The 121,896-nt window shown below is 39.5% G+C and overlaps 2 protein-coding genes, 2 long non-coding RNA genes and 1 pseudogene across 6 annotated transcripts; 2 read left to right on the forward strand and 3 right to left on the reverse strand.

The window, feature by feature from the left end:
- The first annotated feature begins 7,650 nt into the window (after positions 1 to 7,650).
- LOC135764787 (uncharacterized) lies at positions 7,651 to 9,391 on the forward strand. The gene is made up of 4 exons (XR_010540278.2): positions 7,651 to 8,181; positions 8,769 to 8,828; positions 8,936 to 9,030; positions 9,129 to 9,391. It is a non-coding gene; the product is annotated as an uncharacterized lncRNA (long non-coding RNA).
- Positions 9,392 to 14,063: 4,672 nt separating this feature from the next.
- LOC135764818 (uncharacterized) lies at positions 14,064 to 15,927 on the reverse strand. The gene is made up of 5 exons (XR_010540290.2): positions 15,364 to 15,927; positions 14,729 to 14,822; positions 14,499 to 14,630; positions 14,315 to 14,416; positions 14,064 to 14,204 (listed from the first exon to the last, which is right to left on the reverse strand). It is a non-coding gene; the product is annotated as an uncharacterized lncRNA (long non-coding RNA).
- Positions 15,928 to 17,107: 1,180 nt separating this feature from the next.
- On the reverse strand, positions 17,108 to 19,894 carry LOC135764810 (uncharacterized). The gene is made up of 9 exons (XM_065275499.2): positions 19,599 to 19,894; positions 19,256 to 19,279; positions 18,953 to 19,162; positions 18,772 to 18,857; positions 18,519 to 18,623; positions 18,299 to 18,413; positions 18,140 to 18,221; positions 17,722 to 17,886; positions 17,108 to 17,632 (listed from the first exon to the last, which is right to left on the reverse strand). Exons 2-9 carry the CDS (start codon positions 19,266 to 19,268, stop codon positions 17,362 to 17,364), a joined length of 1,047 nt encoding a protein of 348 aa, XP_065131571.1. The 5' UTR covers positions 19,269 to 19,279; positions 19,599 to 19,894; the 3' UTR covers positions 17,108 to 17,361.
- Positions 19,895 to 57,298: 37,404 nt separating this feature from the next.
- On the reverse strand, positions 57,299 to 121,256 carry map4k2 (mitogen-activated protein kinase kinase kinase kinase 2). 3 transcript variants are annotated; one of them, XM_073811972.1, is made up of 33 exons: positions 121,180 to 121,205; positions 120,936 to 121,096; positions 118,634 to 118,691; positions 118,101 to 118,191; positions 117,455 to 117,519; positions 116,188 to 116,243; positions 116,034 to 116,081; positions 115,897 to 115,939; positions 115,611 to 115,683; positions 114,960 to 115,091; positions 114,796 to 114,858; positions 114,601 to 114,682; positions 112,164 to 112,271; positions 111,545 to 111,623; positions 108,611 to 108,669; positions 107,759 to 107,805; positions 107,617 to 107,655; positions 105,239 to 105,272; positions 99,745 to 99,898; positions 99,497 to 99,666; positions 90,036 to 90,077; positions 89,545 to 89,629; positions 89,344 to 89,423; positions 84,504 to 84,564; positions 84,130 to 84,259; positions 83,990 to 84,048; positions 83,733 to 83,836; positions 69,104 to 69,287; positions 68,943 to 69,011; positions 68,770 to 68,856; positions 58,433 to 58,503; positions 58,245 to 58,300; positions 57,299 to 57,783 (listed from the first exon to the last, which is right to left on the reverse strand). In XM_073811972.1, the coding sequence occupies exons 2-33, from the start codon at positions 121,026 to 121,028 to the stop codon at positions 57,696 to 57,698; spliced, it is 2,610 nt and encodes an 869-aa protein (XP_073668073.1). In that variant the 5' UTR covers positions 121,029 to 121,096; positions 121,180 to 121,205; the 3' UTR covers positions 57,299 to 57,695. The 3 variants fall into 3 exon arrangements, 2 of the variants coding, with proteins under 2 accessions (XP_073668073.1, XP_065125813.2); XM_065269741.2 differs by having other exon boundaries at positions 120,936 to 121,256; XR_010532782.2 differs by lacking the exons at positions 57,299 to 57,783; positions 58,245 to 58,300; positions 58,433 to 58,503 and having other exon boundaries at positions 68,773 to 68,856; positions 68,943 to 69,007; positions 120,936 to 121,256.
- LOC141280843 (E3 SUMO-protein ligase ZBED1-like) lies at positions 76,921 to 80,138 on the forward strand (annotated as a pseudogene).
- Positions 121,257 to 121,896: the final 640 nt, after the last annotated feature.

Below are 121,896 nucleotides of genomic sequence, written 5' to 3' on the forward strand. Positions count from 1 at the left end.
CTCGCCCGCAGGGGCGGGGTTTTTCTTTGTTGAGAAGAAAGACGGCTCCCTGCGTCCTTGTATTGATTATAGGGGATTGAATGACATTACTGTTAAGAATAGGTACCCCCTTCCTTTAATGTCTACTGCGTTTGAGCTTTTGCAGGGAGCGCTGGTCTTTACTAAACTAGATTTACGCAATGCCTATCATCTGGTACGTATAAGAGAGGGAGATGAGTGGAAGACTGCATTTAATACCCCTACTGGACACTTTGAGTACTGCGTTTTGCCTTTCGGGCTTTGTAACGCTCCATCAGTCTTCCAAGCTCTGGTTAATGATGTGCTGAGAGACATGATCAACAAGTTTGTCTTTGTGTACATTGATGATATTCTCATCTTTTCCCCCTCTATGCAGGAACACACTCAGCATGTCCGCCGAGTCTTACGCCGGTTGTTAGAGAATAAGTTGTATGTAAAGGCGGAGAAGTGCGAATTCCATCGTAAGTCAGTTTCGTTCTTGGGTTTTGTTGTTGCCCCAGGTGAGATCCGTCCCGACCCAGCCAAGATCAAAGCGGTTGCCGAATGGCCAGTCCCCGAGTCCCGTAAAGATTTATTAAGATTTCTGGGCTTCGCCAATTTTTACCGGCGATTTATCAGAAATTATGGTCAGGTTGCTCAACCTCTTACTGCTCTCACTTCCACTAAGGAGAGGTTTGTCTGGAATTCTAGTGCTCAGGAGGCCTTTGATAATTTAAAGTCCCGGTTTATCTCTGCTCCTGTTCTCTCTATTCCAGATCCGGCTGCTCAATTTATTGTGGAGGTGGATGCTTCGGATGTCGGGGTAGGCGCCGTTTTGTCTCAGCGGTCTGCTAAGGATGGCAAGGTGCATCCTTGTGCCTTTTTCTCCCATCGGTTAAACCCAGCAGAGCGAAATTATGACATAGGTAATCGGGAGCTGCTGGCGGTCAGACTAGCTTTGGGTGAGTGGCGTCACTGGTTGGAGGGGACCTCGGAGCCCTTCCTGGTCTGGACGGATCATAAGAATCTCGAATACATCCGTTCAGCCAGGAGGTTATCTTCTCGTCAGGCTCGTTGGGCACTCTTCTTTGACAGATTTAACTTCACCCTCTCGTACCGGCCCGGTTCTAAGAATACCAAGCCCGACGCTCTCTCTCGTTTGTTCGAAAGTCCCGGTTCTGATGGGGACGAAACCATCCTCCCTGAGGGGCGGGTGGTGGGTGCCCTGCGCTGGGGAATAGAACAACGGGTGAGACGGGCCGGCCGGGAGGGGGAAGTGCCAGAGGGGTGCCCAGCGGGTCGATTGTGGGTGCCGAATGCGCTTCGCTCCGAGGTCATCCGGTGGGGTCACGAGTCCAAGTTTGTTTGCCATCCGGGGGTTCGGAGAACGTTGGCTACCGTACGTCAGCGTTTCTGGTGGCCCTCTATGGGTCCCGATGTCAGACAGTTTGTGTTAGCCTGTCAGGTTTGTGCCCGTAATAAGGCCTCTCATCAAGCCCCTATTGGTCTGCTTTAACCGTTACCCATTCCCTCTCGTCCTTGGTCACATATCGCCATTGATTTTGTAACCAATTTGCCTAGTTCTAAGGGAAACACTGTTGTTTTGACCATTGTGGACCGCTTCTCCAAGGCGGTTCATTTTGTCCCTTTGCCCAAATTACCCACTGCCAAGGAAACTGCCCAGGTAATGATCGAACACGTCTTTCGCTTACATGGTCTGCCCACAGACGTTGTTTCAGATAGGGGTCCCCAGTTTATTTCTCGTTTCTGGCAGGAATTTTGTAGACAAATAGGCTCCACAGCTAGCTTGTCTTCAGGGTATCATCCTCAGACCAACGGGCAATGTGAACGGGCTAACCAAGATTTAGGTAGAGCTCTCCGCTGTCTGACATCGCAATATCCGAGCTCCTGGTGCCAACAGTTGCCCTGGGTTGAATACGCCCATAATTCTCTCCCTGTTTCTTCCCTTAACATGTCCCCATTTGAGGCGTCCATGGGGTTTCAGCCCCCTTTATTCCCGTCACAGGAACCTGATGCGGTGGTTCCGTCTGCACTAGCTTTTGTCCGTCGTTGCAAACGCACCTGGAGAAGGGCTAGATTTACATTACGTCAGGTTTCCAGACGAACCAAAGCCGCGGCCGATCGTCACCGTAGAACCGCGCCCCGCTTTATCTGTGGGCAGAAGGTATGGCTTTCGTCCAAGGATTTACCTCTCCGTGAGCCTTCTCGCAAGCTGGCTCCACGATTCCTTGGGCCATACAGCATTGTTAAGGTCATTAATCCCGTGACGGTCAGGCTCAGATTGCCCCCAGCACTCGGTCGGGTTCACCCAGTTTTTCATGTGTCTAAACTGAAGCCTGTGTATTTTTCCCACCTTAATCCTGTTCCCTCTGCCCCCACCCCTCCCACCCCTCAGCTTATAGATGGTGCCCCTGTGTATTCAGTTAAGTCTTTACTGGATGTGCGTCGCCGGGGTAGGGGATTTCAATATCTTGTAGACTGGGAAGGATATGGTCCGGAGGAGAGGTGTTGGGTACCGGCCCGGGACATTCTGGACCCTGGGCTGATAGAGAATCTCCGCCGGCGACGGGGTGAGCCTCCTCATGGACCGCCCGGTGGCGGTCGTGGGGGGGGAGTCCTGTTATGATTTCGGTCTTATTGGCTGCTTTGTCTTTGTTTCACTATGTGTTGTGTTTTTGTTTTGACAGCTCCACGCGTGCGCGTCTTCCACCGGGTGATCTCATCACCTCTGACTTTTCTCACCTGCGACCCGCACCTGATTCTCATTATTGTCCAATCCGGTTTGATTTAAATTCCCCTCGTTCCCTTTGTTCTTTGCAAGTTCGTCTTAGTGTGTTCATGCCCGCTAGCTCTGTCTAGTTCTTGTCCTGTCTAGCTCTTGCTTAGTCAAGCTTTTATATTTGGATTATTCACCGTGCTCTCTGCTGCCTTTACCCCTTTAGACTCCGAGCCCTGTAGTCAGTCTCTCCCGAGTGGTGTGTCAGCGTCAAGCCTCAGTCTTCTCTCTGTCTGTGGATTCTCCGAGCGCCAGTCCACCTCTTGCGCTGTCCAGCAACAGTGCGCTTTCGGGCGCGTAATTCTGTGTAAGACTGGGCCTGCCACAGTGCGCTGTCCAGCACGGCCTCTGCTGAAGACTCTGACCGCTTTTCTCTCTCTCTCTGCCCCGCCAGGACTCTCTCTGCGCCCCGCCAGGATTACTTCAGTGTGGATTTCGGATGTGCGAGTGGATGTCCTAGGGCAGTGCTGTGTTTCCCACTCTGTGACTTTCCCGAAAGGATTCCGCTGTGCCCCGGCTCTCTAGTGTTTTCTATTCTTCACGTCATTCTCACAAGGACATCGAGTGTTTTCTCCTATACATATTGACAGTCATATTGTGTTTTTCTATATACATACTTTCCTGATTACATTGAGTGTCATCTATTATACATATTTAATAAATACCTCTGCGCTGGGATTCCTGTGTCTGTCATCCCTAACACTTGTGGGGTGGATTCATTTAAACTAATGTAGTCGTCTGCTTTAAGCCAGGTTTCTGTTAAACAGAGTGCATCTAAGTTTTGGTCTGTAATTATTTCATTGACAATAGGTTCTTTATTGGTAAGCGATCTAATGTTAATTTTAACATTCGAGATTCATCTGTTAATGTATTGTTTTCTAATTTTATATTAATCAGATTTGTACCAGATGTAACAAGCGGTGCTCTGTATTTATTTGTTCGGGGAACAGATACAGTTGAAATGTGCTGATATTTGGGTAAGATTGACTCGAAGTGCTGGGATAGAAGTGGTCTTGACATATCATGGCAGCTAACAGATGGACGGTTAAGCCGATCCGTCTGTTTCCTGACCTGGGCCCTGGATAGTCAGACTATATCAGAATTAAGACTATTGATCAGATTTCTAGTGAGTATAGCACTTCCTTCCGATGACGGATGAAGGCCATCTCGGGTAAGGAGGAATGGTCTTCCCCAGAAATGCTTCCAATTGTCTATAAACCCTACATTATGCTGAGGGCACCACTTTGACATCCATCCATTGAGAGACACTAATCTACTATGTGTTTCATCTCCCCGGTAGGCGGGGAGGGGACCAGAGCATATTACATTGTCTTACATTGTTTTTGCAATTTCACACATCTCCTTAATAGTATCTTTGGTGATTTCCGACTGGCGGAGCCTGGTGTCATTCGTGCCGGCGTGAATAACAATCTTAGAAAACTTCCGCTTAGCATTAGCCAGCACTTTAAGTTTGGATCTAATGTCAGACGTTCTGGCTCCCGGTATACAGTCGACTATGGTGTTTGGTGCCTCAATGTTAGTGTTCCTGAGTATAGAATCTCCAATGACCAGGGCACTTTTAAAAGGTGTTTCAGCTGGTGTATTTCGAATCTGTTAGAAATTACCGTAATGTTATGGGTCTTAGAAGGACGCCGTATATGACTATGCCGCCTGACAGTCACCCAGTTTGACTGCCGACTTGACTCTGATGTCGGAACCGAGCCATGTGTATTTTGATAAACACTATGCGCGCTCGATACCGTATTTGTAATATTTACATTAGCATCTGATGTCGGAACCGAGCCATTAGTCTTTTCGCTCGATAGATTAGTTGCAACAGTAACATTAGCGGTTTTGCTATCCTCAACTAGCGTTCGGATGCGCGATTCTAGTTCAGCAACCTTCTCAGTTAAAGGCATTCTATGCAGTTTGTCATTTTTGTCAAACAGCGACCCCTAGCGTCGCTGGGGAAAACTTGCAACTGTCGTAATTTCGCACCCCCACTCTGTACGTACCTGTAAGGATAGTGTTGGGCGTGAATATGCAGAGATGGACTCCGAAGATAATGACCAGGTAATGTTTCACAATTTCATACAAATATTAGGCTACTGCATGTCTGCTAAACTACAGATGATGGTAATTGGATAATAAGAAGTTTATTCCAAGTGTAGAGTAGGCATATAATAATAAAGTAGCCTACCGCGTTTGCTGGCTTATTACGTTTTTACAAAATTGCAGCTTAATCACAAGTAAACAGTCTATAGTCTGACGTTAAGAGCACCAATTATGCTAATAAATTAGCACGTTAGCACGTTATTGTAATATCCCATAGTACATACATGTTATTAAAACTTGAACTAATGCACTGTGAGTCTTATAAATTGCTTACATACCTCACCGATTTCTGCATGTCTGGAAAACGCTCGGTTTAGTTCCTGTCTCCGCCTCCCAAAATGTCTAGTGTATTCGGATTGGTCAGATGACTACTCAACTGTTATTGGTCAACTGCGTTCAGCGTGTGTTTGAAAGGTTACGCCCCTGACTACGCGTGGGTTTTCCGGTTCTGACTGAGAGTCACAGGCAACGTAAACAAGCGCTATATTTCTCTATAAACGATGGTGTCTGTACTGCCTTACCACTTCGAGCTCGATCCAGAGAGTTCAGACGGCCGTTACGATATAAACGATCTCCGCCAATGAACGCGAATGGATTTAACTTTTTTAGGTGTCCTTAGCTCTGCCAGAATGCTAAACGAAGACGAAAATGTGTTGCAAAGACATCCAAAAGGTAATTATAACGTACTACATTACTTTGCAAACTATATGGAAACACCAAATGTAGCACATAGAAGGTTTTATTTGAAATGATTATAAAACTATTTCACTTATTAACATTATTTTACTATAGTAAACTTTATTATAAAAGACCGCTTACATACTATATTACTGTGCAAACTATATGGAAACACCAAATGTAGCACATAGAAAGTATTTGTTGAAATGATTATAAAACTATTTCACTTATTAACATTATTTTACTATTGTAAACTTTATTATAAAAGACTGTTACATACTATATTACTGTGCAAACTATATGGAAACACCAAATGTAGCACAAAGAAAGTATTAATTGAAATTAATGTTCTACATTATTTCACTATGGTAAAGTTTATTATGAAAAACTGCTTACTTATAAGCATAGACATCATATAGGTAGACGCCCTACACTGCATGAAAAGAGCTGTATACGGACAAATACGGAATGGGAAATCCCTGCTAAACTTTAGGTTTGCCAGATTTTTGAGGCAGAGTGCTTGGAAAGGTAATACACCAAAGTAAACTTGTGAAACATCCAGAAACCTTACGTTTGTGGATGTTTAAAGGAACTGGTGGAAGTTTCCAGGAATCCTTACAGCTGGTTGTGAGGAGCGGTGGGTGTGAGGTGTGAAGGGCTTTTTATATGTTAATGACCCACAGGTAGAGGTGTCTTCTTTGTTTTCAGAGCTGAGTGGGGTGGGGGGTTAACCATGTCTCTTTAAGACAGCACATACAGTATTGTGGTACATAAAAACTGTGTTTTCTAAATATATTTATTATTAATATAATTTAATTAGTCTATTTAAGAAACTAAGCATCATTCAAAATAACTAAAATTCAATGGACACAATTACCATTTTAATGTGTGAAAATTATGTCTCTGACTCAAGAGAAATGCAACAAATGTTATTTCAGAATATATATTTCCAACACTTTGAAAACATGTCTCCAACTGCCCTAGGTCAGAATATTGTGCACGTATGTCTCAATGCTGCATACATCGTTTAAAAGAAGCCGTTCAAATGACATGTAACTCATTTTTGCTAGCTAGGATGTTGATAAATTAGTCAGTGAAATGTAAAGCTGCTTATTTTTGCTGATGTCTCATGATTTGAAGTTCATTGTTTCTATTGTTATTATAATTCTACCCCAACATTTCATTAAATCTTTTAAAATAGAAACAAAAATATCAATAGACAGGTCCATAATCTAAAAGACAGTCTTTCACATGTGGATGCAAAACATGTTGGGTGAAACAGACTAACAAACTCGGGTAAACATATCTGCAGATACCTGTCAGCTACTGTACTTCTAGTCCAGAGGTGCCCAAAGTTGGCCCACAAAAGACCTTTAATTTTTTTATGTTTCATGCATACTTGAAGGTGTATAAAATGCATCACGAAAACCTAATGGGCTCGGGTACTATAGGCTAAAAATGAAGAGGTTGCGGCAGTGGCACACAGAGAAAAGGATATTTAAAATTGATTGGCAAAACGATTTTTTTTTTCTACAAAAAGCCTTGGAAAATAAAACTGCATTAGTTATGCATAAACAGAGTAATGTTTGCTTATTTATTTTTAAAATATTAGAAAATTATAAATTAGGGGTTATCAGGGCAACTTTAATTTTAATATAACACAACAACATTTACTTTTGGCCCACAGCCCTCAGTCAGGTTTGGCCCTTGTAAGGAAAATGTTCGGGGCACCAATGAATGTTCTAGTCTATCTGAGGAGGTAACTTTTAGCATATGATAATGCATGCTTGCACAAAGTCAGACCACATATTATAATGTTTGTCTTCAATCAATCAATTTAAACAAAAGAGATGGGGACTTTATAATATAATAAGGGTCCATATATCACAGTGAAAAAAGACATACATGTATTTTTACTTTAACATGAACTAATGCTGAGTTACAGCATATCCTAATCATATATTGAAGAGTCATCATTAACTACAACATGACATGTTTTTCATTGTTAGTTAATGCAGTCATTAACAATAAATTAATTTGAGTTCATGTTGTAGTTAAGTAAGTTCAGTAAGTTACATGTCTTAACTCAGCATTAGTTTATATTTACTTATATTTAAGTAAGAATTCATTTAGGTATACGTTCAATGTTTCCAATGATGAGCAGTTAATCCACTAAACCCAGAGATAATTCCTGAGGCATGTTTAAAGAGTTTTGTATTTCATCAAGAAGGTGCTGATTCACAAAGATTTTAAATTTAAGAAAATCTGAGCATCATTCCAAATAACTGTTAACATGTTTGTCAACTAAACATGTTTTGTAAACGTAATAAACTTTATAAAAATATTTTTTATTTTGTATTAATAATCAAGTATAAAGAACAATGCATAGTGTGAAAATGCGGATTATAAAAAAGTATATTAAAGAAAAGGACTACATTTCCCAGAATGCACCTGCACCCACTCATCTGACTGCCCCCACCCTTCAGGTGCGACTGCTCAACCTATGGGCTTGACGGAAAATTCAAATCGCGAACCGTTACTGCCTGGACTACTCCGTCTCTTGTTTGTTTGTTTGTTTGCTCATTAACAGTAAGGTAAGTTTGATTTAATTCATTTGTCTGCATCGCGCTGATCGGTTGCCTATTTGTTCATATTATGTTATTTACTATGATTCGTTTTTGTCTTTATACTAGAACTGTTTGAATTTAAAGCACAAACAGTAAAACATTAAGGTTATACGTGGTACACAGCGGTAAACATGAGGTTAAAAATACGCGAAGTAACATTCAAACCGGGCTGTTAAAAGAATCAATTCGATGTTTACATTTTTAAAAACAAAACTTTAAAGAAGCCAAGATGAGACGTTATTTGCTTAAAACAAACAAAACAACAGTAACTCGTTTGTTTGAAATGTTAGCAGCTAGCAAGTGTCTCTCTGCTATTTTAAATGGTACAGACGATCTTTTGTTGTTTTAAAAGCTCATTCAGTTCTGGTAGATGCTGCTTATTTTTCAAGACTGTTTTAATAGCTTTATATTGATTTGTAACAAAGCCAGCTTCACTTTAAGAGAACCTAGATGCTAATTGTAAAGAAGCTTGGAGTCATAATATATTTAAACGTTATATGTTTGCTGTTCTTCATCTTTTTAAATATGAAGTCTATTCATGTTTGTGTTTACAGAGGTCATGTACACTGTGGTCAACTTTGTGGACGATGAAGAGGTTTCTGGGTAAAGATGATGTATGTTTAATCATTCAATGATTACATTAAATTAAAAGCAAACATGTTAAATAGTAAACGGATGTATTGTGATATGTGATTTTGATTTTTAATTCTGTGTTTGCCAGAGAAATATAATGAAGTACCGGTAACAGTGAAAGCTAAAACATCCGACTGATCCACACTGAAGAAATTGATGTCACTGCAATCTGGCCAAAATGATGTAAGTTTAATAATTAAATTATTAAATTAAAGAGGTTAAATCGTAAATAGATGTGTTATGATGTATGTGATTCTATTTTTTTATTCTGTGTTTGATAGACAACTATATTGAACTAGCCTACTGTAATGAAGCTGCAGAACAACACAGAGACTCTTGAGGACATCAACATAGAAAATGAAGCAAGAAGATGTATATTATGAAGTTCTTTGATCATATATTGTTGTATCTTTGTACAGTTTAATGCAGTGGTTCTTAACGTTATTCCTGGAGGCCCACTGCTCTGCACATTTTGTATGTCTCCTTTATTTAACACACCTGATTCAAATCATCAGCTCATTAGAAGGGATCTCCATGAACTGAACTACGTCTGTCAGATAAAAGAGATATACAAAACATGCAGGGCAGTGGGCCTCCAGGAATTACGTTAAGAACCACTGGTTTAATGTAAACTTTCTAAAATGTACAACTTTAATTCTATGTCATTTGATTTGTCGTGTGTGTGTATGTGTATACGTATATGTGTATTAGTATTATGCCAAATACTTATATGTACTTTTATATTTCCAAAGAGATGTCTGTCCAGATGAGGGTGCATCAACGTTACCTTTGCTGACAAGTATATGCTTTACAATGTAAAACCTAACAGTTAACTTAACTCAAACCATTTAAGGAAATCGGTTGCCTTAACCCATTAAGTTTTAAAAAAACATACATTTGAGTACTGTGAACTTAAGTCTTGTGCAATTATGCACTTATATTTAGTTAGTGTGAACTTAAATATAAGTGCATAACTGCATGTGACTCAATTTGTTTAAGTTCACAGTACTCAAATCTATGTGTTTTAAAAAATAAAATGGTTTAATGCAACCGGTTTTCTTAAATGGTTTGGGTTTAGTTAACTTTTAGGTTTTACTGTGAGAAATTCTTGAATAATTCCAAGACAGAGCTCTGCAATTGTATCTACACTGCAAAAAATCAGTTTCTAACTTAGGATTTTTATCTTGTTTTTAGTAGAAAAACTAAAAATTCTTAAATCAAGATGTATTTTCTTGATGAGCAAAATTACCTAAGAAAATGTCTAGTTTTTAGACAAAAATATACAATTTAAGTAAATTTGTGCCTGAACAAGCAAAAATATATAACAATGGGGTGAGAAAATTGTGCTTGAATTAAGTTTTTAAGAAAAAAGAAAACTTAAGATTTTTTCTCACACCATTGGCAGATATTTTTGCTTGTTTTAAGCACAAATTCACTTAAATTGTGTGCATTTATTTATTTTGTCTAAAACTAGACTTATTTTCTTAGGTCATTTTGTTCATCAAGAAAAAGCATTTTATTTAAATAATATTTCTACTGAAAACGATACAAAAATACTATGTAAGAAAGTCATTTTTTTTTGCAGTGTAGGACTGATTTCTTAAAGCAAGATCAATATAGTTGTTGTTCATTTTATTTAGATATTTACTACATTACAGTGGCAGCTGGTGACTTCTTTTTTTGTGAGCACTCGATGCAAAGTCTGTCACATGTATATAGCCAGTCATTTGTGTGGTTCCCAATTTCAAAATATGTGTTCTGCGTGTATGTGCATCACGTGTTTTGACTAAACATGTGATGCACATGGTTTACATGAACCAACAAACACATTTTAAAAACACAAGCAACACACATGACACTCCGAACACTTATTTTGAATTTGCACCCCTCGGATGAGCAGTCACGAGCCACCACTGCTACTTTACATTGTACTGCTTTGAATGTAGTTTTCATTGTCGCTTTTATTTTGTTTTATTTTACTCTAATATTGCTTTCTCTGTCTGTATATTTATGAGTTTAAATAGTATTGTTTATGTATGCAACTTTTAATATTTGTGTATAATATTATTTTGTGATGGTGACAATTGTGAATTGTTCAGTTTTTTTATTAAATAAACATTTCAAACTCAATTCAAGTTTTTTTTTATTTTTTTTTTAAGGGTTTTGGGATGAATATGAATATATATATATATATATATATATATATATATATATATATATATATATAGTGGGGGGGGTTGTAGTCTATCTGCATAGCAGGCAAATAACCAATCAAGTCACTAAGCTATGAGGGCTTGGGTTGGGCTTAATAGAAAGTGTAACCAATCAAATAATCTCAACTGGAAAGTTTCAAAGTTGTGTCCCAATAGTTGTCAGAGTTTTGGGAGGGGGTTTTAAAAGCAACCAATCAGTGTTGAGATTAAACGCCAATAGGGACACTAGAATTGTGCAAAGGTGTGAAATCCCAGTACCTCTGCAGGTGTGAAAATGTCCCTTGACAAAATCTTCAATGGGATTATTTGCCATGGCAACAAATGGCTGCATACACCACAGGAATATCCCATCAGCAAGATACATCCGAATTGGTATCATTACGGGAGTTTCCTAACTTTGTGGAATTAGAAGTTTACCCTCAGTGGAACTAGTAGATACCTCCGAAAATCAGTGGTGTTTACAGGAGTTTCCTAGTACGGATACACCTCTTTTCATGCAGTGCTATCGACCGCTACTGCCTACTGGCGCGGCGAGACATGGGGCCGCCATCTTAGATCGGTCACCCGCTCCACTCAGTGTAATCTGTATGACTGGTGGAATGAGCTATCAGCGCATTTAATTAATCATATCTCAGTGAATACCGAACAGATTTTCACGCGGGTTTTTTTGCTGCAAAGGTCATTCATGGAGCTATGATACAGCACACATGGTTCGGCGTATTTTAACCCTTTATGTGCTGCAAATCCCGTCTGAGTGGAGGGTGACAATGTGATGTACATCTTTAAATGAATATTTCTCTGGGATTCTTTGGGCTAGAAACCTAATCTTGGTCTTGTTTTAAAGAAGACAATTTAGGGTTTTTCACAAATGAGTTAGAAAGTAAAAAATATTAAATATAAATATTTTTATAGCCGTTTACCTTTATTTTAATATATAAAATAATGCAGTAACATATTAATTTATAAATAAAATTACATAAAAGTGAATGTTTCACACAATAAATAATGTTAACATTAAGCAATATGTCTCAAGTAGTTGTGATCCAAATTTCAAGTTAAAATCACAAAAAATTATGTTTGTGTCACAATTTTAATGGTTTTACCAACAACTGCCATTAGATTTTGCCACATACTCTTGTACTCTTGTATACTCACAAACTAATAAATTACTGTCACCGCATTATTTTTCATGCAAAAAGGTTTTGAAATATTAAAACTACATTCTGAGAGCTTTCAGATGATATATAGCTTGTCATGATTTTTTAGGTTTAGAGTAGGGGTTTAGTGTTATATGCAAAAACAAATTTGGCCTACCTGTGGGCCCGTAACATTTTGGATACTGACTCTCACTATGTCATAATTTTCCCCAAATTGTAATAAAATATGAAAATTATACTCTTTGAGCTTTCCAACAATATATAGTTTGTCAAGATTTAGGTTTAGAATATTAGTGTTACAAACACTAATGTGGACAGCGCCACTTAATGTTCATAGTAGGAATGAATGAATATTCACTAAACAGTAATAAAATATTCTGATATAAGATATAAAGTGAGCAGACGTCAAAATATGTGATGTAGGATATAAGATATTTTATAAATCACACACTATAAATATGACAAAGCTGCAGAAACAGTTAGTTGCAGTACAATAAGACTTTTTAATAAGGTGAAGAAACAATTTAAAATGATTTGTAACCCCCCTCCCTCTCCCCCCACACACACGCACATACACACCCCTGAAAGAGGACTGTTTTGCAGAGCTTCTTTCCCGTGCTCCCTTTCTGTAGTTCAAGAGAGGTGAGTTTGGCAACATGGTGGAGCCGTATCTTTAAAAACACAGACACAACCAATGACAACGAGTCAGACTGATAGTTGTCGATTCCAAACCGAGTCTCCTCAATGTCCTCCCTACGAAGGAAAACATCCTCTGTTCCAGATCCTCCCGCACAACGTGCATGTCTGTTGACATCTTAGCTTTTTAAAGCTCGGCGGATCACGCAGCTCACAGCACCTTATAATAATAATACACATGTATATAGCGCCTTACACAATACTCACAACAGAGAAACTCTTGTAATTATTACTTTACTTTACCCCACCTCTCCTTGCAGGGTGAACAACGGCTGGTGCAGTAAACATAGCCTAGCGAACGTTAGCTGGCTGCGATTTCAGTACAGTAAAATAAACAATCTTTGCTCTTTCTCAATTTTCTGGTAATATTCTATTCACAAAATACAACCGGTAGTACCGCAATGTTAAAAAGTACTTGTGAAAATAATCCTCCGGGCTCTATTTGCGATGGTCTGCCGATTAGAACAGGAAAATGCTCCACGGTGCTCTGGCATCTTATCTGCTGCCATGCAACGAAACTAGGAGTACGACCGGTTTAAGATGGCGGCCGTATTTCTCAGTCCCCAGCAGCCAATAGGGCATCTAGTCTTCTATATGATATCTATGCTTATAAGTGCTATGTTTTTACTTATTAGGTTTTAAGGAGAATGCAACAGGTTCCAGGGACTCTTACATGCGTAATTCATCATCCAGGTTTTGCACAAATTGTCTCAATCCCTACACACAGAACATTTATTGTACCGACTATAAGCCTTTGAGGTGCAGGACTAGAGTAAGTTTTATTACATTTTTAAACCAATAACACTAAAGTATCATTATAGTAACAAAGTACCCAAAAGAACAAAAGATGTAACTTTAAAGAAAATATAAAAGTCAGTCAAAAGTTTTTATTTATTTATTACAAATATATATTTAAATGTTAAACAATATATAAATAAACATACTTTAGTAACCATATTGTGCTCTTGTTTCAAAAATTGTTCAATTCATTTCTTACAGCTATCTATTCAGATAAATGGCATATCAAAGCTTTGTCAGCTGGTGCTATTTAAGACAACACTATAAGGTTATCATCCTGTCGTGTGTTGTTCTCCAGATACGCTTGGAGCTTCCTGATCAGATCGGTCACAATTTTGGCTTTCGACGACCCCTGCACTGAAGATGGCATGCAATCACGTCCTCCTTTGAAGGTCTCTCAAACTGTGATGCCAGGTCCATTGGAATCAGGGTTTCCTTCAGCTTATCTTCAAATACCTCATCAAACACAAGCCTGATCACATCCTCCACATAACTGTAGAAATATTGCAGTCAATAAATCTTTTGTTTTGATCATTTATTTCCCTGCTTCATACATTAAGTTTTTAATTATGAATGTATTTGAAATAAAACATTACTGCTTACGGTATGTCATTTGTGTTTTGGGAACATAGCCTTGTACTTTCCCTCTCCTGCTTTTGTTACGGCTTGGTGACATTGTAATGGATGGCTGCAAGGTACAAATACCTGTAAAATATAAACAAGCAATTAATTTATTGTAAAAGTAAATACTACTTTATTTAACACAGTTACTAAAATACTTAAATACCTGCACAGCATTCCAATAAATGAGAAAATCAATTTTTTTGCTGCAAATCTGAAATCTCAGGCTACGGACGGCAAAGGCATCCACTGATGATGGTGATGGAAACATTGTGAAACGATGCTACTGCCTGGGTTCCTATTATTATGCAGAGAAAAAAAACTTTGTCATCATCAGTTATACATTTAAGACTGGTAGTGGTTTCACTAGGTAAATACATAATATGTGTTAAACACCTTTGCTCCTCATATGCCAGTCTGACTCCTTGTACTGTGTGTAATGATGTTGCATGTTTGCATACAGTGTAGAAGGATGTGTCCAGCTGCGAATCTATGATATAGACAAATAAAACAAACATGTATTCAGTCAAAAAGAAATATTAAAACAATAGAGTACAACGACTATAAATCGTTAGACTATTCATTAAAACGTAAATGTATTACATATTACATGGCCCAACATTAGCAACACACATTACGTGTTTACTTCGTTTCAAAATCTAAGAAAGCTTCAAGTAAATACAACACTAAAATACATATAACTTTAAACAAATCATCTGTACTTAGAGTTTCTTGAGTTTGATCATGAGAACAAATTTTACCGGTAACAGTTTAGCTGGCATTTGTATTTGTATTTATCTTAGCAACTTAGCAAGTTTGTAAACATGTCTAAACCAACATCGATAAAAAAAACGAAAGCCTGCATAATTCAACATACACGTGTGTAAATATGGTACGTTGTTTATGAAATACAGTATTACAACACAAAACAATTAGCTTGCAAGCTTAGCTCTACACGCACATTATGTTAATCTCCGGTTACCGGTTACGTAATGTACAGTAAAAGGCAAATAATAAACATGAATACTTACAGTCTGTGATCCAGAAGTGCACAGTAATCCAACTTTCAAGAGGAGACGTCGCGCAAATCCAGCTTCGGTTCATGAGAAGCAGTTATTGTGAAAACTCCGTGAACAACTTCTGACTGGATTTTTCCGGAACCGTATTAAACATGATGTCCTCTGTGGAAGTCCATAAAGTGCTATTTTGCCCTCGCATCTAAAGAGACAGCGTCTACTCGAGAGATTTAATCGCTTAAACGATGAAACAAGAGTTTGCAAACAGAGTAAAAGCAGGGACTCACAACCTCCGCCATTTTAGCTCTCTTCTGACTCGGCGCTCCCCACCCTCGTCTTTGAGGGCGTACCCAAGCAAAGCAGAGAGGGCTGAACTATGATAATGTTGGTCTTATCTACGTCACTAATCCCAGGAAGTAAACTGTTGCCTACAATCCGAGTGTTTTTTGTAGTCCTCGAACGTTAGAGACGATAACTCGCGTCATCGTTTTCTTTGAGGTATGTACTTTTTGAATATCGTTAGCATGTACTAATGCACACTTACACACAAAAGGATGTTTAAAAACGTGTATCCCATAATAGGTGCTCTTTATGTCTACTTTATAATGTCTTTTTTTTTTATTGTAATGTAAACATTACAAAATGCATTGACAAAGTTAATTGTGTACGTTGCATTTTTTCATAACATTGGCCATTATGTCATACTTGATTATTGCTATTTATCATCATGGTTTGCAATCTGTGCATGTTTACACCATTTACAACCTCTAGGCATATTTATGTACTGATAATTATAATCGCAGGAATCCGCGTCGTCAGCCTCGTCTGATGTCCCTCATGCGATTGGGGTCAAATCGAAGCAATATAAACCTCCGCGGAAAAGGCAATCGAAAGGGGCGAAGGGTGCAAAAATTCTCGACCCTGAGGAGCAGTCGAGGCTGCAGGAGCTGCGGTCAAGACGTGCAGCTGAAATGAAGGTTTGTTTATTATTGCTCAAGATGTCATTTTAGATAAATTTATCTTTTATCTTTTCCCCCACTATAGCGTGTATGTGTGTGTAGAAATACCCCAATATATATATATTTATATGCCCTACCCCCCAATATATATACATTATATATATATTATATACACATACACACACACACACACACACACACACACACACACACACACACACACAGACAGACAGACAGACAGACAGACAGACAGACAGATAGATAGATAGATAGATAGATAGATAGATAGATAGATAGATAGATGTGTGTATATATGAAATAACGAATTGTTTTGCATTGTAGGTAAAACTGCAATCGCTTGAGTATGACCAGAAGGACAAGCTGTTGAATTCTATACTCACAAGATTGCCAGGTCTCATGTTCGATGTCATGGCCATGCTTGAGATACCACATAGCCCTGACCCTGTCGGAGATGTCCTGCATTGGTGCACTTGCACCAATTGTAGAGAAATGACCACAGACCTGGAAAGGCTTTGTTGTAAGCAGACACCAGCTAATTGCATAAGCAACTCGGCACATATGGAGTTCTATGTGTTGGATGAGGGTGTGTTACGGCTGACCCGTGCGGCCTGGAATGACATTTTTGCGGTTGATGACAGCCAGGAGCCGGGTGTTGAACAGCGTCAGTACCGACATGCTGCCTACAGACAGTATGTGCTGTGGCAGCATGGCCGCCTGGGTGTGGGCAACAGAGTTGTCATACCCAGCTGTTGTGTATGGAAGGTCCGAATCAAGTTCCCTGACCCAAGAGGCCAATACACTGGATTCCGGGTGCGCCGCCTTGAATAGTTTTTTTTTATTATCCATTTGTAAATAGTTATATAGGTATTTCTAAACAGCATGTTATTTTATAAACATTTGGTAATTGTATGTTTGGTTCTCTGTTACCTCAGCATTTGTGCACTTTACTTTTATTTATTTTAACTTTTTTTGTTTTTGCATATAAATAATTTTTTTGAAAAGTTCAATATTATCCATCATTTATTACAAATATTTACAAGAACCAGATTACAGTACAACAGTCTCCTCTTTCAATGTGGTCCTGCACAAGTTCTGCAGTGGGTGGTGGCGGTACAGCAGCAAGCAAACCCATGCGCCTTGGGTCATCGGACCTGAGCATCTGTTTGCGGGGAAGGCCTCTCCCACTTCGAATTCTTCTCCCCAGAATGGCCTTCTGAAGGTCTTGTATGTAGCTATACTGCTTCTTTTCCTTTGTGGTGTAGACACTCCAGATTTGAGATTTTTTGTTGAAATATCTTCTATATCTGTATAGGAAGTGTCGATTTTAGTATAGTCATTTTCAAAATGTTTGGTAAGATCCACTCAAAGTGCAGTAGTAACAGTAAATACTTACATTTTGTGTCCATCCTTGTTACGGGCTGGCAGGCGATGATTGTGGTTATTGTAATCTAAGGCGGCAAGCAAAACTCGCGTCTTGTATACAGGTGGGCTGTAGGCGAAGCGCTTTGCCGCATACATTAGTATATGATTTTGGAAGCTTTCCAAATCAGATGTGGTCCTGTCGGGGAGGCACACATTAGTAACATTTCTTATCACAATGGTCATAAAGGCTAACTCTGTTTGGCACTACTTTCAGCCTGCACTCTTCAAACAATTACCAAAATATGTTACACACCCACACATCTACCAATAATGTGAATGAAATGGAATATGGCTATGTATAAGTGTAGTTAGAGTATGTATATTAGTAAATAAATACATTAGCAACTTTTGTTTTGTGCATGTATAATTTCATGACATTAGATGCATACCTAAAGTTTATGAACTTCTTCACCTGGCTCAACCAGCGCTTGTCAAGCACAATTGCTGTAAGTGCCTGATGAGCTGCGGAACCTGTAATTACATATCAGAGTGAGGAAAATTCACAATCTAAGATCAAATCAAAATCAAGCGGCTACAATCGTTCAAACCTTGCTGGATCCATGGCTTGTTTTGGCTTCCTTCATCCAGAGGCTCATGTTCACAGCATCCAGTTGCCCATGAATGTTGGTTGCGGACATGGTGCAAGACTCCATGCCACATCATCTGCATAAATGGACCACCCCAAATTACATAAAGCTAGAAGCTTCACCTTTCTGCATGCCCAAAGTAATAGTTTTTACAGTGACATTACAAAAACTTATAAAATACCTTGAACTGCTCCTCTGTCAATGCTTGTTTGCAGCTATACCAAAAGTGGTTCACGATGTCCTTCATCCAAACCAGAATTGAATTCTGATTTTTTATGGTGCCAGCCTGATCACACAATACAAAGCTATGGTTAATATATTGCTCTAAAATATTACCATACTAAGACAGTATGGCCAGTCAATATATGCAATCTTAAATCTTCAGGTTCATTGATTAGTTGTAGAATACTGAATAAATTTAGATGATTGCATACCCGTCGTAACTTCTTTCCAAGATTTTTGGCAGCATGCCATATGTCGAGTGAGTGTTGAATGCCTTTGTAGCGTCCACGTTCTGGATCTGTAACAATAAACACAGCATTTCTAATAAAATCAATATCAGAAGAAAATAAAAATCAATGACTCTAGACAACATATCAAATAAGTTATCCTTACTAAGCAAGGCAGATATTTGTGGGTGGGCATCTGTAACAACTTCTCTGACAGGAATTTCCTTGATTAGTGCATCCATGGTCCTGATGAAGCACTCCTTCTCCATAATCACGGAATTCCTTTTTGTTTCTCGCTTGTCTACGGTGACAATGTGCACAATGTCTCTTGACTCTTGCTCAAGAGTTGTGTAAGTGCAGTATTGTGCACAGTGTCCTAGTAAAAAGTAAAAAAATTATAATTTTTAGTTCACAATTCAGCTATCAGCATTTGGACTTTATGGATCATTTGCTCACAAACACAAAGTACCTGGAGAGTCCATTCTGCCATCACCTATTGAATAGAGCAAAAATACATCCATTAGAACAGTGGTTTTCAATCTTGTCCTAGGGGACCCACTGCCCTGCACATTTTGCATGTCTCCCTTATCTAACACACCTGATTCAGATCATCAGCTCATTAAGGGAGAGATCCATGAACAGAACAGATCCTGGGTGTGTCAGTTAAGGGAGACATACAAAATATGTAGAGCTGTGGGTCCCCTAGGACAAGATTGAAAACCACTGCATTAGAATAATGATTGTATTTAGATGTGATTGTGTTAAAAATTCATATACATTCAATGGTGGTTAACAAATATGCTACACCTTACCTAGGACAACGACATGTTCTTCCTGACGCAACCTGTCTATGATGTTTGCCCTATTTTTTCCCAAAATTCCTGGACAGGATCAATACAATAAGCATCTTGAATTCGGAAGAAAGTCCCCTCAGCAACCACTGCCATTTTCATAAATTGAAAGAGGAGGGCAATCTTCCTGTAGTTGTTGCCAGACAGAAGAATATTGGTAGCCAGCATGAAGTCACCCCCTTGCATGCCGAACTTCAAAACTAATGTTATCACAACTCTACTGGTTACAAACAGTTTACTCGCTCTTCTACCCTGCATGCATGTACATCTTATCTTACCCATTCCAAAATGACTCCAGTCCCCCGAGGTTTCAGGGTCACCCGAAATGGCGGTTCACCATGGCATGCTACACCAGACATACTGTCTATGTAGTTGCACTTCTGTAGTGGTAGCATCAAGTACATGGCAAGCTGATGGAGGTTGTTGTTGTAGGTGATGTTGGCACTTTTTCCCACCAGATCATCCTCACAGAGAACTCGTTCTTGTTCAGGAATGTATTCCAGTTCAGGGGGATTGGGTGTTGCTACATCAAGCACAGATTCATCTAAACTTATTTCAGCAAGATCATTTGTGTTGACACGACCAGTTCTGTGTATATAAGCAGAGTATATGGACATTGATTACACAAACCAGATGGTAGAAATTAAGTGACAATGAAAGAACTGTATAGTTGTGAGAATGAACATAGCATTAGTTGAACCCAAAATGTAACTACTACGTGAAATGTACCGTAGCTGTAGGAAAGGAACAAAATCCTCATCCGAGCTATAGTCATCCTTCCAGTCCTTGTGAGAAGGATCAACCCAACAATCATCCATTTCGATGCTGTTCAAGAGATACACAGATGAACATCAGACTGAAAAGACATGTCAGTAGAAGGCAAATTACCAGTACAGCACAGTACTTACAAGCTGTTCCTCAAGTCATTGGCATCCCCCTCATCTGTAGAGTCATGTTCTTCAGCAATGCTCTGAGAACGCATGCTGCAATTAGAGATAAAATTATTTTTTATTTCAATTATATGTCAAACAAATGCTGTTCATTTGAATGATGGAATCATTCCTTCATCAAAGGATCCTGATAAACAAACCTGTACAAATGACAGACCAACAACTAATTTCATTGATAATAATAATAAAGGCTTATATAATTCCTATTATATCCTCATATATATATGAATTAGAAATACATGGAGATATATATGAAATCAAACCTGGTTTCCAAAACACCACCCTCTTCTGTCTCTGTCACTAATGGCTGGACACCAGTTTCAGGGAAATTTTCATCTCTAATTCAAAAGATGAATGAATAGTTTACAATGTGTGCTATGTATTCCTGAATTATTAGGATTGAGCAGAAAAACATACCGATCACATTCTGACTCCTCTGTTATACTTGACACGGGTGGCTTTGGTGGTCTTCTGTGTCCTTTGCTGGGTGTAGACATTACGACCCGATCCTGGTAGCTAGAATAAAAGGTCAAGATCGGTATTTTCTCAATCAACAAACTTTTAGTCAGCTAAAGTTTGTAAACGCACAGTACACACACACACACACACACACACACACACACACAAACACGCCATAAGAAATCATAATTAGACAAATGACTATGTACACATCACAACACTTGAGTTTAGATGGCAAAAAAAAACATGTAAGAGAAACGAGAGAAACGAGTAGCAAGTCTGCTAAATGCTCTTATGATCGTAAGCTAGCTAGACCCATGTTGAAATTATTTTACTGGTCTAATTATCAACACTGGATGAATGAACAGCATAGTAAGAAAATACATACTACAAGCAAGCGCAACCACATACAACATAGACCGCAAACAAATTTACAAATAAGAGATTTACTTACTTGTCCATCAACAAGATCGCCAGATCAGCATCCCTTTTGCATCCAGTGCTGTCTTTTAGCTCACGCCAACGAGTAAAAGCCTGGCCGAGTGGGACTCTTGTCCGGTTCCTAACTCGGTCAGATTCTCTTTTTCGCTTTCTACTCTCTTCCGAACGGGTTTTCTTAGCTGTTTCCATCATCAAGCATCACGTCTCAAGTACGCGCGTGAAGTTGTTGTTATAGGCTTGTGTGACTTCATGCAGGAACCGACAGCCGGATGACGTCAAAGTTCCGTCTCGGATCATTCTCGCGGTAATTTTACGTCATCCGACTGCCGGTTCTTGCAGCGCTGCACGAAGTCGAACAAGCCTAACGTGTGTGACGTCGTTGCCGTAAAGCAAGTCGTGATTCTCGCGAGATTTGTCAGGGGCGGTTCTTTCAAGCTTGCATTGGTGGTTTTGCTAGCGGCGTCCTCCCCGAGCTTCAACAGGAGGATGATTCGCCATACTATGACTTCGTTTACCATCGAAATGACTTTGAAGCTGTTATATTAAGGTAAAATAACTGCATAGTGTGTCTTTAACCTTAATACTTCAATACACTTAGTGCATGTAAACCCCTCTATGCTATCAGCAGAAGCTAAACTATACATGTGGCAAGTAGTACATGTTACAATAACAAGCGGAGTCTTACCGCTTTCATGCTGGGCGATGGCGTCTTCGTTTACCCGAACGTGGTCCCCGGAGCTGCATCGCGTGGGGTGTTCGGTTGTGACATGCCTCGGTCGCCTGCGAACGTCTGGGGCCAGGGTGATGTGGGGCTTGCTGAATCTGCGAAGGCCAGGCAGCGGTTCCTCCACAGCTTCCCGATCGCTTTCATGTTGGGCGATGGCGTCTCCGTTCAGTCGTTCACGGTCCGTGAAGCTGCATCGCGTGGAATGCTCGTTTGTTGTACGCCTCGTTCGCTTGTGGACGTCGGAAGGCAGGGTGAAGTGGGCGCTGTACCTCGCGTTGGATCTGCTAAAACCGGGTAACAACTCCTCCACAGCTTCCCGCTCAGGTGAGGACAGGTCAGAAAAGCATATATCAGATGAATCCGCAATTAGATCGGAAAATGCTAGCTTCAGCCTCCACCGTTTGTGGATGCTAGCGGGCTATATGCTAACACTGGGTGTTTATTAGTGATAAATAGTTTCACGTGGTAGTACTCAATAATCGTCACGGTAAAGTATTCCTATGTAAAACTAATAAGTTATATTATATAAATAGGAATAAGATGGTAAGAAAAGGATTTTAGATGATGAACTCGATGAACTCGACGGAGCTCCGATACACGATCTGTTCAGCGTGACGTCCGGTCGTAGAATGCGCATCTCTTAACAGATAACCGCGTCAAAATAAAAGTCCTTTTGGTTACATTTGGCAATCTTTAAAGACATATTTACTGATTGTTGAGACACACGTGTGTCACGCGAAGCTGTGGGCGGGGCTACAAAAGTGGTCGTTGTATTTGGCTATGGGGGGGTGCTTCAATTCTACTTTGATGTCATATTTCTCCGAATTCCACACTTGGTTGTAAAACGGGCTTGGTGGCAAAAACTGTTATATTTCAGTAGCACGGACGTTTTCAGTTCTGAAACTTGCAGGATGTTCATTAAACTATGATGACCTCTTATATAACAAAGTATCAAGTTAAAATTGAGTATTTGAATCACCGCTCCTTTAATTCAGACATTTGGTAATAGTCTATAAGTGAGGTAAAGAAACAAATCAAAAGCTTACACAGCAGCTAATATACAAACACGATATATACATAATATACAAACAACAACAAGGTTACAGCAGTTTTATGCAACCATTGACATAAGCGAAGCAAATAGGCTTTTTTGTCAGTGGTCCCTATTTAAATTTACCTAAAATGCAAAATTGACAAATTGTAAATTAAAAAAGTCTTTACAACAGGAATCACAGATGTTCACATCTATTTACATTATTTACACACACTATTTACATATTATTTACAAACTATTTACATTTTAAAATTATGCCTCAACGTAATTATACATCCATGTAGATGCTATAATAAAAATAATCCAGCTTATTTCGCAATGAGTTTATAACCTCCTCATCTCTAATGATTCTTTCAACTGTAAAATCAGTGTTGGTATCTGTAATGAAATCACACCACATTAGTCCACTTAATGCCAGCTGGCCTTGAACCTGATAGTAATACTTATGTTTTTTCTTAAGACAGGCCTGGCCGTGAACTTTGAAGAGGTGTTTAACTTGAGAAACATTGTCAACATTGCAACTCTTTACCTCTGCCAACCCAAATGGCATTGTTTCTCTTGGGTCGAAGACTTTAACATCAGGGCTAGCTGCAAGGTGAGGTGCATCTGGGTGGATGATTATCCCACACTGCATCACAGAGATATCACAATAATCTGAGTTGCCTCAGTATTTCAGGTTCCAAGTCCAGCTCTCTTTTCATAGCAGCTGTTTGGGGACTTCCTCTAAGAATGCGAGCAACTAAGGCTTTGGCAGTAGACTCCCCGCAGTCATGGTAGATTTTACAGAATCTACTGGCTTTCAGTCGGGATTTCCGGACCTTGGTCCACAACTGGCATTCAGACTGCTTTCGGGTTTCTGCCTCAATAGCAGCAGAGATTTCCCTCGACACCTTAAGGCTTTCTAGTGGCATTGTTGCTTATAGTTGGACTGAAAATTGTAATGAAATTTAAAATGGTAACCTTCAACAGGCAGTTGAGGAAATTCAGGGGCAGCAGCATGTTTTATAATGTCTTTACTGATCTCAAGAGGGCACTGGTAGGAGAGCACAGACCCAAATGGCACAGGGCCAAACTTAGAGTCCACAAGATTAAGGCCCTGAAGTCCGTGCAGTATTTTGCAAATGCCTGGTTGTGGGCGTTTTTCTTGCAGCTTCTTAACACTGGCCATGATGTAAGGATCTGGAAGAGGTCCTGATAAAAAGGTGAGATATGTCAAGTTTAATTTACTTATGTCAACCATCCTTTCATTTTTTAGCAGACACCAATACTTGTCACCTCTCTATAAATACACATTAAAGCGTTTTAAGCTTCTGCAAACCTTTATATTAATTTTTAAAATTTGTAGAATTGTAGAATACATCAACTAAAGGCCTATATAAAAAGTAAATATACTAATGATTGCTTTGTTACTAATTATACATTAAAGTATTTGGACAGGTGTTTATTCAGACTTACCACTATATGCTCTGTACAGTGTACATTTCACACCAGTTCGGGCACGACCCTGGGATTTTGGTACTGGTTTACACACTACCATGCAGTTTGTTGACTCAGGTGCATTTCCCTGTAATATACTGGGCCGGTTCCCTGATAACGCTCACTCTTAGCGTGCTAAGAAGACTCAAAAAGATATATCTTACCAAAGTTGTTGATGTTCCTAAGTGTGTTCCCCGAAGTGTCTCTTAGGAAGCTTCTTAACACGCTGCCTCTAAGTTCGACGTACAATGGCGCTGTCCCAAGTGAAGGTGCTGAATTATTTGCGATCGATCATTCAGGGATCGATTTTCCACTTCACGCGAAGGTGCATTACGACATTAAGAAAGACAACCCGTTATATACAAATGGAACATTACTCAAATTATTCCAGTCACATTTATTTTAACACAGTTTAAGTTATCCATAGACTATTAATTAAATGATCAAATTGTCAGTAATACGGGTAGACGAACCGGGTATCCCTCGCTATTTATCCACCCTCCTTATCCCGTTGTGCCACTTGTGCCGCTTCTTGACATGGGTTTTGACTTAAAAAAATATGTAATACACTTTTATACGAATGTTAAGGTACTTAACAATCAGAATTGATTGGCAAGCAGCTGCAGTATTTCTGTTTAATGCGGTATTGCTTACCATTAATGTTTTCAATAAAAAGCAACCTAGTTAGATAGAGAATATGGTCTGAGAAGATCTAGCAGCTCCATAATGAGATGTCTTGGAAGGCAATTTTTTTATTTAGCCACGTCAGGCAAAATGTCAAAAGGTTTAAGGGTTGACGAATAAAAAAATTGGCATGGACTAAACAGTTACGTGGCCGGTGTTGTGTGGAAGTCTGTTCCCCCTATGTTTCCCTTTAGTGTAGTGTTTTTATAGCATTTTTATCACATTATACGTTTATTCTTTATATACATTGAAAGTTGTAATGGCTACTGAGATGTATATGTGTGCATTTATGTAATGTATCTTGACTGTTCTTGATTGTAAGTCAATTATTTTTACAGTATGAGTCATATTATATGTATAATATATATTTATTATGTTTGGAAACATAACAGTTTTAAAACAAACAGTAGAGAAAAAAGAAAAGAAAAAGACAGGCTATATGTTAAAAGACATAAAACTGTCAAATATGAAATATTTAATAAATTGTATAATAGAATACATGATATTATTGCTTTTTAGTATAACCAATTGAAATCTTTAATCTTTCTAAATAAATTATAAATGTAACTTGATGAAAACACTATAAACATAGAGGGAACAGACTTCAATGAGGAACAAACACCGGCACCGTCTTTGATTCATTAGTTCTGATACCAAATAAAGTCAACTGCATAAATAGTCCTGTATCCATTGCAAACATATTTTATTATAAGTCTTAAAAAGTCCATAACATAAAATCATTGTCAGCATACCATAGTTTGACTTGTACTGCGCTGCACTGATTTCTAAAGACTGCGGCGATAGCGTTTTGCGCTCAAACAACGCTAAGAGAGAGCTTACGAATGGTCCAGACCAACCTTACGAAAGTGTGACTTACAGAAGATATACTTAGCGTACAAACATTTTGGGAATCATGCCATAGAGTTAAGAGAGAGGTTAAGGAATAGGTTAAGAACTACTTAGCGATAAGAACGTTTTTGGGAACCGGGCCCTGATGATTAACTATTAACTGATAAAAGTCATTACAAGCTGCTAGACCAACATCATTACATGTAATGAATATTAATGATTTACCTGTGTCCTAGGACGGTGCCATGTCTGCAGTGAGCTAGTGCATGACAGTGGCAATGGCACTGTCTTGAACCCCATGGTATTGTAATTAACACTTTGAAACTAGTAGTGCTACGATGTGGTTGCACAGTGCTTTCCCAGCACAACAGGTACATGACATGCTGTTCAGTACCACAAGAACATCTTTATCGTGAAATGTAACCTGATAATAGAAACATGAAATAAGCACAACCGCAGCACAACATGAACATCAGAAAAACCTGAAGGTGATGAGCCTCCTCATTTTTCCTCATGGACCTGTGACAACGTCCTCTCACTGTCACCTCATCAACAGCTACATTTGAAACTATTCCAATGCAATGTTATTTGAAAGAGCACAACATTAACCAGGAGCAAGTTACTGATGTTTACTTAACAATGAACAATCTTTAACTAACATCAGTGTAATACAAACATGACAGCAACAATAGTTTATGGGACGTACTACAAATAATAAGACAAAGCTAACGTTAGCCTCTGCTAACGTAAGCCAGGATGGACAATACAAAAATGCTTACCTTCATAATCAAACAGGTACTGCTCAATGAAGAATTTGTATCAAGTTTAGAACATGTCGTAATTGAAAATATGTCTACAAGTCGCTGCACATCATCCAAACGTATTTTTGGCAGATGTAAAAGGGACTGAGTAAACTCCATCATAGCCTTCCACTGTACAGGCGAGCTGCTGGCGAAAGTAGAAATACCCTGCTTTGATTCAAGATGGAGGATGAGTGACGTCATGTGAAAAGGGCCTATTGGATCTGCCCAGAATCACTCAGGCTGTGTCCGAAACCGCATACTGTACAGTAGGTACTGAATAAGATGAAGTACCTACTTACATGCCGTTAAAACAGTAGGTACTGTATAGTATGAATCCTGGTAGAATGAATGAGATTCGGACGTACTACATCCGCCATACGTCGTCATCACGTCATGTCATTCCAGCGCGAAAACAGCCGCATGCCTCTTCTTCGTTGGATAACTCCTCTGCCAGGGCATCATGGGATAGTGAAGTGTCCTTCGTATGCACACTGCAAAATCTAAACGGAAGTAGTAGGTCATCCGGGTACTTTTCGCATACTGTTTTTCGAATACTATGTATTCGGACATACTCGCCTCGCCTACTGGTTTTCGTGTACTATATAGTATGAAGTAGGCGGTTTCGGACGCAGCAAAAGGATCTGCCATAGGCAATCGCTAACGTGTGGTCGTGACGTATATCATGCGCCAAAACCGCCCGGAAACAACAAGTCCAAATGATCAGACCAACAAAACTTAGCAAACAATGTTCTTGCTCCGGCTTTAACTTCTGTATATTCGTCAGTTTTGCAACAACGGACCGAATAGCTTTTCTCACGTCTTTCTCCGCTGCCATTTCTAAACTACAACTCAAACTGACGCACGACCTCAACGTCATCGTTCTTGGCCACCCCCCTCTGTTCGCTGATTAGACCTGCAGATTTTTGCAGGAGAAAACTAAACTCTACACAGCAGTCCCAGACGTTGTACTGAAGCGAAATGAAAATTAAGCGGAAGCACGTAGGAGGGCGGAGTCAGGCTATGTTAGCTCTACACCCTGTCACACAGCAGCTTTTAGGCATTGTTCTGGTATTTGTTATAAGCCAGAAATGACATGGAGGCAGCCTCATGCAATAAGTCAATGGAGACGTTTGGATTGTTTTTCCCCCGGTAAGCGTGGTTTTCAGATCATGACGCGTTGCAGTCTGTCTCTATGATAATGTCGGTCTTGTCTACGTAAACAAGCCCAGACAGTAAACTGTTGCTTACTTGTGTGTGTGTGTGTGTTTCGTAGTCCAAGAAAAAAGATTTACATTGGAAATTATAACTCTTTGTTTACTCATGGTTTACGCACATCGTTAACCTGTACTAATACACACTCACACACCAAAGGAAATGTAAAATCGTGAGTCAGACCATAATTTATCTTTAACAAAAATACAATTAAAAAGGCAAGGCTTTTTCACATTTTAAACACTCCCAGTCTAATTAAAAATTAAATTAAAAAAACACTTCTTCAAAGACAAGCATTCACATACACTAAAACATCTTATGACCTTGTTCTCCAGTAATGAAATAATAAAAAGTGCAAAGAAGCTTTTGCTTGAAACAATATGAACAGCAGCAATCCTAATCCTTCTCATTTTGCTTTTCTGTTTTTGTCCATCAGGATACACATCAAAAGATAACTAGAGCTTACGTCTCTGTTTGGATCCAGCCTCACTTGTAAAGACTTCAGATGATGTACACACTCACAAACACATTATATGATGGCATCTATAGATGGACATACACAACTGGCAAATGTAATATATTGTAATTACTGCACCAACGCGCAACTCTGCAGATTTTCAACTTACTTAATATTGTTACAAATACAATAGATGTTTATATTTGAAAAACATTTTTTTCTCTTTATTCTTTAGCTAATTCTACTGATATATTTCCATTTATTTGTCCACAATACTCTGCCAAAATGATGTTTTGCATCATCTAAATATTGTTAATTGACATATTACAGACATTGTAACAACACAAAGTGGGTTGAAATCCTGCTAACTTACCCTATAATAATAACTGTCTGTTAACTAAACATGGCTTTAACACATGACTTGTATTATATTAGAGCTGTTGTGATATGAATATTGATTTGATTTATATTGCAAGGTTATTTAAATAAAACAGAAATGTATACATGTCATGACAATTAAACTAAATGGTACATTTGTGTGTATGACATATGAATTGTTTGTTTTTTAAATGAATAATGCTGCATCATGCATTTAGAGTCTTTGCCTGCATTCTTACAAGTGTTTCGTCTGTTTCAACAGGTTGGGACCAACATGGTTGCATTATGGTGAGAGGCTGAGGTGACAAAACCATTCCCTTTTATCCTTGGCTTGGAAGATGGCGATGTCTGCCATCAAGCCTTTGTTGTTTTTGACAGACAGTCACTCCAGCAATACACTCTTGGTTATGTTGACATATTTTTAACTCTTTTTTTTTTTTTTAAAGTTTTGGACATTTAATGTTTTGGAAGCAGTGCACATCAGTGTGGGTGTTTTTGTAGACCGTTGTTTACAAACTCTCAAGAACGGCATCCCGTTCTATAAGAAGTCTGTAGTAATTTGTCACGCTAAGGTGATAAATTATGTTGATCATATGTTGACTGTTTGTGCAACTTTGTGTTGATCTTATTTGTTACATTAACTATTTCTTATTACACCGTTCTCTAAAATTCTAGATTCTGATTGGTCAGTCGTGACATTCTACTACTGCTCAAAAACTATAAACTCTGATGCTGCAAAAGATTTTGACAGGTTCAGTTTAATATTACACAAAAATTAAATGTCAATGTCTATTAATAACATATCCAACATTAAATTTACAAATGATTAAACCAATGCATTTGTGATATTGGTCCTGAAGAAACTGTTGGGGCTTTTTTGTGATAACCTACTGCCAATACATTATCCCTTTAATGTATATATTTTAGATTATGAGAAATGAAATATAATTTTTTTTTTATTTGACTGTTTGTGTAGGGCTATGTACTCTTCTATTGTTCATTGACAATAAATTGTTATGGTGGAAGGACAAAACCCAAGTGCAGACAGTAGTTTCCAACGAAAGACTTTTATTATATTATAAACAGAAAACAAAACCCACCAGGGGGCTGTAAGAATTTTGATTGATCCTGACCGAAAGGTCAGCCCTTCCTGGGAACACAGCATGGATGCCCGAGAGTGCAGTGTGTGTGCCCTGTAGGTGCCCGAGGCAGCAAGGACATCAAAAGAGAACCTTTTGCAACACAACAAGTTTTCCTCCAGGACTCACGACATGAGACCAAGACCCCCAAAACACTTCTCTCGAGAATCAGAACTTTGTCTTGAATACAGTAGACTCCCCGGAGAGCTACCTTTCATTGTCAAACATCACATCTCCATACAAATGGTTGATCTGCAGACAGATAGATACCCTTGATTGTCAAACATCATATCTCCATACAAATGGTAGACCTGCAGACAGATGTCTGACCCTTCTACCCCTCCTTTCATTGTTATTCATGTTTCATTTCATTAAAAGGTTTCATCGCGACTGGTACACAGGTCTCATTCCCATATCAATAAAACAGGTTTAATAGAGTTACACCCTTATAGAGCTTACACCCTGTAATATATGATGCGTGATAACAATAAATCACAGAGACTTAGATCAAACTGACACTAGCGTTTACTTCAAGTTCTTACTCGGTTAGTTACAGCTCAGGTGCGACTCAACTCCAGCACCTCCAACAGGTAAGGAGTATTTATACACATTACTATACATCACATCTCCCCCTTTAAATGCATAACTTACCAAGCAGGATAACAAACATATTACTATGGTTTAACTGTAGATATCACAAATTGCACTTTGCTGACTTTCCACACAAAAGTACACTCAAAATTAGACTATAACTTAAATCTGTATTGAAGTTATAATCAAACAAACAATAAAGACACTCTTTATACATCTATCCACAATGTGTTATGGCGAAAAGAATTTAGGTGGTTTTATCAATCTGCCACATCGTGATCTCTTAAATTGTCCTTCATTAAGTCCAGTTGGTGTTAGAGGACTTTTCATAGGTGACCGTACAGGTGATTGCAATGGAATTTCACTTTCTGCAGATTCACTGTCTACTGTAGGAAAGTCATCCAGATCTAGAGAGAGTGGAGTCAATTCTCCAGTTTTTAGCAAACACCGTCTGTTTCTCCTGAAGATGTTTCCATCAGGCGTTTGAATCACATATGATCTAGGTTTTTCATGACTCCTCAGCACAACTGCTGGTTGCCAGGTATTTTTTACTTTTACTCTTACATTCTCTCCATCTGCTAGAAGTGGTAACTGTTTTGCTCCACTATCAAAATAATGTTTTTGCTTTAGTTGCCTGCTTTTGATGCTCTTATGCACATTGCCATGAAGTTGTGGTTTCAACAGGTGTGCTGATGAAGGCAGTTTTGTTTTCAATCTTCGACCCATAAGCAATTGTGCCGGAGACAATTTCACACCATCTAACGGTGTATTCCTGTATTCTAATAAAGCAATATAAGGATCTCTCTGACTTTCCTGTGCTTTTTTTAACAGGTTCTTTACTGTCTGAATTGTTCGCTCACTTTGTCCATTCGACTGCGGAAATCCAGGACTAGATGTGGAATGTACAAACTCCCAATTTTCTGCAAACGCTCTAAATTCTCCACTTGAGAATTGAGGACCATTGTCCGACACCACTTCATCTGGAATTCCATGTCTCGCAAAGATGGATTTGAGAGCAGTCACAACATACTTGCTTGTTGATTGTGTGAGTTTAACAATCTCTGGAAATTTTGAAAAGTAATCCACACACAGTAAATATTCACCTTGGTTAAAGTGAAACAAGTCTACTCCCACTTTCGCCCATGCTCTGTCTGGAATCTCATGGCAGATGAGTGGCTCTTTGGCGTTACTACGTCTAAAAGTATTACAGATAGGACACTTCAACACTAAATCTTCAATTTGGCTTGCCATGCTGGGCCAGAACATGACATCTCTTGCCCTTTCCTTACATTTAACCACACCTAGATGAGATTCATGAACTCTTGCCAGCATATCAGCTCTCAAACTTTGTGGGACTACAAGTCGCCAGTTCTTAAAGAGTAAGCCATCGGAACAGGTAAGTTCTTCTCTGAACGTCCAGTATTTTTTTATTTTTGCTGAAACTTTTCTTATGTCAGCAGGCCATCCTGACTGAACTAATTCCATAACAATCTTTAACTCTTCATCTGCTGCTGTTGCAGTTTTGAAAGTATGCAGCTTCTCTTTTGAGATTGGCAAAAATACTGCTAAAGAAAGTACTTGCAACTCATCTTCTAGGAGTGACTCAGTTTGTTCTTTCAAATATGCTCGGCTCATTGTGTCTGCTATATATAACTCTTTACCAGGCTTAAAGCTGACACGCAAATCATAAAGCTGCAATCTCATCAGCATTCGCTGAAGTCTTGGAGGAGTTTTGTGGAGAGTCTTTTTAAACACTGTTTCCAAGGGTTTATGATCAGTCTCCACTCGAACTGCCTTACCATAGATGTACTGATGAAATTTTTCACAGCCGTACACAATTGCCAAGAGCTCTTTCTCTATTTGTGCATATCGTTTTTGACACTCAGTAAGTGACCTTGAACCGTATGCCACCGGATGTCCTTCTTGCAGTAACACTGCTCCCAGGCCTTCCGCACTAGCATCCACAGACAATGTTACCTCTTTATTGACATCAAAATACTTCAGTACTGGGCCTTCACTCACAAGTAATTTCAACCTATCAAAGCTCTTCTGTTGCTCTGATTCCCAATGCCACTCTACATCACTTTCAAGAAGTTTCCTTAGAGGAGCACTGACGTCTGATAGATGTGGAACAAACTTAGCCAGATACTGTAGCAGGCCTAAGAACCTCATCAGTGCAGCCTTGTCCACTGGCTCTGGCATGTTCTGTACTGCTCTGACTTTCTCTGGATCTGGCTTCAATCCATCTGCAGTCAGAATATGTCCAACATAGCTGACTTCAGTCATCCTGATCTTGCATTTATCTTTGTTCAGCTTTAAATTAATACTTCTTATTCTGTCTAGCAGTTGTCTTAGTCTCCTGTCATGCTGTTCCACGTCCTCACCCCACACCAGAATGTCATCCACTATGTTCACAACTCCTTCCAAGTCTTCTAGTCTTTGTGCAATGCATTTTTGGAACACTTCTGGAGCTGATACGATGCCAAATGGAAGTCTTAAAAAACGATATCTCCCAAAAGGAGTATTAAAAGTACATAGTTTGGAGCTCTCTTTATCCAGTTGAACTTGCCAAAATCCATGATTAGCATCAAGCACTGAAAATACTTTGGCATTTGGCATTTCAGATACTATTTCTTCAATTGTGCGTAATGGGTAGTGTTCTCTCTTTATAGCTTTATTAAGATCTTGTGGATCAATGCAAATCCTCAGCTTCTTAGGCTTAACCACAGTCACCATACTGTTTACCCAATCAGTGGGCTCGGTTTGCTTAACGATAACTCCAAGATCCTCCATCCTTTTGAGTTCCACTTTTACCCTTTCCTTTAGTGCTACAGGTATTTTCCGTGGTGCATGTATAACTGGAGCAACATCTGGATTCAGCTGTATATGGTGCAGTCCTGATACACATCCTAATCCAGAAAACACATCTTTGTATTCACTCAGTATGTCACTGTGATCCGCATTCTCTACTTTATAAACTCTTTTAATCAGTCCTAATTTTGAGCATGCTTCTCTGCCTAGGACAGCTGGTGAGTTTTCATTTACTATTTGGAATTCTAGCCCAAATTCATTCTCTTTGTAACCACATTTAAGCATGGCCTTACCCTTTGGCTCCATCGTGTGGCCAGAATAAGTAACTAACGTGCAGTTCGACTTCATCAACGGCGTGTCCTTGTTAGTGATTTTTTCAAAGTCTTTATACGACAACACGTTACACTCAGCTCCTGTGTCTAGCTTAAAGGTAAGTACAGAGTTATTTATTTTGAATTCTTGAGTCCATTTCTCATTTCCAGCTGTATAGACAGTATTCATTTGCACCTTCTGTTTCACAGCGGTTTGTTCTTGTTGTCTAACCTCAATTGTACCCATAAACATTTCTTCTTGTCCTATGTCGTGAACATTCTTCTCAAACTTTCTAGACTTGACTTTGTGTTTTGGCGTTTTGCACATGCGGCTAAAATGGTTCTTCCGTGAGCACTCATTACATATTTTACCATATGCTGGGCACTTCCTCGGCTCATGTGTATATCCACATCTTGTGCATTCGTCTTCATCTTTTCCTTTCTGCTTAACTTTAGCTTGTCTGACAGTTGATTTTGTTCTCGCAATTTTATTCACACCTACTTCTGCTTCTTCTTGCAACACTTTCATGTGGCTTTGTGTTACTTCGTTGGCACGACAGATATTCACAGCCTTTTCTAGGTCCAAATCAGTTTCCCTGAGAAGCCTAGCTCTCAGAGTGTCATTATTAACGCCACAGACAATTCGATCTTTAATCAGCTCATCAGTTAATTGTCCAAACGCACAGTCCTTTGCTTTATTTTTCAAATCTGTCACGTATGCATCAATTGTCTCGTTCAAACCCTGTGTTCTCGTGAAAAACATATGCCTTAGATATGTAACATTCTTCCTCGGCTCACAGTACTCCTTAAACTTGTCTTTGAGCACTTTTAAATCATCCACATCATCATCATCAAATTCCATGGTATTAAATACCTTTATGGCGTCATCACCAGCCACGTGAAGAAATGTTGCACACTTCACTTTCTCGCTCTTTTCCGCGATGCCAGTTGCAATGAGATACAGATCAAACTTTTGAATCCATGCTCGCCAGTTTTCTGCCAGATTTCCTTCGAAACACAAACTGTTAGGAGGCTTCAACTGCTCCATAGTTCACTTCTGACACCATGTAATATATGATGCGTGATAACAATAAATCACAGAGACTTAGATCAAACTGACACTAGCGTTTACTTCAAGTTCTTACTCGGTTAGTTACAGCTCAGGTGCGACTCAACTCCAGCACCTCCAACAGGTAAGGAGTATTTATACACATTACTATACATCACACACCCCACTACAAATGTATCCAGGACGAGGTGCCTCCCACAGGTCTGTAAGAACCAATCACTGCAAACTTCCATTGGTAAATAATGTATACATAATGTTTATTCCGTCTGGGTATTTAAGGAGAGCTGACAAACATTTCAGGGAATCTGTAACCAGATATCCCGCACAATTTACTGTGTGTCGTCTTTACCAGGTATGAAAGGTTTTTATATTTCCTGTTTGATGTAAATACTATTGGTTTGTATTTGTGTTACATTTTATTTGAACTGTGAATTGGCTTTGAATTGTGATTTTCTTACCTGGTTAATAAATTGTTAAGTTTGATTTATTCTGTGTTGCTCGGTAAATGTTGACACTGCAAGTAATATCGTTGTATCCGTAGTTACCGTAAGGACTAAAATCAAGCTAGGATCGGCCCAAACCCAGTTAGATAGTGAATAATACATCAGCTGAGGATTTGTGAGATACGAATAGCAATTGGCGTTAGTTTAAGTGTACTTAGAAGCGTGTAGGCTGTGTTTCCGTTTAGAGTAACATTTCTGATTACTCTAAATAGGGTCAGCCTCAACCTCTGTTTATTTCAATGTTATTCTATTCATTAATCTTGATTAGAAATAATAATTGTAATAATTAAGTGTCACCTCTAAGGGGACTAAATAAAGTATGTTTAAAGTTGAGCACGCAGAAAGCGGCTGCTTAAGCGTATAGTCCAACCTCTGGCAGCGACCAACACTGATTCGCTTACGATCGTTGACCAGTATATTAATTATGAGGCCCATACTAGGATCATGTGCGACTGTGAGAACTGAATGAACGAGTGTAATACCAGAGCTTTATCAGAATAAATAAACAAACATCCATTCAAATTATACTATTAATAAATAACAATCCACATAAATATTAATTATGTCTTATTTAATTGGAGTCAGATAAGAGATTAATAATCTAAATGAAGAAATGTATAAATCCATATCTTATTATCCAATGTGAAAGGAAAGACTGAAACGCGCGAGAATCCTTCGCCACGCCTCTGGAGACCGCTATTGGACCAGTGGGTGGTGCATACCTTACAGGGCAAAACAACATAAACAGGATAACTTAACAGAAGGAGTGAACACTAAACAGAACAAGATACAAAACTACACTAAAACACTAAACTGGATGACACTTAACAATAAACTTGACTAAACACTAAATATATAATTGACCTGACACATTATACTCACAGGTAGGGAAACAAACGAACAAGCACAGAGCAACAAACACAAGGACCTTAAATAGGAGACAACTAATGAGGACAACAGGTGACATGGTTAAACAATAAGGATGAGGATGACAAGGGAGCGGGGTAAAAGTGACAAGACACAGGGAACACGTGGTCTAGTAAAACCAATACTGAGACCACGTGATCCCACACAAAACATGGGTCTGTCATGATCCTGCCACAAGACTAGATTAAACAAAGGACAAGATGGCAGAATCATGACGTGAATATGCTTTTTTAATTAATTATATGCTTTGTTATAAACCACAATGAAAGGTATGAAAACAATTTAAACCCCCAACATTTCAGCTTTAAAAACATTAACCAAACATTGGGTTGTTTCAAACCAACAAAAAGTTATTCCTACCCAACAGATGGGTTAAAAAAATCAAACCAATTAGTTAAAATAACCCAGCGTTGGGTTACAAAACAACCCAAGTTGGGTTAATTTTAACCCAACGTTTTTTAGAGTGTAATATTAGATTGCTTACCAATAAATAACCTATTATCAATGAAATAATTACAGACCAAAACTTAGATGTGCTCTGCTTAACAGAAACATGGCCAAAAGCAGATGATTGCAGTAGTTTAAATGAATCCACCCCACAAGACTATTATTATAAGCATGAATCTCGCTTAAAGGGGACAGGAGGTTGTGTAACTACAATCTACAATAAATTATTCAAAGTTAACCATAAATCTGAACAAAAATTTAAATAATTTGAAATAATGTTGTTGAATATGGAAATAACTGATCGCAACAACAAACAGCTTTCTTTTGCCTTAGTTACAATCTATAGAACTCCGGGCCACCACGCAGATTTCCTTAAAGAAATAGCAGATTTCCTGTCTGAGCTTGTAGTCACTGTAGATAAAGCTCTTATCGTTGGTGACTTTAATATCCACGTTGATAACCCAAACGATACATTAGGATTAGCATTTATGGATGTTCTGAATTCTCTCAATATTAGACAAAATGTCCACACGCATACTCGTAAGCATGGGCGTAGATTTAGGGTGGGACGCTAGGGACATGTCCCTAGCAATATTCAGGGAAGACTGAATTGTCCCTAGCAATAATTTCGACCAAACAATTAATCTGTATTTATATATAACCACTGATGTCCGTCTTATTCTTGTGTTTTCTATTTTTTACTTATTATATTTTTTTCAGGAATCATTTAAATGAGATTAGAAATCTTTTGCAATCCCGTTCTGTAAAAATGACGCTCTATGTGGTACACAAACGGTTAACAGCTTTCGTTCTCTGCAATGCCCGCCTCCGTAACTCACATCGCTAATATGATTGGCTTTGCATTTCTTTAGTCCCGCCTCTCTAATCTTATGGCTAATATGATTGGATTAGCATTTCTTGAGTCCCGCCGCTCTAACTCACATCACTTTACGTGTGATAGGATGGTTTCACTTTGTACAACGCGCCAATATTCACTCAACAAGACACGCGTGATTATTCGGGCTACAGGTAAGTGAGGAAGAAAGTATTATTATACCCACTGTAACTGTTTCATGCACAAAAAAAGTTGTGTCACATAATGATTCAAGGACAGTGTTTTCACCAATACACGACAATCCCATGTTAACCTGAGGAGTTGCAAACTTTTGTCAACCTTTTATAAATGGGGTAGCAATGTTATTTGGGGGTCCCTAATCCATGAAAGAAAATAACCCCAACATGGTAAAAACATGAATTCATGTCATGATTGCTGAATACTTTACATTACTGCACTGTGGTTATTACTTGCACAGATGTAGACATAATGTAAGGTTGCATTTTAAACTTAAAACTTTTTTCACACTGATTAACTCTGTTAATGAAAAAAAGATTAATGTGAACTACAGAAACGTTAATAAAATGTGTTCAGGAAACAGCATGATATACATTCCTACTTTAACACTGGGATTTTTTGGCAAAATTTAATGAAGAATTAAGTATTACTTGCATATTCTTAATTGTTATAAAGTAAATATGGATTCATATATGTTACAATGTGATTTTCTTTTTTTTTTGACAAAGACTTAAACAGTTACTGTTTATTAGGCTCTAGGACATAACGAATTGTTTATTATAGTACATTAAATTTGGGATGGCACCGGGGGTGGCGAGTCAGATGTCACAGAGTAAAGTGCATACTGAGTTGTCTGTTGTTTATGTCAAGTAAACGGTGATAAACAGTTTTTGCAATGCGACCATTTTATTTATGTCCCCACCAATGCCAGAATCAAACCTACGCCCTTGCTCGTAAGCACACATTAGACTTAATTCTGTGACTCTGGCTCAACATTGGCCCTGTCCCAAATGGCGAACTTCATGTGGACTTTCGGTCTTGTGGCCTTAAATTGCGCGTCCTCGTTTACTCTACGAGTCCGTAGGGTGTCCCATCTGTCAGACCAATCAGACGCCGGAAGGGAGGAGTTCACACTGGCGGGCAACTTCTCTACCTATTTCTGGTGTGATGCTTGGGTCTGTCCCAAAGTACGACTCCAGTGCACCCACGTGGACTCGCATCAAGGGTCCCTAAAGTCTGGACTACGTGATGTCATCAAAGTGTGGACTCTGAGGAGGACCACAAGTCTGGAGTGTGCAATTTGGGACAGGGCCATAAATGACATCGAAATATCACCTCAGAGCGATGCAGTTTCTGACCATTGCCTTGTGTCATACACTGTACTTCTAGATGGGATCACTCAATCCACAACATGCTACCGACTAGCCAGAACAATAATTTCCACCACTAAAGATAGCTTTATTAGCACTCTTCCAGACCTGTCCCAAATGAAACATGTAGCAGATAACCGTGACGATCTAGATATTGTAATAGAAAACCTGAATAATGTCTGTTCTAACACATTGGATGCCGTTACTTCAAGATGGCTACCAGGTAAGATAATTTTTTTACAGTTAATTTGAAATATTGTCTTGTCAGAATGCTTACACGACATTTTGATTATCATTTCCGCAACAGATGCTTATTAAATGTTAATTTAATTAATAGAAGCATAATACTTTGATTTTAAATGCATGTGCAGAATCTCCAAATTATGTTCTTTCAGGTTTGTCATGTCATTTTGAAAATATGTCAGTGTTGATGTTTTCTGACTGTTGCGGTAATGAGATTTTTTAGGACTCATTTTTTTAATTATGTTACAAAAAGTGTTAAATGATAAGTAAAAGTGTTTAAATTAATGTTCCCATTTACTCCAGACTTTGTTTTTCAATGTCTGGTGGGAAAAAAGTAAATTTAAGCAATTTTTACATTTTCATGCTTGACATTTTTAAAACCAAGTTTTCATGAGAATCACCCAGGTACGCAAGCAGCCACCACTCTACCTAATAGTACATTTAACACTAGATTACCATACGGACATCTTGAGTCATTTAAAGCTCCTACAATAGAAGAGCTCTCTAAATTAGTAACGTCATCCAAATCATCGTTCTGGATATTAGACCCTGTTCCCACAAAATTACTCAAAGAGGTATTCCCTGTAGTATCAAACCCAGTACTAAATATTTTTAACTCATCACTAGAATTAGGCTACATTCCAACAGTTTTCAAACTAGCAGTTATTAGACCGCTCATTAAAAAAACCACACCTTGACCAGGGAGATCTTAATAACTTTAGACCAATCTCAAATCTCCCTTTTCTTTCTAAAATATTAGAAAAAGTAGTGGCAAGCCAGCTACGCACATTCTTAGCAAAAAATAGTACATATGAAAAGTTCCAATCATGATTCAGGCCCCACCATAGCACAGAGACAGCACATGGTGAAACATGGTCCTGTTATTTTAAGCACTGTGTTTCTGCAATGTTTTTACAGCCATTTAATGTTTATTATTGTATGATGGTTATTGTTTATAATTTTTCTTTTTCCCCCAAATGTTTTAGTATGTGTTTAAAACATTTGATCCTGCACTGTCTTTGTTAATATCAATAAATGTTGAAATTTATTTTTAAAATACTTTTGGATGGTTTGTTGTATCTTATTTACATATAGGGAGGTCAAGTTTATTTGGTTTGCTTTAGGTTTACTTGTGGCATTACTATGGCTTGCTTGTGGCCCAGACCTGGCAAACAGGAGTAGACCGCACAAGTGCCATCATTCCATGCGGTATGTGGACCAGATCTGGGCCAGAATAAAAACAAACTGTGGCCCAGATTAGGGTCAGTTCTGCTTCATTCATTTTGTTGGTGGCTGACATATGGATTTGCTATGGCTTGTTTCTGGCTCAGATCTGGCAAACAGGAGTGGACCGCACAAGTGCCAATAGACCGCACAAGTGCCAATATTCCATGCGGTATGTGGGCCAGATGAGAGTGTTAGTTGTGGGCCGGATTTGGGCCAGAATAAAAACAAACTGTGGCCCAGATTAGGGTCAGTTCTGCTTCATTCGATTTCTTGGTGGCTGACATGTGGATTTGATATGGCTTGGATCTGGCAAACAGGAGTGGACCGCACAAGTGCCGTCATTCCATATGGTATGTGGGCCAGATGAGACCGTGTCAGGTGTGGGCCAGATCTGGGTCAGAATAAAAACAAACTGTGGCCCAGATTAGGGTCAGTTCTGCTTCATTCAGTTTGTTGGTGGCTGACATGTGGATTTGCTATGGCTTGTTTCTGGCTCGGATCTGGCAAACAGGAGTGGACCGCACAAGTGCCGTCATTCCATATGGTATGTGGGCCAGATGACTGTGTCAGGTGTGGGCCAGATCTGGGCCAGAATAAAAACAAACTGTGACCCAGACTAGGGTCAGTTCTGCTTCATTCAGTTTGTTGGTGGCTGACATGCCGATTTTCCTATGGCTTGTTTCTGGCTACAATCTGGCAAACAGGAGCGGACCGCCCAAGTGTCATCATTCCATGCAGTATGTGGGCCAGATGAGACTGTGTCAGGTGTGGGCCAGATCTGGGCCATAATATAAACCAGATTTGGGTCAGATCTGCTTTATTCGGTTCGTTTTTGGCTGACATGCAGATTTGCTATGGCTTGTTTGTGGCTTTGATCTGGCAAACATGAGCGGACCGCCCAAGTGCCATCATTCCATGCGGTATGTGGGCCAGATGAGACTGTGTGTCAGGTGTGGGCCGGATCTGGGCCAGAATAAAAACCAACTGTGGCCCAGATTAGGGTCAGTTCTGCTTCATTCGGTTTGTTGTTGGCTGAAATGCGGATTTGCTATGGCTTTTTTGTGGCTTTGATCTGCCAAACAGGAGCGGACCGCCCAAGTGCCATCATTCCATGCAGTATGTGGGCCAGATGAACGTGTTTTGTGTGGGCCAGATCAGGGCCCGTATGTATAAAGCCGCTCAGAGTAAAATTTTAGTCTTAAGTTTGTCAAAATTCTAAGAATGACGTCATTTTACTCTTATTCCTAGACTTAAGAATAAGTTTGATTTATAATGCCTCCTAACTGTTAAGACTCCCAGCAAGCAATTTGGGCTAAAACCAGGCTAAATTTGGGATGTCAGTGAAAATCTAATAGACGTCTACCATAGCCCAAGAATAGACGATACGTATAAGTTTAAAACAAATGAAAGCAAACACCTTGAACACCTGTTGACTTTGCCTACATGTTGGAATATCATACATCTTCAAGTTATTTTGGCAAAAATGGCATGTAACCAAATTCAAGGCTATTTAGGGTAGAAGTGGGTTACTCATAGCGGGTCTATATTGGGTCTATAGTTAGCCGTCATTTCAAGGTATTGGTTTTTGCTTGCTGGGCTAGGTCTCAGCTCCTAAATTATTTAAGAGAGCTGGAGAGGTCTCTTAACCTAGTTAAGAGTAACAAGAGGGCAGCAGAGAGGTGGAGATCATGCACTTTACAACAAAGAATGTGTTACAATTACTTTAATTGAAATGTATTTCTATAGCACTTTTGAAAAAAATTATTGTTGCATTGTTGAAGAGCAGAAAATGTACAATAAATACATGTTAGTAGTATATAGAAAGTAGATAGGAATTAATAAAACATGAAATATAAAGAGTATTGTCAGGAATGGTGGAGGATAGAACCCAAGTGCAGACAGCTCTCAACTTAAAAGACTTTTATTATTGAACAAAAACTCCCTCGAGGGGGTAACAAGGCAAGAAAGAAATAATAACAGGCATGACAAAACTAGACAAACTCCTGACGACGTACAAACACAGAACACGTTTACGGGGGTGTCAGGATCCTGGCACCAAACAAGACAAAATACACTTAATAACATTTGGGATCCTGACAAGTATAGGGTTTTTTATACAATGTATATTATATTAAACAATATAATATACAGTTTAAGATGTATATTAGTGAAACAAGTGCTTGCACAGTACCAAGAATTTTATTTTATTTTATTTTAACTTAAATGTATATAAATTTGGATAATATACACTGTAAAACGTTAAAGTTGGATCAAATTATTGATAATTCTATTAAAGTTTATAAAAATTTAAATTTATCAGTTTAAGTGAAATAATTAAAGTTAAAAATATTAGGTGTTACCAACTGAAGTAAGTTTTTTTAAGTAGAGCCGCTTTTACATTTTACAGTTTATGATAGGTAAATAAAATACCATAAAATGTAAATAAAATCTACAATAAAAAATTTGAAGTATCTACAAGATCGCAGTGACACTATTACATGTAAAGTGATATTAATAGAGTATACAACCCTGACCCAAACCATAATGTTAGCAATGTTAGCATTGAGCAAGCCAAAGGTGAAAGTGACAAAGATGGCATAAATTACAATTGTGTTTAAGTGGAGAATCCAATTTAACTTAATCATCTTGTTCGGGCTTGATCATCATTGTATTTTTTATCTAAGTGTTTGCAAACTTTAGTCTTTTTTATAAACAGCTTGTGAGTGAAATCAAAATGATGTGATTCATCATCTTCCTCTTTTTTTTAAAATAGCATTACTTTTTGTCTATTTCATTAACATGTTAAAACTTAATCAAAATGGTGCAAAATCGTGTTAAATAAATGCATGTACTTATTTGTAATATTGTTAAACATTTTGTGAAGCTAATTTAAATATTTAAATACTAATATAATTTGAATGTCTTCATGATTCATGGTGTCACACGCTGCTGTGACTGTATAACATTGCCGGTGTCGTGAGCAATTCAGTCCCCCCAAGCAATTCGGTCTCCCCTAGGACCCCGCGTGATTCAATTGGCTGAAAAAATTCTCATGGGTAGTTTTCTTAGCGCCTTATTACAATTCCTACAAAATTGCGTTATGATTTATGTAGTTAGAACGTTGTTAAAATTAAAATTGATGTCTTTTAAATGATATGTTTCATATAGTAGTATATAAATTAGGCTATAGGTGGGAGATCTACACATTGTTTGTGTCATTTTATTATTTAGATATTATATACTGTACCATTTCCACTTTTTACTGTCTACTTATACAATTATTTACTCATTAATTACTTATACAAACCATGATTACTACATAGTTGAATCACACATTTAAATTATAATTATAAGCCATGATTACTACACTTTTACTATTAAAAAATATATTCCGTAAGGTATTTAAATAATTTACAAAAAATAAAAGTATTGTTTTTGTAAAGCAGATGATGACACAAAAGTACTGACGTGTCTGCAACATGAATATTAGTTTATTATATTGTTTTTTTTGTTAACTTTTATTTTTTAAAATGTTATGCTTCTATTTTGTACAACATAATTAACTTGCTAGACCGCGTATGCAGACGAGATATCGCAATGACAATTTTTGAGCAGGCATTAGTGCTAGGTACCAATCGGGGTCCTAGGGGAGACCGAATTGCTCGGGGGGACTGAATTGCTCATGACACCGGCTTTCTATTGGCTGATTCAGAGGTTAAGGGCGGCCATTTTAGGTTGAAATCATTGTAGTCCTCAGTTTGCGGCACTTAAGTCAGCACTTAAGAATGAGTCTTGCACTTTACTGAAAGTTGCTTTCAGCTTCTTTATAAATGTCTTCTACTCTCAGACTGGTCCTACTCCTTACTAAGAATTTTTTGACACTTAAGTCATAGCTTAAGACTATTCTTAAGAGCATTTCTGAGATGTTTTATACATACGGCCCTGGGCCACAAGAATTTTGTTATCTGGGACTTTTTACAGTGTATATTATGCAAATTTATATATCATTTAAGTATGCTGTCTTTATAGTCCCATAAAAAATCTTGGTACTGTGCAAGCACTTGAATAAGTTTCACTAATATACATCTTATACTGTATATTATATTGTGTAATATAATATACATTGTATAAAAAACCCTATAATCTTTATATTTCATAATGTTATATTAATTCCTATCTACTGTCTATATACTACTAATATGCATTTATTGTACATTTTCTGCTCTGCAAAAATGCAACAAGAAATTTGTCAAAAGTGCTATAGAAAAACATTTGAATCAAAGTAATTCCAACAAATTCTTTGTTGTAAAGTTCATGATCTCCGCCTCTCTGCTGCCCTCTTGTTACTCTTATCTAGGTTAAGAGACCTCTCCAGCTCTCTTAAATAATTTAGGAGCTGAGACCTAGGGCCCTATCTTGCACCCAGCGCAATTGACTTTGTCAGTGACGCATGTATTATTCGTATTTTGCACCGGCGCACAGCAGGGTTTTTCCCTCCACAGACGCACGTCGGCAAACTAGGGAATGAACTTGCGCTCCCTGGGCGGTTCAGCGCAAAAAGGAGGCGTGTTGCGGCGCAAACCATCTCTTATGCTATTTTGCAGTTTCAAAAAACAATTGCGCTACTAACAAAAAAAAACTAGTCTAAAGTCAGTGGCGCTGCGCGTAGTTCATTATGCTATTTTAAGAGCGCATGCTTGACCATAATGTATAGCGTGCACAGCGCGCATACACTTTGCATCTAATCTACACAGATGCAACAGTTATTTTTGCAAATCATAAATTGTTACACTTAAAAATATTAATACACGAGATAAGGGGAATTTTGTGGTGAGCATTGTGGTGATAGTTTTTATTTATTGTGTGGCTGCGTTAAAAAATTCTCATGCAAATAACGATTAAAATATTTTCATAAGTTTGTTGTGTGGCTGTATTACGTTTATTTTTTTTTAAATAATAATTAAAATGTTTTCATAAGAAACCTTAATGTATATGAACTTGATTTGTAAGAGTACTTTGGGGTTGGACCTTGCTTGCGTTTCTTGGGTCCGATTTCAAAGCCCCAAAACCCTTTCAGCGGTGAGGGTGGACGCAGCGATGTCCTCTGCTGGCTTCTGTGTAGAGGCAGATCCACCTCCCGTTACACGGCGTGCCCGATTTATGCTGGCAAGCTTGGGATTCCCCCATCTCCTGACATCATTGTTGCGCTTGGCGCAACGATGGGGATGCCAGCTGATGAGACTGTGGCTATTTCCTCTCACGCCTGTTTAACCTACGCTGATTTCTCCTATCCCCATACAAAACAACTTCTCTGTCTTTGACTGCTCTTACAAGAACGTCGGTCTCCTCGGCTGTGAACCGCTCCTGGCGTGTGCCTGGTAAATCCGTCATAATAATAGCAAACCGCCATGGAACTTGCGCCCTTGCGTTTAAAGGGAATGTTGGATAGCGTTCTGATTGGTTTATTTGACGTTACGCCCAAACCACACCTATGAATAATGAACCTACTTCAGACCAACCCCTTATTGATTTGCGCCCGGCGCAAGAGTTATTTCTCACGCCGGGAAAATAGCAACAGCGCCCAAGATCCGCCCACAGACTCACTTGCGCGATGCGCTTCGCACTTGCGTTTCAGATCGTTAAAATAGGGCCCCTAGTCTTAACACTTAGGAGGCTTTATAAATCAAACTCATTCTTAAGTCTAGGAATAAGAGTAAAATTACGTCATTTTTAGAATTTTGACACACTTAAGACTAAAATTTTACTCTGAGCGGCTTTATATATACGGGCCCTGGGTTCGAATCCACTGTGACATACCATTGTGTTCCTGAGCAAGACACTTAACCCCTAGTTGATCCGGAGGCATTCGACCTCTGACAGTGGCAAATGTAATTCGGGTGATGTAGACTTGTCCCATAGTTTTATTTTTTGCTCAAGAATACAGAGTTATTGGAATGGAATTTTTAATGTTCTTTCAGAAATGTTTTGTGTACAAATGCAGCCTGACCCAGCATTGATCATCCTGGGACTTTCTGAACATATACATTCATTAACAGGAGGACAACACAAATTACTTGCATACAGTTTAATTACAGCATAAAAAACTATTACTATTGTTCTGGAAGAAGGAGGTGTCTACGGTCAAGTTATGGCTTGGAGATATGACTTCCACTCTACACCTGAAAAAACGCTACTGTTTGAATGGGAAAATTGAGCAGTTTGAAAAAATCTGGTTCTCTTTTCTCTGTTATCTTGATGGGAACTCTATGGACTAATGCATCTTTTATCGTTGTAATATTTTCATATTTTCACCATAGACCTGTTTACAATTAAATGTAAACAGCGCTGGTAAGGGAAGTTTTTTTTTTTTTGGGGGGGGGGGGGGGTTGTTTTGCTTTGTTTTTTATTTTTTTGGTAAAGATTCTGTAAGATTGCGATCCCTTTTTTTAAATCTATTTTTCAATAAAACTTAATTGATAAAGAAAAACCTTTAGCTAACCTATTACATGAGCTGCATAGGAGTCATGCATACTAAAAGAGGACATTTCACCATACTTTTTTAAATGTTAAATAAATCTTTGGTGTCCCAAGAGTACATGTGTTAAGGTCTAGCTCAAAATATCATATAGATAATTTATTATTGCATAGTACAATTACCACTTTGTAGATGTGAGCAAAAATGTGCCATTTTTGGGTGTGTCTTTAAAATGCAAATAAGCTGATCTCTAAATGGCAGTGGCGTGGTTGGATTTCAATGACCTATTTTTCACATGCTTGCAGAGAATGGTTTACCAAAACTAAGTTACTGGGTTGATCTTTTTCACATTTTCTAGGTTGATAGAATAAATGGGGACCCAATTAAAGCACTTTAAAATGGAAAACGTCAGATTTTCATGCCATGGCCCCTTTAAGTACAGTAACAAAGTATTTGTTACTTCCCATCTCCCGATTCTGCTCATCATTTGCATAAAGTTGAACTGGGGCATGTTTCGCTACAGTTGCAGGGTTGAAAACATGTTTTTTGGAAACGGTGTGCAAGAGGTTTTAAATAAGTTTTCTCTTGTTTGCGGAGTGTGTCCCAATCAGCAGCAGCAACATGTAAATAAACCACGCGGTAGAGAGACAGCTAGCACAATTGAGATGTTCTCGTTAATTCTGGGTGGCAAGGGGCAGTGACTGTAACATTGGGCGTATTCGTTTATTATATTTATTCTGATTTCATCAGGCTCCAAAAACGAAAAAAGAACACAAAGAATGGCCTTCTCAGCTGCCATAGTTGCAACTCTTGTGTCATCAGAACAGCCACCGTTTCTGTTTAAAAAAGCGTTGTCCAATGTTTTGTCGGGGCTCAACTTTGTCATGTACCTGGACACGCCCATTTCCTCATATCGCTAGAAATCATCAAGCTTTCTTTGAAATGAATGAGATTGTGATTATAACGTTACTAGTCGCTGGCGGTGGCTTTAGGATGGATGTTAGGTTTGTGGGAGTTTAATAATGTGATTAATCAACCTCAGGACTAATTACTGTAATGATATGATAAGATCTCCAAGGCACAAGAGGGCGCTGTTGTATAATGAATGTTCTACACCAGTAGTTGCTTTTTGTGATGTTAGAGGGCCAGTTGTTCAAAAAGTTTAATCTGGATCAAAATGATCCGGATTTGGAAATCACATTTTTTCCTATTCAGGATCAGGTAATCCATCTTACTTTTATGCCGGTTTTTCAAAGCAACATTGGACTCTCACCCTGATCCAGATACACAGTTTTCAAGATTACCAAATCCAGATTACCTGTGCTCTAAATGGGACAACATATCACAACATGTGCCACCAGCTATGTGAAGAACAGGTAGAAGAACCAATATGGGATCACTGTAAGAGTTTTTAATTTTGATGCAAAACACAAAAATAACATAAACATCCATTTATAATTTCTTTTATGAACCCTCATCTGAGTAACATATATCCAATAACAAAGACATTGTGGATGCACAAAGGACGCTTCAAGTGTCTTTTCTGAGCTCCTGTGACTGCTGGCTCTACCAGTGAGGGTCCAGGTTGTATTTCAATAATACAGTAGGGCCATAGGTGTCATTTACACTGGGGACGCTGGGGACATGTCCCCACCACTTTTTGAAATGGCTCATTTTGTCCCCACCACTTTTTGAAAACATTTGGTTAAAATGTTCTGAAAAATCAAGCAATACCTGTGCGACATACACTGCAAAAATGACTTTCCTACTTTTGTATTGTTTTCAGTAGAAATATCTAAAAAATCTTAAATTAAGATGCTTTCCCTTGATGTGCAAAATGACCTAAGAAATAGTTTAGACCAAACATACAATTTAAGTGAATTTGTGATTAAAACAAGCAAAAATATCTGCCAGATAATTTGGCTGGTTTTACACTTCAAAAAAGGATTTTTAAGAAAAATAATTCTTAGTATTCTTAGTATCTTAAATTAAAATCTTGAACCTTTTTCCAAAAAAAACACTAAATTCAAGAAAAATTCAAAAATTTGCTTACCCAATTGGCAGATTTTTTGTTTATGCACACAATCACTTAAATTTCATATTTTTGGTCTAAAAACTAGACTTATTTTCTTACGTCATTTTGCTCATCAAGAAAATACATCTTGATTCAAGAATTTTTAGATATTTCTACTGAAAACAAGAAAAAAAAACTAAGTAAGAAAGTCATTTTTTTGCAGTGCACACTGCAAAAAATGATTTTCAAGAAAAAAAATTCTTAATATTTTTGTCTTGCTTTCAGTAAAAATATCAAAAAATTATTAAATTAAGATAAATTAAGTCTAGTTTTTAGACCAAAAATATCAAATGTAAGCGATGTTTAGCATAAAACAAGCAAAAAAAATCTGCCAATGGGGTAAGCAAATTTTTCCTGAATTTAGTGTTTAATAAAAATTTTCAAGATTATTTTGCTTACCCCATTGGCAGATTTTTTTGCTTGTTTAATGCACAAAATCACTTAAATTTGATATGTTTGGTCTAAAAACTAGACTTATTTTCTTGGGTCATTTTGCTCATTAAGAAAAAAGAATTTATTTTCTTGAAAATAATTTTTTGCAGTGTATGTCTGGTTTTGTGGTCCAGGGTCACATAAGTTGTGTTGTGTGCTTATGGTGTGTTTATTGCCCATTTTTTATGCGTCATTATTCAATATTTTCCCGTCCTGCTGTAATGTTTTTTCATCTGATCTTTTGTCCCCACCACTTTTCAACACAAACTGACGCCCCTGAGTAGGGCTGAGATCCAGAATGAATGTTTCCTCACTTTCCTTTACAATCGTAGGCTCACCATCCCCTACAACACCTCGAATCCCATGCAGAGCTTTATAGTTTTCACCTCCAATAATGTCCAGAACCACATCTGTGTATTCATCAACACTACTCATTGCAAAACAAGATGTGCAATTGAGCTTTTAAATGGAGTTCTGAAGAGACGCTTTGCATGCCTTAACTACTTGCGAGTGGAACCACAGAGAGCATGCAACATAATACTAGCGTGTAACGTCCTGCACAACATCTCTACCAGGTGCAATGTCCCTGATGTTTATGATGCACCTGAGCCGTTTGAAGAACCAGACCAACCTCTGGCATTCTGTCAGAATGAGGGACTGAGTGGACGTATAGTAAGGGATGCAATTGTTAGACATTGTTTTTGACAGGCTCATCTCTGATGATTGTTTCTTTGAAATTAATATACGTTGATGAATGACATAAAAATTGAATATATTATTTTTGTTTGTGATTGAAATCTGTTTGGGGGATTATTTCATATTTCATTATTTTTACTTTACTGAATAGCTTAATAGGTAGCCTATGTCTACTATATCTACTTTATCACTGTTACAACGGTTACACAAGTCAAGTGCAAAATATAAATAAAAGTATATACACTAAATGAAACAAATGTGTTATTTGACCAATTTTAAAGTTTTTCTACATTTCCCTCCTGGAATCCACCTTTAAATCCTACCCCCTGTTGGGATCAGGATAATCCAGTTTTTTTGGATCAAAGTTATCCAAATCCTACTGACAAGTTTTGAACAACACAAACTGAAGGTTTGATCCAGATTTAAACTAGGATTGGATTCTGTGATCTAATCTGATTTCAGATTCCTTCTTTCCCTTTTGAACAACCCATTTTCAAGATTTGATCCAATCCGATAACCAAAATCCGATCAGCTTACCTTTGAACAACTGGCCCATTGTTTTCATTAAAGCATTATGGTCTAGCACTCAATGGAGTAAGTCGCAGTCTCATTACATGGTATCAGAACGGACAAATCTTCGCCGATATGGAAGCACTGAGAGCACCAGACCCTCTGAGATTGGAAGGAAATATCGCAGACAATTGGAAGAAATGGAAACAAAAATTTGAACTTTACATGATCGCCACAGGCATCGAAGGAAAATCTCAAAAAGTACAAAGCAACACGTTACTGCACGTCATTGGGGATGAGGCTCTCGAAATTTACAACACCTTTGAATTACACAGCAGGAGGATAGAATAAAGCTTAAGGTACTACTGGAGAAATTTGAGCAACATTTTACCCCTCACAGGAATGTTACGTTTGAGAGACATGTGTTCAACACTCGTGTTCATGTCCCCGGTGAGAACATAGACCAGTTTGTTACTGACTTAAGAATAAAGGCAAGGTCATGTGAGTACGGACATTTATCTGACAGTCTTATAAAAGACTGAATAGTCATGTGTTACGGTCGTGTTTTGTATGTATTATTATTTTGTGTGGTATGTTGTATTGATTTGGTTTATCTTTTTACCGAGGAGAAGCTCCGCCCTCGTGCACCTGCGGCTCATGATGAAGTTTGGGGTGGAGATAAAAGGAGAGGGTGAATGTGTGAGAAGGCTGAGTTCCCTATGCTGTTTCCATCTGAACTCCAGTCGCCCGGTCGCCACTGCCACTGTCTTTAGCTCTACGTGAGCGTGGCGCACACTTGAGGGGAAGCTTTATTTGTCCCGCTGCTTTGAAAAGAGCTCCGTGTGCGTCCTGAGATTTCGCTGATGCTGAAAAACGTCTCGGTTACGAATGTAACCCTCGTTCCCTGAAGGAGGGAACGGAGACGTCACGTCGTGACCGACGCATTGGGAACTCGCTTAGAGAGACCAATCTGCTTCGAATACTACTAAAACGCCAATGAACTTGGCATTGAGATATTTGCATAATGCTGGCGCCGCCCCGCCAGGTGCGTATATAAGCAGCAGGTGCAAATAGGAAAATTAGCTTCTTTTTCGCTGAGAAAGCCGGAAAGTGTGACCGGCCGTAACAGCAGGTGGCAGCACCTGTGGCGACGGGACGTGACGTCTCCGTTCCCTCCTTCAGGGAACGAGGGTTACATCCGTAACCGAGACGTTCCCTTTCAGTCGGTCACTACGACGTCACGTCGTAGAGCCCGAGCCAACACGTAGGTCCGCGAGGATACAGCTAGTGAAGGCTGACGGCCAATGCTCCGCAACAAAGGCTGCCAAGGCAGCGGAGGAAGAACAATTCAAACCATTACGCATTTTTGCTCTGAAGGCCTTCCATACTGACACAGTTATGAAGCATCAGTTGGAGGCTGCAAGCCGACCTGCGAGACTGTTCTCCGTGCCCTCCCTGGTGAGGAAAGAACACGAGAGGATACAGGCTCGATACGAACACTGTAAAATCTAATGAACGTATTAGGTGTCGCCCAACCAGCAGCTCTACAGATGTCTGTTTGCGAGCAACCACGAGCTAAAGCCCAAGATGAGGCAACGCTCCGTGTGGAGTGCGCTCTCAAATTAAAGGGGCAAGGAATGCCCTGAAGATTATAAGCCAGGGCGATAGTATCAACTATCCAATGAGACATCCTCTGCTTGGTGACCGCCTTCCCTTTCTGCTGGCCACCGTAACAAACAAAGAGCTGGTCTGAGGTCCTGAGGCTTTGCGTGCGGTCCACGTAGAATCGCAGTGCGCGTACGGGGCACAACAAAGCCATGGTTGGGTCTGCGTCCTCCGGGGGCAGCGCTTGCAAGCTCACCACCTGGTCTCTGAAAGGAGTGGTGGGAACTTTGGGCACGTAGCCTGGTCTGGGCCTCAATGTTACACTCGAGGCAGCAGGACCAAACTGAAGGCACGAGTCGTCAACAGAGAATGCATGTAAATCCCCTACTCTCTTCACTGAGGCCAATGCTAGCAGGGTCAGAGCTTTCATTGACAAAAGCTTCAGACTTGCAGACTGCAAAGGCTCGAACGGGGGGGCCTGAAGGGCTTTCAGCACCATGGACAGGTCCCAGGGAGGAATAGAAGGAGGGCGCGAGGGGTTTAGCCTACGAGCGCCTCTTAAAAATCTAATAACCAAATCATGGTGGCCAACTGTTCTGCCGTTGATAAGTGAGTGATGAGCAGAAATAGCAGCGATATCAACTTTAATGGTGGAGGGTGACAGCCTACCGTCTAACCTAGGTTGAAGATATAAAAGCACTATGTTAATAGGGCATTCTCTGGGGTCTTTGCGTTGCGAAAAGCACCAGGTCACGAAAAGGTTCCATTTAAACGCGTAAGCCCGTCTTGTGGACGGAGCTCGAGCCGCGTCGATTGTGTTAGATACCGCTTGTGGTAAATCACCTAAACCTTGCGCGCGCTCAACGACCACACATGGAGATCCCACAGGTCGGGGCGCGGGTGCCATAATGTGCCCCCTCCTTGAGAAAGAAGGTCCTTCCTCAGGGGAATCCGCCAGGGAGGGGCTGTCGCGAGGAGCATTAGTTCTGGAAACCAATTCCTGCTCGTCCAGTATGGGGCGATCAGTAAAAGGCTCTCCTCGTCCTGCCTGACTTTGCACAGTGTCTGTGCGATTAAGCTCACTGGGGGGAATGCGTATTTGCGCATCCCCCGAGGCCAGCTGTGTGCCAATGCGTCCACGCCGAGGCTGCCCTCGGTTAGTGAATAAAATAGGCGACAGTGGGTATCGTCCGGCGACGCAAACAGGTCTTTCTGCGCACGACCGAACTTCTTCCAAATTAGATGGACCGTCTGGGGGTGGAGTCGCCATTCGCCGGGGCGCGCATCTCGAGAAAGCGCGTCCGCCGCTGTATTGAGCGAGCCCGGAATGTGAATAGCACGAAGGGACCTCAGATGCTTCTGACTCCAAAGGAGGAGATGACGAGCGAGATGGGACAGGTGACGGGAGCGCAAACCGCCTTGACGGTTGATATACGCAACGGTCGCAGTGTTGTCGGTGCGTACTTCCCTCGCAGCTCCGTAGTGAAGCGTACAAGTCCCAGATATACTGTCCATAACTCTCGGCAATTGATATGCCAGTGCATATGCCCGTGTCGGACGCGTCTGTGTCTACCTAAGGCTGTATCTATAGGTCGCGCTGCGGAGGCGAGCCGCATGCAAATGGACAAATTGCAAACTGCACAAGCCGAGTGCGTTGTTAATGAAGTCAAAAGGGAGCGCGGGGAAAAATCTCAAACGTCATTTGACACGTCACGCAGGCAAAACATGATACAGGACTGTAAATACTGTGGCAGAGACCATCAGAGTGGGGAAATGTCCCGCCTATGGTGAAAAATGCAAAAAATGCAGAAAAATGAATCACTTTTCAAGCAAGTGCATGTCCAAAACATTGTCATATGCCACAAAAAAGCCAGTACACTTGGTAGAACAACAGGACTTCCAGGACTAATAACCTGTGTACGCCTTGGTCTCATAAAACGCATCAGTGAGGTAAAGACATGGCCAAGTCAAGATATACAGGAGAAGTATGCAGACGTGTTTGATGGACTGGGCTGTTTTGAAAGAGAACAGCACATCAAAATCAGAGCGAACACACAACCCATCATCCATGCACCAAGGAAGGTTCCCGTGGCTTTGAGAGACAAAGTAAAGGCAGAACTGAGAAGAATGGAAAACCTGGATGTCATCGAAAAAGTAACAGAACCCAGGCAGTGGGTAAGCAGCATGGTCACGGTATGGAAACCAGAAAAACAGAAGATCCGGATATGCATGGACCCCAAGGACTTGAATGCCGCTATTGAAAGGTAACACTACCCCATGAGGACGATTGAAGAAGTGATGGCTCGGATGCCAGGAGCCAAGGTGTTCAGCACATTAGATGCTCAATGTGGATACTGGCAGGTCAAATTGGATAAGGAAAGTTCAGCGCTGTGCACCTTTAACACCCCCGTCGGACGCTACGCATACAAAAGACTACCTTTCGGAATAAATACAGCTGCAGAAATATTTCAAAGACTCATGACAGAAATGTTCGAGGACATGGAGGGTGTAGAGGTAATTGTTGATGACATCCTCGTATGGGGGGAAAACGAAGAGCAGCACAACCAGAGGCTGAAAATGGTGTTGGAGCGAGTGAGAGAAAAGAATGTGCAAGAAGTTAAATACATGGGGCACATCCTAACAGCTGAAGGACTTAAGCCAGACCCCAAGAAAGTAGAGGCAGTCAGGAAAATGCAGAAACCCACTAACAAGACTGAGTTACAGACATATTTAGGGATGGTAACATATTTAGGGAAGTTCATACCGCAGCTATCCACCATAACGGCCCCACTCTGGATCCTGTTAGAGAAGACCACAGAATGGAACTGGATGGATGAACAAGACAAGAGTCAAACTGAGCGTGGACGCCTCTAGTTGTGGAATTGGAGCTGTGCTGTTTCAAGATGAGTGTCCTATAGCTTACGCATCAAAAGCATTTACCGACACACAGAAAAGATACGCACAAATAGAAAAGGAGTTGGCCGCCATCATGTTTGGATGTGACAAGTTCTACCAATACCTATTCGGTCGGGCGTTCGAAGTTGAAACAGACCACAAACCGTTGGAAACCATAATGAAAAAACCCTTGACTGAGACTCCACTAAGACTTCAGAACATGCTCCTCAGGCTCCAGAAATACAACATGACTGTGAAATACAAAAAAGGAAAGGAACTTTATGTGGCTGATGCCCTGAGCAGGAACTTTTTAAAGGACACAGACGAAAATGAAAATATTGATGATGTACAAGTGTGTGCAGTGATGTGCTTACCCATAGCACCCGCCAGACTCCAGGAAATACTCACAGAAACAGAGAAGGATCTAACCCTCACAGCAGTAAAAAGGTTCATCCTCCAGGGCTGGACAGATAAAAGATCAGAAACACAGGGCGAGACCAAGGTGTACTGGGACTACAAGAGTGAAATGACAGTAGAAGATGGGCTGATATTCAAAGGCAACCAACTAGTGATACCAAACACTATGAGAAGAATGATGCTGGAAAAGTACACTCCAGCCACCAAGGGATTGAAAAAACAAGGAGGCTAGCAAGAGATGTCATATTCTGGCCAGGGATGCAAGCCTAGATAGCTGACACAGTTTCAAGATGTGCCATATGCAACACCTACAGAAGGCAGAATAAAAAGGAGCCCATGATTGGGCATGACATACCGGAAAGGCCATGGCAAAAAGTAGCTACAGATATTTTCGAACTTGATGGAGAACACTACCTCATCCTGATTGACTTCTATTCGAACTTCATCGAAGTAAGCAAACTAAACACCACAACAAGCCAGGCAGTCATCAACATCTGCAAACAGCAGTTCTCCTGACATGGCATACCTGATGAAGTCTGCTCTGACAACGGCACACAGTGTTCCTCCGCCGAATTCAGGATGTTCAGTGAAGAGTATGGATTCAAACATGTCACATCGTCTCCCACATACCCCCAATCCAACGGGAAAGCTGAAAAGGGAGTACAGATAGCAAAAAACCTTCTCAAGAAAGCCAAAGCTGACAATCGAGACCCTCACCTCGCCCTCTTGGATTATCGAAATACACCCCTGGATGGACTTCCCTCACCTGCACAGCTGCTTATGGACCGCAGAACAAAGACAAGACTGCCCACAGCACAAAAACTGCTTCAACCAGGAACAGTAGAAGGGGTGCAGGATAGAATGAGGGTCAACCAAGACAGAGCAAAACACTACTATGACCCAGGAGACACAGTGAGGTTAAGGGAGGGCAAGCAGTGGAGACCAGCTAAAGTAGTAAAACCAACACCCGAACCACGGTCATACCTAGTGGAAGCAGACGGACAGCAGTACAGGCGAAATAGAAGAGAGGTCATCAAAACAGAGGAAGACGCCCCTGCATGTACAGAGGGGTCAGGAGAGAACAATGAGAGAAAAGAAAGACGTTACACATTCAGAAAACCCAAACCCATAGAAAGATTGAACTTATAACAGAGAGAATGAACTTAACAAAATTACAAATACCCGAGAACAGTTTTAACTCCTAACGTTGTTATTCTCTTGCAGGTTACCTGTGAACGTTCTTACCTAAATAATGCCTTCATGTATGTTAGATTTATAAACGTTATTCCTTTACAGGAGGAAGTTACAGAGAGCATCCTGAGTTGTAAATGCTGCTATTGTAAGTTTAACTTTATGCAGTACTGTTGCCCCATATTCCTGTTAAATCACTTCAGAAAAGGGGAGATGTAATGATATGATAAGATCTCCAGGGCACAAGAGGGCGCTGTTGTATAATGATTGTTCTACACCAGTAGTTGCTTTATGTTATGTTATTGTTTTCATTAAAGCATTATGGTCTAGCACTCAATGGAGTAAGTCGCAGTCTCATTACAATTAGTAAAAGTTTTTATTTCACTGTTTATTAGACATTTATATTTACAAACCATTTATATCAAATTGGTCACATTATCTTTGCAACTTAAAAAAAGAGATGTTTAATATTCTTTATCCATATTGAAACATTAAATCTATATCATACTGAGGCTCATCAACAACCAAAAGCAATGTCTTTAGAGGGAGAAACGAAAGAACCGATGCATCCACTTTCCTATATCTACCCTCAGAATGTGTACCAGTAAGATTAACTAAAGGGCAATCAGTGCTTGCATTACACATGCAATGAGACAGACATACAGTTTTAAAATACACTGCTTTTCATGCATTCGGTCTCTCAAAATTTTACATTTCTTAGTGTTGCATGACGGGATTTCTAAGATCTTCAGATTCTTGTCCACTCTGTCCAACAGATTTCCTCAGTAGCTGCTCTCATGGCCAGTCAAAATATATAAATTGCTAGTTGCTGAAGGGTTTTCAGTTGGGGTGCTTTGTAAAATGATGTCTCTGCAAGAAAAGGTTTTACAGAAACAGTCAAATACATGACAATGTGGGATTTAGAAACCTTAAGATTTTGAACACTTTAAACCAAAAAATAAAACATGTCAGAATGTAAAATATATATGATTCTGTAAACTAACCATGTTATGTCATTTGTACAAATCGTCCAATTCCCGTACTTTCACTACAGTACATTACAAACTCTTTTGATCTATCTCAAATTATGCTAAATAATGTAAAGGGTTTTACAGAAGCTTGTGTTAGATCATGTCAGATTAAGTGATGCATATAGACCTACTTAGTTTGAAAAAGTTATAGCTTACTAATAAATTCTGAATTTATTGTTAATAATTAGTGCTAATAATATACTCTGTAATTAATTATGTGTTTAATTAGAAAATGCAAACAGAATCATTGTCACCAGCAGTTCAAACATTTGCTCAATGTAACAAAGAAAAACTGATTACCTGTGTGCTCCTAAAACTTTAAACACTCTGCTGTCATCTGTGATTTCCTGTGTTATCTATGCAAATAATGAGAATTAATTTAAAGGTATAAGCAACATCACAAATATATTAAACTCACAAATGACGACAACATATACTAACAAATCAATCATAAAAACACTAAATCAGACAACGTTGTAATCTCTTACCTCACCATTGTGCAGACTACACCCTTTAAGCCCATGTTTCCAGAAAGCTAAAACACTTTCTTCTAAACAAACTATTGAAAAACAACACATTAAAAACATTTTAATGCATGCCTTGTGTCATAAAGTATTTTAGTATTTTGAGTACCATTCTAACAGATATTATAATATGGTAAAATGTACTAAAGGGTTAATGTTTTTACCACAAATTACTGTGGTTTGCTACAGTAACCACTGTTTACCTATGGTTTTACAAGTGGTAACTAGTATGCCTTTTTTACTGTTATTAACCATGGTTAATTTTTGTAAAGGGGAAATCAATAACCAAACTAAATGCAGTTTTATTCTGCAAATAGCAGATTCCCTCTTAAAATGACATTACATGACCGGCTAAATATTTATCATCTTGCTCTATTATTAGAGACTTTGCCCTAAAATATTAGCCATCATTCACTGACATCAACTGGTGGTTGGTCATGACAGTATGGTTGCTCAACCACTTCAGGTGGCTTCACCTCCTGCTGCTTTCCAGAATTCCATGATCAATCTAGTCATAGGGATCAGTAGGTGTGACACTCACAGTGGATTATTTGTAGCAGCTAGCTATTGAGTGCACATCTTGTTATTGCAGTAGATATATAGTGGAATTGAAAGTGCAATCAATAATGTCCACTATTATTTTGGACATTATCTATTAGGGCACAATTTCAGATTAGTATTTTTCTAAACATATTGATCTTGCATTTGTTCTGTGTGTTTCCCAGCGGGTCACATATTCTTAATGGGACATTCCAGTTTTTTTTGAAAATATGCTCATTTTCCAGCTCCCCTAAAGTTAAATATTTGATTCTTACGGTTTTGGAATCCATTCAGCTGATCTCCGGGTCTGGCGCTAGCACTTTTAGCATAGCTTAGCACAATCCATTGAATCTGATTAGACCATTAGTATTGCGCAAAAAATAACCAAAGAGTTTAAATATTTTTCTTATGAAAACTTGACTCTTGACTCATTCTGTCATGGGCTTGTCAGACCTTTTGTACTAATTAAGGTCTGAGTACATTTGGCAAGTCCATGACAGTACTATGTTCTGTGTGGGGACATGTGGAGTCATATTGTGTGTGTGGCTTCCACGTGTTCCCAGTGTCTTGTGGCTGTCATGGTCTTGCCAGATCTTGGTGTTTGATTCAGGTCTGACTTCTGAGGGCAGGGCCATGGCAGCATTGTGGTTTGTGTGGGGACACGTGTTTTTCACATCATGTATGTGTGTCACGTGTTCCCAGTGTCTTGTCACTTTCACCCTACTCCCTTATGTACTTGTGTCTTATGTCATTAATTATGTTCACCTGTTCCCCATTGATGTGGTGTCTTTAGAATGCCCTCGCGTTCTCTGTGGTGTGCGCGTTCGTTGTCTTACTTCAGTGTTTCATGTTCCCCGTGTTACTGAAGACCTGTTTCTGTATTAGTGTTTATTTGTTCCATTTAGTCCGTGTTCATCATCGTGTTTATTACCTGTTTTACCCCCACGTGGGTTTTTGTGTTTATTCATTAAATAAACTTTCAGTTTATTTATTATTTAAGTCGTGTCTGCGTGTGGGTTCTCTCTTTTGTAAAACCAGTCGTGACACATTCTTCTTTAACAAAGCATTCACATAAAATGTCCAGTAAATGTACTTTTCCCGCAGTAGTTATTTTTGTCTAGAGCAAAGCACTCACATACCTCATATGGGTAATATGCTATTGCCGCAATAGTTAGCCTGTCTGGAACCGAGCTAACTTAAACCACTATAATGTATGACATTACATGCGAACGGCCCCTATGCTAATAGAACTCTGTTTTTGTCTCCCTGTCTCGTCCTCGACCCCGAGGACAATGAGACAAACAGACCCAGTTCCTGTTGCTGTGAAGGTCATCGCACCACTGATCTACTGGCTGTCCTTCAACGTGACGATCAGCCGATGCCCGACCAACGACCACCGGCTAAACCAGTTTAATCCGCTTACCCGCCTCCTATCCCTACAGTATCTATATATATATATAAATATATATTAATTCCTCCCAAGGGTTTTTGTCCTTCTAGGAGTTTTTCCTAGGGGGTTTTTTTTTCGTCCCAGGGAGAGTCAGCCAACTTTGGCTTAACTTAGCACTTTACTGTATAAGTTACATTATTAATATGCACGCTTGTACGGTTTAACCTTAGCCGCTATATTCTACTTCTTATATTATCTATTGATTTTCTGTGTTCTCCTCTACATCTTCTCATGTAAAGCTGCTTTGCAACAATTAACACTTGTAAAAAGCGCTATATAAATAAAATTGAATTGAATTGAACTCTTCTGTAGTTACATCGTGTACTAAGACCAATGGATAATTAAAAGTAGCAATTTTCTGGGCAGATATAGCTAGGAACTATACTCTCAAACTGGCGTAATAATCAAGGACTTTGCTGATGTAACATGGCTGCAGCAGGCATAGTGATATTACGCACTGCCCAAAAATAGTCCCATGCTATGGAAAATAACCAGATAATCGTCGGTCTTAGTACACGATGTAACTACAGAAGAGTCAAGTTTTAAATAGGAAAAATATTGAAAATCTTTGGTTCCCTTTCAGTCGGTCACTACGACGTCATGTCGTGACCGACGAATTGGGAACTCGCTTAGAGAGACCAATCTGCTTCGTACTCAACTAAAACGCCAATGAACTTGGCATTGAGATATTTGCATAATGCTGGCGCCGCCCCGCCAGGTGCGTATATAAGCCACAGGTGCAAATATGGAAATTAGCTTTTTCGCTTCGAAAGCCGGCATTATCTGCTACTGAGAAGCTACTCTCTGCTCTTCTGGGAACGGTTGCTGAAGTTGATTGACAAGCAGTACTGACACAGCAGACGCTCGCAGTATTCCACTGCTCTGCATCTTTTTTGTTTTGAGTTTAGTGTGTGCGTTGCCTGTCCCTGTGCGCATCATCAGCTGAGCACCTAAGAGTGATTTCCCTAAAGAGTGATACGTGAGAGCTCTGTGTCTTTTTAAAGACAGCCACTCTCTCGTATATTCGGAGATCAGCGTCCTTTTCAGGATAGCTTTTCCTCCGTGCGATCTTGGATGCGAGAAGTACAGGGATTCCAGTGATGGTCACGAGCGCTGTCTTCGTGCTTGGGCATCGAGCACTCCGAGGCTGCGTTCGTGGAGAGCTTTTGCTCTCTCTGTGAGAGCATAACCCTCTTGGATTGCGGAGACGACTGTCGTTTCTACGGGAACGAAGTCCGCGCCTTTGCAGTGCTGAACGCCGCCATGGTGCGGCTGTCAAGCGCTCGCAGGACGCTCTTCGCATCACTACGCTGAGTAGGACGGAGGATGCGTCCTTCACCTAGCGGCCTTCTCATCCTCAGCCGGTTGAGGCTCCGGTGGAGACTGCAGAGTCGTGTTCTGCGATTTCTGCCAAATCCATTGGACCTCCTTCTGATCCCGTCACTTCTGCAGCATCAGAAGGGTGCCCATTTTTTCCCCCGGAGGGGGAGTCGTCCCGGAGATGGCGGTCGTGCCCGCTCGAGCGGCGGAGACGGTAGAGTTGGAGGGGTTAACCCCTCTCCGCCCCAACCGTCCCGCCCACATGATTGGTACTTCGGAGCTGCCCGGGCCTCTACGGTCCTCACCTCCTGTGCCTGCCTTTCCCGACGGCACGAAGAGCTGACGTGATTTGCGGCCGTCTCGGCCGTTCAGCTTTCACCCCTCACCTCCCTCACCAACGGAGCCGCTATAAGGACGGGGATCCCTTCAGTAGAGCGGGGGGTTGCGTTGCAGCTGCGTTCCTGAAGGGACCACCCAACCCTTCCCTCTCGTGTTTGTATAGACAGTCGTCCGGTTACGGGCGCTGCCTATCAGGCATGCGGAGACGCGGCTTCAGCCCTGCACGCAATAACGTTGCTGCAGTGACTTTAGAGATTTACAAGGGAGGCCGCGACCTTCAGTCGTGCGATGTCCACCACAGTGGTTCAGGATCGCCACTTTTGGCTGTGTCTGGCTTACATGACGGACGCAGACGAGAACAACTTCCTGAATGCTCCTGTCTCACAGACCGGCCTCTTCGGCGAGCCCGGGGAGTCGTACAGCTCCGCTGGACAGACTGAGGCGATCTCCTAGGTCGTGCCCCGGCGGAAGAGAGCTGCCCTGGTCCACCAACGCTGGCTCCTCAGTCTGCCTCTCGCCGTCGGCGTCCTGCGGCGGCCACCTCCGTTCCCCTCCTCGGACCCCATCTCGGCAGCGCAGGGGAACCGGTTGTCGCGACCCAGAGTATCACTCTTCAGGAGACAGTGATTTGCTCCTTCCCCTGGTAGAGGGTCGGGTGGTAAATCCTTGGTTTGCATATGTTCCACCGGCTGTCCAGCCGGTACCCACTTAACCACACATAAGAGTGCATTCCTCTTTTCTCTCCAGGTCTCCGGAGGATCGAGAGAGCCGTGAGCGTACACCTGCTCACCCTACCTCTCCTCTATCGCCAGCGGGTGTCCTGAGGAGTCCGAGCTCTCCACTGAGGAGACCGGACCACCAGCACCCTTATCGGAGTCTGCGCTCTCCGCAGAGGAGACCAAACGATCGTCACCCTCAGCGGGCTCAGGTCAGTGTCACACACACACACACACAAACTGTAGATGTTTATGCTGTCACAGCAGACGCACCGGCAGTCCTACCTGTCTCGCTTCGCTTCCCCACCGCGGGTACTTCGGTAGTGTCGTTTATTCTCCTCGTACGGTCCCTGGATGCTTCGCTTCAGTTCCCAGCCCGTCTCGTTGGGTTTTATGCACTATCCGCCTCGGTTACGAAATACAATTACCGGCACTCCCGCAAATTCTCGGACATTCGTTTCACTATAGTGAAAGCGTCCGATGCACATGTACTGCGTGCAAAAGTCGATGTCCTGCTGGCGAAGGATGTTTCGAGCCGGACCCTCTTACCGAGTATGATGATAGTGTTTTTCCAGCCTTTATCTCATAGTACCCAAAATACGCTGTGGGTTACGACCGATTTATTTACGCACCGGCTCTACTAATGTGATCCTTTAGGATGATACGCCGAGGCTCGTATTTCAATATTCAGATCGGTTTGCAGCATAGACCTGTAGACATGTACTTCATGTGTCCATCTCCCCTCGCCTTAGACCGTTTTTCGCTCTGCGTTCATGGAGTGGACATATTAATACTAAGTACACCATTCGAGCTGTCTCTCTCTCCCCATGTCTCCATGAAAGTGCTAGTCACGGCATTAAAATCTCCTAGAGAGAGAGCGTTGTTCGCATTCTGCTTATGTTTACGTCAACTTATAATAGCTCGTTCTTGGCAGATGTGCGCGAACACAGAGATTTAATGCTTCAGCATCTCGCTCGTTAAGTCATCAGGTCAACTGGGAAAAGAGCAACTTTGCCCCGTGCAGAGGATCCTTTTCTCAGTATGGAAATAGAGTCGATCGACTAATTGGCGTGTTTTACAAGAGCGCGCAACCAGTCAGTTCTGACTTGCCTCGGTTTAATTCGAGGGAAGTACGCGGTCCCTCTGAAACAATTTCAGAAGCTCCTGGACATATGGCAGCAGCTGCAGCTGTGACACTGCTCGAGCTGCTTCATATGAGAACGCCTCAGCATTGGTTTTACGATCGAGTCTCGAGGAGAGCGTGGCGCAAAGCATACACCGTGTAACCATTACACCTGCGTGTCATTTCTATTTTACCCCGTGGTCAGACCCAGCATTTCTGATAGGAAGATATGCCTCTGAGTCGGGTCTCCTGGCATTCTGTAGCACATGCGATGCCCCCAGCACGGGATGAGCAGCCACGTATGACGGGCTTGCAGTCTCAGGGGTGTGCATAGCACCCCAACTGCCGCGAGCGGTGCGCTGTATATCTGGGACTTGTACGCTCCGCTATGGAGATGCGAGGTAAGGATGTATTAGCCGACAACATTGCAACTGTTGCGTTATTTACCGTTAAGACGGTTTTTGCGCTCTCGTCACCTGTCGCATCTCGCTCGTCATCTCCTCCTTTGGAGTCAGAAGCATCTGAGGTCCCTTCGTGCCATTCACATTCCGGGTTCGCTCAATACAGCGGCAGACGCGCTTTCCCGAGCTGCGCGCCCCGGAGAATGGCGACTCCACCCCCAGACGGTCCAGCTAATTTGGAATAAGTTCGGTCATGCGCAGATATATCTATTTGCGTCACCGGACGATACCCACTGTCGCCTGTTTTATTCACTAACCGAGGGCAGCCTCGGCGTGGATGCGCTGACACACAGCTGGCCGCGGGGGATGCGCAAATACGCATTCACTCCAATGAGCTTAATCGCACAGACACTGTGCAAAGTCAGGCAGGACGAGGAGAGCCTTTTATTAGTCGCCCCGTACTGGACGACCAGGAATTGGTTTTCAGAGTTAATGCTCCTCGCGACAGCCCCTCCCTGGCGAATTCCCCTGAGGAAGGACTTTCTTTCTCAAGGAAGGGGCACATTATGGCAAACGCGCCCCGACCTGTGCGATTTCCATGTATGGTCGTTGAGCGCGCAAGGTTTAGGTGATTTATCACAAGCGGTATCTAACACCATCGACGCGGTACGAGCACCGTCCACAAGACGGGCTTACGCGCTTAAATGAAACCCTTTTTCGTCACCTGGTGCTCTTCGCAACGCGAGGACCCCAGAGAATGCTTAACATTGTGCTTTTATATCTTCAACATAGGTTAGATGGTAGGCTGTCCCTCCGCCATTAAAGTTGATATCGCCGCTATTTCTGCTCATCACTCACTTATTAACGGCAGATCAGTTGGCCAGCATGATTTGGTTATTAGATTTTAAGAGGCGCTCGCAGGCTAAACACCTCGCGCCCTCCCTCTATTCCTCCTGAGACCTGTCCATGGTGCTGAAGCCCTACAGGTCCCCCGTTCGGTCCTTTGCAGTCTGCGAGTCTGAAGTTTTTATCAATGAAAACTCAGACCCTGCTAGCATTGGCCTCCGTGAAGAGAGTAAGGGATTTATATGCATTCTCTGTTGACGATTCGTGCCTTCAGTTTGGTCCCGCTGTCTCACTGAGACCCAGACCAGGCTACATGCCCAAAGTTCCCACCACTCCCTTCAGAGATCAGGTGGTGAGCTTGCAAGCGCTGCCCCCGGAGGAGGCAGACCCAACCATGGCTTTATTATGTCCCGTACGAGCTCTACGCCTCTACGTGGATCGCACACAAAGCCTCAGGACCTCAGACCAGCTCTTTGTTTGTTACGGTGGTCAGACAGCAGAGAGGGAAAGCTGTCACTAAGCAGAGGATGTCTCATTGGATAGTTGTTATTATCACCCTTGCTTATAATCTGCAGGGCATTCCGTGTCTATTTAATTTGAGAGCTCACTCTACTAGAAGTGTTGCCTCATTTTGGGCACTCGCTCGTGGTTCCTCGCTAACAGACATCTGCAGAGCTGCTGGTTGGGCGACACCTACAGTTGTGGCCAAAAATATTAGCACCCTTGGTAAATATGATCAAATAAGGCTGTGAAAATTCATCTGCATTGTTAATCCTTTTGATTTTTAATTAACAAAATTCACAAAAATGTATTCTTTTATTGGATAATAAGAATTTAAAATGGGGGGAAATATGATTATGAAATAAATGTTTTTCTCTAATACACATTGTCCAAAATTATTATCACCCTTTTATTCAATACTTTTTAAAACCTCCATTTGCCAGTTTAACAGGTCTAAATTTTCTCCTATAATGCCAGATGAGGTAAGAAATCACCTAACAAGAGATCAGAGACCATTCCTTCATCCAGAATCACTCCAGACCTTTTAGATTCCCAGCTACATGTTGTTGCTTCTCCTCTTCAGTTCACTCCTCTCATTTTCTGTGGGGTTCAGGTCAGAAGAGTGGAATGGCTTTAGCAGAAGCTTGGTTTTGAGCTCAGTGACCCATTTTTGTGTTGTTTTTGAGGTTTGTGTTTTGGTTATTGTACAGTTAGAGGATCCAAACATGGCCCATTATAAGAATTCTAACAGAGTCAGTCACTTACGGATTTTTTTATCTGTTGGTATTTGATAGAATCCATGATGCCATGTATTTTAACAAGATGTCCAGAACCTCCAGCAGAAATATAGGCCCACAACATCAAAAACACAGCAGTATATTTCATTGTACACGTGGGGTACTTTTTTTCTCTGTGTTTACCAAACCCATCTTGAGTGTTTGCTGCTAAAAGCTCATTTTTTAGTTTCATCTGACCATAGAAGCCATTCCCATTTAAAGTTCCAGTCATGACTGATAACTGAATATGCTTTAGTTTGTTTTTGAATGAGCTAGGAGAATTTTTCTTGTAACCCTCCCAAACAACATGTGTTGATGTAGGTTCTGTTTGACAATTTTTTAAAAGGTTTTCTGAGCCAGAGGCTCAACAATTTTCTGCAATTCTTCAGCTGTGACCCAAGGAGAGTCTTTAGCTACTCAAACTCTCCTTCTCACCGCACATTAGGACGATATAGGCATAGGTTCTCTTTCAGGCAGTTTTGTAACATTTTCTGATGGTTGGAAATTCTTAATTATTGCCCTGATGATGGAAATGCTCATTTTCACTGCTCTAGCTCTTTTCTTAAAGCCACTTCACCAATTTGTGAAGATCAATTATCTTTTGCTGCACATCAGAAATATATTCTTTGGTTTTTCTCATTGTGATGGATGATTAAGGGAATTTAGGCTTTGTTTCCCCTCCTCTTTATATTTTTGTGAAACAGAAGCCAGAGCTGAATGATTTTGTGTTTACAATCATGCTGGAGTTCTGAAAATTGTGAAAATGAATGGAAATATACTTCAGACATATTTTACCAAAAAGAATTTCTAGGGGGGCTAATAATTCTGTCCAACGAGTATTTGAGAAAAACATTCATTTCATAATGATATTTCCCCTCCATTTTAAATTCTTATTATCCAGTGAAAGGATACATTTTTGTAAATTTTTTAAAAGAAAAATCAAAAGGATGAACAATGCAGATGAATTTTTTACAGCCTTATTTGATCATATTTACCAAGGGGGCCAATATTTTTGGCCACGACTGTAATACGTTCATTAGATTTTAGTGTTTGTGTCGAGCCTGTCTCCTCTCGTGCCCTTTCCTCATTAGGGGAAGCACAGAGAACAGGCTCGCAGGTCGGCTTGCAGCCTCAGACTGCTGCTCCAAACTGAGCTCAGTATGGAAGGCCATCAAGGCAAAAACGCGTAATAATTTGTTTTGCCTTCCTCCGCTGCCTTGGCAGCCTGATGTTGGGGAGCATCCGCTGCCAGCCTCTCACTAGCTGCATCCTCGCGAACCTGTGTTTGGCTCGGGCATCCACATTGCGTCCCACCGGGTTCCTTTGTGAGTATTTTTCCGTGGGGTTAATCCTACTAGCCCACGTTTCCCTCAGCAGAGCACTGCTTTGCTTACACAGCCACGGCTGTCATTAATACCTCAACTACGGTTGACTTTCGCCCACCAATAGCCCTTATTCCGTCCCTATACCGCTCAGATAGGGCGCTTCCCAGTCGCTGGCACTACTGTGGGGTTAAAGGAACATCTAGTGCCCGGCCTTCTGCCTTAAAACCTAATTCTCCTTATCCTTAAGTGGAACCGGAGGGCTTTACACAGACACTGGAAGAGGTCAGCCCTCAGTGGCGTTTTGGTAGGGATTCCCAATTTGTCGGTCACAACATGACGTCGTAGTGACCGACTGAAAGGGAACGTCTCGGTTACGGATGTAACCCTCGTTCCCTGAAGGAAGGGAACGGAGACGTCGCGTCCCGTCGCCACAGGGCTGCTCCCTGCTGTTTATCGGCCGGTCACACTTTCCGGCTTTCTCAGCGAAATGAAGCTAATTTCCATATTTGCACCTGTGGCTTATATACGCACCTGGCGGGGCGGCGCCAGCATTATGCAAATATCTCAATGCCAAGTTCATTGGCGTTTTAGTAGAGTACGAAGCAGATTGGTCTCTCTAAGCGAGTTCCCAATTCGTCGGTCACGACGTGACGTCTCCGTTCCCTTCCTTCAGGGAACGAGGGTTACATCCGTAACCGAGATGTTATTTTTAGTGCGATGCTAATGGTCTAATCAGATTCAATGGATTGTACTAAGCTATGCTAAAAGTGCTATCGCCAGACCAGGAGATTGGCTAAATGGATTCCAAAACAGTAAGAATCAAATGTTTAACTCTAGGGTAGCTGGAAAATGAGCATATCTTCAAAAAAGTGAAATGTCCCTTCAAGTGTCAGTGTGACTGCCATGACAGCAAGTAAAAAGTAAAAATACTGAGTGTACATTTAGTGCACCTTGTGTCTCTTACCTAAAGTCTCAATTGGAAAGTCAAACTCCAGTTGAGATGGTAACTCCTTACTGTCAACACCCTGCATATTGACAATCTTCACTGTTTCTAGAAAATAAAAATGAGGATCCCTTCATTTACAGTGTAACAAGTAAATATAAATGCTTTTGTGCTTCATCATGTATGTCACATACTTTCCAAAGCAATTAAGACTGTATCTCTGTCCAGCTGTGTCACTTGTACAGCTCTTATTGTCTCACTATCTAAGAAAAAATAAATCATCAACATACATGAGATAAACAAAAAGGCAATAATATGTTTATCCACATGTTGGTCTGAGTGTGGATTCACTCACCAGGCTGAGGGTTTGCCATGCCATTTAGTTGGATGATGTCAAACTTGAGCTGCTGCCCATTTTGCTGTTGGTGGTTGATAGGGGGGGCATCACGGACCCCCACACATATCTGAGGAAGCTCATCTGTCATTAACACCAGCAGCTCAAAGATGGGCAATAAGTCAGGTAGGGGTACAGATATGTGCTACAATGAGAAGAGTCCAAAGAAAAGATAAGCCTAAGACAATACATTTGACGTTTATATTGTTTATAGATCTTGATCAAGGAACCATTCACTTTCACCTCTTATATTCATGATGTAATATATCTTTATATTTCATTTATTACACGGCTCTCTGGAATGCTTGATTCTGATTGGTCAGTTGAGACATTTGCAGGTTCGTTCTTTTCAAATAATAACCGCTCCAAAATAATAACGCATAGCCGGACTACTTGCACGAGTAAAATCGCTCCGCGCCAATAAAGATCAATAAAGATTACTGTCTGTTTGGCGCCATCTTGTGACAAACACTCGACAACCACGACAAGACACAGACAGCTTACTGAGACTGAACTTGACAAAATAGAGCATGACAGCTACGAAGCCAACACACAAAAAATACAGAATGGGCATTAAAACTTCTCAAAGACTGGTTTAAGAGAAAAAAATGGAGACAGACAAGTATGAAGCAGAGGATCTTAATAAGGTATTACGATCATTTTATGCATCTGTGCAAAGTTTCGCGGAAGGATAAAAATGTTGATTTAAAACAAATATGCCAATAAAATGTTTCAAATTCATATTCATGTCCAGTTTTTTTTCTTATGTGGCAAGTAGCCGTGTAATAAGCGGGATAATGTAGAGGCAGCCGGTAGTTATTGGGAAATAAGCCCCTTCAGTGTGATACAAGACCCTTCGCTTCGCGTCGGGTCCTGATCACACTGTCGGGGCTTATTTCCCAATAACTACCGGCTGCCTCTACATTATCCCTTACTTAGTGTAGACACTATATCCATCTGTCTGTTGTGATTTTGTAATTTTAAAACTTTTTCTTTACATTTGGCAGACACTCCAAAGTGACTAACAGTGCATTTAAGGTACACATTCCTTAAGAGTGTGTGTGTTACCTGGGAACCCACAACCTTTTATACTGCAAACACAATGCTCAACCCAGCTACAATGGCAATGGCATTTTACTGTAGTTTGTTAAAGGGATAGTTCACCCAAAAATTTCTGTCATCATTTACTCCCTCTCATGTTGTTACAAACCCATATAAATGTATTTGTTCTGATGAACACAAAGGAAGATATTTTAAAAAGTGTTTGTAACCAAACTGTTAGTGGACCCCATTCACTTCCATAGTATTCTTTTTTCCTACTATGTAAGTAAATGGGGTCTTCCATGTTCAATATCCTACACACAGAAAGTAAGTAACATTTTACTGTTTAAACTGAAATATGCCATACAGAAAACATACCTAGTGCCATTTTCTGTTGTCATAGTTTACATGAGGAAATACTGACAGACTACACTGCTATATTGACTACAAGCAAAGAACGTATACTGACAATAAGCGAGACTCAAATCCAACCTGAATGTTGACACTGACACAACAGAATAAGGTACAATCACTAGCCTGAGCATCATATCCTTTTTAACTCATTATTTTACAGACTCTGTGTCTTCTATTTTTTTCCACAAAACCTTTACTCTCTAGAAACCATGTCAGTTTTGCTTCAAATTCTTTTAAGTTCAAGTATTAGCAATATAAACACTGAATTAATACCAACATATACATTTTAATTAAGAACATTCATAAAAAAAGGGAATATTACTGTATATAACAGGAATATACCTGCATGATAGTAAACTGTTTGTGCAGTATTGTCTAATATTAAAGGAGCGGTGAATCAAATACTCAATTTTAACTTGATAATGTCACGATGTGCACACGAATGAGGAGAGAACAGATCCAAGTGCAGTTAAATGATTTAATCCACAGGTAAGCAAAAGCAAACACGAACAAAAACTCAGGGCACAAACACCGTAACAATGGACCGTGACAAGGGAGTGAACAGGAAGTCAATAAATACACAATGTAAGCCAATGAAATAACCAGAACAATAAAACACCATGACAACAAACAAGGGGGAGGAGCATGAAGACAATGAGTAACCAGGGTAACAAATGACTAGGTGGTAACAATAAATCAACACGAGGAGACACAGGCAAGACTCAAATACAAACATAAACACTAGAAATAATACTAAAACCACAGGAACAATACTAATCAAATACAAAGACAGGATAAGAAACAAAACAAGATATGAAGCAAATCAAAACCCATAATCAAAGACAAGACCCCGATCAAAAACAGTACCCAGTACAATAAACAAGAAACAAAAGGTAGCAATAAGTAAAATAAAAGAACACATGACAAGGAAATAATAAATCTCAAAAACACACAAACAGAATCCCAACAGTACCCCCCCTACGGAAACGGATACTAGACGTTTACACGAAACAGGTAACAAATCAGGTGGGAGGTGGAGCAGAGGCGGAACGGGGGAGGGATGGAGGGCCAACAAAAGTCCAATAACCAAAATCCAAGGTGGCGCCGCGGGCAGCGACAGAGTCCAAGGCGGCGCAGGCAGGGCAGGACGCCAGGGCGGCGCAGGCAGGGCAGGACGCCAGGGCGGCGCAGGCAGGGCAGGACGCCAGGGCGGCGCAGGCAGGGCAGGACGCCAGGGCGGCGCAGGCAGGGCAGGACGCCAGGGCGGCGCAGGCAGGGCAGGACGCCAGGGCGGCGCAGGCAGGGCAGGGCAGGACGCCAGGGCGGCGCAGGCAGGGCAGGGCAGGACGCCAGGGCGGCGCAGGCAGGGCAGGGCAGGACGCCAGGGCGGCGCAGGCAGGGCAGGACGCCAGGGCGGCGCAGTGAACCACAGCAAATCTGGTGGGAAAGGAACCCAAGGTGGCGCCCGTGACACTCTGGACCTGTACAAAAAGACAGGGAGGAGAGAGGCTGGCAAAGCCAGAAAAACAGGACACAATGCAGGCAAAGAGACACTTAACAGTTCACATGGCAGATCACTGGGCAGCGCACAGGGCAGATCACTGGGCAGCGCACAGGGCAGATCATTGAACAGTTCACATGGCAGATCACTGGGCAGCGCACAGGGCAGATCACTGGGCAGCGCACAGGGCAGATCACTGGGCAGCGCACAGGGCAGATCACTGGGCAGCGCACAGGGCAGATCACTGGGCAGCGCACAGGGCAGATCACTGGGCAGCGCACAGGGCAGATCACTGGGCAGCGCACAGGGCAGATCACTGGGCAGCGCACAGGGCAGGAGATTAAACAGAGCACAGGGCAGGACATTAGACAGAGCACAAAGTTCAAAAATAGTCATCTTAGGTGGGGCAAATAGTTCAGAGTCAAATGAGGCCCGGTAGATAGGTGCAAAAAGTCTATGTGAGTCAAAGGCCATCTTGGCTAGGGCTGAAAACTTAGGTGAACAAGTGTAAGCTGACCTACATGACGCAGAGAGTACCAAAATAACCATCTTATCCTTGACAGGAAGCTCTGGAGGCTTGGTGACAGGCTTTATGGTTGAAACAGGAAACTCAGAGAAAGTCAGCTCAGCAGACCTTGTCGAGGCAGTAACCTTAATATCCTCAATCTTAGCCCCCTCATCATAAATAGGAAATGTCTCAGACTCACGTGACCATAGTGACTCAGATGGTTCAATGGTGACAATAGACTCAGTGGAGAAACGGGTAGGAGACTCAGGTTTGGACCCTCTAGTCGTGGGAGAAAGTTCAAATGACATAGGTCCAGACCCTCCAACCGTGACAGGCGGCACATCAGTATCCTCCAAAGATTCAGTCTCGGGGGCTTGGGAGACATCACAGGAGAAAAACGAACAGAAGACAGACCACACACACCCCAGGGCTACGGCAAATGTAGACAGAGCAGAGTTCAAAGGACATACCTCTATTGCCTCTCTGAGAATGGGCGGAGGCTTGACAACAGCTCTTCTGAGAAGTATAGTCCTAGCAACGCCCCGCTGGAGAATGGGTGCAGGTAAGGGCACAGCTGTTTGGAACACGGGTGCAGAAATGGCAGCTCCCATCCTGAGAACTGGTGAAGATCTTACCACAGCCTTTCTAAAAACAGGTGCAGGATAAACTATGGCTCTCTGAAGACTGGGCGCAGGTATATCGGTGGCATTCTCAACCACTGGTGCAGACTTCACTCTAGCCGTTCTTAGAAGAGGTGCGGGCTCTACGGCGGCCATCTTGATTATAGGTGAAATTTTAACTGGCTCGGTGGTGAAAGGTGTTCTTCTTATTGCCAGTCTAGAGCCTTGTCCAGGCTTAACTGATGAGATAGCTTCAGAAATGGCTAAAAAATGATCAAAAGTGGCTGCAGATGACCGTACTGACATTAATGGAGTATCAGCTAGACTTGAGATCAACCGCTGCGTCTGGGCACCCACTGGAAGAACTGGAGAGGCGGCCATCTTGACCGATGACTCGGGTGTGGTGGCTGCCATCTTGTGGAGAGACTCGGACATCATTGCCGAACCGATGGGTAAAGAGTGAACAACATCAATGCTGTTAACAGACTGCTTGTGTGTGGATCTCCTCCCTCTCCGCCGACTGCGCGAACAGCGCGAGGAAGACGTGCTCACCGGCTCAGCAGTCTTTGACGAGGAGTTTGAAGACTTCGCCTCGGGCAGCTCTGGCGTGAATGAAACACGCCCTCTACAACGCCAATCTGCGTGACGAGCAAAGGCGAAAAAATCCAGCACATCAAGCTCATTAATCTCACTCATAGGAAACGGCTCACCCAAACAGTGGTTAAACCACACTTTCATCTCTGTGTGGTTGAGACGAAGATCGCGGGAATCTGCCCAGAATCTACGAGCAAATTCCTCCACAGATTCATCCCGCGGACGTAGTGAAGCTAGTTTGGTGCGCCTCTTCCTGAATTCCTTATCCGACATGGCAGGAGACAAACAGACATCAGAACAAACAACTCCTTTAGCGGAATTCACAAAAACTGCTGGATCCTGTGTGTGACGGTCCATTCTGTCACGATGTGCACACGAATGAGGAGAGAACAGATCCAAGTGCAGTTAAATGATTTAATCCACAGGTAAGCAAAAGCAAACACGAAGAAAAACTCAGGGCACAAACACCGTAACATCAAACAATGGACCGTGACAAGGGAGTGAACAGGAAGTCAATAAATACACAATGTAAGCCAATGAAATAACCAGAACAATAAAACACCATGACAACAAACAAGGGGGAGGAGCATGAAGACAATGAGTAACCAGGGTAACAAATGACTAGGCGGTAACAATAAATCAACACGAGGAGACACAGGCAAGACTCAAATACAAACATAAACACTAGAAATAATACTAAAACCACAGGAACAATACTAATCAAATACAAAGACAGGATAAGAAACAAAACAAGATATGAAGCAAATCAAAACCCATAATCAAAGACAAGACCCCAATCAAAAACAGTACCCAGTACAATAAACAAGAAACAAAAGGTAGCAATAAGTAAAATAAAAGAACACATGACAAGGAAATAATAAATCTCAAAAACACACAAACAGAATCCCAACAGATAATTGGTTATATAAGAGGTCATCATACTTAAATGAACATCCTGCAAGTTTCAGAACTGAAAACGTCCGTGCTACTGAAATATAACAGTTTTTGGCACCAAGCCAGTATAACAACCGAGTGAGGAATTCGGAGAAATATGACGTCAAAGTAGAATTGAAGCACCTCCCCTAACCCAAATACAATGACCACTTTTGTAGACCCGCCCACAGCTTCGCGTGAAACACGTGTGTCTCAACAATCAATAAACATGTCTTTAAAGATTGCTAAATGTAACCAAAATGACTTTTAAATAAAACAAATTCTGAGAGACTTTTATTTTGATGGAGTGATCTGGTTATGATAGAGTAACCATGGAAACTGAGTTTCGGTTGTGGAAGAACCGTCTATGGGAAGAACACAGACGCTGGATAACCGAGGCTCAGAACATAACATTAGGAATGCATAGTTTAATTTTTTTTTAAGAAGTTCCAGTTTGCGTGGGGAGTGTTTGTTTACTTTGTGTGCCGCGGATTCATTTGTAAAAAAGTCGATGCTGGATTTGCAGAGAGATTGTGATTAAAAGCACCACTTATATTGGATCTGACAAAAATGACACAGCAGTACAGTAAGTGAAACATTTCACTTTATTTAAGTTACTGCGTTTCACTATTGCTGCTTTGTTATACAAAATAGCCTATAACTTATTGCTTTTGATGTTTTTGAATGTAAAAACCACGCAAACATCATAAGTAGACATCAGACAACAGTATAAAACAATAAAATCGACAAATTCACCACCCCTTTAATATCTTTTGAAGCCAGACTACAGACACAGCAATGCATTATGTTCTATAAGATCATCATGTTTGTAGTGTGTTACAGGGGATTTAAACATACAATGTATATTTCAGACCTAGTGGAGTGATAGTAACTAATACCAGTAATAATAATACTCAAGAAAGTAGGCTAAACTACCTTAAATGTGTACTGTACTAATGGTTGGATTCAACAACTGATAACATAACATATATAAGACAATACAACATTTACTGTAGGTGTCAAACTATTTTATGATGACTTTTGAATTTAGAAATGTTCTATTGCGCTTCTGATTTGTCTGTGAGATTCATTAATGTTAGATTGTATGACAGGTTAGAATGAAGTGATATGTGTCCATCTAACATTATACTAAAATTAGATCGTTTCCCAAGAGGTAGGGGAGAGCAGGGGCGAAAGTACCATTTCTCAGAAAAACGTAATTTTAAAATATAATGTTTTAGACAGAGATATATTTTTGCTTTGGTCAATAACTCACAAGTGTGGTCTATCAATACTAAGGGTGTCACGATTTCGATTTTAAATCGAAAAACGATCGAAATTAAGTCACAACCTCAAACTTCGAATTAAAAAAATGGGATCGTCGATGCTGCCACGCCCCCATGTCACGTCCGTTTGGCTTGCCAAGCGGGGGAATGAATCTCTCAGAGATTTATATTTTAAACACGAGGGATGTATTGCTACAAATCGTTGAAATACATATCATAAACAGGATTACTACTTAGTGATCTGACTTCGGACAGAGCGCAGCTCTCTGCACGTGTGCAAGAGTGAGAGAGGCGCCAAGATCCAGCGGGTTATATTTTAAACAAAAGGGATAGTTTGCCTTAGCTCGCATGAAACGCATAAAACTGAACAAATACGTAAGGATTATTACTTTAGTTTATGTTTAGACTGTGCGTGCACGTGAGACAGAGAGAAGCGCCGCTGCTTATGACGCGCTGGATTTATTTCAAATGAGTCCAAGATGCGCGCATTAAGTCCGTGTGCATGCAAGAAGGAATCCTCTCTCTACAAGCTCTCTCGCGTAAAGTGAAGCACACAAACCCTCATGCGTAAAGCATGCAATGTGCATGTTAATGTGAAACTATAATAATAATAATATTAATAAATAATAATCGCAAAGCATTTTTTGTCTTTCAAAAAAAAAAGTAAAAATTGAGAATCAGATCGAATCGAAAATGTAATCGAATCGAGAATTTGGAGAATCGTGACACCCCTAATCAATATCAGGTGGAATTTTGTAAATAACGCAATATTTGTCAGGTCTGTCAAGTGTTGTGCGCTCAAGATGTTGTCATAGTTTGGAATGCAAATGTTATCGGAGGAAATCGCTTTGTTACTTTGCGTCACGTTACTTTTTCCCCGGTTCTCCCCTACACATAATGTTACGTACAAAAATATGTTATCAATAAAATAAATGAATTTAATAGGGGTGGGCCGTTATCGGCGTTAACGTGCTCCGTTAACGTGAGACCCTTTTTGGGCGATAACAAAAATGTCGCCGTTAATTTATTCTCAAAATTGGTTTGGGAGCTGGGTCTATATTATGCAAACTATGATGAGTTTCACCTTGATATTTTAGTGCGGATGTATAGCTAGCCAAATTGCTCTCTAGGGGGCGAGAATGAGTCTTCGAACCTGTGTGTATGCCTACAGTGAAATTACCACATCAAACGTGACGTGCAAATATGGATGCAGCAACAAAGCCGCCGGGTTTGCTTCAGGGAAAATTAATTTTTAAAAAGCTTCCCAATGGAAACTTCGACAAGACTAAGGTGGTTTGCACATTGTGCAATGCGGAATTAGTTTACTGTAGGAGTTCTTCCAGTCGCAGGTACCACCTAAACGCAATGCATCCCTTTGCTAATGTGGACGATCCCGGGCCAAGCACTGATGTAGCGCAGGGGAAGAGTCGTCGTTGTCAAACTACTATGTTTGAGTGCAACCGAGGCAAGCCCGTAAGCGCAGCTCTTTCAGCCAAGCTAACTACTCTCCTCGCTCAGTGGATTGCCACCAGCTGCCGACCCATCAGCGTGGTTGAAAATGATGGGCTCAAGCTTGTTCTCCAGGCAGCCACAGTGACCCATCTTACAAACTACCTGCGAGGCAAACTATCATTAGGAGAATACATGACCAGCACACCGTAGAGAAAGCCACAAAAGATGAAAAGATGGTAGAGGCGAGGTGTGTAGCACTGACTGGGGACCATTGGACATCGGTTCACAACGATAACTACCTCGGCGTTACTGTACACCTCATCGATGCCAGCTGGGAGCTTCACTTCTTCGCTTTACGTAGGCTACGTTATTTAATTTTAAATTACATCATTTAATTATTTAGCCTATTAATTACCACGACACCACGAATTACCACAACATTGTGTTTGCTTCTTGATGATTGCTAGTTGTTTACTACTAGCAGTGAACTTATTCTGATCTATTTTGTCCGTTAGGTGTGATGAAAACAGAGGAGCGTCACTTTGCAGAAGCGTGTGCCAGGCAGTTTCTAGATGTCGCTAATCAGTGGGGGATAGCTGACAAAATCAGCACTATTGGAACAGACCGCGCTCCTAATATGGTGGCAGCAGGGAGGATACTGCCATTCAAGCATTTGCCCTGTGTTGCGCATGTTGTACAGAGAGCTATTGTAATGTCACTCCGGGAAGGTGGTTTTGATGGTGTACTTGCTAAGTGCCGTAAAGTGGTCAGACATTTCAAACATAGTCTGGCCAACTCAGACGAGCTGAATGTCCAGCAAGCCTCCCTTGGACAAGTTCAGGAGCCACTCGTGCAAGATGTTTCAACACGGTGGAATTCCACCCTTGAGATGATCAAACGCGTGAGGCGCAACAGAGACGCACTGCACACAACGCTGTCTCAGCAGAAGCACAATCTGACCCTCCCAACAGATGCTGAATATAAGAAGTTGGCAAAGCTAGAGGAACTGCTGGAGCCATGCAGGTATGGTCTACAAAGATAGCGTGTTCATAAATTGGCATACAAGTTCTTGTATTTAAGAAACACGTGCCCTTAAATGTAATGTGATTAAGAACTTTAAAAATTTGTAATCTGAGTTAAATGAGTCTGTCATTAATATGTTTCTGTGTGTGTGTGTGTGTGTGTGTGTGTGTGTGTGTCTGTCTGTCTGTCTAGGTACATCACTGAGCTTCTTGGTGGGGATAAGTATGTATCCTGCTCTGTAGTTCTACCTGCCCTGTGCCACCTCCAGCACACGATGAAGATGTCAGAAGATGATCCTGCCTATATTGTGCGATTCAAGGCTGCATTAACCAAGAACCTCAACCAGTGGAGGGAGAAAATAAACCTGGAATGGCTTAAGGTATGTCAGACTGACCAGAAGATAACTGCATTGTTTGACCATTATAGACTGTTATGCCAGTAGATCGGCTTTATTGATGAAATAAATTTTCATCAATCAATAATAATTATTTTTTTATTAATCAAAGATGGTGACTGCTCTAGATCCACAATTTAAGGACCTCAAGTGCTTGCCCAGAGCAGAGAGGGAGCCAGTGTGGGCAAAGCTAAGTGAGATGGTGAAGGGAGAAGAACCTGCTTTGCAGCCACTCAGGGAGGAGAACCCTGAGCCACCCAAGAAGAAAACCGCCCTGCTACTGATAGAAACAGACTCAGAATCAGATGAGGAGACACCAGAAGACAGTACTGTGGAGAGGTACAAGGTAGAGCCCAGTGCCAGTCTAGATGAGTGTCCACTGAAGTGGTGGTCGGAGCACACTGCTGTCCATGGTAAGATGGCCAACATTGCCCATAAATACTTGGGGACTCCTGCCACAACTGTCCGGTGCAAGAGACTTTTTTCTTAAGCAGGCCATATTGTGCAGAAGAGGAGATCTAGTTTGTCACCAGAAAATGTGAACAAGCTGGTCTGCCTGCTTGACTGGTGGAAAAAGGAGAAATAGAGCTCCCTCTAAACAGCTACTGACTGTAAACAGTTCATCATGACCTTGTATGTAGGCCTACTGTTCAAAATTCATGTTAAACTGAATAAACAGTTAGTAAACACAAGTACATCTTATTGAACAGGATTTATTTTCATCACCAATTATCATAGTAGAACAGCTTTACTAACAGCCAAGCCCGGCGTCTTGGGGGAGCAAATGGGGGCATGCCCCCCCCCTGAAAGAATCTGTGCCTCCCTCCAGTTTTCTTAACAGAGAGCTAAATTCAGTCATATACTTTGATATAACAAACTGAATTTATCCAAAAACTGCAAATACCTAATTTCTGGCAACTGGTTTCAGTGTGAAAAAAAAATAAGCTAGGCTACATGAAGGCGACCTAGGTGGCGTTTCTTTGATGTTTCAATTTGCAAGGTTTAAAAAAACAAAGACGCACAGCAGGGGGATCAAAAAGCCATTCAGGACCATAGACAGCGCAAAGAGTGAAAAACAGGAAGCGCCATCAATGCCAAAAGGAGGTATGCCGAGTGAAGACACATAAAATGCATAAAGAATGATCAAATATATCACTTTCCTAACATTTGTTTCATTGTTCTTAAAAGTATTGCTCATAACAGTTCTGTAATGCAATCAAAAACCCAATAAATATATTTGGGGAAAAAAGCAACAGCAGTTTTCTTTTTTCTTTTTGTTTTTCTCTTCTTTTTTATGTGAGACTGCCAAGTGTTATTATATTTTTTCACACATTATAACGCCTCCCATAGTAAAAAAGCAGGGCCACAAACATTTAACCAATAAAAAAGTAGCCTTCTAGATGCCGTGCTTCAGTTTTTTTCAGTATTTTTATTTATTTATAGTTTTGTAGCAATTTAGTTCTGTTTTTGTAATTTAATTATTTTTAGTGGGCCTATCACATACTTGATATTATTTATATTAATTATGTTTCAGTTTTAATTTAGTTTAAGATTTGATTTTTTTCAGTTAATTCACTGTCAAGTTTCAGTGACTGATTTGTTAACCCCGACTGGACAGCAGTGCTGATGTTCAGTTTCCCTAATAAAGTCAGATTAATCATCACTGTTCGTTTTTGTGTCTTTTCCCATGATGATAATATGACAGCGACAACAACAATACAAGCTTGTGTGATTTGCAGAATCATGTATTTTTATTTACATAAGGAATCTGTAGTCAGATCTTCTACACTACAGTGTATCTTAATTTTGCAAGGTGTGTAATGCTTTCGTATGATTACCAGGGCTCTAGACTAACTTTTTGCACTGGTTGCACGCCTTTTGTTAGGTGCACCAGCACAAAAGTTAGGTGCACCCTAATTTTTGACCATCGGATTTATAGTTCACCCAAAAATGAAAATTCTGTCATAATTTACTCACTCTCATGTTGTTACAAACCTGTATAAATGTCTTTGTTCTGGTGAACATGAATGAAAATATTTTGAGGAATGTTTGTAACCAAACCATTCATGAGCCCCATTCACTTCCATAGTATTATTTTTTCCTAGAAGTGAATGGGGCTCATGCTTGGTTTGGTTATTAACATTCCTCAAAATATCTTGCTTCGTGTTTATCAGAACAAAGAAATGTATACAGGTTTGTTACAATATGAGGGAGAGTTAATGATGACAGAATTGTCATTTTTGGGTGAACTGTCCCTTTAACACCGCAAGTTTAGCGCCAATGGTGGTTTAATACAGAATATAAACATGTAGGCTATTTTATAATTTTCCTTATACAAGTCATGCACAGTCCTGTTTGATAACCCGCAGCCGCGAAAATAAAATAACACTTGACCCGTTATCCGACATCAGCATCAATTTATTTCATACCCGCCCGTTTGACATAAAGACTGCGACCGGCCGCACCGCAAATCGTGAAGTAGAAACCTTTAAAGATCTTCATGCAGAACATTGACAGAAATAAGCACAGGACCATGACTGGACAAATATATTAACATTTAATGTGAAACTTTGTGAGGGTCGGCAGATTGACAGCTGAGCGGTCAGCAGTGTTTGAACACTCATAAGCGCTGCGCTTATATTTAGACCTTTTAAATTGATGATATGATTGCAGTGATTCCAAAGGGATGTCCAAAAAAACTCAAGACGAATGTTAAATGTTTAAAGTTTAATGTATTTTTCTCGCTGCCCTGCGTAAACCCGCGCCGGTGATGGCATGAAATGCGTGATGAGATTGCATAAAAAAGTTTTTTGTGCTGCATCGGATTTGGAGCGCGTCAGACAAAAAAATAAACTCATATAGGCTACTTTTGAATTCGTTTTGTTAATTTGCTAATATTTAAGTTAAACCCATTTCATGTAGGCTTATTTATTTTATTATTTTTTCACAAAAGAAAGATGTAATCATCAAGTTCTATTCATTTTAAGAAAGATGTAATCATCAAGTTCTATTCATTTTAATGCTTTTTGCGCATAAACTAAACCCTTGGGGGAATTATTTATAAATGAATCAACAACGCAAAACAAGGAATTAACTTATTTCTCTATTTAAGACAGTCTGGCAGGGCGGTAATAGCGATACAGCAAACACCTAAAAGTTTATAGGATTAGATTTGGAAGTAAGATTATGAAGAAAACAGCGGCCCTGACTCCTGGCTTTTTTCTATAAATTTGGCGCACTGCACGCGACATTGCTGTTCGGGGTTACGTTCAAATAATTTTCTTCAAAAGAATTATGCTCTGGCTCTGACTCGGGAGGTTGATGTCAAAGCATTGGTTATGATCTTCGGACGGATCAGGCATTAACTTAACATTCTTAACGAAAAAGTTGTCAATCGTTCTTTTCCTCTTCTCTTATCATCCGCGGCTACATCCACTATGTTTATCTGACGGACCAAGGCTGTTCACCTCTCTCTCTCTCTCTCTCTCTCTCTCTCTCTCTCTTTCTCTCTGACTGGAGCGCACACGCTTTTTCCCTCGAACTTCTGGTCGCACCAGTGCGACCTGATATTTTTTTAAGTCGCACCATTGAGAAATTAGGTCGCATGTGCGACCAAATTGGTCGCACTCTAGAGCCCTGATAACATCTGTTTATTTATTTATGCTTCGTATTTGATTTGGACTGTTAATTGGCTTTTGAATTATGATCTCCTTACCTGGCTAATAAATTGTAATGTTTGGATTTTTTCTGCTTTCCTCTAAGTTTTTGATTCTTGTAAATTACACAATGTATCTTTTGTTACCACAATTTTACAATCGGGGTTAAGTTCATGCCAATTAAGTTCTACCCCTAACTAAGTTGTATGTAATCGTATTTATATGTGGGATATCAGGGTGGTAGTCATAATCTCTGGTCATTGTCTCTGCTTTATTTAAGTTGTTATATAGTTGTATTATTTAACTGAATTCAGCTATACGGCACTAGCCTGAACCTCTGGTTACAGTTTGAGACTATATATTTACAATGTTAACTCTTTCACCGCCAGCGTTTTTAAAAAAAGTTGCCAGCCAGCGCCAGCGTTTTTCATGATCTTCACCAAAGTTTAATGCCTTCCAGAAAATGTTCTTCTTTAAATATATAAACATACAATATACCAAATGAAAGAACAGACCCTCTGCTTTCAAACAAAAAAAAAACGTTTCATCCTACCTTTAGTGGTTCTTTTGCAATCAGCTTTTGAATATGGGTAGGTTTTTGCAAAAACACCATATTTTGAGCAAAAAGCAATGATAATTCCATTTTTATGACGGACTTTTCATAGAGATCCAATTCAGAGAGATCTTTAAAACAGACACGGACATGCAGCAGCTTGCCATAGGGCAATACTTCCGGTTTTAAAAAGTTGTGGAATTGCGGAAAGACGGAAAATCTCGTCATTGGCGGGGAAGCGTTTTTTCTTAATTGACGAGATATCTCGTCAATGGCGGGGAAAGAGTTAAAATAGAAGAGTACTGTCCTTTTAAACTGATGCTGACTTAAACCATAATTCTTAAACAGTACCAACTTATCACTCTTTGCAGCATAGTTCTTTAATGCTAAAATGATGACATTTTCGCATTAAACTTTTATACTTGTACTGTATATCATTATTTTGATTGTGCTAAAATGTTTTCTGTAATGCTGATTCGCAACAATGCACACTGTGAAAAATGATGTAGAAATAATGTAAAATAACTCCATCAATATAAGCAGAATGCTTACACAAGATTGAATTTGATAGTGTATATAGATAGAAGACAAGTAAAAGCGTTTTCTTTTTTTTACCTTCAGGTGCATGAACTTCTGCAGCGGTTCATACCACAAAAGCAGAATAAGCCCAGAGGGAACAGCAGCGCATAGGAATGTGCTGTCTGTATATGGGTTACGAGCTAACGAAGATAAAAAGAAATTATGTTTTGATAAACATGTTGAAAGACAAGCCACTGCCATCAGCTATACATGTTTTTTTTTAACTAATTACAGGAGGTGCTTAAAGACTAGCATAACCATAAATATGCACTGGTTTATTGAATCATACTAACCTATACTGCATTTTCGACAGCCCTTTGTGTCTGGAATTTTTACAGATACAGCAAACTTCCTGTTGAAATTTAACATTTAGCACCAAATGAACAACACATAAAAGGATTAATTATAAAAATACTTAATAAAAGTTTTTTACCTGTGTATCCGATCTGTGAAACGATTAGTGCTAAGGGACAAGTGCCCCAAGTGACCCTGTTTCCTTTGCAGGTGTCCCCGCTGCTCAAACAGAGCTGTCAGACTATGAGAGTACAGTTGAGACGACTTCCCTAGGTACAGAATTAATCATGTCTTACTGATTAAATCTTTTTATGCTTGCCATTTTAGAATTGCAGTTTGTATGCTTTCTGCAGGGGACCATATTTTGAACAGTTTTTATATGACAGTGCCATAGCTGAAACATGCTAGTTTTACACAGTTTTTCAATATAACAATGCAAAATATTTCAAACATGTCCTTTAAAAATAAGTATTATTTTATATTAAAAAAATTACAGTTAACAAAAGTACATACCGGAGATGGACATTAAAACATTGTTCATGACATACAACCAAGTGCATCTCTGTGGAAGCAACTACAATGAAGATCAAGAAAACACATTAACAAATAAAAAAGCCTAAAGTGTTACTAAAGCCTAACACTTTACACTTAATATTTAAACTATAAGATAATATAATGTGCATATTATTTAAATGCAAAAAATTCATTTTGATCAGTTTATCATGACACAAGTGACAGTATTATATCTGAAAGGTGACATAGAATGATTGAACGGGGTATTGATCCTTGTTCTGTGATGTGACATGTAGACAAAAAAAAATTTGTTTGGGTCTGTAATGCCTTAGAAGCTTCCTAAAAACCTCTCTCAGATAGCTCTATTAGGGTGGAGGATTTTAAACAAGTGGTTTTGCACCTATTTGGCTCCCCCTACTGGCTTAACTTGCAATCTCATTACTGATTGGCTGACTTTGCTGCCACTCAAAAAATGTAGCCAATTATTTTAAAGTGGAGGGGCAGTTAGATGCCTGTGATGTCATAAGCATCAGTTTTTCAGATTGGCTGTTTTCTGGCTGACATTTCTAAAAGAGGAATTTCTATGAGACTGAGATGTTTAGCATAGGGCTGCACGATTAATCGTATTTTTATCATGATAACGATATGTGCGGCCCACAATTAGTTTAAGACAATCATCGCGATTAATGTGTAAAGACCAAGCACAAAGCAGATGGTCTAGAATCAAGCATCGTGTTTGCTTGATATGGGCGAGTCAGAGTATACGGAGTGGATATTTGCAAGCACGGTCTGTGTTATGATGGAATTAAGTTAGCATCACGAGATTTACAGTCATTCACCTTGAACGAACATAATGGCAGAGCAAGAAGAAAGTGCAGAAATAGCCTACGTACGTTAGTTCCCGAAAAGGGTCTTATACTCCATTGTTTGGATATTTCGGATTGGAGGAAAGTGATTAGGTACTTGATTAGGTAAGTTACTAGTCTTGTGCAAACTGTGCTTTTGTTTTGTCCAAACGTGAAATATCAAGTTTTTTTAAAACCTGAAGACACAAGCCGCAACCATAAACAAAACCCGATCATCCACGACATATAGCCTATATACAGTCTTGTTCAAAATAATAGCAGTACAATGTGACTAACCAGAATAATTTAGGTTTTTAGTATATTTTTTTATTGCTACGTGGCAAACAAGTTACCAGTAGGTTCCGTAGATTCTCAGAAAACAAATGAGACCCAGCATTCATGATATGCACGCTCTTAAGGCTGTGCAATTGGGCAATTAGTTGAATTAGTTGAAAGGGGTGTGTTCAAAAAAATAGCAGTGTGGCATTCAATCACTGAGGTCATCAATTTTGTGAAGAAACAAGTGTGAATCAGGTGGCCCCTATTTAAGGATGAAGCCAACACTTGTTGAACATGCATTTGAAAGCTGAGGAAAATGGGTCGTTCAAGACATTGTTCAGAAGAACAGCGTACTTTGATTAAAAAGTTGATTGGAGAGGGGAAAACCTATAAAGAGGTGCAAAAAATGATAGGCTGTTCAGCTAAAATGATCTCCAATGCCTTAAAATGGAGAGCAAAACCAGAGAGACGTGGAAGAAAACGGAAGACAACCATCAAAATGGATAGAAGAATAACCAGAATGGCAAAGGCTCAGCCAATGATCACCTCCAGGATGATCAAAGACAGTCTGGAGTTACCTGTAAGTACTGTGACAGTTAGAAGACATCTGTGTGAAGCTAATCTATTTTCAAGAATCCCCCGCAAAGTCCCTCTGTTAAAAAAAGGCATGTGCAGAAGAGGTTACAATTAGCCAAAGAACACATCAACTGGCCTAAAGGGAAATGGAGGAACATTTTGTGGACTGATGAGAGTAAAATTGTTCTTTTTGGGTCCAAGGGCCACAGGCAGTTTGTGAGACGACCCCCAAACTCTGAATTCAAGCCACAGTACACAGTGAAGACAGTGAAGCATGGAGCATGATATGGGCATGTTTCTCCTACTATGGCGTTGGGCCTATTTATCGCATACCAGGGATCATGGATCAGTTTGCATGTTAAAATACTTGAAGAGGTCATGTTGCCCTATGCTGAATAGGACATGCCCTTGAAATGGTTGTTTCAACAAGACAATGACCCAAAACACACTAGTAAACGGGCAAAGTCTTGGTTCCAAACCAACAAAATTAATGTTATGGAGTGGCCAGCCCAATCTCCAGACCTTAATCCAATTGAGAACTTGTGGGGTGATATCAAAAATGCTGTTTCTGAAGCAAAACCAAGAAATGTGAATGAATTGTTAAAGAATCATGGAGTGGAATAACAGCTGAGAGGTGCCACAAGTTGGTTGACTCCATGCCACACAGATGTCAAGCAGTTTTAAAAAACTGTGGTCATACAACTAAATATTAGTTTAGTGATTCACAGGATTGCTAAATACCAGAAAAAAAATGTTTGTACAAAATAGTTTTGAGTTTGTACAGTCAAAGGTAGACACTGCTATTTTTTTGAACACACCCCTTTCAACTAATTGCCCAATTGCACAGCCTTAAGAGCGTGCATATCATGAATGCTGGGTCTTGTTTGTTTTCTGAGAATCTACTGAACCTACTGGTAACTTGTTTGCCACGTAGCAATAAAAAATATACTAAAAACCTTGATTATTCTGGTTAGTCACATTGTACTGCTATTATTTTGAACAATACTGTATATATTTATAGAGCCCTGCATTTCAGCCTTTTTACGCCCCTCTGGCTTTTTTAAGGCTTCGTCTTATTATATTTTTCAATATAATTAAAAGAAACGTTGAGCCATTAATGATTGTAAAAGAAAGACGTTTAACCTATCGCACAAGTCCGCTACGCGCACACCTGTTGCAAAGGTGTTTAGCGTCTCCGCCCGCAGCACCGGGGGAAAATATATAAATAGAGGACTGGATTAAAACCTTAAATACTGCGCATAATATATGCACACAGCATCCAAGACACAATCTATTGAGAGTGAGGAGTTGTCGTCATGGTACAGAGCTCCTCCCCCTTTCCGCCATGTTGGCAGGATTCCGGCGGCAGAACATGATTTTTTACGTGTGTTTTTAGCTCGGTAGTAGATGAGGTTTTTCGCAATTCTACAATGTTTTACCATGCCTGGCAGTAACTGCTGCGTTAAAAACTACTCCAGCACATCACACGATACATATGGAAAACATTGGAACAGTGGAATACAGTTTTTAGGTTACCGAAATGGAGACACCATTATGCATAACAAAGACATCTCAAACAATGGCATATTTGCTTTAAAAATGTCATAATTGAACGAATGACACTTAATAAAAGTTGTCTTAAACATGCATAAAACCTCCTTTGTATTCATCATGACATGTGTCATGTCATAAATAATTATGAAGGTTTTATGTCAGTCTTATCCCTTCAAATAAAGTGTTGGAAACGTTTGTGTATACTGAACCGTTCAATTTGAACGTCTCGTTACAACCTAGTGTTTTAAAACCGTCGCAGTTAATTACTTTTGGTCAAAAAGTGTCTGCTAAATGCAATGTAACTTAATTACAATACACTAAACGCAAGTGAAGAAACGTAAGTTACCTTTGCCAGTACAATGCTGTTTGTGAGCTTGTTCCTGTAAGGTCTCTTTTCTTTCGCCTTATTTTTTGCATTGCTTAATTCATTTTCTTTATTGTATTTGTAGATCGTCTCCGAAATAATAAATTAAAAGAGGTCTGGAAGTCGCGTCTCTGTGAAGTTGCCCCTGGCAACTGATAGCGTCACCTACCATCATGGCCGACCGGCGCAGACCCCGCCCAAATCGGCACGTGACTCCTCACTCTCAATAAAAGACTTCTTCCTGTAGTCATGTAAGAATGCTGTGTCATTTTTTCTTGTTTGAGATTTAGACTTTTTTTGGTTTAAATGTTTGATACACGAATAGCCATGTTCTGTGTTAAAGCATTACATTTTAATCAATGCATTGCGAATGTGTAAGGTAAGGCAACCTGCATGTTTATTTCTTTTCATGTTTATTTCGTTTTGTTTTGATTGTATAGCCCTTTTCGTTATTTTTCTACACTCCGTCGCGACTGCGAGCAGTAGCAGCCTGCCTCCGCTTTTTAAATATAGTGTGTGTTGATAATAAACATTTAAACAAACATTGTTTTATGCTGAAAATATATAATTTATATAAATGTTATTTTAGGCAAGTGAAGTGTTAATTTGAGAGGCTCAATTGATCAAATATGTCATTAACTTGCAGTCGGCCGCTAACCGCTGGTCTTAATTTAACAAACACAAAATGCTCTAAAATGTAAGAAATAAAAGATATTTATTATTTTGACAGTTAAAACAAAACTGAAATGCTTTAATTGCTGTAAGAGTATCAGCTAAAATTGAATCTGTGTAAGGAGTTATTTTTGCTATTCTTGCTTATTTCTTTTGCAAAATCTATGCAAATTTTGCGGAATGATTTTAAATGTTTTAAAAAGAATGGGAGCTGTGAGTATTACAAAACAATAAAATATTTTATAATATATAAAATATATATAGCCTAATATTATATACATGGCTGTAAAGTGTAATAAAAATACTGAAGTGAATAGAAGTTCTTCACTTAGAGAATGATCGTGATTTCTAATCGTGATCAAAAGTTTGAGCAAAACAATCGTGATCATCATTTTTCCTGGAATCGTGCAGCCCTAGTTTAGCATGTGTAGCACTTTTTGTATGTTTGTGAATGCGGGTAGACTACCATTATTCAACAAAGACAAGGTAAAAATGGTTTTTCATTCTCTGTCCCCTTTAAATGCATTTAGCATCTAATAGCAAACAATACCTTTTCTAAAGTGTCTTCATGCAGCTCATTTAGGTTAAGAATGTAGACACCCTCCTCTGCCCCCAGTATAAGATATTGATCTATGGGGAAATTACAAAATAAAACACAAATTGATAACCCTCTCATTCTTATAGTACTGTTGCTTTTTTATTAGGAGTTGTATTTCTTTTAGATTCAGAAGTAAAAAAAAAAAATCTATACCTCTGGTTTTGGGTAAAACCCATGTCTCTGCACAATGAACTTTGAGTGGGCATCCATTAAAGACTTTTGTAAAACAAGCACCCATCTACACAAAAATTCAGAAATTTGTTTTAAAGACAAATATTTTGGTTCTAAATACATAGCCATAGAAGTGCAATAATGCTTAGTCTGTAATTATTTGTTATTATATGTAAAAACCCAGCTGAAGTAATTTGTTTTATTTACTGCTTTCAATTGTAAAAATCATCATACATAATGTAAAGAACATTCTGTGAACATATAACCTTTATATTTTAATATTGACTAAGTAATGTCATATCAAAGATTGAAATCATAGTGATGAGATTATAATTTGAAGGCAGGGTCACTTATACATACATACATACATACATACATACATATTCATTGTAACTGGGTTAAACAGATTAATTGTTAACTGAAGAAAGAGCAGATATCATATGAGGAACATGCAATTAGGTGGTTAAACTTACATAGACTTGGGGGGTGGGAGGAAGTCCATGAGAATCAGCTCTCTATGAATTAAAATTTGTAATACAAGGAATAGTTTCTGTATTATGACTTTCAGTCTGCAAAACGTGTCAGTGACATTTTTAGTATCTTAGATTGTAAATGCAATGCCTAGATGTTTTCTATACAAAAAAAATTTGACACACCAAACATATGGAACAAATTTTGTGCCAAAATTTTACAAACAAATCCAGCATTTTGCAAACAAACTCAATCTGCTTTGCAAAGGGAAAACTTGACTCGCAAACAAACAGAAAACGCTTTGCAAATAATAAAGGCGATTTGAGAGAAAATGCAGAGGTGTTACAAATATGTACTGTGTTTTGTAAATGTGACCATGATTTTTTCACAAATGTGACCAGGATTTTCTCACAAATGGGACCATGATTTTCTCACAAATGCGACCATGATTTTCTCACAAATGGCACCATGATTTTCTCACAAATGGCACCATGATTTTCTCACAAATGTGACCATGATTTTCTCACAAATGTGACCATGCAATTCAAAACAGCAGATGGCGCTGTTTCAACTTTTTCAGGCATTGAAAAAAAGCCCAGGGGAAAAGCCCTGAATTTTAACGTACATATCACCCCTGACAGTGGCAGCAACTGAATAAAGACATTTCAGTTATCGGCCTTCATTCTGTTAATCTCACTGAATTTATTGTAAGTGTTAATAATAATAAATGTTTGTTAATAGTAAACAAATTCTGTGTGTCAAGACATTGAATTCAACTTACAATGCTTATCAAAAGATGCAGGATAATAAATGAAACTCTTTGGAGAAAGAGTGTGGTAGGGACATAATAAACCCAACATCGGCTGTCTGGACAGAGTGGCCAGTTCAAGCAACAGTAACCAACCAACCAGGATCATAGTCATTTGAGCACTCTGAACAAGATTAACTTCTACAAAATGTTAATCCTTTTAAAGTTGGTCTTAGCTTGTCAGGCTAGGAGGACCAGTTTAAACCAGCTTCCAGCCTAGTCAAGCTGGTTTGGGCTGGTGTGATCAGCCTGACCAGCTACAGTATAAAAGCAAAAATCCTTCTAATACTAGCTTAAGCTAAAACCAGGCTGGAACACCATCTTGAACCAGTCAACCAGCATAGGCTGGTATTAGCTGTTATTTTTCTGCAGGAAATATAATAAATTTAATTTATAATGCACTTTCTAGAACTCAAAGCACCATAATATAAGAGATTCTCAGGAACATACACATACAGCAGTAAACAAGTTAGTAATAATCATTTAGCAATAGTAAGCTATTTTAAAAGGATAAGTCTTTAAGGATCACTTAAAACAGTCCAGTGATGGTGAGTTTCATATCACCAAAAGAAGAGAATTTCAGAGACAAAGAATTTAGAGAATCAGACGGGGTACAGGGATTGACAATTGCAAATGTATAGAATTCAGATGAAATTCAATGTCTTTACACACATAATGTGTTTACTATTAACAGACATTTATTATTATCAACACTTTCAATAAATCCAGAGATTAACCACATGAACCCCGAAAAATTTATTTTGTCTTCGTTCAGTTGCTGGCACTGTCAGGGATAATATGTAAGTTAAAATTCAGGGCTTTTCAGGGAGACTAGTTGAAAATGCCTGAAAAAAGTTTAAACAGTGCCATGTGCTGTTTTGGATTGCATGGTCACATTTGTGAGACAATCATGGTCCCATTTGTGAGAAAATCATGGTCACATGATTGTGACAGTGCACTTTTATCAGTACAAATTAAATTGCATTATCTTTTGAAGTTAAATGGCTCAGTTAAACGATGGATATTTTTCACAAACGCTGCCACAACAAAGATGGCGTCCATGCTGGTCCGTTCTGGAAAGCCGGATGCACAATGACGTAGGCGCTAGAGACGCTGAAAAGAGCAATGGCGGAGATACGACAGTAGATCAGTTCACCGGGAGTCTTGCCTCTATCAACACCGTGTTTATTTTGTTGTCGCGACGGAAAGTGTGTTACGTCGGCGAACAGAGATTTACTTTATCTAATTAAATCACTGGAGGATGAAGTATGCCGTTGTTGCTGTTTTCATCGAAGTGTTTGCATCATGGAGCAAATGAAAATAAACACGGACGCTATTCGTTGATTATGGGAATGATCGTGAGTAACTGAAAATCCTGAATGTCCAATTAAACTGGCTTTGACTGAGTCTGTTACTCCACCTTAATACAAAGGAAACAATGAATTGAGTTACTTTGATGAACTAGTGCCTTGACTTTCCCCTATATTCTTACATGAACAATCATTTAAATTTCAGAACTATTTAAACTATGGTGAGGGTTATGAAATGAATACTTTTTTTTCTGTCAAATGATATTGTTTATACTGGTGTGTGTTGCTAACTAATTGTATTGAGTGTGGTGATGAAACTGTTATATGGACTACACTGAATATATGCATATTGATGAAATGTGATTGAAAGTGTTGCACTGTTATATTGAATACACTGAATATCTGCATTATTGTGTAAAGTTGGATTTCTTCTTATTTTGGTTTACTCTTAAAGATTACGGGTACATGAGATGATTACTAATTATTAATTTAGATACATGTGTCCTTTGATCACTCCCCTTCTACTGGACTAACAATCCTTCAAATATTTGGCAGAGTAATTATATCTGCCTGGCACCCCAGCATAACTTTAGAAGGGAAAGTGTTACATAAAAATGGCACCCCAGATGGCACCAAATGAAGAGTAAACTGTGTTTTGGAGAAATACCACTTACTGGAAAAGTTAATTCAACCAATGTTGGAACATGGAAGCTTTTCATAATGACTCAGTTAATGATTGGTTTGATATGAATGATCAAGTAAAAGGAAACAAAGTAGTTACTGTGGAGGAACAAATAACCAATAAAATGGAAGTCCCTTCAACAGAACTTGTTATGGCTATTAATGAGGTTAAAAGTCCTCCTGTTGCAAATCCAGTGATTACAAGTTCTACGGCAACCACACATTATTCTTTATTGGATATGGAGTTGACAGAAGATGCAAATTTAATACCTCCACTGCCACCTTCTTCAACAATGTTATTTGACAATGTCTCTGGAGCTATGGAAAATTTAACTTTGCATCAATCAGTGGCTAAGCTTGGAGCACAGCAACAAGGTCTGATGGAATTGATTAAGAGTCAAACAGAAGAATTGAAACAGGCTTTAACTCAACATGTGGATCACGTTTGCACTCAACAAGGAACAGAATTCAAACAATTCACAGAGCAACAGTGCGATTACATTCGCAATGAATTTCATCAGCTTTTGAACTGGCGACTAAAACATCATCACACAGAGGTTCTGAAGGATTTTAATAGTGTGTTGACTCCTATGGGGGCATCAATGGATCTTATTCAAACAAATGTACAACAGTGCTTACAGCAGGTTGCAACCTTAATTCAGGAAACGGGCTCTAAAGGTCCATTACAGACTGAACTTCATCAGTGCACTCAGCGTGTAGATCAGCTGGCTCTGGACATTGAGAAAGTTAAGACTTTATCGAGCACCGCTGTGGCCAGCATCTCAGTTCAGACTAATACGACTCCTCCTTATGGAACAGAAACTCCAGTTCCAAGTCCAGTTGTGACTTCCCGGTTGCAACGTATTCATTCTGTAGTTCAACAAGATATTCAAACTCCCAATGACTCTGTGAGCTCGGGTGAAGTAAGAAGTAAATATCTGGGTTCAAATCCAATTAAAATTCAGTTTCCCTGTTTTGGACGTAGAGAAGATAATCCAGATCCTGTATTCTTCCTTGAGAAATGTCAAGATTTTTTGGCGGTATATCCACTTTCTGAAGATGAGTTGCTAGCTACTTTGAGAAATGTACTACATGGTACGGCTAGAGATTGGTGGGATGTGGCTCGTTACGAGACTTTCACTTGGGGGGATTTTGAGCACAAATTTTTAGATGCCTTCTTATCGGAGGATTATGATGACGAGCCTGCAGAAAGGGTACGTACACGTGTTCAGAAAGAAGGTGAAAGTATTTGTGATTTCACTTATATGTATCGTGCCCTCTGTAAACGTTGGAAGCCTGAAATTGAAGAAAATGAGGTGATTAAAATGATTTTAAAGAACATTAACCCCCAGTTGGCTAGCCAGCTTCGGAGCAATGGAGTGACGACTGTAGATGGCTTAGTACATTTGGGACAACAGTTGGAAAAGGACAGAGAAAATCAACAAATGTATGAACAAAGAAACCAACTATACCAAGGCTTCAGAGGGGAAACAATGAGAGCTCCCCTTCCTGTAAAAAATGCTGGTTCATTGCAAATAACTCAAAATCAATCTAAAGTTCCATCTTACTTCTGTTGGCGTTGTAAGGGTTCCCATCCTCCTTCTCAGTGTCCTCATGAAAGTAGTGGAAAACATAAGAACAAGAAGTATACTCCCCCTTCATCTTCATTACAACATTCCACTTTAAATTCTACTCCAAAAGGACCTACTGTTAGTACTGTTACTCATACTGAGTCTGCCTGTTTTTCTGCCAAACCCTTTCTTACAACACTTCTTCAACAATTAAGTGTACCAGTTACTATTGGCTGTTGGAATGGAAATGCATTAGTAGATACAGGCTCTTCGTACACCTTGATTAATGAAAATTTGTGGTTAAGTCTGTGTAATCACAATCAGGAATTAAAGCCATGGACTGCCGGCCCTATTTATTTGGCAGATGGAGGAGCTCGTAAGCCGCTTGGGTGGAGTGAAATAAACATAACCTTGCATACTTCCACTATCACTTTACCTGTAACAGTATTGGCACCAGAAATGCTGGCTTTCCCTGCTGTATTAGGGTTGGATTATCTGTTTTTCAGTGGTCTTCAATTGGATGTTCGGAATAAGGCCTATTGGTTCCACGCTGATGAAAAATATTATTTCCAGAAGGAAAGTGTTCATTTGCCTCAGGGGAGTGCTCCATCAGCTGTGGTCCTATTTTCTGCTCTGGCCCCATGTGCTATGGATGATGAACCTGATTTTCTGCAGGCTGCTTGTCAAAACATCTGTTTAGATGAGGAAGGTAGGAGATCTCTTTTGAGACAACTTACACAGAATGCTGATGTCTGTACCACTGATTTGGGACAAACTAATGTTCTAACGCATAAGATTTATCTAACACAAGAATTGCCCATTAAACAAAAACCTTACAGAGTTTCTCCTGCTAAATTGCAAGTACAAAAGGAACTCATTAAGGAAATGCTGGCTGCGGACATTATAGAACCTTCTTCTTCTCCCTGGGCTTCGCCGGTGGTATTAATTCCTAAGAAAACAGGTGGCTTTCGTTTTTGCGTGGACTACCGCAAGCTTAATGCTGTAACCCACTCTGATGCATATCCTATACCTACAGTTCAGGAGATTCTGGAATCTTTAAGTGGTGCCACAGTGTTTTCCACTTTGGATTTAAATAGTGGGTATTGGCAGGTCCAGATGGACAAAGAAAGCCAAGAGAAGACTGCTTTCATTTGTAAACAAGGGCTTTTCCATTTTAAGGTCATGGCTTTTGGCCTTAAAAATGCGCCATCCACGTTCCAACGACTCATGGAGAGAGTCTTGGGAGAATTGAATGGGAAAAGTTGCTTTGTTTACTTGGATGATATTATCATTTATTCTTCATCTTGGCAACAGCATTTCCAGGATATTCAAGCAGTTCTGAATAAATTGCGAGAGGCCAATCTCACTGTAAATATGAAGAAAACTCATTTCTTCAGTACTTCCTTGAAGTTTCTTGGCCATGTGGTGTCAGCAGAAGGAATTGAAGTGGATCCCGAAAAAACCCGAGCTGTTCAGGACTTCCCCGAACCAAGAAGTATTAAGGAAGTTCAGAGATTTTTAGGGTTGGCTGGGTGGTACCACCGATTTGTGCCCCATTTCTCCCAGTTGGCTGAGCCTCTGAATGCCTTGAAAAGAAAAGGTGCCAAATTCAAATGGACTTCACAGTGTCAGTCTTCATTTGAAGAGTTGAAACGACTTCTAACAACGCCCCCTGTACTCGGACACCCCAATTTTAACCTGCCTTTTGTGGTATATACAGATGCAAGCGAGGTGGGATTGGGAGCTGTCCTGGTACAACAAACAGGATTGGGAACGGAAGAAGTTTTGTCTTTCGCTAGCCGCACTCTAAATCCAACAGAGAGAAATTACTCTACTACTGAGCAGGAATGCTTAGCAGTCGTGTGGGCCTTGGAAAAGTGGAGGTATTATTTGGAGGGTAGATTCTTTACTGTGGTTACAGACCATTCCTCCTTGGTTTGGGTTTTTAAGACAACAAAACCTAATACCCGACTCATTCGATGGGCCTTACGGCTTCAAGAATTTACTTTCACTGTGGAGTACAGGAAAGGAAAGTACAACACTGTTCCTGATGCACTATCTAGGGCACCTGTGGATGATTCCTATAATCCTGTCTTCACTTGTTCCACTCTGGTATCTGAAATTCGAGAAACACAAAATGAGTTGCCTTTCACTGATCATTTTATGTGGAAATCTCAGCAAGAGGATTCAGAGATCAAGACTTACAATCAGAAGATAGTAGAGACAGGGGAAATTATCATTAATCCAATGACAAAATTTACCATTCTGGAGGACAAAGTATTCAGAGTTGTGCAGACTGCTCATAAAACTCTCTATCAAGTGTACGTACCAAAGAATCTTCGACAGCCATTCCTTCAAGCTTTCCATGAAGATCCTTTGGCTGGGCACTTTGGACGGTTTAAAACCACCAAGAGAGTACAAGCTTTGGCTTATTGGCCTAATCTCAGCTATGATGTAAAAGAGTTCATACAGCATTGTCAGACGTGTCAGCGTTATAAGCCTGAGAATCGGCGACCATCTGGAAAACTGCAGCAAACAGTAGTTCAACAACCATGGGAGATGTTAGGAGTGGATCTAATGGGTCCTTTTCCACGAAGCTCCTCTGGAAATGTATATCTGTTAGTCTTTGTTGACTACTATTCGCGTTGGGTTGAATTATTTGGATTGAGAAAAGCCACCGCTGAAACCATCTCCAAGGTAATGATCAATGAAGTGTTCACCAGATGGGGTGTTCCCAATTATCTTCTTTCAGATCGTGGTCCACAGTTTGTCTCTTCAGTGTTACAAGAAGTATGTAAGGAATGGGGTGTTATTCAGAGATTGACAACAGCATATCACCCCCAGACAAATTTAACTGAGAGGATTAACAGGACGCTCAAGACCTTGATGGCTTCCTATGTTGAGGAGCAACACAAACAGTGGGACAAACATCTGACAGAGTTCCGATTTGCTCTAAATTCGGCTGTGCATGAGTCTACTGGGACAACTCCTGCAGAAGTAAATCTTGGTCGGCCACTAAGAGGGCCGATGGAAGTGCTGTTGAATCCTAGAGATATTTCTCCGGATGATCTTTGTTATGACAAAACAGCTGAATTAAAGCAAATGAAGGCATATGTAGAACAAAAGCTCAAGACAGCACGTCAAAGACAAAAAAGAAATTATGATAAACATCGAAGAGATGTACAATATGGGAACAAAGATAGAGTCTGGTTGCGTTCCAATCCTTACTCCAAAGCAGCGAAGGCATTCTCAGCAAAATTGGCTCCTAGGTGGCAAGGGCCATATCGTGTAGTACAACAAGTAGGACCTCTCAATTATAAAATTGTAATGGAGAAAACGGGAGAAGATCTGAGAGTGGCTCATGTGTCCAGACTTAAACCTTGTTATCCCTCGAAGGAGGAACTTGAACAACAACAGCACCGGAAAATACTTGAACTCTTCAATGAAGAGAGTGATACTGAGGAGTTTTTTGGATTTGAAGATACAACCTTAGAGAAAGAAAAGAAAGGAAAAGAAGAAGAATGTTTGTGAATTTAGGAAGCAACAAATACGCCTCCCATGGTGGCTTTTCTGAAGGGGAAGGGAGTGTGACAGTGCACTTTCATCAGTACAAATTAAATTGCATTATCTTTTGAAGTTAAATGGCTCAGTTAAACGATGGATATTTTTCACAAACGCTGCCACAACAAAGATGGCGTCCATGCTGGTCCATTCTGGAAAGCCGGATGCACAATGACGTAGGCGCTAGAGACGCTTAAAAGAGCAATGGCGGAGATACGACAGTAGATCAGTTCACCGGGAGTCTTGCCTCTATCAACACCGTGTTTATTTTGTTGTCGCAACGGAAAGTGTGTTACGTCGGCGAACAGAGATTTACTTTATCTAATTAAATCACTGGAGGATGAAGTATGCCGTTGTTGCTGTTTTCATCGAAGTGTTTGCATCATGGAGCAAATGAAAATAAACACGGACGCTATTCGTTGATTATGGGAATGATCGTGAGTAACTGAAAATCCTGAATGTCCAATTAAACTGGCTTTGACTGAGTCTGTTACTCCACCTTAATACAAAGGAAACAATGAATTGAGTTACTTTGATGAACTAGTGCCTTGACTTTCCCCTATATTCTTACATGAACAATCATTTAAATTTCAGAACTATTTAAACTACGGTGAGGGTTATGAAATGAATACTTTTTTTCTGTCAAATGATATTGCTTATACTGGTGTGTGTTGCTAACTAATTGTATTGAGTGTGGTGATGAAACTGTTATATGGACTACACTGAATATATGCATATTGATGAAATGTGATTGAAAGTGTTGCACTGTTATATTGAATACACTGAATATCTGCATTATTGTGTAAAGTTGGATTTCTTCTTATTTTGGTTTACTCTTAAAGATTACGGGTACATGAGATGATTACTAATTATTAATTTAGATACATGTGTCCTTTGATCACTCCCCTTCTACTGGACTAACAATCCTTCAAATATTTGGCAGAGTAATTATATCTGCCTGGCACCCCAGCATAACTTTAGAAGGGAAAGTGTTACAATTTGTGAAAAAATCATGGTCACATTTACAAAACACAGTACATATTTGTAACACCTCTGCATTTTCTCTCAAATTGCCTTTATTATTTGCAAAGCGTTTTCTGTTTGTTTGCGAGTCAAGTTTTCCCTTTGCAAAGCAGATTGAGTTTGTTTGCAAAATGCTGGATTTGTTTGTAAATTTTTGGCACAAAATTGGCTCCATACAAACAGCTTATAGCTTTCAGAAATTTGTAGTATTTACATTTTGAAAAAATTGACCAAAATATATTTTTAATCATTTTTAAATAGCTCTGTCCATAAGCTCTGTTTGTTGGCAAAATCCATTAAAAGTGAAAAAAATATATATTTTTTTGAATCTGAGCTTTTAATATGTAGCCTTAGGTATCAATATGGACACATATATTTTTGTATATGGATGGATTGAATTAAAATTTAAATAAAATTATAAAAATTCATGTATCCTCAGATACATTCTATGTACATATTCTATGTACAATGGTATTTGATTTTGTTATATGAAAAACTTCGTAACTTACAGAGTCTTCTGTTTTCTTTCTCATGGTGCTCCATTCTGGAGAGAGAGGTGTGTCTCTGCTAAGAGTTTGTGTAAGACTTCTCTGATGGTCTTGTGTATCTTTCTCATCAGTGACACTTGGGTCACTGCACCATTTTCGCACATCCTGGCTTCCTGAACATCTTAACAGCACTGTAAAAGGAATTAAACAAAATGTTGAAAAGTTTGGTATTTTATCTGTTATGTGAAAATTTTGAACTGTTGTAATACCTGATTTTGGACGTAGTGCAGTTTCAGGGCACAAAGTGGCACTTGGTCGAAGTGTCAGGTCTTTGTCCTCTAGATCTAAAGAACTCATAGGAGGAAGTGATGCCATACCGGATAAAGGTGGTGGGCTGAACAGTCCACTCTTTCTCGGACCCCACTAATACAATAAATTATTTATATATATATATATATATATATATATATATATATATATATATATATATATATATATATATATATATATATATATATATATGTATGTATGTATGTATGTATGTATATATATATATATATATATATATGTGTGTATATATTAACATAAATTATTATCTAATAATTAGAGCTGTCAAAAGATTAATCGTGATTAGGGAGCGTGCAAACCAAAGCTGTTAACGTGGCTGAAAACACCAGGAAGATGCCTTTTTTCAGCCAACTCAGCTTTTTTCAGCTGAGCGCTTTGATTGCTATGATATTTACGTTTTGTTTATCAGTGATTGAATGATGCACCCATTGGTTGTTGTGATGTTTATCCCGCCCCTCCTCCACTGTGATTGGACCTCCAAGTGAAAACTGCCACACTGTAAAAACAAACTATAGAATCTTTTGTACAATTTGCACTCACTTTGTTTGGGTAGATTCTATCCTATATATTTAAGTAAAGAGTACCTAAATTTAACAACTATGAGAAAAAAATTAGGTAAGGTCTACCTAATATTTCTCATAACTAATTACTTATAAACATTGAGTAACATTAACTCTATTGGTAGTAAGCAATAGTTCTACTTAATTATTATTAATAATGATTAGCCATTAGGAAAAATTACTTATTAAGGGAGGGTCAAATAAAAAACAGCCAGACACAGGATTTAATAAATTGCTTTATTTATTGACCAAATTTTTTTTATACATTTAAAACTAATTAATGTAAACACAAAATAACCCCTTACATTTTAAGTTAAATACAAAATATCATAATGTTACATAGAGCTTGTGGACCATTAGAGCTTTTGCACCGTCTTCATGAGATGTCAAAATATACATTAGAAGCAAGATTCCAATATAGTTTCTTTACGTTATCATTAGAAAACGAAAGGAGACACTGAAATGAAAGGAGAAACTGATCTCATTTACCTCAGAAGACTGGCATGACATATCGATACAAACAAACTTTTCAACTTCATTTAAAACTTAATTAAGTGCACTTCAAATTGCATATGACTCACAGTACATGTACACAACATTGGCCACCAAGGCGGTGGAGGAGTACCAAACGACAATGGGTCATCTCTAGGGAGGCAAACTCACAATCAGGTGGACCGACTGGGGGTGGAGTCGCCATTCCCCGGGACTGTGGGATGTGAACAGCACAAAGGGACCTCAGGTTCTTCTGACTCCAAAGTAAAAGGGCGAGATGTGACAGGTGACGAGAGCGTAACCCACCTTGGGTTGATATATGCAACAGTCACAGGGTTGTCGGTGCAAATTAATACATTGTTTCCTCGGAGCTCGTTGACAAGACGAAGTGCAAGATATACAGCCCACAACTTGAGGAAAGTGATGTGCCAGTGCAGCTTTGTTGCTGTCCACACGCCCATTACTGCAAGCCCGTCGTACGTTGCCCCTCCACCCTGTGGTGAAGTGGGTGCCCGAAAGCTTGAGGGGACGCCGACCAAACTGAATCGCGTAGCCGAGTCGGATCATGCCTAAAAGCCAGTGCGACAGGGTGGGAAGCTGTTTCCAGGCTCCCATAGGCCGTTCGAGGGAAATTAAAGGCACTACCGGTGTACCCGCAGTGGGGCAGCTGAGCAGAGCGGAGGTGATGGCCAGTGTGTGCGCTGTGGCTACATGAACAGAGGCATTGTGTGGTGTAACACTCACCCGGCTCCGCTGTTGGTGGCTGGGGAGGTGAGACTCCGTTATGGGGTACCCAAGCTGCTCGACACACCAGCTGGCAATAAAGGAAGGGGAGTACGGCAGTTTTTGAGACCAGTTGTAGCTCTGGAATTCATCAAAAGACCCGGAGAAGGGAGGGGAACTTGCTCTACACAACGTGTCTACTGAGGGAGGCAATGGTAGAAAAGCATCCACTCCATCTACTTGGGCATTCAGCATGCTGAGGTGAGAATTGAGATGCCCGAGCAACTCTGAAGTACCAATCAACCAGGCAGGATGGTTTTGGTTGGGGAAGATGAGTCCACGGCAAGCCGACCGGGACAGGAGACTCGCATTCACAGGTGCAAGAACTGGACAGTGTATTCCGCTTTCAGTGCTAACTTGACTGACCACAAATATTCTAACCTGTCAGTCTGTCACCAGATAACAGATACAGAAAAGTGTGCAAACGACAAATCTTCTGGTAGATTTTACTTAAAGGGACACTTCACCCATCTGCATTGTTTTGTATAGTTAGAACCCCAGTCATGTTTTTGAATGGTCATGCATCATTTCCTCAGTTGCCGCTGAGACAGGAGAAATACAGATTTTAGTCTTGCACTTCCTTCTTTCAATGATGTAAAAATCATCATTTTGGCAGGAATTCCAATATTTTTGTTGAGGGGGTGAGACTACAAACACCGCTATTTTCAGTCAAATAGGCACAAAATTCGTAATGTATGTTACATTTTGACTACAAATATGACGCACTTTCAATAACGATTAATGTTTCTATGGGTGAAATGCTCCTTTAACATTTCCATTCATGAAGATATAAACAAGTTAGATAAAAACGTACCTGTAGCTCAACAAATCGCCTTTCTCCTGCGGCATGGAAGATGGTGACTTCGAGTCCCACTTGGATGTTGACGCATGCGCACTGTGCCAAAGCTAATACGCATTTTGGGGTATATTTTATAATTTTTTTATTGTTGTAGTTATTACGGATAAAAATATATTGTGTAGGTAGAATGTACCAATTTTTTTGTATTTTACTTGCTATCCAACTGACGCGTGTCAAATGCTTGCTTTTTCCGCGCGTCTACTTCGCTCTTGAAGCGTGAATGAATTCAAACTGTTCAAGCGGCAAACTAGGGGCGGTAGACGCAATTTTGACGCCTCAAACGTGGTTGGTGTAAACACAGCAAAAGAACGCGGCTTTATTAGTGCTGATCATTGATTTGAGTAACTTTTTTGACATTTGGGTATAAAGTGTTTCAATGCTATAATACAGTGATTCCCAACCGGATTTAGATTTTGCTTTGATCTCATTTACTTTTAATAAAAATGTCTTTCGTTGGTCCAATCATTGAAGCTAAGATTGATTTTTGTGAGGAAAGGATTGTAAAAAGGACTACTTTAAATGTAATTTTAATCTTTTTTGGGTGTGTCTTTTAAAATGCAAATGAGCTGATAAAATGCAAACACTGATCGCAATGATGGTGGTTTGTTGAAATAAACATGCTTCATCAGTCAGTTATTTTTACTTTAATGTTTAAAATTAATTAATTAATTAATTAATCGTCTTTAAAACACAACTTTGGTTTAGTTTTGATGAAGGGGTACTTGAGCCTTACTGATAGGGCTGTGGGGGTACTTAGGGCTAAAAAGGTTGGGAACCACTGCTATAATATATGGCAGTGTTCTTCCCATCCAACCCTGGAGAGCCGGTGCCCTGTAGAGTTTAGCTCCAACCTTAATCAAACACACCTGAGCAAGCTAATCAATGTCTTCATGATTCCTAGAAAATCACAGGTTGGATTAAGGTTGGAGCTAAACTCTGCAGAGCACCGGCTATCCAGGGTTGGATGTGAAGAACACTGGTATATGGTGTAAAACTGTCTGAGTGCTGCCCTCTTCAGGTTGAACGTTGGCTACTGCAGTTGAATTTTCATGTTGGATGTTGCAATATTGCATGATCTAAGCTGTACAAGCCTACTTAAGCAGGTTCAAGCTCACCACGTCCTTTTTACAATCTCACCACACCCTTGGTACGAGCTCAGTTCATCCCCTCTATTGGCGCTTTTCCATTGCATAGTACCCCACGGTTTAGTTTAGTTTGGGTCGGGTCAGCTCACCTCACTTTGGCGTGGTAAGCTTTTCCATCGAGTTTAGTATCACTTCGGAGTGGGAGGGATTATAGGCGTGTTGTTATATTTACGCTGCCTACTGCTGTGACATCATACACGTGAGAGCGTTGTTGTACATTCCCATACATTCATTTATTTCTTAGTCTGCCACAAAATTAAAATTGGCCACCACAAATAGATGTTTGCACATCACGTTTATCACTATCTCTGTCTCAAATGACAGTTTCTGTACAAACACCTGACCCGTGGCGTCGGTCGACGGCGCTCCGCTGAGCCTCATTCAAGTTGCATTTAAGCATATATAATGCGGACGTGCACGTCGCGAATGTGCCGCCACAAACTGCAAGTCTGGAAAAAACTGTTATGGTGTCCCGGATTCTCAACCTGCGGATGTTTTTCATCGCTAAAAGGGTGTTTGGAAACTTATAGCAGAACACAGATAACAACATGTTTGCTTGAGACAGCGCAAGCTAGCAGTAAGCTAAAGCTAATATTTACATTATAGCGATGACGTGACGATTCTCTCAGACCAATCAGTGATCTACACTGTTTTCGCGTCACGTTTGGTATAAGCTCGGGTCGCTTGGAACCCCAACCGAGGTGGTACGAAAAAAGTATCGGGTACTACGTACTGCACCCAATGGAAAAGCTCCCAAAAGTAAGCTGACCCGACCCAAACTAAACTAAACCGTGGGGTACTATGCAATGGAAAAGCGCCATATCTCTGTGGGGGTGTGCCCACTTTTCTTGTATTTTTTAAATATTGCCAGTTGGTGGAGTCAGGCTCTGACCAGGGTATTAGTTACTCTTTAAGGAAACTATAACAAAGGATGTTTAAACACCCTCAAGAGTAACTTTTAACAGTGCATTGACAAGCTGAGTTTTTCAAAGTTTCAAAGTTGAATATTGTTTAACTGTCTGCGCTCAGCGCTGAGTGCAGAAAAACTGCAGAGTGCCGGCATTCAGTGTTTAAAACATACGCCAGCTGCTGGCTTAAAAGCTTTGGTGTACACGCTACCTTAATCACATACAAAAATAAACATTTGTTTTTGCATAATATATGTGTGCGCACTTATATGTGTGCGCACTTATATGTGTGCGCACTGTGTTTAATTGTTTTGTATATATAAACACACAGGCACACACATGCACACATTTATAGATAGATAGATAGATAGATAGATAGATAGATAGATAGATAGATAGATAGATAGATAGATAGATAGATAGATAGATAGATAGATAGATAGATAGATATAAATACAAAATACATAAATAACATGTTTCTTAAATGTATGTGTGTATTTATATGTGCATAATAATTACACACAATAAACACACAAATATATTATGCAAAAACAAACTTTCATTTTGCATGCATTATTTTGTGATCATCGCGATTAATCTTTTGACAGCCCTACTAATAATACATTTCAATTTGCTCTTCAGTTTGTTTCTTAATGTCAATATCATACCTCAAAAAAGGAGAGTCTTTTAACTGTTAAACTCCTAAAATACAAAGAAAATTGATTCAGTACAAAACAGAAAACATTTTCAATGCACAAAAAACTTGATTGTACAGTGATCTTGTTGTGCAGTACAATATGATCTTAATATCTGAGACCATTTGACATTTTTAACAAATAACATGTTAATCATAAACTTGAAATAGACCTTAAAGCCCCAGTTAACTGAAAAAGGACAATTCACCAGTAGGTGGAACTGCAGATTACACTGTTGAGAAATATCTCAAAAATACGCCATATACTGTCTACATCTGACGCAGAGAAGCTTATTCATGCTTTTATGACCTCTAGAATAGACTATTGTAACTCGCTACTCGGGGGATGCCATTCAAATCAGGTCAACAGGCTTCAGCTATTTCAAAACGCTTCTGCAAGGGTACTTACTCGATCTAAGAAGTATGACCACATAAGCCCAATTCTGGCATCTTTACACTGGCTACAAGTTAAATATCGCATCCAATTTAAAATATCACTAATCACCTACAAAGCTTTAAATGGCTTAGCCCCCTCATATCTTAGAGAATTACTATCAGAATACAATCCATCACGCACACTACGGTCGCAAAATTCTGGCCTATTGATTATCCCTAGACTATCAAAAGTGTCTAAAAGTGGAAGATCCTTTTCCTACTTAGCCCCTAAGCTCTGGAATGATTTACCAACCGATGTCCGAGAATCAGACACAGTCGATCATTTTAAATCTAGACTTAAAACTTTTCTCTTCAACAAAGCATTCGCATAATTTGTCTAGTAAAGGTTCTTAACTCGCAATAGTTATTTTCACGGAACAAAGCACTCACGGTCATAACACAGACCAACCAAATAAATAAATAAAAACTTTTTCTGCATGAACACTGAATTGAATTGCATTAAATAGTTTGCCACCGTTTGCCACTGAACCTGCATTAACGACGACAGTGGGGCTTCCGGCCTTAGTCAAACGGTATGGCACGTATGGTTGGGTTGCGATTTTGGTGCTTTCGTGTATCTTTTGAATAGTATGCCATACAGACCCGTTTGCCACTGAACCTGCATTAACGACAACAGTGGGGCCTCCAGCCTTAGTCAAACGGGTTGGTATGTATGGTCGGGTTGCGTTTTTCGCGCTTTCGTGTGTCTTGTGAATAGTATGCCATACATACCCGTTTGCCACTGAACCTGCATTAACGACGACAGTGGGGCCTCCAGCCTTAGTCAAACGGGTTGGCACGTATGGTCGGGTTGCGATTTTGGCGCTATCATAAGTCTTATGAATAGTATGCCATACAGACCCGTTTGCCACTGAACCTGCATTAACGACGACAGTGGGGCCTCCAGCCTTAGTCAAACGGGTTGGTATGTATGGTCGGGTTGCGTTTTTCGCGCTTTCGTGTGTCTTGTGAATAGTATGCCATACAGACCCGTTTGCCACTGAACCTGCATTAACGACGACAGTGGGGCTTCCGGCCTTAGTCAAACGGGTTAGCACGTATGGTCGGGTTGCGATGTTTTTGGCGTTTTTCTCCTGGTCCTGTAAATGGTATACAATATAGACCCGTTTGCCACTGAACCTGCATTAACGACGACAGTGGGGCTTTAGGCCTTAGTCAAACGGGTCGTCAGGTTTCATTTTCTCTTAAAGATCGGAAGGTGACCCTTATTTACCATATATACCCTCGCATTGGGCCCCCAATTTGCTAAATCCTCAACTGTGGATAATATAATTATGCCGCAATAGTTAGTCTGTCTGGAACTAAGCTGAGTTAAACCACATCACTGTGTGACACTTCAATACATATGAACGCCCGCTACGCTAATACGATTTTGTTTTTCTCTCCATGTCTCGTCCTCGACCCGAGGACAACGAGACAAACAGACCCAGTCCCGGTAGATGTGAAAGTCGGCACACCTCTGATCTACTGGCCGTCCTTCAACGTCATGCCCAGCTGATGCCTGACCAACGATCACCGGCAGAACCGCTTAATCTCCGCTAAATCTCCTTATCCGTTCTCCCAAGGGTTTTTCCCTCCTAGGACTTATTTTTCCTCGGATAAAAGCCCCGGGGTTTTTTTTTTCTCCTAGGGGGTTTTTCACCCCGGGGAGGCAGCCTTTTTGGGCTTTACCTAGCTTCCTCTTCTATACGTTGCTTTAGTAATACGTGCACTTATAATATTGAGTCATAGCCGCAGCAAATTTAACTGCTCATGCTATCATGTATTTTGTTGTGCTATCTGTCGTTTTTCTGTGCTTTTCACTGCTTCTATTTATGTAAAGCTGCTTTGAAACAATTGACTTTTGTGAAAAGCGCTATATAAATAAAATTGAATTGAATTGCAGGAGTGCCTCACCTCTGCTGTAACTCCTCTTCCACACTTTCCAGCAGACCCCTAAAGCAATTAATATAATCCAAATACAAGGTTAATTGCAATCACAATAATTTGTTAAAACCTGCACTGAAATTACAGTCTAATTAAATTAATTGACACTTACGGTGACTCTGGTTCATCTCCAGATATGCTCCAATCATCGTAAGAACCCTAGGAACATGAACAGCCATTTTCATAACTATCAATAACACAAATGTTTTTTTATACTGTTTCTCAAAACTATCTAATGCAGACATAATATTACATGATCAGTATTTGGTTTGTTTGTTGTTTTTGAGCCTGGATACAGATATTAAAGGTCACGTTCTTTCTGATCCTATTTTTTAAACCCTAGTTAGTGTGTAATGTTGCAATAATAGCATAAATAATACCTGTAAAATGACAAAGCTCAAAGAGCCAGGCGATATATATTTTCTTTAACAGAATTCGCCTTTTGAAGCCTACAGCGAACAGCCGGTTTGGACTACAGCCCTCTACTTCCTGCTTTAATGACATCAGTAGAACAGTTTTTTGACTAACCTCCTACCACAGGAATACGTCAGTCGCCAGCTAAGCTAACGGCAAGCTAAGCTGCTATCGAATCACAACACACTAAACAAGCTCCACAATCAGAACTTGTTACGTATTTGTGAAGGAGGGACTTCAAAGAACATGGAAAACATCAGCCTGTTTTGAGGACAGTGAAAACAGCAGTATAGAGATAAGTAAATTGTGTGAAAAATACTGCGGGTTTTTTTTTATGTGAAACATGAACACGTTATATTGCGCACTGTAAACACAATCAAAGCTCTAAAAACACAGAAAGAACGGTACCTTTAATACACTTGGACCCAAAAGAGACAAAAACTTTTTTGTTATTTTGAAGAAATATTTACTTTGGATAAAAGAGTCTGTTAAATGCTTCAATGTAAATGCAACACACCAAATGGCTCTCAAGTCTTGAAATCCAACTAACCATGTCCGAATAGGGTTCAGTCTCTTTTCTCCTAGGAGGGGTAAACTTTACCAGGTCAACTGAAATAAACAAATATAGGCAGCACTTTACTTTACAGTCCAGCTCTACATTGTACATACTATGTGGTCAGTTTGCAAATGTGTAGCTAGATGGTACTATCCAGCTTATTTTCGAACGGAAACGTACATGACAGCAATCTGGACAGTGTTAGTGTTAGATAACAAAATTAGAAGTTCATGTTGTGTATGTATATATATATATATATATATATATATATATATATATATATATACACATCTTAGGCCACCACCACCAGCTTTGTTGTTTTAGCAAAGTTTCAATGTCCATCTGTATCTATTCTTCATTCTTTTTATTAAGATAGAAACAGAAAATACTGGAGATATACAATCACCTAAAGCAGTGGTTCTCAACTCCAGCCCTCGGGCCCCCCCTCCTAGAACATTTTAGATGTCTCCATATATAAAACACCTGATTCAGTTCATCTCATTAATGCAATTATCTAATTAACCCATCACATAGCATTTGCTTCACACATATAGAGGTGTGGTCCTGGTCAAGACAATGAGTGTGTTTACATGCACAGAATAAGCGGATAACTATTAAAAATCTGCTTATTATAGAAAACTGTTTTCATGCGTTTACATGCAAATCAATAAGCTGGCTATGCAGTCAACTGCGTTTACATGGGACTTATCAGTTTTCTCGCAGGCAGTGACGTCACCACCTATAGTACACAATAGTCGATCAAAATGCCGAAGGCATATCTGTCTTAAGCTATATTGTTGTATCTCTTCTCGTGTCTGCAGAACCTGTAAATGTAACATAAGCTTCTATTTGAACAGTTTCTCTGCCAACTGCTTTAGTCGAGCGGAGACTTTTATGCGTTACTTTGCACTTACTTCCGCATGTGACGTTTATCTTTCATAAGCGGAGACATGCGCACATGGACAAAACCGTGAGAAAGCAAGTTAAGGTGTTTACATGCCACGCGAAATTGGCTTAATGAGCAAAAAACTACCTGTGCTGACCGGTTTTTGCTTATGCCGTTTAAGATGATAGAAGACCAACTTTGAAATAACCACTCGTTACAACTGAGGTATGCAGCAAAGCAGTTGTGAAGCACAACCTTGAGGCGGATGGGCTACAACAGCAGAAGACCCCACCGAGTACCACTCTTCTTCACTACAAATAGGAAAAAGAGGCTACAATTTGCACAAGCTCACCAAAATTGGACAGTTGTAGACTGGAAAAAATGTTGTGTGGTCTGTCTCTATTTCTGTTGAGATATTCAGATGGTAGAGTCAGAATTTGGCACTAAACAGAATGAGAACATGGATCCATCATGCCTTGTTAACACTGTGCAGGCTGGTGGTGTAATGGTGGGGGGATGTTTTCTTGGCACACTTTAGGCCTCTTAGTGCCAATTGAGCATTGTTTAAATACCACGGCCTACCTGAGCATTGTTTCTGACCATGTTCATCTCTTTATGACCACCATGTACCCATCCTCTGATGGTTACTTCCAGCACCATGTCACCAAGCTCAAATCATTTCAAATTGGTTTCTTGAACATGACAATGACTGAACTAAAATGGCCCCCACAGTCACCAGATCTCGACCCAATAGAGCATCTTTGGGATGTGGTGGAACAGGAGCTTCGTGCCCTGGATGTGCATCCCACAAATCTCTATCAACTGCAAGATGCTATCCTATCAATATGGGCCAACATTTCTAAAGAATGCATTCAGCACCTTGTTGAATCAATGCCATGTAGAATTAAGGCAGTTCTGAAGGCGAAAGGGGGTCAAACACAGTATTAGTATGGTGTTCCTAATAATCCTTTAGGTGAGTGTATACACAAAATCAAAAACAAAAAATCTTCAGAACTAAATGTCTTCTAAATCGTGTGCTTTGCTGCCCTGTTGAGGTAAGTGTACATGTCGCTTACTGCTATTGATAGTTTTTAGTCACATATGATAGTTTTCAGTCTACAGGTACGAAAATTACACAAAGATATGATTTATAGCTGAAAATACAATGATTAATATATCCCCTGTTTATGTGAGGTTACATTTAATGAAGTTTAATTAAATATGAGTGTATATTGATCACTGTCATTGGTTCCCCTCATGGGACAGAGGGATGAATGTTTATGACACAAAATTCACAAATTCCTCCTTTCTGGATTTTTGTTGCTGACGGCATTCTGTAGGAGCATAGCCCAGGCTTGTCTCCTCGTCTGCATTTTTTTTTGCACAACAACTATTTCTATTTCTATTTATCTGCCTAAGCCTGTGAATGCTGTAATGTCCTGTTACAGACAGGATGCATGACAATGGCTTCTTAGTAACTGTGGCACTGACTTTCCACACCATAACACACACACGTACACTCCCCGCTTTGCATAAGAAATGACCATTGGGTCCAGTTTATGCGAGTAAGTGTGGGGGCTACAGAAGCACATGCATGCCATAGGCCTGTGTTAAACAGTACCAGTACTATGAGTCGCTAAGCTGTGCTCAATGGGCATTTTGTTATAGCTGCATCACATAATATACAGTAAGATTCATTAAACTTAGCCATGTCAATGAAGATGAACTTTAAAAAAATGTACATATAAAATTTAAACATACCCACATCACATTTTTAGGATATGATATTATATCCTGTTTGTTCTATTCCATCTGTACTAAAATGAATTAAATACTTTAAAGTAATATGCAGTACATTTTATCTGATTTATGTTAATATTATCAGTGTATGATTATCAGGTATGATTAGAATTGTCTGACTAATCATTCATGAATAATAATGAAACATAGTTATAAAATGTAAACATCTGAATAATATGTTAATCTTAATTTTTAATGGTGTTGTGTAGGACTAAAGGGAAAAAAATCACACCAGCACTTACACTGTTTTTCAGATAAACTCCTCTCCACTGGCAAATGTTTCACTTCAGACTGGATTTTATCTGGAGCTAAATCATTTGTCTGTAATACACACATACACCAACAAATACTGTAACTGAAAAAGTTTTTGCACAAAACTGTGACAACTTTAAATCTGGCATGCACGTTAGAAAGGCACTGTTTTCACAAATTCATCTTATGCTACCCTGATTTCACACTACACTCTCAGAAAGAAAGCTGTCAGCTTTTATACTTCTGACAGTGTTAAAAGAAGGATTACAAATGTATTAGTAGTACATTTTTGGTGATGCCTAACTTTGAAAGCAAGTAAAACTTTTTTTGTCTTTGTAGATTTCTATATACATTTCTTTTATAGAAAACAGAGCTCATGTCATTTTTCAAAAACTCGCTGTGCACAGAAGAATGGATTTCATTCAAGTCAAGGATTTGTAACAACATAAGGGTAATTAAATGAGAACTCAATCATGGGTGAATTATTCATTTTAAAGCTCACAATGCCTTTAAGTAGCCTTTTTTTTATTTGAATAGGTGTAAAAATGTAATTAACTTTAAAAATGTACTGCCATAAACAAACTGGCAAACATTCAGGATTTTACTCACATCTTCATTTTCTTCTGGGCTGATATAATGGTGGAGGTCTGGATTATTTGCCATGTCCAGCAACTCAATCATCAATTTTCTGGTCAATAGCTGTGTTACAAATGGGTGCTGAGAAGGGAAACAGAACCATATAATGTTTAAATTCACAATTGTAGGCAATTATTAAAATAATCAAGACAATGACTGATCATCATTCATGTTAGCCTATTCTTTTTTATTTTGAAGTATTACATAAATAAACAAACAGCTTTGAGCAAACCAATTCAACAAACAAGTGATTATGTAAAAAAAACTTTTATTTTAAAGCTTTACAGTACTTTAATGGCCTTGACCTATTACAAAATATATCTAAACTAGGCAGATTTGTAGGAAGTAAGACTGTAATTCTGCCCTACAAAGGCAAAAGGCAGTAACTTCGTTTTTGGTCAAAAATTACTTATTGATATTTTTGAGACATTCAAGACCTCCTTTATTATTTGCTCTAGTATCTTGAGTCAATTTTATGTTTTTTTGAGAAAATAAAAATAAAGAAGAAATTAACTGACAACTGAAACTTACTATAAGTCTAAACTTTAAAGTCATTATTCTCAGTTTCATGCTCTAGCGAGTTAAGGTCTTTTGCCTTTATAGGGCAGAATTGATCTGATGAATAATTTTGAAAAATATGCACAATATATATACTACCCGTCAAATATATTTTTTTTAAAACTCTTACTTTATATTTTTTCCAATTATAGAATAAACTCAGTTTAGTTATAGGAATTGTGTTAAAACTAAAAGCATCCAAAATAAACCAAAATTTTGTTATATTTTATCATATGCAGCTTTGACTAGAATTTGCAAAATTGTATCACTTAGTTTCACCCTAAGATAAAAAATATTTTTTAAAAACGTTTTAGTTTACTAATGAAAGAAATTACATGTTTGGCACAACAAGTATATTTTTGTCTACAAAGTCATTTTAAACATTTAAACATACACCTCCAAACTAAAATATTTTTAGGATCACAGGAAACATTTAAGTCAAATGTTTTAAAACTTTTTACTTTTAGTGTAATGCACTAATAAAAAGGGATAAGCTTTCCAAATTAAGGGTCACAGGAGGAGATGCCCTGAAAAGTTCAATATCATTTCTAGACCTGAATGGTTTAGGCAAGGTTAACTCTTTCCCCACCAGCATTTTTTTTAATAAGTTGCCAGCCAGCACCAGCAATTTGTATGATTTTCACCAAAGTTTAAGGACTTCCAGAAAATGTTATTCAATAAATATATAAAAATACAATATATCAAATGAAATATCAAACACTCTGCTTTCAAACAAACAAACAAACAAACAAAATGTTTCATCCTATCTTCACTTTTATCACCTCTCAAATATGGGTAGGTTTATTCAAAAATACATAATTCTTATTTTGAGATAATTGCAGTTTTGTAAAGGACTTTTGTTAGAGATCAGATTCAGAACGATGATCAAAACATACACAGAGTTTGAAAAAGAGAGTATAAAAATCGAGTGTCTGTAGACCTCTCACGAGCTAATTTTTCCATTCACTCCACCCCCTCCCTTCAGGGTTTCTTCTAAAGCCACGCCCCCAAAACACATGAACGCGCGACGCCGACCGGCTCTGCTGGGAGCAGCAGTTACCTCAGACGAGCGGAGAGGAAGGAGCGCGGTGCATGTAGTAAAATCATGTCATAATACACCTAACTTTATCACTATGAATATAAACAAATAGGATGGCTTTTAGTACTCACTATTAAGATAGCATATCGATACTGGTAAAGTTTAAAATATATTTTGTTTGATTCGGTAACAAACAAGCTAGTTATATTTATAAGACAAAGCTAAAAACAGATTGCATTGATACAAGTTTTTTTATTACCATCAGTTACACTGTGAATTTCGCTGAAGATTAAAGTGTAACTAAACCCCTGGTCAGAGCCTGACTCCACCCACTGGCAATATTTGAAAAATGCAAGAAAAGTGGGCAGATCCCAAGGAGATAGAGGGGACGAACTAAGTTTGTGGTGAGATCGTAACAAGGGCATGGTGATTTTGAACCTGCTTACGTCACGAGTCATTTTTTGGACCCACCATCCAATAGGAAAATTAAACTGCAGTAGCCACCGTTCAACCTGAAGAGGGCAGCACTCAGACGTTTTTACACCATATATTGTAGTATTGAAACACTTTACATCCAAATGTCAAAAAACTTACTAAAATCAATGAACAGCACTAATAAAGCCCCATTCTTACAGATCATTAACTAAAAATAGTTGGTTTAGGGTTTAGTTACTCTTTAATAACATATACTGTGTTTTGCATGTAAGAGTTTCAGTGAAGAAATCTAGATGACATCTGAAGTATAAATGTATCTGCTGACCGAGAAAGGCCTGTTTTAAAAAAGACATTGATAAATCTGGTACTGTGTATCACCTGCAGGAGGGTTTCAGCTGTTGGTCTCTTGCGAGGACTTTTGATCAAACTCATCTTCACAAAGCTATGAAAACCTGCAGACCTGCAAGCAAACATCTCAGGAATCAGGTCAAATCTTTATACTTATTACCATGAAAATCACATTTCTTAATATATGGTTTTAAGTATTAAAAAATGTACCCCTTTAAACCTCACCATTTGCTCTTGTCTTTAAGCTTGGGAGGCTGGAAGCTGCTTTTGGACATCAACATAAGAGCACTACAACATAAAACTAAACATTAGCCCAACAATGTTTAATGCTACATAAATATTCAAAGCATATTTTCTGTTCCCATAAATTATGTTAATGTTATTTGTACCGCATGGGGTGAAGGTCAAACATCGGAGGTTGTAATTCTGCCAGCTCGATGGCTGTGATTCCCACTGCCCAGATGTCACACAGGTGGTTATATCCACCCTTCTTCTCCACTGCTGCCACCTCAGGGGCCATCCTAACACAACAATAAAACATCTGATGTATAACTCTTTACAGTGTCTTTCAGTATATTGTCAGTATAATGTAATAGGATTACTTTTTCATTGAGAAGAGGGAATTATATTCCAAAAAAAACATTTTTGAGATTCAATCAGAATCTTGAACTCAGTTTTTAAATCCACAGAGCAAGCATAGTATATATGAAGAGTTTCATTACAACACGAGATAACTCTGTTTTTAACATTTTTGTCAAAACATGTTTATGATTATGTTTTCAGGTTATTATTTTGTTTTATGGTGTTACTAAGCTGTATTTTTTAAGTTATAAAGGTTTAAATCAAAACAAACTTTTGCAACGAAACTCTTCATTTCATATACTAAGTCGAATTTTGAAGGACTATTTGTGTAGTAAAGAAGCCAGCACGTTTCACAGTAAAAACTGCATGCTTATTGCTTTAAATCAAGACAATCCAGACCAACCCGTAATCATTCGTAATTTTGCCAGATCAAGGGCAAATCTGTGCAAATGGCTTACCAGTAGGGAGTTCCTATGAAGGACTTTCTCTTGACAACAGAAGCACTAATTTCAGCAGCAACCCCAAAATCAGCTAGATAGGTGGATATAGAGAGAGAGGATATGTAAATATATATGGCAGAAAGAAGTCTGTGTGTTTGGTCGGTGTGTGTGTGTGTGTGTGTGTGTGTGTGTGTGTGTGTGTGTGTGTGTGTGTGTGTGTGTGTGTGTGTGTGTGTGTGTGTGTGTGTGTATGACACTGACATCTGTAGAGTAGTGTTAAAGCACGCATATACGGTATACTTACCCAATCTAACATCTCCTCGATCAGTAAGAAGAATGTTAGCTCCCTATATCAGAAGACATTCAATATTTATTTACTTCTGATGTAAGTCCCCAGTTACCCACTACATCGTGTAACCAGAACAAATAAGTTTCATCTACCTTAATATCTCTGTGTATTTTGCCTGTCTCGTGGAGGTGATTTAAACCCTGAGTAAGACAAGAACAGCAGTTCTTATAGAAAATTGCATAATATGTACAGTAATGTGAGAAACATAAGCCAATAAAGATGCTTTTAATAGTTTACTAGCCTCACCTGGAGTGTTTCCCGGCAAATGTAAGCTATCTGTTTTTCCTTTAAAGGGCCAGTTACTGTGATAGACATTTAAAGACTTTATTTCAAGATTTAATTTACTCTCAGAGAATAAATGCAGAAATACATCCAACCCTTTTATACACAGCAAAATCACCAGTGTAAAATGTACATTGCTGGTGTTTATATGGGTACCACATACCCATATATGCGACAGCAGTGTACATTAAACAATGGTGATTTTGCTGTGGGCTTTAAACAGTGGTTCTCAATCCTGATTCTGGAGCCGCATTGCTCTGCACGTTTTGTATGTCTCCCTTATTTAACACAGCTGATTCAAATCCTCAGCTCATTAGCAGAAATCTCATTGAATTGAACGGTTTTGTAAGATAAGAGAGACATACAAAATGTGCAGAGCAATGGGCCCCCAGGACTAGAACTGAGAACCACTGAAGTTAAAAGTAGATGATACTGATAAAACGGTGCCACTGTTGTGTTAAACAGGTCATATAACACAGAACTGACTTCAGTGTTACTTGGTTACATTATAGCCATCAATCAAGATTTGTTACATGCTAGTACGTTGCAGGTGGCATTAAAGAGTATTTGGTTGGACAAGAATTTGGGTAGTGCAGTGTGACTCAATGGTTTGGTCCATTTTACTAAAATAGAAAAAAATCTAAATTTTATTAACACTGTAAATAAAGGCAGTCATGTGTCAATAGACTTATAGGAATTCTGAAAAAACAGGACAATACACTGCAAAAAAAAGGACTTTCTTACGTTTTTATCTTGTTTACAATACAAATAAAAAAAAATTCTTAAATCAAGATGTATTTTCTTGATGAGCAAAATGACCTAAGAAAATAAGTTTAACTTTTAGCAAAAATATCTACCAATTGGGGTAAGAAAAAAAAATCTAAAAATAAGTTTACGTTTTTCTTAAACGCTTAATTCAAGAAAATATTTCTCACCCCATTGGCAGATATTTTAGCTTGTTTTAATGACAAATTCACTTAAATCTGATATTTTTGTCTAAAAATTAGACCTTTGTAAGAATTTTCTTAGGTAATTTTGTTCATCAAGAAAATACATTTAAATTTAAGAATTCTTAGATATTGAAAACAAGACAAAAATACTAAGTAAAAAAGTCATTTTTTTGCAGTATTGGCAATAGGCCTATGTACATTATACTGTAGATTTACATAGTTTATTAACTTTCTTTAAGAATAAACCTTTAAGCTTAATGCTAATGTTAGCCAGTGTATACCCTGGTAAATGTCCTGCAGTGATCCTCCCCCACAGTATTCCATACAGATCCATAGTTTAGTGTTCCTAAAAGGCAAAAAAGTTCAGCATATGGTCCTTTACACGTGCGCGCGCAGGCGCACACCACACACACATTCTGGTTTCCATGTTTTGTGTGGACATTCCATAGACATAATATTGTACAAACTGTATATTCTATATATACCCCAACCCTCACAGAAAACTTTATCCTACTTCAGAATTTCAAGGAACATCATTCAAGATTGTATCCTCATTTGGACCTCAAAATGTGGTTTGGTCCCCACAACGTGATGATTACCAGGTACACACACAACAAACACACACACACACACACACACACACACACACATAACCTACAACCATGACAACAATTTCATAAATATTATGAAAGCTTGCATGTGAGAATATATCCTTTTGAAATATTATTCAGGGGAGTATCAGTGATTTTAAGCATGTGCTGACAAATGTCAGTAACATTTAGCAGAACCTATTAAACATGTATAAAGGGGATTTGTGCTTCATATCCAAAATAAAACTTTGTCGGTAGGGGTTTAAATCATCTTGTGCAATGAGGAAACGATGTAGGCCCTGATGCTGGGGAAAAATAGGCAAAGCAAAAACCATACCTGTGGTAAGTGCCATAATATGCGACAATGTTCTTATGTTTACACTCCTTCATCATTGTAATTTCCTGCTGGATAGAGGTGATATCATCACCTGAGAGTGTGTGTTTGTGTGTGTGTGTGTGTGTGTGTGTGTGTGTGTGTGTGTGTGTGTGTGTGTGTGTGTGTGTGTGTGAGAGAGAGAGAGAGAGAGAGAGAGACAGAGAGTTAGAGAGAGGAATATATATATATAGCAAACATGTTACGACTGGTAAATATTAATAAACACAAAGTATTAGCATCAAAACATTGACACTGAAAGCTGCACAAGCAAATTGTTATAATCTTGGATAATAATTTTTATTCTACTTCATAGTACCTAATATAAATGACATAAATGTTTTTTAATATATTTTCTAATCACTGTAATCTACAACTATAATTGTAAGCACTGTGTTCATTACACAACCAATTATAAGGAATTTATCTATTCAATTCAAAACATTTTAGACATCATAGATCCAGCACCAGTACTGTATAACAACAAAATTACACACCTGGATCCAGTTTAACCACTTTAATAGCAGCCATTTCTGAGCTCTTAATGTTTCTAGCCTGAAAGAAAATACACAACAGTATATGATCTATATGGTCAGATTACACTTTTAATATTACAGTACAGTATAACATTGATTATAGCCTTGCATACCTTAGCATTGCAATAACTTAAGCATGTAAGTATTAAATGGATGGTTCTCTCAATAAGTCATGTTTAAGCCCATTGTAAAACTGCACCTCTGATTGCACTTAAGGTATTACTAAATATTGATGCAATTAGTCAATATCCAAATAATAAGATCTACAGTACACTAATGCATGATTGTGACATATAAAGGCTTGAGCAAAACTTGACAACATAACTATATATTGATTTTGTATGTGTATGTTTGTTAATGGTTTTCAAAGAACAATAGCACATCTGACTATGATAGCAAACTAAGCAAAAGTGACTTTAAGGTCATGTTTACTTTTCCAGTTCTACCATAAAATAAAATAAAAAATAGGACAAGAGCCAGCTCCTCTGGCAGGAACCTTAATGACAAATATCTCAGTGTCACTGGCAGCCCGCTGTGTCCTTCATTGTAACCTTGTTCTGTAGCTACTGCCAAGAACTGATGTTATTGCCTGCTCTAGAATAGAAATATCACAAAATAATTTGAAGAAATTAAGTGAAAATCATATTTTCTACATAAATTCATCCTACTATACATAATGTAAAGAACATACAAATTGTTATATAATAAAAAATCATTTGGTCTTCTATTTTGATTGAGAAAGGCCATGCCAACAATTATGTGTAATTTTAACACATTATGTGTCATTTTGTGTTGATTTTGTGTTAAAATAAAACACAAGTTGTGTTAAAAGCAATACAAAATGTGTTGTTTCAACAAAAACACAGAGATGGGTGGATTTTGGGACAACACACTAAAAAACACCAAAATCAACACTAATGTGTTGTTTTTAACACATCCGTTCTAGGAGTGCAACCAATTATTATAAAAATATAATAATATACAAATATAATTAAATATAAAAACAGTATGGAGATTCTTGCGTAATGTCATTTTGTATTTTTTATGTCAAACATTAAAAAATGTTTAACAGGCCTATATACCATAAAATATACCATCAAACATTAAGGGTTAATCAGAAAAGGAGATCTTTATATTTGTTTATGGAACCTCAAAAACATAACAGACCCACTAATTCAGGACAAAACCTGGAACTTTACTGAGCTGCCTTCCTGTTGTTTTCCTGGCATGCAAGAGGACTTCCTGTCATGACTAAAGCAACAGGGCAACATTCTATCTGTGGAACTGAAATAATATAGCCATAAACCAGGGACAATGACTTGGACTGGGTTGTCTGTTGACACTTTAACCAGAAATTCAAAGCTTTTCTTTAGATTTGCACTTGACAAGTTCATTAAATGAAAAATTTACTTTTCCAAACTGTTTAGTTCAAATGCAGCTGGGAATCCTCATGAAATATTTATAGATCTTCAGAAGTTGTGGATACTAGAGAATGGTAGAAAGGATTCTTTGTGCATTGTAAGATGGAATAACAAAGGCTTGTTGCTCACCCACTTTATTATGATAGAGTGGACAGTGTTAGGAATTTTACATGAGAGTGACAACTTTACTAAACATTAAAGACAGAATATACCCAAGAAGAAAACCCAATAAATTTTCTACAATCAATTGGCTAAAAACATATGTGTGTCATATCTGAGTGACATGCATAGTTGTTCTAGATTTGTAACATTCCAAAAATGTTTTTGTTGTTGTATCAGTGATCCCCTCGTTCATACAGTACAAACTTTTTTAAACATTTGAAACCACTTTAACAAACTATTGCCTGTTTATTTTCTGACAACATGGAGATTTGTTGGTTGTAAACATTCAGGCAAAACTTGTAACTTAGTTTTTGCTCTGGAGAAAAAAAATGCCTACAGCAAAATTTCAAGTTGTCTGAATTGAGGTTTTATTAACAGCGGTGGACGTACATGATATTCGGAAGGTCAGAGTCTGTGTGTACAAATGTGTAATAAATGATGTTATGAGGGTGTACACGGCTAAGATATTCAAGTCCATATTTTAGGTTAGCTTGAAAAAAGCATTGGATTGTGCTATCACTTCTGAAAACCAAACAATCCAGTCTGGCAGGTTACATTGTGAATTGATTGCAACCAAGAGGACAAATAATATCCATAAATTCTTAATAAAGGAATATGCGTTATTTCATGTAAAATAACATTCAACATTCAATTAAAAATTGTCACCTTTGTGTTCTTACCTTGAAAACATCGCCGTACGTCCCACTCCCGATCCGATTAACAATCTCATAATCATTCAAAGGATCCAAAAACGAAACTCCTATAGAATTCATGCCTGCAGCTCTGTGCGATTCATTTATGTCTCTGAACAGTTTTTTTGTTGCAGTACGGTCATCTCTTCCTATAGTGCGTTTTTATCAGAAAAGCTGAAAATATTACTTAAAGATAAACTCAAATAAAAAATGTCAAAAGGTAAACGCATACGTTTAGTCTACCCGGTTTATTAGTGTCTAAACCCCATCATTTATACATGCCCGTCTCAACCCGTGGACTCACTGAACAGATTTTCAGACGCTGTACACTCTGCTGCGTTTGCGCATGCCCAAAACTCTCTACACTTCGATGGGCGATCACCAGAGGCGATTCTAGGGTTAGAGCTTTAGGGGTGCTGAGCACCCAATGAGCTCCGCTGCCACCACCCGCTCTTTTTTCCTACAGAAACCAATAATATGCCTATTGTAAAATAGCTATCATTTTAACATTGGTTCAACTAACTCCAAAATAAAGATTTTTTTGGAGACCTTTCAGCCATGAAAATGGGTCAGGGGTGAAAAAGATGAGAAGAGAGCATGCTCCCCCTTAGATTTCTTTTAAATAACATATTCTAAAGCATAAATCTGACGAGTTTTCAGATGCATTTTTTTTGCAAACCTTTTTATTTCTAATTAATGATGAGCTAGCACATTTTTGCCATTAATGCCATATTAAAGTCTCAGGACAAAAGGTGGGCTACACCAGCAGTGTGGGTATGGCTTTATGTGAATATACAGTGTATCGTTTTAAGCCTTTGTCAAAATGACAAATCTCCTAATTTATAACTTTTATGCCTACAACATATGGTAGGTTTATTAATAGTTTGTTAATTTGCAGCTTTTCTTTTAACAGTCCTTTAATTGAACCATTACCTTTACTATATGTCTA

The sequence above is a fragment of the Paramisgurnus dabryanus genome, chromosome 2, assembly GCF_030506205.2.
Source record: "Paramisgurnus dabryanus chromosome 2, PD_genome_1.1, whole genome shotgun sequence".
Taxonomy (NCBI): Eukaryota; Metazoa; Chordata; class Actinopteri; order Cypriniformes; family Cobitidae; genus Paramisgurnus; species Paramisgurnus dabryanus.

What these genes read in the sequence shown, in the direction of transcription:
- LOC135764810 (XM_065275499.2), bottom strand. An exon ending in ACAAATATCTGCCTTGCTTA is followed by an intron (nt 18,858 to 18,952) that starts GTAAGGATAACT and finishes TTATTGTTACAG; the next exon opens with ATCCAGAACGTGGACGCTAC. An exon ending in AACAAGGATGGACACAAAAT is followed by an intron (nt 17,633 to 17,721) that starts GTAAGTATTTAC and finishes CTTCCTATACAG; the next exon opens with ATATAGAAGATATTTCAACA.
- map4k2 (XM_065269741.2), bottom strand. Translation starts at nt 121,028, where the DNA reads ATGAATTCTATAGGAGTTTCGTTTTTGGATCCTTTGAATGATTATGAG. An exon ending in GGTTTTACCCAAAACCAGAG is followed by an intron (nt 89,424 to 89,544) that starts GTATAGATTTTT and finishes ATTTCCCCATAG; the next exon opens with ATCAATATCTTATACTGGGG. An exon ending in AAAGTTTTAGGAGCACACAG is followed by an intron (nt 57,784 to 58,244) that starts GTAATCAGTTTT and finishes CTTTTCTTGCAG; the next exon opens with AGACATCATTTTACAAAGCA.